Source organism: Erpetoichthys calabaricus, chromosome 7 (assembly GCF_900747795.2).
Source record: "Erpetoichthys calabaricus chromosome 7, fErpCal1.3, whole genome shotgun sequence".
In the NCBI taxonomy this organism is placed as follows: domain Eukaryota; kingdom Metazoa; phylum Chordata; class Cladistia; order Polypteriformes; family Polypteridae; genus Erpetoichthys; species Erpetoichthys calabaricus.
Genome location: NC_041400.2, coordinates 47,580,565 through 47,724,743, shown reverse-complemented (window position 1 = coordinate 47,724,743; position 144,179 = coordinate 47,580,565). Strand labels below are relative to the sequence as shown.

The window sequence follows — 144,179 nt, the reverse complement described above, 5'->3', positions numbered from 1 at the left end:
TTTTGGACTATACAAAAATAAACTGTATTGTATTGTATTGTATTATCTAACCTTTTTTTCGAGTTCAAAGTGAGATTGAATATCCTGGCATCAAACGGGGCAAGAGAGAAACAATCTTTGTACTGAGTGCTAGGCCAGAGCAGAATAAATATGATTTATATTGTGTTCATAGGAATTACTTATGAATGCTTTGTAATCATTTCAGTTTTTTTAATCCGGTGCCTCCTGACTCAGTGGTACAAGAAAACAACCAACATGATCCACCGTTTGACTCATTTTTAAGTCTAAAGAATGTCTAATTTAATGTCTAAAGGTTAAAAATGACAAATTTAAAATATAAGGAAGTGGGTTATCATTTCAGACTATTTCAAAGTCAGTCATTATGAATATCATGTTATTTTTTGATTTTTTACTAGGGACCCAGCCCTCTATGAACTTTTATCAGAGAGTGAAAAATTACAATTCAGAATACATAGACTTTAAACATTTAAATTGAAGCATACATTTTAAAATTTCAAATATTTGGCACAACTATTCTTCTTTATTATGTACTTCTACCTCATGAAGAGAAATCATTAAACTTCTTATGAACACCCTGAATTAGGGCGACTTTTACTAATTCAGACCTTAATCATCCTCCTTATGTCTCCTAGTTTCCTATAAAACACGAGGCCATGACAATCTGCTTCCATCTTGTTCTGTCATTGGCAGCATGTGGTGCTTCGACCCATGAGAGGTGTAATTCTTTCATTTCATAAAGTATTTTGGGCCTATCTTACCTCCTTTTACCAGATGGTGTGCAACTCTTAGCTACTTTTGGGATGCGGTTCTGGTCCATTCGCAAGGCCATTTCACTCTACGGCACCCCATCACCACACTATGCGAGTTGGTCTTCTTATATAACTCAACATTTGAGATCTTCTTTGGCCAGAAGATATGACAAATTCTACCGAGGAAGTTATTGTGGAATACCTTGATATTGTTCATGTCGCTCTTGATGACACGCCAACATTCTGACCCATACACCAGAACAAATTTAATGTTGTTGTTGTATAGTCTCATCCTCATTCTGAGGCTGTTTTTTTGTGAATTTCCAGATGGGCTGGAGTCTAGCAAATGCACTGCAGGCTTTACCTAGTCGTGCCTTAATGTCCTTAGCTGCAGCATTGTCCTTGCTCAATAGACCACCAAGGTAGGTGAACTGCTCAACATCTTCAAGTGGGTTCATCAGATTCTGTGTTGCATTGCATCATCACTTGGGTTTTGGTGGTGCTCATGTTGAGGGCTGCTTTCTTGGCAAAGTTGTCCAGTCTATTGGCCTTCTGTTGTAGATGGACATGATGGGACTTTTGTGTAATGATACTTTATTTACTTTTTTGCAATTTTAATTTTATTTGGTGGATGTAATTATTTAAAAAGGGTTTGCTTATTGAAGTAATCCAGACAATTTTATTGTCAACATTTATAAAAAGCAAGGGAAGATAATAAAAAGATGAGTCGTTTCAAGTGGATGGATGGCCTGACAAGTTTGTGCTTCTGCTCATGAACATGATGTCTTCTAAGTTATGTTTTTAGCCACTTCAGCTATCTTGCACCCAGTGGTATGCTCCACCATCTTAATCCTAAAATGAACTAGGCAGATTTAATCATCGATAGATGAAGGGCCTGCGGTGGGTTGGCACCCTGCCCAGGATTGTTTCCTGCCTTGTGCCCTGTGTTGGCTGGGATTGGCTCCAGCAGACCCCCGTGACCCTGTGTTCGGATTCAGCGGGTTGGACAATGGATGGATGGATGGATAGATGAAGGGCTGATGTCATCTCAGCCAGGGTTCCTCCCTTGGCTGGGGTGAAAATTCTTGGTATACAGTTAGGTCCATAAATGAACATTTTATTTCCAGTTATTTAATTTGTCCAATTACTTTTGAGAAATGAAGGGATTGTGTTAAAAATGCTTTAGTTGCCTCACCATTTTTATGCAATCATTTTGTTCACCCCACTGAATTAAAGCTGAAAGTCTGCACTTCAACTGCATCTGAGTTGTTTCATTGTGGTAATGTACAGAACCAAAATTAGAAAAAAGTTGTCTCTTTCCAAATATTTATGGACCTAACTGTATGATTCTTTTGTTAATTTTTATTACTTTTATTTATGTTAATGTGCATCTTCATTATTTTCAGTTTTGTCTATGTATATAAACTGCCTTTGTGTTTTGTAGGTGGTCCCCCAAGTGGCAGTGCCACTTTCCAGTCATCACCATGACTTGCCCTACACCCTATAATTCTGGATGGTCTTCAGCAGTTCCTTCCAGTTCATTGTGAGGGCATTCTGGAGTGGTGAGTTCTTGTTTTATAAATTCTTTATGCCTTTTGATTTTTCTGGATTTTTTTGACCTCTTCTCTGTGTTTTGACGCTGCTTTCGAAATCTGTATTGGGACTCTATTCACCTTGGATTGCCTTCTTGTTACAAGCAATTCCATTTTGCCTTAGTGCTCCATGGAGCTTCATTGTGATTGGAATACGTTTTTGTGAAGAATAAAACTTTTATTACTGTATATAAGGATTTAGTGCTTGCCCTTATTTCTTGCTGGGGTTTGATGGTGATATAAGTCTGACAACAGTGTGAGACCACTCAGTCCATCAGGCTCCTTTAGTTAGCTAATAGCTAAAATGTCCCAAAGTCTTATCTAGTAATAACACATTTTATTTATATAGCACCTTCCCCATGTTCAAAGTGCTAAATAGTTCTTAAAAGTTGAGAAGCTTTATCTTCAACTCTGTATTTTTTCACATAGTCCAATAACTCTTTGTATGAAGAAAGGTTTCGTGTGTTGTGAGATTGCCTCAAAGGCCAAAAAGAATAAACAATAAAAATATAATTAACTTAATTAATTAAATTACCTAATCAAGAAAAGAGATCAAAAACATAAAATTCTCAAAATAAAAAGAATTTTCAAAAAATGATAAATCAATCCAAAAAGTGTCCACAAAACAAATCCATTTACAAATTCCCAAATCAATAATGCAAGCCAAGGCAAAGGTCAGAATCTAGTAGGTCATCATTAAAGAGGACGTTACAAGCAGGGCAGAATGACTAAGCAATGAAGCCAAAGCCTCTACAAACATGACCATATACAGTGCAGGGCTAATCACAGCCCCTCCGAATTATAGATTAATTAAGGGCCTCATCCCACCACCATCAAAAACAATTAAAGACTTAATTACATTAACAGAAATGAAGGCTTATTAACAAATGTGATAAACACAGGGTCCTGCGGTGGGTTGGCACCCTGCCCAGGATTGTTTCCTGCCTTGTGCCCTGTGTTGGCTGGGATTGGCTCCAGCAGACCCCCGTGGCCCTGTGTTCGGATTCAGCGGGTTGGAAAATGGATGGATGGATGGATGGATGGATGGATAAACACAGGATAATTGTTTTTTATTAACGCAGAAACCAGCAAAGGGAGAAGAGTAAGTGGGAGAACGAGCACAGGATAAAATTCAGAGGTGCAACCCATACAAAACCATGACACCTTGCCTTTCTGCATTGCTCATTAATATCCTCCACTGTATGAATGTGAGATTTCTGCTTTTGTTTTTTTAATAAATATTCAGATTGTCACGAAAACATGTTTTACACTTTGTCATCACGTGTTATTATGTGCAGATTGATGGGCAAAAATGGCAGATTTATTCATTTAACATTAAAATCCCACAGCGCAATAAACTGTACAGAATGTTAAGGGCTCTGAATACTTTATGAATCCATTGTAGCTTATCTGCTTGGATCACCATCCAAGCTCATTCCAGGTATGTGATACCACCCCAGGCCAAGAGGGGGCGCTGCCACTAACTGTCTTGAAATTTTTTTTTTACTCTACGGTACTAAGAAACTGCCCATTGAGGGGAACTGACTCCAGCCCTTCAGGTTCCTGGGCTTCAAAAGGACAACCGCCTGGTAGAAGGCATCACTTGATAGGGAGATGACCTTTGTGAAGGACCTCCATATTGACGGACCCAGCTGTAGAGTCAGATCAGGGATAGCCACTCACTTCATGTGGCAACTGTTTTGTCTTGCTCCTTACACCATTGAGTGTCTGTTTTTGTTGAAAAGGACTGAGAGAAAATGGAACCCCAGAATTCTTCATTTGTCAGACTAGACCCCATGCATCAAATGTATGGTTGTATCTAATTGATGGTTGTCATCATAGTAGGAAGGCCTAATCTTTTTTTTGCACTAGGGACCATCAAATTTCAGGTATACTGCTGGTGCACACTGTTGTTCCAAAGTACTCTGGTAGAAATGGAAAGACAGGCAGCACTGGTAGCAGTTAGGAACACTGGTGTTTTTTAAATATTCTTTTTTAGTCATTATGTAACGACTGTAAAGTGTTAATCATTTAACCAGAAAAGTAAAATTAGATCCTGTTTTCCAGTTCTTATCAGCCCTCATCAGCTATAATAACTTTCTTAATAGCTCTAGGAATAGACACAAGCTAAAAGGCTTTTTACTCATTCTACATCTTGATTATACAATGTACTCAGGGCAATATTATCTGACTAAACTCTGTTGAGATAAGGGCTCTGGAACAACAAGAAGGTCACAGACCAGAAGCTTACATGCCAGAATAATTATTGGTATTTTGGGGAGGAATATTTTTTAATCCTAAGTAAAATTTGTTATTTGTGTCAATGTGAAGATTCAAAATGATTTATTCCAATTCCTTAAGCTTTAATACACACACGCACACACACACATGCATTGCGTACATTGCTCTAAAAAAAAGCTTAGACAGTTTTAGACTGACCATTCTGCATACATGTTCTATTAGTTCAGTTCTAGTTTTTAAACCCTGCACTGTATGACATTCACAAATATTGTTGTTGGCCCAAAGAATTCAAATATAAGAAGACAACATTTTTTTTTACCTTGAAAGCAATTACACACTACATACTGTACATAAAAAGACACAACATACACTTTTTTGCTTTAACACTAATTATTGCAACTATATCTCTTTACACAAATGTTTATGTGATGTCCAGAAATTTCATTAAGCACAGAAGCACTCCCCATAGAAATTCAAAAAACATTCTTCTACAATGCCTGTAGTTAATATTCACTATTTAAAACATTATTGTATATGTGGTGTAAGTATTGTGCTAAACGTCTTCCTGTAGTTGTAAAGGTGAGGAATTCAGAGGTTATTTGCTGAAGTAAGTTGACAGGTCAGTACTGCAGGCCTTTGAGTGCAAGGACAGGACAGTTCAAGGCCAAAGAAACGAAACCCGACTACTACCGTATCCAGTGCATTCAAAAAGTATTCAGACCCCTTCACTTTTTCACATTTTGTTAAGTTTCAGCCTTGTGCTAAAATCATTTGGTAACACTTTAGTTTAGGTACTGCAAAAAAACATCTTTTACTCATTGACTCTTATTGGACAAGACCCTAACAAAGCCTTCTTTTGGTCTTTGTAACACTTCTAAAACATCAGTAGATGAGTTATTTATCTCTGTGCAGTGTGACATACTGACATGATGGTAAAATAACTCGTTAATATGAAGGATTCACAGATCTTGTACTAAATATGTATAATGAAGAGAAGCGTGTCTCAGTTAAGCCACCTCTCACTCCACTGTTACATTTTGTTAGTAGGTCACATTGCAGAGATGAATAAACACTTTACTGATGCTTTGTAAAAGTTATAAAGATCCAAAGCAGCTTCTGTTAAGGTCTTGATACATAAAAGTAAACAAGTCTTTGTCTTCTTCTTTCGGCTGCTCCTTTTAGGGGTTACCACAGTGGATCATCTTTTCCATATCTTTCTGTCCTCTGCATCTTGCTCTGTCACATCCACTACCGACATGTCCATAAACCTTCTCTTAGGCCTTCCTCTTAATCTCTTGCCTGGCAGCTCTATTGTTAACATCCTTTTCCCAATATACCCCTTATCTCTCCTCTGTACATGTCCAAACCAATGCAATCTCGCCTCTCTGACTTTGTCTCCAAACCATCCAACCTGAGCTGACCCTCTAATGTACTCGTTCCTAATCCTATCCGTCCTCATCACATCCAATGCAAATCTTAACATCTTTAACTCTGCCATCTCCAGCTCTGTCTCCTGTTTAATAGATGCATTTTTGAGGTACCTTAACTACAGTGTTACCTTTGATTTCAATACCCCAGAATGAAAAAGCAAAAACAGAATTCTATCATTTTTTGCAGACTTTTTCAAATTAAAAAACTGAATTTTCACATTCACACCATTATTCAGACCCTTTTCTAGAACACTTGAAATTTGGCTCAGAAGTATTCCATTCCGTTTATTATTATTAGGATGTTTCTACACCTTGTTTGGAGTCCTCCTTGTTTCAGTTGATTGGAAATTATTAGGCACATCTTTCTTTAAAAGGTCCCAAAGAACAAAACCCAAGCCATAAGGTTGAAGGAATTATCTGCAGAGCTTAGAGATTTAGCATTTAGGGTTTCCAAGAGCACAACTGCCATTATAATTCTAAAATAGAAGATGTTTGGAACAACCACAACTCTTCCTAGGGTTGGTACCCAGCCAAAATGAACAATTGTGTGAGAAGGTTCATGGTAAGAGAGGAGATCCAGAACACAGTGATCATTCTGGTGGGATTCCAGAAAACCTTTGTGGAAATGGGAAAAATTTCCAGAAGGAAAACCATCACGGCAACACTTCACTAATCTGAGTTTTATGACAGAGTAGTCAGAAGGGAGCCTCTACTCAGTGTAAGACACATGGAAGCCTACTTGGAGTTTCCAATAAATTGCCCAAAGGACTCTCAGACTGTGAGAAACAAAATTCTCTGGTCTGATGAAGCTAAGACTATCATCATGTCTTGAGGAAACCAGGCCCCGTTCATTACCTGCACAATACCATTCCAATGGGGGTGGCAGCATCATGCTGTGGGAGTCTTCTTCAGCAAAAGAGACTGGCAGACTAGACAGAGGTGAGATAAAGCTGAAAAGAGCATAGTACAAAGATATTCCTAAAAAAAAAACCTGCTCTAGATCTCTCTCTCGACCTTTCTCGAAGGTTCACCTTCCAACAGGACAATAGCACTAAGCAAAAAGCAAAGACAACAAAGAAGTGGCTTAAGGTCAACTCTGTGAAAGTCAGTTCCTGAAAATAGCTCTCCACTGTTGGCCTCCATCTAACCTTATAGAGTGCGAGAGGGTATGCAGAGAAGAATGGCAGAAAACCCCCAAATCCAAGTGTGCATAGCTTGTCATGTTACACCTAAGAAGACTCCAGGCTGTATTCACTGCTAAAGGTGCTTCAACAAAGTACTGAGCAAAGGGTTTGAATACTTGTGTCAATGGAAAGGTTTCTTTTTTTTTAATCTTTAATACATTTGCAAAAATTCTTAAAATTCCGTTTTCACTTTGCAATTCAAAGAGTTGTTTGATGAGTGGAAAAAAATGAATTTAAAGGATTTTAACACAAGACTGCAACATAGCCAAATCTGAAAAAAGTGCAGGAGTCCAAATACTTTCTGAGTCCATAGTATATGGAGATCTATATGTCTGCAGGCTGTATATCTGCATTTAGGCCAATAGTATTTCTTGGTCTATTATGACACCAGGATCCAGTGGTTGGAGTTTTAAGGCGTTTTCACACTCCTAGTCCATTGGCTTTGAGCCAGTTCAGGAGATGACTAACTACTTTGTGTCAATCTCCAGTTAACTCGGTGGTGTTGCCAATACCAAATTTTCAAGTGAACCAGAAGTAACAATAAAACCCCTGCAGGCATGTCATAGACTTTTTTCTTTAAGCAGAAATGATTTTTTATTTCCTGATAACAATTATAAAGAAGGGTTGACAAGAGCTATGTTTGTGCAACACCACATTTGCAGTAACTATGAGATTTGTTTTCCGAACTCAGCTTAGTGAAAAGAATGCTGATTTTATGATAACTGGAAGAGTACGTGCGAATGATGCACTTCTCCACATGCAACAGAAAGGACACAGGTTTCAATTAGGTGTCATTGTACAGAAGATGGCAAACTCTGGTGAGGGCATGCAGTGATGTGTTTCATTTTCATGTAGACAGTGAACATTATGAGGTAAAGTTAATTTCACTGGATCATGCTGGATGTTTATCCTTCAGTAGATTACTATATGAATGTCACCTCTGTTTATTTTATCTTAAATCATGTTTACTTTGTTTAAGAATGTAAACATGTATTAATAATGTTCACTTTGTAATGTTACATAGAAGCAAAGTTTTTTTTGTTTTTTTTGTAATCGATTTTTTTATTGATGTCAAAAACAAATAGGAAGACAACAAAAAAGGAAAGATATTTTTAAGTACAAATTAAAGAAACACCACAAACCACTCCACCACACCCAGCAGCTATTTAAGAAGTGTATATTATTAGGACTGACAGAACATGCAGGTCACTGACGGGGCCCAGAGGCCCACATGCCTGGCTGAGGAAAGAAATCTAATAGAAAAGTGTCAAACTAAAATGAGGAGTTTGCTGTCAGCCATGACTTGATCAGGGAGATAACTGTTTTCCCATCTACTAATAGTGTGCACAGGTAACAGAGCCGTTACTAAGCAAAATTAGAAATGATAAAAACATAAGGGGAGCTGAAGTCCCAGAAAGTGGTTGACAACAAATGAAGGTGTTTGCTTACAGTATATGGATGACGTAAGTATAATAATGCAAGATGTTATGAGTATAAATCAAGTAATTGAATCGACACTGAACGTAAAAAAATGAGATTGTGTTCTGTGGGGAAAATGGAAGGAAAAACTGAAAGGAAAGATAAGGCTTTCAAATACTGTTAAAATATTGGGGATAACATTTAGAGACAGCAATATGGAAAGGAGGGAATGGAAAGAAATGCTAAAAAAGATAAATAAAAAAACAGGCTTTTGGAGTCTACAAAACTTGACAATGGAAGGGAAAATATTGCTTGAGAAAGCAATAATAAGACCAGAATTGTTGTACTTAGCTACCATCTTCTATACACCAAAGAAAATATTGAAAAAAAATCATAAGAATTTGTTATGTTTTGAGGATCGAAATGTGAGAAAGTGGCCAGGGAAATAGTAATGAGAGATAAGGAAAAGGGAGGAAAAGGCTTTCTGAACATACAGTTGAACAGGAGTTGTTACTGAAACACACTGCAAAAGTAGTAAACAGTGCTTTAAACAAAAGAGGAAAAGTGGTGGACATGATAGGATATTTATTGGGTACAGAATTGAGGAAAGCAAAACTGTTAAAAATTGCAAATAACAGACTAATTGCATTTAATACACCTAAACACTATATGGCAATAATTAAATGTTTAAGAAGATATACATGGGAGGAAGGAGATGCCATAATAAGGGGCAGGAAAATAGACTTAAGAAAAGATATTGGAAAAGAGTAAACACTAGTAAAAAATCAATTACTGTCAGAAGAGCAAGCAAAAAAGTGTGTCAACAAAATGCAGATAAGGAACTAAGGCAAAGACAAAAGGACCTAGGGTGGATAACAGTGCATGAAATTTTATCAACACAAGCAGCTATGTATAAGAGACAAGTAGCAAAAAAGTCCAACATGTCCAAGAGAGAACTGTTTAGGGTTGGAAACAGCAGTGCATGTGTTCTGTGTAGCACGCTGGAAGGATCGGGGAGCAAGTGTGGCCAGAGCGTTACCTCGCCCGGGACGCTAGATGGCAACTCCCCTGGGTTGCAGTGGTGCCTCGGACTCCTGCAGGGCTTCATGGGAGTTGGAGTTTGGTGCAGCCCTGTTGGGATCCATAGGCAAAGCCAGGGGGTGCTGCAGCAGGAGCTGCTGAGACCCTTATGGGCAGTTCTTCTGCCACACCCAGAAGTGCTGCCAGAAACGAGTAATCAAGCACCTGGAGCCCTTATAAAAGGAGCCAGCAGCCACTTCTTGGAGAGCCAGAGTCGGGAGGAGGAAAACGAAGCTTGACCTGAGTAGTGGAGGAGAAGGAAAAGAGTGGAGAAGGTGTATAGTTTGTGTATTGTGCTTGTACTGTGTTGTGCCTGTGAGAAACGGGGAAAGTGTTTCCCACAAGAAAAAAAGAAAATAAAAACCAGTGTGTCTTGAACCTGTGTCCCACGCTTGTCTGTGTCAGGTTAAGCTGGAAGTGCCAGCCTGGTGGGCCACATCTGGTATTGTAGAAACGCACAAGACATGTGGAACAATGTGTTACAGCAATGGAAAGGGTTCTTAGGAAAAGAGGAAATCACGAAGGAAGGCATATTGTATGGGTTAGTGGAAGAAGAGTTTAAAGAAAAAATGTCAATGGAGTCAATGGAAAAAAATTAACATAATTAAAAAAAAATATGTGGTGAGAGAGGAATGAACTTGTAGTGCATAACAAAAATATAGCAATTTAAAGATTACTACAAAAATGCGAGAAAAATGTAATAGAAGAATGGAAAATAAAAGAACAACAACTGAACAATGGTCAATAGAAAAAGGGTAAGGACCTTTAAGATTAAGTTTTATTTGGAAAAAAAAAATTGTCACATGTGGTGAAATGGTGGTGGGTTACAGTGAATTAGTATATAGGCCAGACTTTGTGTGTGTGGTCAAAGCTGAAATGCTGAAAAGAAAAAGTAAATGTAAGTGAAAGTGGACAAGCAGAATAGTGTTTGTTTAAAGTACTCGAGCAGTGTTCTTTATGCACCAGTATTAAAATGGATATTTATATGCACGATGTGAGGTTGTAATATAAAATATAGCAATAATTTTAAATTGTACATGTTTTTAATGCCATTTAATACCATATTACTGAATAGTATGTCACCATCTAGGACTATCTGAAAATAAACCTGATCCACTTCTCCAGTGCTCATTCATCACCCATCACACTTTCATCCACTGCAGGATTTGCACTTGTATCACATTTCCCTTTAGTTTCTGAATGTTCTTTGCAGACAAAGTCATTGTTGTCGTACATAAGTAGGTACCTGCATGGTGTACCAAATGCACCATATGGAACTTGCAACTGCATCCACTCATAAAACCGGCTGGGGGCACACTGGAGGAAAACCTCTGTACTTGTAGTGAATCAAGCTGAGGATAGATGGCAGATGTACAGTGCATCCGGAAAGTATTCACAGCGCATCAGTTTTCCCACATTTTGTTATGTTACAGCCTTATTCCAAAATGGATTAAATTAATTTTTTTCATAAAAACATAACTCTACACACAACACCTCATTATGACAACATGAAAAAAGTTTACTTGAGATTTTTGCAAATTTATTAAAAATAAAAAAATTGAGAAAGCACATGTACATAAGTATTCACAGCCTTTGCCGTGAAGCTCGAAATTGAGCTCAGGTGCATCCTGTTTCCCCTGATCATCCTTGAGATGTTTCTGCAGCTTAATTGGAGGCCACCTGTGGTAAATTCAGTTGACTGGACATGATTTGGAAAGGCACACACCTGTCTATATAAGGTCCCACAGTTGACAGTTCATGTCAGAGCACAAACCAAGCATGAAGTGAAAGGAATTGTCTGTAGACCTCCGAGACAGGATTGTCTCGAGGCAAAAATCTGGGGAAGGTTACAGAAAAATTTGTGCTGCTTTGAAGGTCCCAATGAGCACAGTGGCCTCCATCATCCTTAAGTGGAAGAAGTTTGAAACCATCAGGATTCTTCCTAGAGCTGGCCGGCCATCTAAACTGAGCGATCGGGGGATAAGGCCTTAGTCAGGGAGGTGACCAAGAACCCGATGGTCACTCTGTCAGAGGTCCAGAGGTCCTCTGTGGAGAGAGGAGAACCTTCCAGAAGGACAACCATCTCTGCAGCAATCCACCAATCAGGCCTGTATGGTAGAGTGGCCAGACAGAAGCCACTCCTTAGTAAAAGGCACATGGCAGCCCACCTGGAGTTTGCCAAAAGGCACCTGAAGGACTCTCGGACTATGAGAAAGAAAATTCTCTGGTCTGATGAGACAAAGATTGAACTTGATTTGGAGGAAACCAGGCACTGCTCATCACCAGGCCAATACCATCCCTACAGTGAAGCATGGTGGTGGAAGCATCATGCTGTGGGGATGTTTTTCAGCGGCAGGAACTGGGAGACTAGTCAGGATAAAGGGAAAGATGACTGCAGCAATGTACAGAGACATCCTGGATGAAAACCTGCTCCAGAGTGCTCTTGACCTCAGACTGGGGTGACGGTTCATCTTTCAGCAGGACAACGACCCTAAGCATACAGCCAAGATATCAAAGGAGTGGCTTCAGGACAACTCTGTGAATGTCCTTCAGTGGCCCAGCCAGAGCCCAGACTTGAATCCAATTGCACTGACGCTTCCCATCCAACCTGATGGAGCTTGAGAGGTGCTGCAAAGAGAAATGGGTGTAACTGGCCAGACAATTGACAAAAGGGACAGACTCATAGTTGTCTGCTGATGATTTGTTGACGGGTAAGTGGATGAACCACCCAATTAAACAGAAATGGACGTTGTATCATTTAGTGTAACAGGACTGAAGTAAAGAGAAACTGTTATAAAACTATTGTGAAAAGCCAAAACAATGACCTTGGTACTAGTCTCATTTTTGAAACAATTGAATTTATAATAAATTGATTGTGTTCATTTTGCTATCTTATTTCTAATTACAGTAATCCCTCGCTATATCGCGCTTCGTCTTTCGCGGCTTCACTCTATCGCGGATTTTATATGTAGGCATATTTAAATATATATCACGGATTTTTTGCTGGTTCGCGGATTTCTGAGGACAATGGGTCTTTTAATTTCTGGTACATGCTTCCTCAGTTGGTTTGCCCAGTTGATTTCATACAAGGGACGCTATTGGCAGATGGCTGAGAAGCTACCCAACTTACTTTCTCTCTCTCTCTCTTGCGCTGACGTAAGGGGGTGTGAGCAGGGGGGCTGTTCGCACACCTAGACGATAGGGACGCTCGTCTAAAAATGCTGAAAGATTATCTTCATGTTGCTACCTTCTGTGTGCAGCTGCTTCCTGAAGCGACATGCTGCACGGTGCTTCGCATACTTAAAAGCTCAAAGGGCACGTATTGATTTTTGACTTTGTTTTTCTCTCTCTCTCTCTCTCCCTGCTCCTGACGGAGGGGGTGTGAGCTGCCGCCTTCAACAGCTTTGTACCGGCGGTGCTTCGCATACTTAAAAGCCAAACAGCCCTATTGATTTGTTTGCTTTTCTCTCTCTGACGCGCACTCCGTTGAAGAGGAAGATATGTTTGCATTCTTTTAATTGTGAGACAGAACTGTCATCTCTGTCTTGTCATGGAGCACAGTTTAAACTTTTGAAAAAGAGACAAATGTTTGTTTGCAGTGTTTGAATAACGTTCCTGTCTCTCTACAGCCTCCTGTGTTTCTGCGCAAATCTGTGACCCAAGCATGACAATATAAAAATAACCATATAAACATATGGTTTCTACTTCGCGGATTTTCTTATTTCGCGGGTGGCTCTGGAATGCAACCCCCGTGATGGAGGAGGGATTACTGTATTATAAATTTATAAAGATTTTTTTGAAATATTGTTTTTGTTATTTTTTCTGTTACTGACATTTTGGGAGTTTATTTCATGGTGGTCATGTTTACTGTTGTATATGATGTCCATTTGCCAGTATTTAAGATGATAATGCAGTATTCAATTCATCCATAATAAATGGATTAAATTCCTAATTCTGTAAATCTTTAATTAGTGGTTAGTTAAATACAGATAGCCAGAATTTTCCTTTTGATTTTCAGCATTGATTTTTGTTTCACATTTTGGTTTTTGATAGTTAACTCTGTTTCTGACTTCCAGTTTTTTTTTTTTTTTACCTTTTGCCAGTTCTCTCACTTTGCAAATAGCTTACTTATTAAAAGTAGTTTATCTGCTTGTCTTTTCTGGACCTTTGACTCTCTATTTAATCTGAGAGCATTGTACACCTGTATAAAGTGTGTTTTAATTTGTCTCAAATGAATATGTGCTGTTAAGATGTGTTGTGTTATTTTTTTAATGTTTATCGCATTTTATAAGGATACTCCTGCTTTTAAATCTATGGTGAGTAGGGTTTTGGTGGTTTATTTTCTGGTTTAGTTTAATTTTTAAGAGGTTTAAAAATATTTGAGCCTTTTTCCATTGCTATCTTGGTTTTCATGGGCACCGCCATTTTGTGGTGTGGGTACTAACTTGTTTCTAAGGGTTTAATATGTTAACATGTGATGTGTGACTACATAAAAAGTCAGACTCCACTGTTTTCAACTTACCCAAGATTGGATAACATCAGTGAAGTAGCAACTGAATTTTGTTTTTGGTCTCCTGGTATAACAAACTTTCTGTTTTGAATTTCGTCTACGTTTTAGGGTTTTGTTTTTGGTTCGATCAAAGGATCTAATTGAATTTACGATTACAAACATGGCTTGTTTTCTGACTCATGTATGATCCCTTTCCCTGCAGAACAAGTGGCTGGCTTTTATACACTGTGTTTTGATGATGCCTTTCAAAAATATCAAAAAGGCTGTAGGTTTCTAAAACCTCAAGCCAGACTGGGCTTCCACACATGCCCAAACCAAAAAGGCTGCTCTTAATACTCTTATGCAGCCTAGCTCCAAACTCAAGAGCCAGGCTTATAGCCTGCACATACCCAAAAATTGGGCAAAGACTTCAGAGTCTGTAAATCCAAATAAAGAAAGGGGAAAAAACTCTGTCCAATGAAAATGATAAGAGTTGCTTGAATATTTGAATATTTATTTAAAAAATTCAACAAGAAATCACAAAAAAATCAAGGCATGTACCAAAGATGTGGAAAACCAAACCTGAAGCAAACAAATCCAGAAAATGGAAACCAGAGGCAGAAGCTTAATTAAAATCAGTGAGTAAAAAATAGGTTATCTGAAAAATCAAAACGAAAACTCGAATTCAATCAGTTATTACCTGTTGCTTCTCCATAAATACTGCTTGGAGCAGTTCCCCACCTGCATCATTTGGTGGACCACCCTTCCAAAGCATCAAATAAAGGAGACTGGGCCTGTCTCGATTTAGTATTTTGTAATAATCAAGATAGAACTGAAGGTGTAGAGGTGATTGAACCACTAGGATCAAGTGACCATAACGTAATACAGATCTCAGTGTTTTCTAAGAGTGTGGATGCTAAGATTAAAACTGTTAAGTTTAACTTTGGTAGAGCAAATTTTGAACAGATGCAGCAAAGTCTAGGAATGATAGACTGAGATAAGCTTTTAAGAGCGGAGACAGTGGAACAGGTTTAAAAACGTTATATGTATGATGCAGGACAGGTACAGTACATACCTACATTTGGAATTAGTAGGAAAAAACTATGCAGTGGGTTAATAAAAAGTTAGAAGCAGCAAAGGAAAAAAACAGATAAATAAGGATTATAAGAGTAACTACTACAATGTGAATCCTAGGGCATATCAGAACATGAAGGCAACCATTTAAGATGGATATTAGGGAGGCTAAAACACAGTTGGAGATGAATATAGCTCATAAGGTGAAAGACAACCCAAAGAGATTCTTTCAGTATTTTAGTAGGAAAGATCAGTCATGGAGGAGGTGAAGTGCATCAGTAATATTAAAGGGGGACTAAAAAATACAGACAGTGAAATAGCGAATGCTCTAATCTTGCATTTTTCTGAGGTCTTCACAAGCGAGGAAGTGGATAACCTCCCAGCAGTTAAAGGGACTACTAAGGAGATTTTGAGTGATTTGGAAATTATACAGGGAGAAGTACTGGTTGGATTAAATAAGCTAAAATCAAACAAATCATCAGGACCAGATAATGTTTACCCTCAAGTTCTTAAGAGTAAATACAAATGCATATATAAACTTTTGACACATATTTTTAGGAAGTCATTGCACACTGGAGCAATTCCGAAGGAATTATATGAAAAGAGTGACTGGACAGACCCATGCAGCTAAAGGCCAGTAAGCATAATTTGCATCACAGCAAAATTAATGGAAGGAATTATTAAGGATAATATTGAGCAACACATGGCAAGAGCAGGAGTTTTACTGAACATTCAGCATGGGTTCAGAAGAGGGATGTTCATGTTTTACTAACATGCTAGAGGAAGCAACAAAAGGATGCGATCAAAATGAAGCATTTGATATTATTTATCTTGGCTTTCAGGAACCATCTGATAAGGTGCCAAAAGAAAGGTTGGACATCAAACTAAAAGAAGTGGGAGTTCAGGGTGTTATTTGTAGATGGATGCAAAATTGGCTCAGACACAGGAAGCAGAAGGTTATTGTGTGAGTAACCTTATCAGAATTGGCTGATGTTAAGGGTGGTGTCCCACAGGGGTCAATTCTAGGGCCACTGCTATTTTTAATATATATAAATGATTTGGATAGAAATATACAATCATATGAAAAAGTTTGGGAACCCCTCTTAATTCTTTGGATTTTTGTTTATCATTGGCTGAGCTTTCAAAGTAGCAACTTCCTTTTAATACATGACATGCCTTATGGAAACAGTAGTATTTCAGCAGTGACATTACGTTTATTGAATTTAACAGAAAATATGCAATATGTATCATAACAAAATTAGACAGGTGCATACATTTGGGCACCCCAATAGAGATATTACATCAATACTTAGTTGAGCCTCCTTTTGCAAATATAACAGCCTCTAGACGCCTCCTATAGTCTTTGATGAGTGTCTGGATTCTGGATGGAGGTATTTTTGACCATTCTTCCATACAAAATCTCTTCAGTTCAGTTAAATTTGATGGCTGACAAGCATGGACAACCTGCTTCAAATCATCCCATAGATTTTCGATGATATTCAAGTCAGGTGACTATGACGGCCATTCCAGAACATTGTACTTCTCCCTCTGCATGAATGCCTTTGTAGATTTCAAACTGTGTTTTGGGTCATTGTCTTGTTGGAATATCCAACCCCTGAGTTAACTTCAACTTTGTGACTGATGCTTCAACATTATCCTGAAGAATTTGTTTATATTGGGTTGAATTTATCCAACCCTTGACTTTAACAAGGGCCCCAGTCCCTGAACTAGCCACACAGCCCCACAGCGTGATGGAACCTCCACCAAATTTGACAGTAGGTAGCAGGTGTTTTTCTTGGAATGCGGTGTTCTTCTTCTACCATGCAAAGAGCTTTTTGTTATGACCAAATAACTCAATTTTTGTCTCATCAGTCCAAAGCACTTTGTTCCAAAATGAATCTGGCTTGTCTAACTGAGCATTTACATACAACAAACGACTCTGTTTGTGGTGTGAGTGCAGAAAGGGCTTCCTTCTCATCACCCTGCCATACAGATGTTCTTTGTGCAAATTGCGCTGAATTGTAGAACGATGTACAGATACACCATCTGCAGCAAGATTTTCTTGCAGGTCTTTGGAGGTGATCTGTGGGTTGTCTGTAACCATTCTCACAATCCTGCGCATATGCCGCTCCTGTATTTTTCTTGGCCTGCCAGACCTGGTGGGTTTAACAGCAACTGTGCCTGTGGCCTTCCATTTCCTGATTACATTCTTTACAGTTGAAACTGACAGTTTAAACCTCTGAGATAGCTTTTTGTAGCCTTCCCCTAAACCATGAGACTGAACAATCTTTGTTTTCAGATCTTTTGAGAGTTGCTTTGAGGATCCCATGCTGTCACTCTTCAGAGGAGAGTCAAAGGGAAGCACAACTTGCAATTGACCACCTTAAATACCTTTTCCCATGATTGGACACACCTGTCTATGAAGTTCAAGGCTTAACGTGCTAATCCAACCAATTTGGTGTTGCAAGTAATTAGTATTGAGCAGTTACATGCATTCAAATCAGCAAAATTACAAGGGGACCCAAATTTTTGCAAAGCCAGTTTTTCACATATGATTTAATTTCATACAACTAAATACTGCTTCACTAAAAATCTTTGTTTGAAAAACACCCCAGTACGTAGATGTTCCTAGGAAATGAAAGACATTCCACTGTTATTTTTTTTGTTGAAAGTAGAGTAAATTATTATGCAGGCTGAGAGGGGATCCCCAAACTTTTTCATATGACAGTGAATTACAAGCTGGTTAAGTTCACAGATGATACCAAGTTACGTGGATTGGCAGATAATCTGGAATTGATTGAATCGTTACAGAGAGATTTGGACAGCAAAAAGGCTTGGGCAGATTTGTAGCAGATGAAGTTTAATGTCAGTAAATAGAAAGTATTACATGTAGGAAGTAAAAATGTTAGGTTTGAATACACAATAGGAGGTCTGAAAATCAAAATTACACATTGTGAGAAGGATTTAGGAGTCGTAGTGAACTCTATGCTATCGACTTCCAGACAGTGTTCAGAAGACATTAAGAAGGCAAACAGAATGTTAGGTTATATAGCACAGCGTGTGGAGTACAAGTCCAAGGAGGTTCTGCTCAAGCTTTATAACCTACTGGTAAGGTCTCATCTGGAGTACTGTGTGCAGTTTTGTTCTCCAGGCTACAAAAAGACATAGCAGTGATAGAAAAAGTCAAGAGAAGAGCGACTAAGCTGATTCCAGGACTACAGGGGATGAACAGAGCCGGCCTTAGGGCGAAGTGAACAAAGCGACCGCTTTGGGCCCACAGCTGGAGGGGGCCCACTGAGCCCAAGGTTTTTTTTTTCCTGTGATGCAACACTGCTGCGGAGGGCCCAATGGAGCAACAGACTCCTTCACTCCAACCTCTATTACTAATTTTTTTATATATATAATTCACGGGCAACATATTCCATCACCTAATTACTCCACATGGACATCTCCACTTGGCACTCCAATCTTCATTACTCTTCACTCAGGCCCACGCGCCTGTTGCCGCCTCCACGGCTCATCTGTGCCTCTGTCCTCCGTAGGCGGCCACTTACACTTCAGTCAGGGCCGCTCTGCCGCACTGTATTCTCGACAGAGCATAAAAGGGGCCCTTCTAGCTGCAGGGGTCGGGCTCCGGTATCAGTTTGCTTCGGTCCCGAAATTGTCTAGGGACAGCTCTGGGATGAATTATGAAATTCATAAATCACATAATTTCAATGTTTAAAGATTAAAATAGCTAAGCCTTTTCAGTTTAATTAAAAGAAGATTAAGAGGAGACACAATTGAAGTGTTTAAAATTATGAAGGAAATTAGTACAGTGGACAGAGACTGTTATTTTAACATGAGTTCAGCAAGAACATGGGGACACAGTTGCAAACTAGATAAGGGTAAATTTCACACAAAGATAAGGAAGTTTTTCTTTGCATAGAGTACACAGTAAGCACATGAAATAAACTCCAAAGTAATTTGGTAGACTTTAGGGATTATCAAAACTAGACTTGATATTATTTTAGAAGAATTAAGTGGTTAGGACTGGTGAACTTTGTTGGGCTGAATGGCCTGTTCTCATCTAGATTGTTCTGATGTTCTAAATCACTTTAACATAATGCAAACAAACAGTGGATCCACAACTTTCTTGGGGGTAACATTCCTAGGAAATGAGACAAAAGTGGACGTTTTGCATGTTAATACACTGATCCTATTGGAAATAGGGGGCGAGGTTGATCAAAATGCTCCTTTCAGAATGCAGTAACCACAAAATAACCCATAAATTGCAGTACACCAAATACAATTTGTATTTGCAAAAAACATTTTCTTGCTAGTCATTCACTAGATTTATATTACCTTTTGTGCTAACATTGCACAAAAAAAAAACACATTAGTTGCTGCTGTCGGAACAGAGGTCTCAACATCACCTCTGTCACTTGTGGATGACTCTGGAAATCGCAAAGGACGCACCTCTGCTTCATGAGCTGCTTGAGATTTGTAATGGTCTTGGCATATGGGAACACAGCAGAGACAAGCTGATGTTTAATCTTGAGGTTGCAATCAATGTTGAGATCAGCAGTCACAAAGTCTCTAGCCAGCTGGACAACCAAACACCAAACTCAGGGTAATAAATGTTGTCTGATATACAAATTTATGTAACATGTTAATTTTCTCACTAGAGCTTGATCTGTATTTCCGTGTCAAGCCTAAACCACATCACTAATTTGGCATGCTTGGGCTTAGAGCCCAAAAGACTTGTGCTGCACATTGGGGGCATAATTACAACACAAAACTTGATTTCTTTCAAGGAAAACAATGAAAATATGCACAGGAAGCTGTTTACTATTCAATAGTAGGGTAAACAAGAACTGTGAAGTGTTTTGTAGGATACTAGCTGCTCCCCAAACTTGTGCATTGCTCCTCCCATTTTGGTTTCTCTACTGTGCATAGCTACGAAGACAACAAATGTGCAAGGTTGCCAACGTGAAAGTTCAAATGGGGTTACAATTAAAATCAGGCGAATGCTTGTGCCCTGTGTTGGCTGGGATTGGCTCCAGCAGTCCCCCGTGACCCTGTGTTCGGATTCAGCGGGTTGGAAGATGGATGGATGTTTTTACTGAAGTTTTACAGTAAAATTGTAAGTTTAAAAAGTATTTACATGTTAATTTCAAAGTCAAACAGAACAAAGTCGTGTTATACAACATGAAACATAATTTACTTTCAAATTATTACGTTTTACTATTTTTTAATATGGTTAATTACTGTAATGTAAAATAGTTAGTTCTATTATGCATCCATCCATTTTTCAACCCGCTGAATCCAAACACAGGGTCACGGGGGTCTGCTGGAGCCAATCCCAGGCAACACAGGGAGCAAGGCAGGGAACCAATCCCAGGCAGGGCGCCAGCCCACTGCAGGACACACACACACACCAAGCACACACCAGGGCCAATTTAGAATTACCATTCAACCTAACCTGCATGTCTTTGGACTGTGGGAGGAAACCAGAGTACCCGGAGAAAACCCACACAGACACGGGAAGAACATGCAAACTCCACACAGGGAACACCCGGGAAGCAAACCCGGGTCTCCTAACTGTGAGGCAGCAGCACTACCACTGCGCCACCAAGTTCTATTATGCATATGTAACAATTCCCATGAAAATAATAATCTGTTTAAATTGTACATTCACACCCCCATACACGAGCGGCAGAACCGCAAAGAGGCTAGCGTGTAGTACAGGCCCGGGGGTTGGCAAGCGAAGCTAGCAGGGGGAAAAGCCCCCTAGTCTTTTTGAAATAAATTCAATTACACTAGACCTGATGGGAATACTTTAGTTTTATTGTCTCTGTTTTACATTTGATACTTTGCATTTTGCCTTTGATTAGCTCCTGTAGCCTACTTCGTGTTTTAGTTAACAGGCCATTTGACTCTTTGCTCTGGGTTAGGGTGGTCCTGCCTTTTGCTGTATATTTAGCAACATGCAAATTGTGTAGAATTTGCTGTATTGACATGGTGTAGACACTAAGTACAAATGACTAGAAGGTGTACACTGAAACATGAGTAGGCACACACTGTTACTTCAGGAAGAAAAGTAAAGTGTGGCCTTTGCAGTAACAGATGTCTTTATTAATAGGCAAAGCAGATTTCTCTCAGCAGTAAAGTAATATTCCTGTTCCTTGAAAGTTTATATGGTTAATGACTGCTGAGTGATTTATGTTTACTAAATGCCTTGTTTTATTGGGAAAGCTTTAGTTTAGGTCAGTGTTTCCCAGCCTTTTTTTTGTAGTGGCACACTTTTGTAACATAAAATATTCCGATGCACACCACTCTTCTACTAATTACAAACACAATATATCTCATACACATGCTCAACAGTCTGAAGGGCTGGGTTAGCACTTGGTGGCATCTCCCACCTGCTTCATCCCTATGCCCACCCCTCAGTGCCTCAGAGGCAACTCATATGCCCACTATCCACCAATCCTGTGAGACTCACTGGTGACCACAAACCCAGGTAGATGGACTTGAGCAGCCAGGAGATCTGTGTCTGTAACATAGTGATCATGGAGCAACGTCTCCAGGCAGTCCTGTCCGCCTCAAACAGGTCTGGAACACCTGTGGAGCTTATCCCTCTCAGGTTCAGACCCAAGTGTGCTATATTATTATTGCTCTGGCACACCTGGGTAGCTCCCACAGATCAACACTGTGCCACAGTGCACTGCTTGAAAAACACTGGATTAGGTTGATCTTATTACAGTGTACGTTCATTGTCATTACTCTGCAATTACCTGAATCACTTTAGAGGAAAGGGGCACCTATTCTGTTTTCCTTAATGTGCAGCCGCAGTACTGTTGTTGACAAGCATACATTATGTATTAACGGCACTATAACTATACAAGTTTCACGCTTTTAAAACAGGGTTTGGGTTCCTGCCCTTAGCTTGATCTTTCACACACAGTTTTGCTCTGCTCACACCCATCCTTATCTGTTGCTCGGCTATGATAATTGGGCTTCAGTTACATGATGGGAGAGGCAAGTGAAATAAAAGAGGAAGCCTTGGTAGGGCATTTCACTTTAGCTGCATGAATGGGTTTAGTCAAGTTTAGTCCGTTTTTTTTACTTTTCCTTCCAAGTCAGCGTTTTCTGACCCCTAGTCTGTGCCATGTCTGCTTTTTTGTGTATTGACCCAAAACTTTTAGACCACAACTTCTGTTTTGGCTCTCATGATTGCTTGTCCAGGTCTCCATTGCCACTTTAGCTTGTGTATCCATCTGAGCCTGATGGACTATCACGCCACTCTTAAATCCTATGACCAAGCTCTTACTCCACAGATTCTGTCAGGGCATCCGGATTTTCTAAATTTTTGATTATATCTCACTTTGTTTTAAGGATTTTGATGTCTGGATATTGTATTGGAAGTTGTTTTCTGTGAATTGCCTTTTAGGCAATGGCTTTGTTTCTCTTTTTGATCCTTTCTTTGTATCTTATTGTTTTCTATTAATAAATCTTTTAGTTATAAGGATTGTTCATTTTGCCCTCTTAGTGCAAGTTGGGGATTTACAGTTATCCTTCCCCTTGTGTTATATTTATAGTGGTTTTGCCAGCACCCCATTTTTGGGCTTGCTCCAGATGAAATTATCAGGTAGTTTTTGAAGCCTAGCTAGGTTGAAGTGAGGCTCTGCTGAAAAGACCAGTGAAGAAATAACAAAAGTTAGAAAACAAAAATATTAAATATATAAGAAGTAAACATAAGCCAAGGCAATAATCCTGGCTGAACCATAACAGTTGTGAGTGAGTTTTGACATTTTCTTTGGGTTCATTCACAATTTGCCAAATTTATATTGCTTCATGCTGCATATTATTCTGTTTTTGCCTTAGTATGTTTTATTTCTTCAATAGGGTTAGGGTTAGGCGTTAGGGTTAGGGTTACATTCTGTCAGGGCTTGTAATAAATTATACTTTGTACAGGTGTCTGGTATTGCAGTAGAGCAGTCAGTATGCTCTGAAATCATCTGAGTTGAGTATACATCGGTGCCAGCGCTCAAGCACATGTATACTAAAGTCACATTAATATGACATGGATACTAAAATCATATAGACAATACTGGTACAAATACTGAAACACATATAGACACAGTGGCTTAATGACAGATGTGTTCTCAAGTCACATGATGAATTTTTCCAAAATTTTCGCCAATTACATTCTTTATTATTATTTTACATTGCTTACAGAGTGAGAATCATGCCAATTAACAGCTTGGTGTGTGTATTAGTGAAGGGTGAATGTTAAAATGTCATTGAATTTTGCACACAAAAAATAAATCTAAACTGATTTGTGAAATAAGGCGCTATATAGGTGCCCGACCCGGCACAGATTCACACTGAGGCACTTGTAAAATCACAAAGACGTTTTATTTTTCTTCACCTGTGGAGCACTTCTTCCCCGTGAACCCCACAGGCAATTACACAGTCCCAAAGCACTTCAAATAAAGCACAACTAATCACCACAAATATGCCCTTCTGGCACCACCACTCCCCCCAGGCAACCTCATCTTGTTCCTCCCGATTCTGGCCCTGAGTGGTGATTGCTGGCCCTTTTTATAGCCCACCCAGAAGTGCTCCAGGTGCTTGATCACCTGTTGCTAATTGCACTTCCGGGCGAGGTTGTAGAGGTGTCCAGGTTGGCTCCGGGATCCATGCAGCACCCCCTGGTGGCCATTCCAGATCCCCACAGGGTTGTGGAGAACCCCATCTCCCATGGAGCCATGTGGGAAACTGAGGTACCATCGTCACCCAGGGAGGCTGCCACCAAGCGTCCCGGGGGAGGTACTGAGGAGCCCATGGCTGCTCCCCCGGAGCATATACAGCAGGGGCTTCCCGGCTGGGCATGGGACCCGGCCGCCCGTCACAGATTATAATGCATTACAGTTTTTTATAACAGCTTTAAAATTTTTAAAGAACCAAGGCCAACTGTACCTTGATACTACATTAACAGGGCCAATCAACACTCAGCCTTACGCACTTTATGTGGCATGTCGAATGCAAGCACAATAAAAAATTACTGAAAATTTGAAAAAGGCAGATTATATGATAAAGCCAAACCACAATAAAACAAACTGAAGTGCCACAAGCTGAATATAGATTATTATAACACAAGCTGAGTGACTGCTGCGGATATGATAATAAAAAACTGAAAACAACATTGTAGTTAAGTAAGTAAACATAATTAGTAAGTTTCACTTTTTCTTCCTGGTACATATTTAGTCAAACCCCATATACGATGAATCAGAGTTTGCAACAAATTTAAGTCAACTTCTAACTATTTTTGTTATAAGTAGTTAAATAGTGAGTGATCAATAAGCCTGATTTGTCGGTGATTTTTGTCTAGCTGTCTATTACAAGGAGACAGAAAGTGACATCTAGGCATCAACATTCAGTAACATCAATAACAATATATGGAGACTGAATCTCACAAAAATGTTTTGCTGTTTGCGTTTTTTCCTTCCTAAAATGTCATGGATATGCTGTTTTTCTAAGATGTGTGCACTCTGAAGATGCAGATCAATACTTAATAACACTCTTGGGTTTGAAAAATGGACACATTCAAATGTTTTAAGGCTTTTGGTTTGGACGCCCTATCACCTCCATTTTCAAAAGTAAGAACAAGCTAGATATTTTTTTTTTAATTTGTAGGAATACTTCACTTCAGACTTAAATTTCAGGTGGTAAATTTACTTTAATAAAAGGTTAAGCGCCTGTGTATCTGTGTCTGTCTCTGTCATCCCAATAGATGGTGTATCACAAACATTTGTAGTACTAAAATGCATTGCATTTGTCATTCCAACAGATGGCACATCACAAACATTTGTACTAAAACGTTTTAGAACTACAAATGTTTGTGATACACCATCTATTGGGATGACAAATGCATTGCATTTTATTACTACATTCATAATAAAATACTGTACATTCCAATAGATGGTGCGTTACAAATGTTTAATGTTGAGGTCTACATTCATTACTTAGATTTTAGCCTGTCTTAGTCGGGTAGCATGGCTAGTTAATGTACACCATGATTGTGAAAAACAGAGAACTTATCCTTTAAATTTGCATGAGTTTTGTTAGGAGATGGTGCTGAGACATGGTGAAGGCAGCCAGCAATCACAGACAATGACACCTCACAAATGCTAGCGATGTGGTGTATGGTTTCAGAACATTGTCTTGCTGCAGTTTTGTCTGTGTGGTCTTCATGTGTGGATCATACTCTAAGGCAGAAGTAAAACAGACTCTGTGCTGAAGATGATACAACACTCCATTGCAATTTTGGCTGTACAACTTTAACATAAGATTAGGTGCACTTCACAAAGGCGAGCAGCCTGTTAGTCCTAATTCACACCTCTGCATTTGCAGAGACAGAGTTGTAATTTCCATCTGTTTTTTTGTGAGTTAACAATATGTACTTTTATGCACTTATTCCACACATGTCTGCTTGTTATTTTATATTCAAACTAGCTGTGTAAGCCCATGCTGTAGAAGCCTGGGGTCGTAGAAACTATTGAAATCGTCAGAAAATAAACTGAAATGTAGAGATGTCAGGTAATTGAAAGGAACTACTCTGGGCATCTCTCTCCTAGGAGGATTCGATTTGCCGACCTGCTCGTATCGCTTGTACATTAGCGGCGGGAGGAAAAGTAAAAGGGATACCATTTTGCCGATGTTAGCAGCTAAGCAACTTTGTCTTTCGTCTAAGGTTTCGTTCTGCTGATGTGCTGGCCACACTTGTGTTATTAGTGGCTAAGCGAGTTGTCTGTTTCGTTGGAGGCAGAGCCCTTACCCCGACTCCACCTCTCACTTCCAGGCCGGACAGACACACACACTTCCATGTGTAGACATTTATATATAAGATAAAGTTCTTCAGGGGTGGTGCAGTGGGTAGCACTGCTGCCTCGCAGTTGGGAGACCTGGGGACCTGGGTTCGCTTCCTGGGTCCTCCCTGCGTGGAGTTTGCATGTTCTCCCCGTGTCTGTGTGGGTTTCCTCCGGGCTCTCCGGTTTCCTCCCACAGTCCAACGACATGCTGGTTAGGTGGATTAATGATTCTAAATTGGCCCTAGTGTGTGCTTGGTGTGTGGGTGTGTTTGTGTGTGTCCTGCGATGGGTTGGCACCCTGCCCGGGATTGGTTTCTGCCTTGTGCCCTGTGTTGGCTGGGATTGGCTCCAACAGACCCCTGTGTTCGGATTCAGCGGGTTGGAAAATGGATGGATGGATGGATGGATAAAGTTCTTCAGTGAAAAAAAGCCACTGCAATAATTTCCAGCCACATGCAGAGACCATGCACATACATTTAAGCACATATAGTCCTATTCATTAATTCTCCATTGATAATTTATGACAAAACCCTACCTTGCTCTCTGGTTCAAGGGGAGGGAGCTCACAGCAAACAGCACTCCACTTTCCTGCAGATGAGGCTGACCACATACACACTCCAGTCGCCATGGAGGAAAGAAGAAAGGGCAGCTGTGAGTGGATGGCTAGGTGCAGGCTTCCTGTTTGTGCATTTTCCAGCAAAGAACATTCACTATTGTTGAGGTTAGTGATTTCTTGTGTCTCTTTATGAGTGGAAATTATGTAGCATGTCACGTTTTTTGTAACCACGGGGCTGGAATTACCTCCATTATGTGGCTGTAGAAATAATACAGAAATAGAAGAGTGAATGAGGCCTTACAGATAGATTACCATTGATGCTGTGAATAATTTCTCCTTTCTATGAGTAACTAGAATATGGTTCAGCTTTTTGAACAAGCAATTCATGAAAAAGGGCACCTTCCTGTAGATGGTGGAAAATGTATTCTTTATGATGACCTGCCATACAATCTGCTAGTCCTCTCATGTTATTCCTCCCAGATCTTTGTGAACAAACATTGAAACATTTATTCACTGAATCATTGACATGTAAAAACTGACAAGCATCGCTTTATCGTAATGCCTTCTAGTCACTGTTATAAGCAAAGTAATATGCAAACCCAATCATTTGAATTCCTGGCCATGCTGCTCTCTTATACTGGTTTTCATGAAAATTAGATCATGGCTTATGGATGCAGTAAAACATTTATCAATTTTTCAACTTCTTGTATTTCTTAATACATGAGGGTGAGTCAAAAAAGCACAAAAAATCTTTTTTTTTCGAAATTTATTACAGCAAAGGTGTATTATTTTTCTATTAATCCCTTAGTTCAATACAAATCCTCCAGCACTTACAAAGTGCAGGAATTCCTCTAGTAAGCACTTTGAGCATGGGAAAGGTGCTGTATAAATCAAATGTATGATTATTATTATAAATAAGTTGCTTGCACAGCCATTCACATACAAAATGCCACACCTCTTCATCTAATTTGAACGTTTTCTTGTCCATTGTGTCTTTGAGTGGTCCGAAGATGTGGTAATCACTGTTTTAGCTCTTGTCAGCTACTGTGGCACCCACAGATACTTTTTGGAAGTGGAGCACATCATGGATGATGTGGTGTGCTGAACGACAACTGATATTCAGTGTGGATAATTCATGCTTTGTCACTTAATGATTTTCCATCACGATGCGTTCAACTTCTGCGTTGACTCTGGTGTGTCTGATCTGGTCAAGTAGAGTCTGTCACAGAACTCATGCTGTTTCAGAACTTTCAGCTCTACTTGTGCACTTGCTGGAGTGACAGATTGTACTCAACCTTCATTTGTTGATGATTTTTGATAGGCTTCATCCCTTCACTGCTCAAAACATGGATGACAGAAAGCTGCTCCTTTTTGGTACTTGTTTCCAGTGGGGCTGCTGTCTTTATACTATGATGTCACCTGCTGATCACACCTAATGCCATTGCTAGTGATGTTGCCAACTTACATGATAATGGTACAGTGTTTAATTTTAGGCTTTTCATTTGACTCATCTCCATAATTGTTAGGTTGTTGTAATTATTATATTTTTAGCTGACACCTTTATCCAAATCAACTTACAATCTCAGGATATGTTACATACATTCAAAAATATTTCTTAACCTGGAGCCCAGACATAGGTGAGAACTGAACCAGTAGCCTTGTGGTTTAAAGTCTAAGGTCAGGTGTCCCAATAATGTGTGCAGTTCTGTAGGTTCACTAACAGTAATAGTAGAAATAATTAGCATTTTCACTGATTTAATAGAAAAATTAAATTTTCGCCTTTGGATTATGCCTAACAAAAAACAGTACTTTCTAATTTAGATTTAAACTAGGGGGCTTCGCTCACCCACCCCCGGGTTTGGTTTACCGGATATACAATTTAAAGAGATTGTTAGTTTCATGGGAATTGTTACATATGCATTATTTTCACTTTTACTTTAAAACTTTTGTAAAAACAATACCTGTGCTTTATTTCCTTTATTTGGTTAAATCTCTTTCTCGCAGGACGTATAACGCTGCTTGCGTTGTGAAGGGGGTGCGGCTGAACGCACGCTAAGGAGAAGCGGTCGGATCATCTGCTGGCTTTCTGCTGCTGGCGAGCTGTGTGTTTTGCTTGTTGCTTGTCGTTGTTTTAAGAGCTGGGAGCACATGAACTGTGTCTGCCAACATCAATCCAACAACTGCTAGGTTAGATGTCCGTGGACTTGTTTTAAATATTGTCTCACTGCCTTGTCTTACGTAACATTGTAAAAGCAATAGTTGTCCTTCATTTCCGGCCCCGGGTGTGGTTAAATCTCTTTCTCGCAGGACGTATAATGCTGCTCGCGTTGTCAAGGGGGGAAGTGGGGTGGCAGCTGAACGCATGCTAAGGAGATGCCGTCGGATCATCTGCTGTCTTTCTGCTGCTGTTGCTGCTGTCGAGCTGCCCGTCGGTCATTTTAAAGCCTGTACAGCAGCTGTCCCTTTGCCTCTTCACGTCTCTGCTGCTCGCATTGTGAAGGGGGGGCAGGGGGGGTTAGGGTGGCTGAACACATGCAAGGAGAAGCAGTCAGATCATCTGCTGGGTTTCTGCTGCTGGCGAGCTGCGTGTTTTGCTTGTCACTTGTCATTGTTTTAAGAGCTGGGAGCAAGTTAAAGTGTCTCTTGCGGGACTTCAAATTGTCTTCCGAGAAGATCACGTCTTGTCTCCCTAGTCTCCCTCCCAAAGATTTTTTTTTATAATAGAGAGATAGTTCTTTAATGTCCAGCCAGCTTCTGAAAGATGTAACAAAAAGATTCTTCTTATCTTGAGGAGTTAACATGCTACCATTTGAAACACTCCTTTGTGAACTCTTGAATTCTCCCACGTGTCTCCCATGTGACAGAACTGAGGTAGCAAAACCCAACCAAAGAGCTGAAAACAAGGAAAATCATTAAAATGAAGTAAAATTATTTGGATCAGTATTTTGCAGTGTACTAAAGAAGGACAATAAGGAGCATGATTAAGCAAAGAAGTTTAATGAAGCACATTAACCAGTTTCTCCCTAAAGATTTGGATGAAATGTAAAATTTGAGCATGGTGGAGGTGTCCGAGACCTTAGTTTAACACTGCTGTGTTTTCTGAACAAAGCAAATAAACCCCATTGTAAAATCATCCGGTTTGCAAATGACTGAAAATGCAAATAAATAAACTATATAAATGTGGCAGATACAGCTAAAAGTTTATTCAGGTGAATGCTGCATTATCTCTGAAGGGACAAGATCCTCTTCACTTGTATCTCCTTGGAGTCTTTATTTGACTTCAGCCAGTTGTACTCTGGGGACAAGATTCTTGTAGGCTTTCTCTGGATCAGATATTTGTTGAGGTAGCTCTCTTCAAAGAGAAGTGCGTGATAGTTAATCTCCATATCCTGAAGGATGTATTGAGAACACACCAAAGTTAGCTGGTAGACCTCATGACATTTACCTCCATATAGTTCTGATGTATAATAATAATAGTCGCCTTCTGATATTGAGACGTATGCTTTAGAATCCATATTTAGTTCATAGGGGTACAAGTCAATTGGTTTATTGTAGTATTCAGGATGGAGGGTGGCTACAAGGTTCCCAAGGATTTCAGAGCCAACTGGGTTGATAAACACTTGGTCGACATCCATGCAAAACAGATAATCCACTTCATCTTTTAGAAGCTCCTTAATAATGCTGCTCAGTAAAGACATCCTCATTTTGGACAAATGAACCCAGTCTGGCCTTTCAGCAATATAGAATGGCTTGATTTCACGGCCTCCTCCCAAAGTTATTGATGGAATCCCTCTCAAATTATCAGTCAGAATATAATATGTTACCAAATGTTCTGCAAGAAAATACTCTTCAGCCGACGCCAGAAACCGCTGAAGATACTGGGAGTAGGTGCCAATTGCAAATACTGCTAAGCCGACGGTGGGTGACCTGTTTATGAACTTCTGCCTTACATTTTTGGATTCTGGGCTATCCCCCCATACAACAGGAGCCCCCCAAGAAGTCTTATTCAGAGGAAAGTCCTTCTTCTTTTCTTTCATGGCATGCTTCACCAAGGAGCCTTCAGGAATTGAGCTTAACTGAATAGGTTTGAGAAAATCTGAAAACAGCATATCAGAAATGTTAGAGCAGAGAAAATCATTCATTTTACATTTGAAAGTATCATTCCAAAGTGCTAGTATCTGTTAAAGCTGTTAGGCTCTTAGGGAGCCATGGCAATAGCAAGGAAGTCCATGATCTTTTTAAGCTTCAATTGCTTTATGTAATTATTGGATGCATTTACACCAGAATGTCCTGTTACAATGGAGGAATATGGACATGGAAATTTCATTATTCAGGAACGTAATGATTTAATACCTTAAAGAGCAGTAATTGTCATAATTCAATATTTCAATTCTTCTATTTTTTATTTATGAGATTGATTTTCCATTACAAGATTGAGAGGGGCTGAAGACTATCCTGCCAGCATCTGGTATAAAGAAGGAACAAACCATGGCCTGTGTAGTAGTTCATTGTACGGTACACTCATGCACACACCCACTAGCACTTACATCATGCCCATTCAGTCACATCAATTTATTTAACACTCATGTCTATAGTATGTGTGGGGGGGTGGCTCTGAGGCTAAGGATCTGCAGTGGTATCTGGAAGGTTGCCGGTTCAAATCCCCATTACTGCCAAAAGAGATCCTACTCTGCTGGGCCCTTGAGGAAGGCCCTTAACCTGCAGTTGCTCCAGGGGTGCTCTACAATGGCTGACACTGCGCTATGACCCCAAGGGGTATGTGGAAACTAACAAATTCCTAATACAAGAAATTCTATAAGGCAAAATAAAGAACAAAACAAAAAGGAGAACTAAGAGAAAGTAAAGCAGACATGGATAGAAGACACTCTGACTCCATACAGACAGTGAACTCAAGAGTCAGGTTCTATTGATCCATTTGGCGGACAGCACATTGGTCTGTTTATCGGCACTATTTTTATTTATTAAGTTCATGTTTCATTTAGTGCTATTGGTGTCACAATTTTTACTGCTCCAAGCATCCACCACATAATAAAGTCATGCGATGGGTTAAAATGGTTGACATGAGATTTCACAGGGTGTACATATATAAAATTCAGTAATTATACCGCACTTTGAGAATAGACTGGGTTGTCAGGAGCATGTTATTAGTTCAGTTTCAGCGTTTCATCCTTTTTTTTGATGCCTGTATAATTTTTATCAACTTTTGTTTTATTTTTTTTAGAGATATTTTGGTGATGTAATTGTGTCAATGTTTGTTTTCATATGAGCAACACCTTTTTCTCTGATTGGTTGATTTGAAGCTGCATGGACCAGTAAATGCCTGGCTTTCTTTGGTCAAACAAATAGAGTAGCCTGACATATGGTCAAAACATGAAGGAAACCACAAATAAACTAAGCACTAAAATTCAATCAAAATACAAAGTCTATAAAAGAAAACTAAAAAGTTCTAATTTGTCATTCTTTCCCTTATTACACTAAAAAATTATTTGTTTTAAGGAGGTGATTCCAAAGCTTAGACACGTGTCTGTGTGTGGATACCATCTTTTATAATATTGGCATGATATGACCCTGACACGCCACATTGGATGTTGTTCCTAACAACACCATGGCTGCACAATGAGAACAGCATGGAAAATGGTGGTGCTTATGATGAAATTGACAATACAAAGGAGACAGGATGATGTCACAAGCAACACTGATTAAACAGTAATACTGAAAACGTTCATGACAATAATTCAGGAATTTCCCAACGTGCACTTACAGTATGTCCACACATGCCATGTAACCTGTGACATCATGGCAGACATGATATGTAATATGGCCATTTGCATTAAGCAAATGTCCAAACTTTAAATTGTTTAAAGGATATATTTTTATTATCGGATGCCCTGATTTTGCATAGTTCTCACGAAGATAGATAGATAGATAGATAGATAGATAGATAGATAGATAGATAGATAGATAGATAGATAGATAGATAGATAGATAGATAGATAGATAGATAGATAGATAGATAGATAGATAGATAGATAGATAGATAGATAGAACTTCATTTGTCTCCAGGTGGAAATTTGGCATTTTATAGAAGCTCTTTAAATAAATACATACATAAATAGATAGAGAAGTAAGTAAATAAATATATATACACACACACCTTGGTCTTAAGATACAATGGAATGACTAATAAGTAAGAAAATTCAAAAGAAAGGAAAGCCGTGACTTGACTGTCCCAGTGAGGCATTATGTAGATGTATTGTTGTTGGTATAAAAGAACCCCAGAGCATTTCTTGACACACTTCTGCTGAATAATTTGTTTGGCTGAAAGCACTCAGTTGTTAGTGTGTCCAATTGAGGATGTGCTGTATTGTTCATAATGGCATTCAGTTTTGTTTTAATTCTCTACTTTGCTACTACCTCCATGGGGTTCAGAGTGCGTCCTATATCTAAGCTTGCTCTTTTAGATGAGAATGTGAGTGTGCCCTGAAATGATCTGGTATCCCATCCAAGGCTGGCTCTTTTTCTACTTTTGTTCTGTGCTGCCAGGACAGGAATTAACTCTAAGAGATCCTGAATTTAATAAGCAGATTGGAAAATACATGTGTTTGATTTAGCATACAGGGCTCGTTGTAGCCTCTGAGGAGAGAGGAGACAGTTATAATAATATCTATCTATCTATCTATCTATCTATCTATCTATCTATCTATCTATCTATCTATCTATCTATCTATCTATCTATCTATCTATCTATCTATCTGTCTGTCTGTCTGTCTGTCTGTCTGTCTGTCTGTCTGTCTGTCTGTCTGTCTGTCTGTCTGTCTGTCTGTCTGTCTGTCTAAACTGATGAGCCAAAACAATGTGACTACTCCCATATGAAGCAAATGGCATTGACTTTCTTATAACAACTGTGAATGTTATGATCAGGAAGATAGACAGTAGGTGCTCATGGTCGACATGTTACATACAGAAGATATGGTCAGGTGTCAATACCTCAGTGATTTTTGATAAGGGCCAAATCATTGTAGCTAGATTCAAGATTCTTTATTTGTCACATGCATAGTTATACAGGACAACACACAGTGAAATGCATCCTGATCCGCTTATCAAAAACTGTGCAAAGTTAGAAGAATATCAGCTTGATTAACAAAAAGTCCTAGATTGAAAGATAACAATATAATAGGACATAAGTAAATATAGTAAATTTAAGCAAAATATAGTAGAATTAAGTGTTAAAGTGCAATAGTGCAGTGATTATTGTGCAAAACCAATGTTAGATAGATGCATAGGTGCATAGTGTTAAAGGACAGACCAATTCTCAAAACAAGGTATGGGTAGGCGGCATGGTACAATTACAGTCCTGTCTAAGTATGTGGAGGGTCATGGATGAGATGGCATGTTCTGATTTAACAGTCTTATGGCTGAGTCTCTCTGTCCTGGCCCGGATGCTACAAAACCTTTTGCCTGATTTTAACAGATGAAACAAGCTATTGCTGGGATGTGATGAGTCTTTGATAATCCTGAGAGCTCTGGTCCTGCATCTTCTGGTGTAAATGTCCTGCAGAGATGGTAGAGCTGACCTGCAGCGGCGTTCTGCTGCACGGATCAGTCTCTGTAGGGCTTTACGGTCCTGAACACAGCAGTTTCTAAACCAGGATGTAATGTTCTTGTCAGGATACTTTCCACAGCGCCAGAGTAGAAACTCTTTAGAATCCCTGAAGATACCCCAAACTTCCTAAGCTGTTTGAGATGGTAGAGTCTCCGCTTTGCCTTTTGGTCTGAACTTGGATGTGTTCAGACCATGTCAGGTCCTCAGAGATGTGATCCCCCAGGTATGTTCACCCTCTCCACTGGAGTCCCGTTAATGATGAGGCTCTGTTTCCTGCTGAAGTCCACCACCAGCTCCTTGGTTTTGCTGACGGTGAGCTGGAGGCAGTTTTCCTGACACCATAATGTCAGTTTCACAACTTCATCCATGTAGGCTGTCTCATCATTGTTCGCGATGAAGTCCAGTACCACCGTGTCATCTGCAAACTTCACAATAGTGTTGGAGAAATACGTGGCCATGCAGTCATGGGTGTAGAGGGAGTACAGCAGGGGGCTAAGAACACACCCTTGTGGAGCTCCTGTGTTGATGGTGATGCTGTTGGAAGCACAGTTACCAACTCTCACTGCCTGTGTTCTGCCTGTGAGGAAGTCCAGCACCCACACACACAAGCGGTTGTTGAGTCCTAAGTCCCTCAGTTTTGTAAACAGTCTACAGGGTATTATTGTATTGAATGCTGAACTATAGTCAATGAACAGCAATCTCACATAGTTCCCCTGTTTCTTGTCCACATGGCCAAGGGTGGTGTGCAGTACGTGGGAAATGGCATTCTCTGTCGATGTGATAGGATGGTAGGCGAACTGGAGTGGGTCAATGGTGCTTGGGATGGAGGATGAGATGATGTCTTTCAGTAGCCTCTCAAACACCTTCATGACTACTGATGTCAGTGCAACAGTTCGGTAGTCATTCAGGCACGAGGGTTTATTGTTGTTTTGAACAGGAACGATTGTAGATCTTTTGAAGCACATAGGAACCGCGGACTGCACTAGAAACTCGTTAAAGATGGTGGTGAGTACTCCAGCTAGTTGGTCAACGCAGCAACGCAGCAGGCATCCAGAGATGCTGCCTGGACCCGTCGCCTTCCTAATGTTTACTCGCTTCAATGCTACACGCACATCGTGCTCTGCAATACTGATGACTCATTTGTCGCTGATGATGTCACCGTTCTCCATAGTCAGGCAGCAGTTAGCACTAGTTGTGTAACCAGCCTCAAAACGGGCGTAAAACGCGTTGAGTTTGTTAGCAAATGCAGAGTCTGCACTTACCGTTGCATAAGATTTTCCTTTGTAGTTCGTGATGATATGCAGTCCATGCCAGTCATTTGTCACCCTGTTGGAAGTGCAGCTCTACTCGTTCCTGATGCCGGTGTTTGGCGTCTTTCACTGCACGTCAAACGTGTATGAAGCCGCTTTATAGGCGCTCATATCGCCAGTAGTGAGTCCAGCATTATAAGCAGTGGTCCGAGCATTTACTGCCATGCGGATCGATCTGTCAACCCACGGTTTCTGGTTGCGAAAAGATTTAACTCTCACCATGGGGACAACTTCATCAGCAAGCATACTAACAAAGCTAACTACTGATTCTGCAAACTCATTGATGTCATCTGTACATGCTCGGAACATGTCCCAGTCTACATCATCGAGCGCATCTTGCAGCGTGGCTTCTGATTGAGCAGACCAGTGCTTCACCTCCCTCGTGACCGGAGCTTCATGAATGAAACTTTGTTTATATTCCGGCATGAGGAAAATGGCGTTATGGTCAGACTTCCCAAATGCTGGATGTGAAACAGCTTTGTAGCCCTGCTTGTACGGGGTGTAGCAGTGATCCAGAATTCTAGCTCCCCTAGTTGGGCACGTGACATGTTGGTGAAAGTTGAGCATTACTTGTCTGAGGTTTGCCTTATTAAAGTCCCCTGCCACGATGAATGCTGTGTCTGGGTGTTTGTTTTGAGTCAAACACAGAACATCATGAAGTTCAGAAAAAGACGTGCCTGTGTCCGCGTGGGGTGGGATGTAGGCCACCATGGCAATGACTGAGGTAAACTCGTGAGGCAGATAGTGAGGACGACATTTGACTTTTAAATACTCCAGATGAGGCAAGCAGTAGCCAGAGAGAATGGAAGCGCTCCTGGTATCGCACCACTTGTTATTAGTCATGAAGCAGACTCCCCCACCTTTAGCTTTGCTATACTCTGCCATTCTGTCCATGCGAAACACAGAGAACAAGTCCGACGGTGTTACGGCTTGGTCTGGCACTGTGGGGGTGGGGGGCAGCTATATCTCCAAAAAGCAGAAAATGTTACAATCCCTCATGTCTTGTTGGAAAGTAACTCTTGCTCTCAGGTCATCCGGCTTGTTCTCCAGTGACTGAACATTAGCCCAGCAGGATGCTAGGCAGTGGTGGGTGATGTGCTTGTTGTCTCAGTCTGCCGTATTTCCCACGCTGTTTCTTTGTTTGTTGCCGTGGGTCAGCGTCACGTCTATTGTTGTCATCTGGGTTGCAGAGTATCTCAACCGGCCACGATGGATCGGGCTTAAAAGTGTCCACAATAAAAGTAGAGAACCGGTTTCCAATTTCTAAAAGTGTTCTACTGTTATAAATTACTAAACCCGATGTTGTCTGTGATTGAAGAAATAATAAATTAAGGAAATAAACTAAAATTTTCAGAAACAGCATCTTTCAGCAGAATATTATACCCTGCCATACTGCACAAATTACTTTGGAATGGTTTGAGAACCATGATGAAGAGTTCAAGGTAGATCAATTGAGCATCTGTAGAATGTGTTAGAACAAGTCCAAGTTGTACTTGCTCCACTTCACAATTTACAAGAGTTTCAGGACCTTCTGCTAAATGTCCTAGTACCAGATGCCACAGGATATCTACAGAGGTCTTGAAGACTTCATGCTTTGGCAAGTGGGAGCTGTTTTGTCAGCAGACAAAAGAGCAAAAGCATATTAGGCAGGTGGTCATAAAGTTTTAGCTTATCTATCTATCTATCTATCTATCTATCTATCTATCTATCTATCTATCTATCTATCTATCTATCTATCTATCTATCTATCTATCTATCTATCTATCTATCTATCTATCTATCTATCTATCTATCTATTGTAGCAGATATGGCGTGGAGCCACCTCTCGAACCCTCAGGTACCACTCTTGAGACCAGGTGAATGTATAATAAATCTTCGTTTTATTATAACACAGTGCACCAAGCACTCTCCCTACCACACTATTCATAAACAATACACTCTTACAATAACCAATCCTCCACTCCCAGACACTTCGCCCTCCTACCTCCCAGCTCAGCTCAAATGTCTGGGCTTACCCATAGTCCTTTTATAGCTCCTGGCCCGGAAGTGGTTCTAAGCACAACCCACAAGTCCATTTCCTTCCGGGTCAGGGCAAACAGTCCTCTTCTTCATCCCGGGAGCACGTCGCTTCCTCCAGTCACGTGACTGACACGCACTCCCGGGTTATAGGGCATGCAAGAGCCCACTAGCCCCCCTACAGCGACTCCTGGCGGCCCCCAAGGTATCCAGCAGGGCTGTGTCACAACACTACAAAGTCCATGAGGCCCTGCTGGAACTCAGGGCACGAATATGCTGTCCGGAGGGCTCCTCCTAGCGGCCTGGGGGTGGCGACCGGAGTCCATAGCCGGTCGTCCATCACACTATCTATCTATCTATCTATCTATCTATCTATCTATCTATCTATCTATCTATCTATCTATCTATCTATCTATCTATCTATCTATCTATCTATCTATCTATCTATCTATCTATCTATCTTGTAATGTCTTTCACAGCAATCTATCTACAGTATCTATCTATCTATGTGCACGTGTGTCTACAGTTTAGTCTTGCTTTTTGAGATAAAAGAGTACAAAATCTCAACAAGTAGTACCGAGATTAAGACAACAAATCCATTCTTTTGTAAAAAGCATTCAAATGTTTGTTAATTATAATGATTTTGAAGGTTTGTGGGTCTTGGTGGACAGTTGTACATTAGTATTGAAATGCTTTAAGAAGAAAGGATATGAATTTCCTCTCTAAATAATGTAATGGTTGGAATCAAAACCTGTAGCCACAGAAATGACCCACAAATGAGGCCTGGAGTTACTCCTGATAATTTTAACAAGAAATTGCATCAGTACCTGAAAGCATGCCTATAATTGCAAAATATTATTGTTCTCTTAACATACAAACATAATTATATTCTTTTAAAAAGTCTGGTTGGCAAGCTTATAGTAGGTATTCAGTATGGCTATATTACCTAATTATACTACTGCATTTTTTTATACATGATTACAATGAATTTGAAACGTTTAGAAATACAGCACTGTTAGACTTAAGTTAAAACTTACATATTAATCCAGCGATGACAAGGACCATGACCAAGAGAAACTGTCTTCGGGATACTGAGGGTAAAGAGAAAACAGAATGAGTAAATTTGTTTTGTTGTGTTATCAGATACACCTAATACAAAAGGTACCAATTATAATAATAATAATAATTAATAATTCATTACATTTATATAGCTTTTCTCAGTAACCTCTTTGCTTCTTTTCTTAATGGGGAATAGGAAGAAATGTCAAAACCAGCTAAGTAACTGTTAATCTGTAACCTCTTACCTGCCTCATTGTCCGTGCTGTACCCCACATATTGAACTCTAGAGACCTCTAATGGAAAGCCGTTTGCTGACTGGGGCTGTTTTTTATTTCCAAACCTTTACTTCAACTCAGAGGACTTCACAAGAGCGTCCACTTTCTTGTGTCTTTAAGAGACCACAGCTAGACAAGGAATGGTCAATAGCGTCTTGGCTATAATAATAGCAATCACACAAAGAGACACTGGCATTTAAGCTTTCACTTAAAAAATATATATTTAGATGAAAAGAAACAGCAGTGAATATAAGCAATATAAAGAATTATACAACCTAGGTGGCTTCATGCAGTCTTCATTCAGTCCCAGATGACATTTACCAGATGGCCTGGTTCTTTAGTTACAGATTATATATCCTTAATTGAAAAATGCAAAAAAAGATTTCTTGCCAGAGAGTTCCTTGGAAAGTGTCCAACAGTTAAGCAGCAGCAGATACAAGCATAGCTGTATTTAAGTGTCCAAATTCAGCTGAGAGGCTCCTTGTAAATGTTCATTTATTACAACTAAGCTGAGCTTTTTAAAAAATTGAGAAAAGGAATTGAAAACTCTATTTTTGCAACAAGCTGCAACTGTTTAAAATAAGATGTACTTTAATAAGCTTCTCAGAACCCACATAAATCCAGTCAACATAATGTCCATCTGACATACTGTAACTTATCAACTGAAATTGCCCCAATAGCCCTTGAAAAGAAAAGTGTCTATAATATTTTTTGTTCTTATTGCTTATTTAATTAATTCAAAATTTGTTATTATTATCTGATATTGCAATTTTGAAACATAAGACATATGGAAATAAAAAAGTATAACTCTCAGTAAAGTATCTGTAGGATGCTTAACAGTGACGAATCTGTCAGATATCACACTAATGACTTGCTTCTTACTTGCCATCTTGAAGACCAATAATTGTTTTAAAAATTGTTTTTATGGTAAAAAATTACATGGGCTGGCATCCCATGCAGACTTTACTCTTACCTTGCCCCTCATCTTGCCAAGAAAGATACTGGACCACTGCACCCTATTAATGACTTGAGTGGGTTCAGTAAATGGATAAGTTTATAAGGGCTAGCACTGTAAAGCAATGGAATAGTCCTTCTTGAAAATAGCTGGATTGATAATTCAACAGTTTATTCATTAAATGTTTAGAACAGTTTAAACGATCTCACAAATTTTAATTTTAGTAGAAAAAGATGATTAACTTGAGTGATACATCCTTGGATGTGATGGGATGCATCTTCAGTGATGTATCCTGGGGTCATCAGGTGTTTTGGGTCTTTCTCAACATCAGACACCCTGGCCCAGGTGACCAGGGCAAGGGGTAATCAATCCCCAGTTTGCATTCCAGCAACTGCCGACCACGGAGCCTCCCTCTTCAGCCTCTTCACTCTCTGCAGCATCTGTAATGGCCTTGATGGCTCTCCTCTTTTCCACTCCCACCCCCATTCGAAGATTGGCCATGACTTGGCAGAGAGAGCAGCCTGCAAAGCCTTGACATCCCACTCCTATTGGCTCACAACTAGTCTTCCAACCCTGCCTCTGGCATTGTTCTCCTAGCTCATGGTACTTCACACATTTTCTCTCCTGTGCTTTGTCCATGTTTCCCTTACTGGTAATAGTGAGTTCTATCATAAAATGACCATATCTGGGTGGAGTGATGTTGCAGCAATATGCTCTGGAAACCTTAGTTGCTTGTCTAGGTCTATCCTTATCTGCCAATCGGCAGCTGAGTTGAGGAGGCCCACTGCAGAAGGTGATGGACTGCTTAGGTTGGTAATGTTTGCTGGTGATTATGGCAGCAGCAACTGTCTCTGTAACTGCTCTCAACACTTGGTCATGGCACCAACGATAATGTTCTTCTGCAAGTGCTTTTGGGCAGCTGCTGAGCTGCTGAGAATATGCTTGAGAGATCCTCTTCTCGAGCAAACAGCACAAGATGGTGACTTGCTTTTGCTCCAGATGTGGAGGTTTGCAGGTTCGGTAGGCCATCATACACAGCCTGAATTAGAAAGCAGATACGGCAGTAGTATACTTGCAGTATGATGTTCCACATTTCCTTTCTCTGCTCTACTGATTCCCTCCTTGTCCTTGCTCCCTGATGTTTCAGACCATCTATCCTGCTTCCTCTATCTTCATGTGAACTTGAGTCTTGTGGAAGTAGCCAAGACCAGCTTGGCCTATGGCCACATTCCCCACCAGGTCAATTTGCCTCAGCTGATTTTCTGCCACCTGTAATGCCTCAGCTGCCATCCACTTCCTCACTGTTCTCACTTCAATACCTGCTGTGGTGACTTTGGGGTCCTTCGAGTATCTTTATAGGAGTGCCTGTCTTGTGCACAACACCATAAACTCCTCTTTCAGATCACTAAAAGGCAGCTTCAAGGTATTACTGCTGCCATAAAGTGCCGCTCTTTTAAGACTGCATGGTAGACCAAGCCACCTCTGCAGGTAGCTGCAAATCCTGTTCTCCATGAACTGGACTGTTGTTAAAGAAACCTCATATACCAGCAGTGGCAAAGGATCCTGGGTAGGATAGAATGTTGGTAGACCCAGATCCTAAATCTTCCTGGTAGACATGATTTGTTGCTCTTCATAAGCCACTCTTCCAAATTCTTAGTAGTCTTTTTGATGGAAATAGAGTCTTTGAGGCTGGTATCAAATACTTTCCCCAGACTCTTTACCGGCTTTGTAGAGATGGATGGTATGATGTCACTAGATATATTATAAAAATGGTTAATGGAGAGACTGGCTAAATTCCAATCTATGAGGAGGAGTCAAGCTAAAGTTAGAAAATGAGATTTATTAGAAAATAGAACAAACCTTAACAAAACTGATAATGTCATTTCTCAATGTAGTCTCCACCCTTCTCATTGCACTTGCACCACCTGCCTGGAAGTGCCTGGATTCCAGCAGAATTAAAGGTTTTGTCTTGTCCTTGTGGCCACTCGTGCACCGCTTTCTTCACATTGTCATCTGTCTTGAATTGAGGATTACCAAGATGTTTTTTAACAGTCCAAAAAGGTGGAAATTGCATGGTGCAAATCTGTCGAATTAGGAGGATGTGACAGTACGTCAAACTTCAGTTTCTCCAGGCAAGCCTTGGTGTTCTTAGCAGTGTTTGGGCAGGCAGTGTCTTGCAGCAAAAGGACTCCCTGAGACAGCAGTCCCCGCAGCTTGGATTGCATAGCAGGTTTCACATTGGCCTCCAGCAAGTTACAGTAACTTGCACTAGTGTCTATAGTACCCCTCTGCATGTAGTGTTCAACAATAACTCGGGTGCACGAGTGGTTGCGAGGGCAAAACCTTTCATTCTGCTGGAATCCAGGCACTTCCAGGCAGGTGGCGAAAGTGCATTGAGAAGGTTGGAGACTACATTGAGAAATGACATTATCAGTTTTGTTAAGGTTTGTTCTATTTTCTAATAAATCCCATTTTCAACTTTAGCTTGACTCCCCCTCGGATAACTGTACAGTCTGGGTTTGGAAATGGATGAAAACATTTCTAATGTAAAAATAATAAATTAATGAGGCTTGTAGTGTATTTAATCTCACTTTAAAATAAATATATAAATGGAAAAAATACAGATTTTTAAAAATGTAAATATTGCACATAAAAGTAGTTTGTAGACAGGCTTCGATTCCATGCAGACGTATTAATTGGGTTCAGAAAATGGCTAGATTAATTGCATTCACACAGACACTTAAACATGTTATAATACATTCATTCTTTTTTTTATTGTGATTTAATTTTTATTGGGTTGAAAAAAATAAACAATTTCATGTAACTTTAAATAAACAGTGGATAAAATAGAAAAAGTTGCCATTAATATCTAGATCTGTAAGGGAGATGTTAAGAGAAACAATGAATAAAGACATTGCATGGACATCCACAGGAGGTGACTGCAGCGTGACCATTGGGACAGAATAAACATTTAAGAGAGCCAACAGAGAAATTTAGATTTTCGCAGTAATTCAGCCATTCATTTTCTAACCCACTTATAAAGTTCAGGATTTCAAGGAGTTGCTGCCTATCTGGGTGGTAATTAATTATAATATTAAACTGACATATTAATTCAGTGATGGAATGTGCCGCTGAATGGCAAAAATAAATGTTTTATCATAAAGATTTTAATAGGAAAATTTCAAAGCTATAATACTGATCTCAGGTGAATTACACTTGAAGGCTATCCATCCATCCATTTTCCAACCCGCTGAATCCGAACACAGGGTCACGGGGGTCTGCCGGAGCCAATCCCAGCCAACACAGGGCACAAGGCAGGAACCAATCCCGGGCAGGGTGCCAACCCACCGCAGGACCACTTGAAGGCTAGGGGCAATCAAACAGAATAGATATCCTGGTTCATTATCGCAAAAGTCTATAGCTCAGGTAATGAGAGCAATGAGTCAGTTAAGATGAACAAACAATACACTAGAAAAAGCAGAAGATGGTCCTTTTAAAAATGTTGAAAGAATGAAGTGTTGAAAGAATAAGTGTGCCACTTAGACATCCAAAGATGTTGCTGCACCATGACCATATACTGTAGCTAGCCACTCATGACAATGTCCACATCCACATCACCAATATTATTCAAATTTAAAATACATTTATAATATTTGTTTTTTAACAACTCATTTCCTTATAGATATTTTACTAGTATTATTTATAATGAACACCTTTTTAAGTACAGTATAATCAGACTTGAAGAGGTGCTTCACATGTACTGCTGCTAGACTTGCTCAGTGCAAACTTTGTAAATGTTATCTAAGAAACTCTGGAAGGAGCTATTTGAAAATTATTAAATGGAGAAAATTGTGAGATGAGGACACCTAGAAAGTAAAAGGATTTTGAAGGGAACTTTCTTTCTTTCTTTCTTTCTTTCTTTCTGAATGCTACTTTTGAGCATTAATATAACGAATAAAAATTTCCTTAAAGCTGCCAAAAAGGCAAAAATTAGACAGGCTCATAAACTTGTAACCACAGGTAGCACATAGAGTGCAAACACTTTCTATTTTTCTTGTGGTCCATCACATTACTTCAGTGTAAGGGCACAGTGTGAAGACAAAATGCTAAACTTTACTTCAGCAAACATGCATACGGCGGCCCCCTTAATTGGAAAAACCCAATTAAGTACCACACTGACCTTAAAAGGGGCTTCTTAGCAACGTTCCCCTAGTGGCCTAAAATGGTGGCAGTACATTTTCAGTAAGTCCCTTATTGGCCCAGTGATGGTTTGTACCTCATTAGTTTCCCACTTTGTAATGTCACAGAGTAAGTATTGTGGTGAATTTGCATTTTTGATGGGTTTTATATTTTGATTATAGAAATACAAATAACAATTTGAATGACTTCAAAAAGTACTGTATTTATATTGGCTAAAATTGTATATATTATTGGTAATATGGGTGCAGAATTGGCTCAGACACAGGAAGCAGAGGGTGATGGTGCGAGGAACCTCATCAGAACTGGCCGATGTTAAGAGTGGTGTTCCACAGGGGTCAGTGCTAGGGCCGCTGCTATTTTTAATATATATAAATGATTTAGATAGGAACATAAGTAACACGCTGGTTAAGTTTGCAGATGATACCAAGATAAGTGGATTAGCAGATAATTTGGAATCCGTTATATCATTACAGAAGGACTTGGATAGCATACAGGCTTGGGCAGATTTGTGGCAGATGAAATTTAATGTCAGTAAATGTAAAGTATTACACATAGGAAGTAAAAATGTGGGGTGGCACGGTGATGCAGTGGTAGTGCTGCTGCCTTGCAGTTAGGAGACCCGGGTTCGCTTCCCGGGTCCTCCCTGTGTGGAGTTTGCATGTTCTCCCCGTGTCTGCGTGGGTTCCTCCGGGCACTCACATGCTGGTTAGGTGGATTGGCGATTCTAACTTGGCCCTAGTGTGTGCTTGGTGTGTGGGTGTGTTTGTGTGTGTCCTGCGGTGGGTTGACACCCTGCCCGGGATTGGTTCCTGCCTTGTGCCCTATGTTGGCTGGGATTGGCTCCAGCAGACCCCCGTGACCCTGTGTTCAGATTCCACGGGTTGGAAAATGGATGGATGGAAGCAAAAATGTTAGGTTTGAATACACAATGGGCAGTCGGAAAACCGAGAGTACACCTTATGGGAAGGATTTAGGAGTCATAGTGGACTCTAAGCTATCAACTTCCAGACAGTGTTCAGAAGCCATTAAGAAGGCTAACAGAATATTAGGTTATATAGCACGGTGTGTGGAGTCCAAGTCCATGGAGGTTATGCTCATCCTTTATAATGCACTGGTGAGGCCTCATCTTGAGTACTGTGTGCAGTTTTGGTCTCCAGGCTACAAAAAGGACATAGCAGCACTAGAAATGGTCCAGAGAAGAGCAATTAGACGGTTTCCAGGGCTACAGGGATTGAATTATGAAGAAAGATTAAAAGAGCTGAGCCTATACAGGTTAAGCAAAAGAAGATTAAGAGGTGACATGATTGAAGTGTTTAAAATTATGAAGGGAATTAGTCCAGTGGATCGAGACGGTGACATTAAAATGAGTTCATCAAGAACACAGAGACACAGTTGGAAACTTGTTAAGGGTAAATTTTACACAAACATTATGAAGTTTTTCTTTACACAAAGAACGATAGACACTTGGAATAAGCTACCAAGTAGTGTGGTAGACAGTAAGACGTTGGGGACTTTCAAAACGTGACTTGATGTTTTTTTGGAAGAAATAAGTTAATAGGACTGGCGAGCTTTGTTGGGCTGAATGTCCTGTTCTCGTCTAGAGTGTTCTAATGTTCTAATTTTTTCATGATCAGGGTTGTAACATCACAAAAAAAGCAGAACCTGTACCAATAAATGCAAATACACTTTGTGTTTAGTAAGAATAAATAGTAAATTATATTTTGTATTCCTTTTCTGGTAACATTATATTAGGTACTGCAAAAATACATCTATTACTCATTTACTCTTTTGTAACAAGACCTTCACAAACACTTCTTTGGGTCTTCGTAACACTTAACAAGTTTTTATTTATCTCTGTGGTGTGACTGACTAACAAAATGTCACTTTGGAGTGGTCTAAGGCGCTTAACTGAGACACATTTCTCTTCATGTTACATATTTAGTATAAGACCTATGAATCCTTACGTCATTAACACATCATTTTACCAAGGATCAAGACCAGCATCAGTAAGGGATGGTGCAGTGGTAGTGCCGTTCTCTCTCAGTAAGGAGACCAGGGTTCATGTTCTAGGTCTTCCATGTATGGAGCTTACACATGTTTTCTCCGTGTCCATGTTGGTTTCCTCGGGGTGGCCTGGTTTCCTCCCACAGTCCAAAATCATACAATTTAGGTGGGCTGGTGGTGCTATGTTGAGTCTATACTGTGTGGAAGTGTGTTTATCCTGTGATGGGCTGGTGTCCTGTCCAGGGCTAGTTCCTGCCCATACACATTTTTTGCTGGGATAGGCTCCCAGTGCCCCTGCCCTGGATAAACGAGTGTGGAAATGGATGAATGGACTAGTAAGGTATGGATTTTATGAGGTTCATGACCAAATGTGGACTCACAATCTGTTTCCTCACACTGGGCTTTTTGGGCTTTTTGTGTTTTTTGGGGCCAAATTGCCTTGATGTGCAAATCCCAAATGCACATTTTTGGCTGCCCACAAATGGCCTACACTGGCCCAGTGTCAGTTTGTTTGCTAGGACTTGAGTGTACTTTGCTGGGCTGATCCCTAGCCTGGCAAGAGCTGATGTACTTCTGGCAGTCAAAGTCCATTTGTACAGTACATCTTGCACAGTGCAAGGAAGGGTCAGCCAGTTCCATTTTACAATTAACCATCTGCAGTACTGAAGCAACAGCACTACGGCAATGAGGCATGAAATATAAAGAGAGGTGCTTTTAGGCACAGTTCATTCAGCCTAGGGTTGCTTGATAGTTCCTGTTCATTTAGTGTTTACAGCACTTTCAAAAACTGAGAAATAACACCTCCAACACCCTGTGACACCCTGTAAGATGACAGTAACATATTAAAATAGGTTGTTGGTTTGATTTTTATCCAACCTCCTTCTATGTGAAGTTGTCTTCTTCTCCTAATTGTCACACAGGTTCTCTGTCACAGTTTAAAGACATTCTGCCAAGCTACTTGCCAACTCTAAGTGTACCCTGAAATATATTGGCATCACATTCAGGGTTGGCACCTGCCTTGAATGTGTACAGAATACTGCCATTTCAAAAAAAAAAAAAACTGAGGGTGGCAGGAAAAAAACATTTTATCCTGCCCTGCCTTTATGTTATATTGTAGATAATTTAGAGTAGGATGTTTCTTTATCTTTCATGCAATAAATACAAAATATATTTAAATAGAATTGTCTAATTAGCAGCATTTTAACAATGTTGATCTAACACCATACCTCCATTGCCTCTATAAATAGTTATATTTGGGAATGTTAATGCGTTGCCTTGAAAAATGGTGGTCCAATTTTCAAGTGTGAGAATCTCAGTCACTAAAGAATGAGAGGCTGAAGAAGGAGGGACAGACAAAAATTAGCTGACATGAAATAACTGGATGAATATGAGTGCAAAGGGGCACCAGATATGGTGAACATCTGGCAACAGTTTCTTCAGTTAGGGATAGCTGCCAAAGATGTCATCCTCTGACGAATATTGTTTCATTTGAAGACACAAGCCTGACACATTTGATGAGTCAGGGAGCCACAGGAAGATAACACTGAGGCATGCAATGTACTTGAGTCTAAAGCCCTTACGTTTACACCACAAGGTAGCGGGTTCAGCCCATATCTCAGACTCACTACTGTAGTACGTGTCTTTGAGCATGTCACTTTACCGTGTCAGAACATTAGAACAGCTTTAAAAAAAACAGACCATTCAGCTCATTCATTTGCCTCATTTCTCCAAAATAACATTAAGCAGAATTTAGATCCTACTGTCTACTTGGTCATTTACTCAGTGACTCTTTGGATCAGTATAAAGAAAAAGTGTTTAACATTTGTGTGTAATTTACCCTTAACATGTTTCTGTAACAGGTGACTGTGTCCTTGTATTCTTGTTGAAGTGATATTTTAAAACAATAGCTGGGACCCACAAAACAATTCCTGCTCATAATTTTAAAGATTTCAATAATGTCACCCCTTAATTTCCATTTGTAAAGGGTTCAGCATCTTCCATCTTTATTCAAAGCTCAAACACTGCAATCCCAGAATCAGCTTTGATGCTTTTCTCTCTTGATTTCCTCTAGCCGTGCTATGTTTTTTTTTTGTTTTTTTTGTAATATGGAGACCAAACTGATCACAGTACTTCAGAATAATGCTTAAGCTTGATCTCCTATGAGTTAGGAAAATCTTTTAAATCTTGAAGTACTAAGAACTTTTCCAAGATTTGGTTTCCTGGACTCTATCTTTTCTTCTCCTCTGTTACTGGCTGGCTATATACATACAGTAAAATAAAACACTAATGACTCTGTCACATTATCATTTCTAGTTGTCTCAGCTGCTGTTTTTACTTTCTCGTATAAGAAGTATAGGGAAAGTATTGTAATTGTCCAAAAATCTGATACTGAGATTTTGATGAACCTCGACGTTTTAGACCTCCCTGACTTTCTCGTATGCGAGGTATAGGGAAAGTATTGGAATCCTCCAAAAATTCAATGTCAAGATTTTGATGAATCTTGATGTTTTAGACCTCCCTGAGTCCGAAAATACCATTTTTGGAATTATGTCTGTGTATCTGTGAGTGTGTGTGTGTATGTAAACACGATAACCTCAGAACGCTTTCACTTAGTTCAACCAAATTTTGCATACAAGTATTAGGTAGTGTGGTGGATTGCTGGCTTCTTACTCTGGCCCTCACCCCCAGGCCGCCAGGAGGAGCTCTCCGGACAGCAGACGTGCCCCGAGTTCCAGCAGGGCCTCATGGACTATGTAGTTTTTATACGCAGCCCTGCTGGATACCTTGGGGGCCACCAGGCGTCGCTGTAGGGGGGCTCATGGGCTCTTATGTGCCCTATAACCCGGGAGTACGTCATGGTCACGTGACAGGAAGAAATGACGTGCTCCCGGGTTGAAGAAAAGGACTGTTTACCCTGACCCGGAAGGAATAAGGAACTGTGGACTGTTGGACAGGAACACCTCCGGGTCAGGGTGTATAAAAGGACTGTGGGAAAGCCCAGACACTGAGCTGAGCTGGGAGGTAGGGTGACGAAGTGTCTGGGTGAGGAGGAAGGTGTTTTGTGAGTAGTTTATTGTGATTTATGAGTAGTGTGGAAAGGAGGGTGCTTGGTGCACTATTTTACAAGAAAATAAAGAAGTCTTGTACTTTCACCTGGTGTCTGGAGTGGTACCTGAGGGTTCAAGAGGTGGAGCAATACCTCCACTGTTACAGTAGAAAACATAGATTTCTGTCAACTTTTGGGCTATTTCCACTAACCGTAAGTGGTACTTTACCTTTTATTCATGCAGCTGCAGAGTCCGATTTATTAACTTTACTTTTATAATAATTGTTCAATATATTATTAATATGATTTGATTTGTTGTTGATGGTTCTTTAATATACATAACATAAAAATATAATCATTGTTTTGCGGTTTACACCTCAAATATCCATCTCCATATCTGAATATGTGAGAAAGTCTAGGGGAGACCACTCCCGATTTTTTTTCCTGCTAATTTCTTCTTTACACTATTTGGATGTGAACAATGAAGAGTCCACTTCTTCTTCTCATAATGTGTACTTTCAAGTTTCAAACCTCTGAAAGTGCATTCACATCAAACGCTTTTACTATGAGTAATACTTTACATTTACATACATATCTGTAGTACTAGGGTGTTAGTTAATATGAATGTAGTGAGAAGTCAAGCAAAATGACACCTTTTATTGGCTAACTAAAAAGATTACAATATGCAAGCTTTCGAGGCAACTCAGGCCCCTTCTTCAAGCAAGATTACATATCGTAATCTTTTTAGTTAGCCAAAAAAAGGTGTCATTTTGCTTGACTTCTCACTACTTATGTAAATAGAAAGCAATTCCACTCTATTAATGTGCTGCTTTATAGTCCACAGAAAGTGTGTCGCACTGTGCAAGCATGTAGTGTGGTGCATAACGTGGCACACAATCGTGGCTTGCCTGTACCTGAAGGGATGTGGTATGATGAACCCGACCCACTAAATGAACAGTCAAATCGGATAGCGTTACATCTTTGTTTGAATGTAATTAGCAGAATGTAAAAACAAGTAATCAGATGCAGCATTTATTTTTTAACCAATTCATTTAATTTGTGGTCAATATCACATAGTATAACCTTATATTCCTTAGTTGATTGGCCACATCTCTTACAGCATCCACTATTGCATTTTGTGACTCCACAACAGCATCCCTTAGCCAGATGGCCACCCAGAGGTTTCCAAGGCAGAGGAGTGTGTGCAGCCAACGCCCAAAGAAGTGCTGGACACAGCAGCACCATCACCACCTGAAGTTGAGTCATCGGCATGGGGGTCAGCTTTTGTAATATTCTGAAACAGAATAAACAGACTCGCTTTTCACAACGACTTTGATATCTGACCGCTTGTTTTTTATTTTGGGCACTGTGCAACTTTCTGAATTTGAACTTTTGATTCTCCTCGCCACACTGTATCACTCCATAACTTCCTTTTGTTACTCATACCACTGCTTAAGCCAACAAATAGTATGTTTTTTCTTGCCTCCACATCATATTCAATGAAATTCTTCTTTTTTCCACGTGCTTTTGCTATTGTCTTTTAACAAAATACTAAACGGAAGGGCCTGTTTATATTGATTGCATATTCACATATGATAAATTCTGAATGGTGTCGGGGTGGGGCTGCAGGCACATGCACGTGCATTAAATTTAATGTTCATTGGGATTTAATAAAGGGGAATTGCATGGAACTTGGAGTATGCACAGTTTTATGCATCTGGGTTTTTTTGTGCAATTCCAATTCCACTTTTGCCCATAGGCCACGTTTTACTGTGAATTCTATGCATGGCATTATACATGAGGCCCCTTGAGATGGTGTCCATTACAGAGAGGTGCTGCATGACATGGTATTTGTAATTAATTTTACTTTTTGCAATGTTTGCTTCTTGGTAGATAAACAAGTAACACTGGAAACATAAGAGGTCTGACAAACGAGATGGAATCACTCAGTCCATTAAGCTTGTTTGGTTAGCTGATAATTAAATTGTCCCATGATTTCATTCATATGCTTATTAGAAGTTGCCAACGTCATCATTTTGACCATGCAATCTTGGTAGTTTGTTCCATTACCACTTAAAATAGTGCTTCCCTGGTTTATGTCTTCAATGATGTACTGTTATTATGAAAAATTGCAGTGACAAGGGTAAGGGATCAGGAGATAAGTTGATAGACAGAGGTCAAGACCAGAAAGTAGTTAAGAAAGACACTGAATCCCAATATGCTAAACAGAAATCAAAGTTAAATAAACAAGCCCATAAAGTTCAAAAACAGAAGAATAAAGATACACAAAGTATGTAGTATGTCTGCAGCCTTGGAAAGAAACTAAACATTATAGTGGCGGCCTTTTATCCTGTTCCAAAAGTGAAATTACGCACTTTGAATATTCAGTTGGTTGACTATAGATCAACAAAACGTCATGAAATCACGGTGCCCTGTGAAAAACCAAACTGGCATCAGAAATATTGCAAAAAAGTTTTAACAATGTTAAATACAAACTGAAAATAGAAGCCAATGTTCACGCCAAATTGTCCATTAATCCAAACCCAAAATGGTCCAACAAAATGTAAAATAAACATGTAGGGGAAAAAGTACAAAAATTAAATCATGTAGGGTCAAACAACAAATTCACCTCTAAATAACTTCCACTGACTTTGAGCAAGTGATTCAATATTTCATTGAAAGAATTCTGCTAAATCGATTTAATCAATGCCTTTGAAAAGATTCGTCTGCATCCTTCTCTGCTCTGGACTAATGATGAGCAAACCCTACTGAATAAGCCCCTTATCAAAATGGTGTAATATTTTCATATAACCTACATACATCCTTTTGTATACTTTTAATCATCTCTAGATTACTTATAATACATAATACAATGTAAATATTATGTAAATAATTGTTCATGGGATAATGACAAGAAAAAAAATGTTTATGTTCAGTACAGAAGCAAACAACGTAGGCCTAACTAAATAGTACACACATCAGCAACAACATAACATTTTCTCTCTTTCAACACTTATAGATTGCTCATGCTTGCTCTCTGTTTCTCACACAAGCTCTATTAACTTTCACGAAAAGGTGACACATTATGTGGTACTGTAGGTAAGCTGTGAGATATCAGGCTAACTTGAATCTTCTGACAAGTTATCTGAAGGATCATCTACGTCAGGAGAATCAGATTCAGATTGTAGACATTGATGTGTTGGAGGAGGCTCAAGAAGCAATGGTGAACACAACACAAGTAGTGAACGAACAAGAAACAAGGCAGACAATTCTCAAACAACGAATGGTAGAGAGAGACTGAGGGTTTGTTTATACAGTGCATCCGGAAAGTATTCACAGCACATCACTTTTTCCACATTTTGTTATGTTACAGCCTTATTCCAAAATGGATTAAATTCATTTTTTTCCTCAGAATTCTACACACAACACCCCATAATGACAACATGAAAAAAGTTTACTTGAGATTTTTGCAAATTTATTAAAAATAAAAAAAATTGAGAAAGCACATGAACATAAGTATTCACAGCCTTTGCCATGAAGCTCAAAATTGAGCTCAGGTGCATCCTGTTTCCCCTGATCATCCTTGAGATGTTTCTGCAGCTTAATTGGAGTCCACCTGTGGTAAATTCAGTTAATTGGACATGATTTGGAAAGGCACACACCTGTCTATATAAGGTCCTACAGTTGACAGTTCATGTCAGAGCACAAACAAAGCATGAAGTCAAAGGAACTGTCTGTAGACCTCCGAGACAGGATTGTCTCGAGGCAAAAATCTGGGGAAGGTTACAGAAAAAATTCTGCTGCTTTGAAGGTCCCAATGAGCACAGTGGCCTCCATCATCCGTAAGTGGAAGAAGTTTGAAACCACCAGGACTCTTCCTAGAGCTGGCTGGCCATCTAAACTGAGCGATCGGGGGAGAAGGGCCTTAGTCAGGGAGGTGACCAAGAACCCGATGGTCACTCTGTCAGAGCTCCAGAGGTCCTCTGTGGAGAGAAGAGAGCCTTCCAGAAGGACCAACCGTCTCTGCAGCAATCCACCAATCAGGCCTGTATGGTAGAGTGGCCAGACTGAAGCCACTCCTTAGTAAAAGGCACATGGCAGCCCGCCTGGAGTTTGCCAAAAGGCACCTGAAGGACGCTCAGAACATGAGAAAGAAAATTCTCTGGTCTGATAAGACAAAGATTGAACTCTTTGGTGTGAATGTCAGGCATCACGTTTGGAGGAATCCAGGCACCGCTCATCACCAGGCCAATACCATCCCTACAGTGAAGCATGGTGGTGGCAGCATCATGCTGTGGGGATGTTTCATAGCAGCAGGGACTGGGAGACTAGTCAGGATAAAGGGAAAGATGACTGCAGCAATGTACAGAGACATCCTGGATGAAAACCTGCTTTGAGCGCTCTTGACCTCAGACTGGGGCGACGGTTCATCTTTCAGCAGGACAACGACCTTAAGCACACAGCCAAGATATCGAAGGAGTGGCTTCAGGACAACTCTGTGAATGTCCTTGAGTGGCCCAGCCAGAGCCCAGACTTGAATCCGATTGAACATCTCTGGAGAGATCTTAAAATGGCTGTGCAACGACGCTTCCCATCCAACCTGATGGAGCTTGAGAGGTGCTGCAAAGAGGAATGGGTGAAACTGGCCAAGGATAGGTGTGCCAAGCTTGTGGCATCATATTCAAAAAGACTTGAGGCTGTAATTGCTGCTAAAGGCGCATCGACAAAGTATTGAGCAAAAGCTGTGAATACTTATGTACATGTGCTTTCTCAGTTTTTTTATTTATAATAAATTTGCAAAAACCTCAAGTAAACTTTTTTCACATTGTCATTATGGGGTGTTGTGTGTAGATTTCTGAGGAAAAAAATGAATTTAATCCATTTTGGAATAAGGCTGTAACATAACAAAATGTGGAAAAAGTGATGCTCTGTGAATACTTTCCGGATGCACTGTATAAACTGCACGAAGTGACTGAAATACATTCATTCATTGTGCAGCCTGTTCGACTAGTGTGTTGATAGTCTACTACTCTCACATGACAGACAGATGCACTTCATATATTTTTGCATGTCTATCTTGCACTTTGATGACCTATTTTGTCACATTCAGCCCTTTGTTCATCATTCTGGTATCCACATAGCCACCCTATCTTCTAAATTCACCATTTTGGATAAACAATGCCACTTTCGCATCTCTGCCTTAGGTGATCGGCGCATGTTGAAAACCCAGCACATTCCAACTAAACATGGTGTGGTGCCTCTTTGTCTGATTTCATTTTTGCCGTGTCACCCTCGTGCCCAGCAGAAGTATAAACCAACCTTTAACCAGTCTTGAGAATCTGTGAAATGGCAGGAGACTACAGCCAGATATGTCTACATATCACTTCACTTGCATGGATTAAGCGTAGTGTTCCGCACACCTACGAAACTGGCAAATTTGAGAAGTTGAATGTAAATACTTACTGTCCCATTCAGTCTAGCAGTTTGCTCCCCCTGTCTTTCTGGTGGGTTGGCTATCCCACTTGCATACTGTCTAAAACACTGTCCCCGAAATCATGGGTTCAATCATGTCATTTGCCTCCTGAGTCTAAGCCTAATGAGACATTTTCTGGAAAAATCCCTTAAACCATACTTTGGACAACCCCACCACAAAAAAATGCAAGGCCATCCTAAATGTCCAGGCACCCCCTAACATTCGGTGTAAATGACAGCAGAGTTTTAGCCATCCCACTCTTTTCTGTCATCTTTCAGCCTGCTGGACCTTTGCAAATACCCTGTGACTGCTCTTTCATTTTCTTATTCTTAAAATAAGTCTTGTACTTCTAAGGCTCATTTTTATTTTAATGATGCCTGCTGCTTCCTTTGTGGATCTGTCTGCAAAATTGGCACTCAGAGCGTCTGACCAGTAACTGAGGTGGACCTGTTCATAGATCCTTATCACAGTTATGTACCTTATGCCATGAGAAACACTTACTAACTTGGTAACCGACTAAAATGCAGTATTTATGAATGGTATAAAACATGATCTCTGATAAATTAATAGATTAATGGATGGAATAATGTATGGGTGGATACCTGTAGAATATTCTGAACCAAGGGAGATTAGGATCCTTACTCTGTTTCAATGGCTGGTGGCTTCTCAAATACAGTGATTTGTCCTCAAATGCTCCAACGCACACATTTAAAATGAGTTACAGTAACAAAATAAACCTCTTAGAAATGTTACACACGCACCATAAAAGTGTTTTTTGTTTGGCTTTGACTTACAGTAAATCATATCCATTGCAAATGTGTCACCACACTGCCCTTTCATTTTTAGCTTCACTGAAGTGAATTTAGATTAAAAAAAATCTTAAAAGGCTTTTATCCTGCTAGTCTGAGCAAAGACTAGATATGTATGTGGAATGAACCAATACTTTTAATTTGTTATTGAAATTATTCATTTATTACGTGGCAGATGCAAGCAATAACAGCTGGCCTTCCTCCAAATAATGAGAGATGCTAGTTTGTCTTCACCATCCCCACTAGCTAATTTTCTGGCAAGTCTCAACATTATCAGTCCATTTTCTAAAATTCGCTTAATAGAAGTTTGGGGTGATGGGGAGACCAGAATGCATTCTGGTAGAACTTGGCACAAAGCAAGACGCAAACCCAGGAGGGGTACCCATAGTCTTAACATCAAAAATAAACATCAGTGTCCTCAACATTAGTAAATCATTGCATCATCAAAGATGGCTGTAGTTCAAAGTGATCATTTTAGCATTGCAGGAGCTCTCAAGTGTAGTCCCGGATGGCTGCAGGTTTTTTCTTCCAACTTATTTAGAAGCCAAGCCTTTAATTTTATACCCTGTTGGTGTTTTTTCTGAAACATGTTATTCTTATATATTAGATTTATTATTTTTCAAGAATGATTTGTAATTCTCTGTCCTTAATTTACTTCTCTCCCATTTTTTTCTAAAAATTTTATTAAAACAGAATTCATTTGTGGGCGTCATGAAAATATTGTCAGGATGTCACAAGGGTCCCGTTTCTGTTTTTTTATTTTTATTCTTTCATTATTTTGCTTCCTTTCTTTTTTGCTGATGTGTTCTTTTTAAGCTGTATCTTCAATAATTGTTTAATGTTTTTAATTACTTTCCTTTACTTACTTGTGTTTGTTCTGTTAATTCATTTCTGTCCTGTGTTAACTATGGAGAAGTGTGGTCTTCTACATATGGGCTATTTAGCAAGCAGTGGACACTTCTTCTTTGCAGTGGCGTTAATTTCTCAAGTGTATTATTCTGTTTCCTTTGTGTAGGATACCATTACCCAGCTGGAAACTTATGCCAACAGATTCTTGATTGGGTTTGATCTCTGTGGGAGCAATGGTCCCTCAGGTGGTTAGTCAGGCTCAGAATTTTTATGCTGCAAGACTTAAGGTTGCTTCAGAGGCTCTTGAGGCTCTTAGGATCTGTAGGACTTGCAGGAGCCTCAGTGAACACAGAGGTGACCTGTAAGTGTTTCATGGTTGGCTGTAGTGGTGTTGGAAGTAATCTCGCTTCTATGATATCCAACTTTTATACCTTTTTTGTATGTAGTTCTTAACAATCTAATGGATTAATATGTTTTGAAACTCAAGAAGTTCAAATTTGGGGTTTAAATTTGTGTAGAACTAACTCTGAAACAGTTCGTTATGTAATCTTGTTTTATCGTGACACCATTTTGTTTCCAATCTGAATGCTGCCATGTTATGCAACTGCCATCTCAATGGAGATCCTTCCCAGAATTCTCTGGGCTGCACTCATTTGTGACATCGTTTTTGTAATGTTATAAATGTTACCCCACACTTTTCTGGGGTGTTTCAGCTTAATGTATAGTATACATTTTGTTTCGCTGCACTAAAAGGTCTTTATTTTGTCCTTCCTGTTATTGTTTTTTGACTTTTGAATTTTCAACTGATTTTTGGCTTTGATAAAAGATCTCCTTGACAGGTTTTGATCTTTGACCCACCTTTTGACTTTCGATTCTCCTGGTCATTTTTTACTGTCTCTTGCAAGTCAGTATACTCACAACCAACCTTATAAGGTTATAAGGGGCTCCACATTTTCACTTGGAGGAGCTTGGTGTCAGGACAGGAGCAGAGATAAGGGCTCATCAGGTGGGGAGGAAGAGGAGGCCATTGTGTTGAGGAAGAGGGAGGCTGAGAGGCTTTACACACAGATAGCCTGCACTAAATGAGTATTGGAAAGTGCAAAAGTTGTAATATTTTCTTTCGTTATAGTTTTTAAATTTTTTTTGAATAAAACCTCTTCCTGACCATCATCTAGACTATACTGGTGCCTTTACGGGTATGGGGTCTGTTCCTTATCACCCCCAACGTGTCAGACTCTTTTGTAAAAAATCGGGAGTGGTCTTCCCTAGACTTTCTCATATATTCAGATATGGGGAAGGATATTTGAGGAGTAAACTGCAATATTTTTATATTATGTACATTAAAAAACCACCAATAACAAATCAAATTAAATTAATAATATATTGAACAATTATTATAAAAGTAAAGTTGAATAAATCTAACTAAAAGATAAAGTTCCACTTCTGGTTAATGGAAATACAGTAATCCCTCGCTACTTCGCAGTTCACTTTTCGCGGATTCACGACTTCGCAGGTTTTTAAATACAAGTGATTGCCCGCCTATCGCGGAAGTTATGTTCCAGACCCATCAGCAACAGGAGAAAATCCGCGATATAGAAAGACCATATAAATAAACATTTTTATAGTTTAAGCCTTAAAATACCCATCCCACATGCTTTAAACACATGTAAACTTAAAAAACACACTTTGTTAACACATATGATATGTGGATGTCGGGCTAAGGATATGAGTAACATCTCACTATTATAAAACATTTTAACTTCATGCAAGACAAGACAGTGAGACAGGAAAATAGGTGCTCTACAGGCTTTTAAATCATTGACACGCAGAGCGACAAGCAGCAGAAAGCCAGCACAAAGTCCACTTCTCCTTAGCGTTCATTCAGCTCCCCACCCCCTTGACAATGCGAAGTGGCAGGAGCGTACTGCGCCTCCGGGGAGGGGGGTTTGAGCAAACGTGCGTTCAGCCCTCACACACCCACACACACACACACACACTCCTCCTCCTCCTTCCGAACGCGCAGAGCGACAAGCAGGCATTTTGGCAGAAGCAGCACAAAGTCCATTTCTGCTCTGCTCAGAGTTCAGCTGCCCCCCTTCACAAAGCGACTGCAGACACATTGACGTCTGATCGCTGCGTGCAGTGTGCAGTGTTGGTCTGAGGTGTTTAAGAATGTAGAAAGTGTTTAAGAGCATAGGAAGTGTTTATAAGAGCGTGGGAAAGGTTAACAAGAGAGTGAGAAAGGTTTATAAGAGTGTGGGAAGGGTTTATAAAGCCTTAAAATATGTATAAATAATAAAATAAATATAGGTCGCTACTTCGCGGATTTTCACCTATCGCGGGGGGCTCTGGAACGTAACCCCCGCGATAGGTGAGGGATGACTGTAGCTGAAAAGTTGATAGAAATCTACCTTTTGTACCTAATACTTGTATACAAAATTTGGTTGACCTAAATGAAACCGTACTTGAGTTACCGTGTTTACATACACACACACACAGACAGACACACAGACATAATTGCAAAAATAGTATTTTTGGACTCAGGGAGGTCTAAAACATCGAGATTTATCATAATCTCGAAATGGAATTTTTGGAGGATTCCAATACTTTTCCTATATTTCATATACGAGAAAGTCAGGGAGGTCTAAACGTCGAGATTCATCAAAATCTTGAGACTGAATTTTCAGATGATTACAATACTTCCCTATACTTGATATACGAGAAAGTAATTAATAACTATACAGTTTAGGCTTTTGGAAATTTTTGGTGTTGTTATTTCAGATTTTGTAATTTGGAATATGCACTCTTGGCTGTTGTTATCATTTGAATATCCTTGCTTCTTATTCTTTTCTTGCATTTAGAATTTCTGAATTTTGTACAGTATTTTGTGATTTGAGTTTAGCAAATTTGCGGTTGTGTGTAATCAATTGTTTTTGGGAATATATTATTTTTCAACAAAATTACATATGTTAATCAAATTCTTTGTGGTTAGAGATTTCTCAACAAGGTTTATTATAGTTATGGGTTCTACTACTTCTTTTTGGAACAATTTTGTGTAATTTGCCTTGTCAAACACTAAAGAACCTGGTATTTCATGATTAGCACATGCAAGTGTTAGACGGTAAACTGTTGGTGTCTGTCATTTGCGTCTCTGTGCTGACTGCGCTGGATGGATCAATACATGTGACAAAAATCATAGTAAAGTGAGAGGGCAAAAATTCAAAACAAATAAACAGAAATGTAACCTGAGCTAAAATATTAATCTTAAATCATAGTCAACAAACATAGTCAACAATTGTTTTAAGGTGTGAGTTGCACAATGCTACCTTTATGCTCATACCCAGACATGATACACGAAACACACTTCTGGTTAGCCTTGACTAGCAAGTTCATTGAAACCATGAACAAAAAAACCCTTAAAATGATGGCACCCATAGGAAAAACAAAACAGCATGGCAGGAGATCCTTGCTTATTTACAACATCAAGATTCCTTGACTTGTAAAACAACGTCTAAATAATTTGCTAAGGTTAAAGAGAATTTATAAAAAAAACTGAGAATAAAAAGCCTGATCATGACTCTCTTATTGAAGTATAAAACAGTAAATGCATATGCATGAGACTGAAAGAAACAAGTAAGGTTTTGAAATCTTTAAAACCCATCAAACTAAATGACTTAATCAATGATTTTCATTGGTAGCTTTCATTTACGTAATCTTAGCAACTCCTGAGGCCTCATGTATAAACGGTGCGTATGCACACAAATGTTGCGTACTCCCGTTTCCACGTTCAAATCGCAATGTACAAAACCTAAACTTGGCGTAAAGCCACTCGGTTTTGCAAACTGACGGCACGCAGCGTCAAAGCAATGCTTTTGTTCTAGTGTGGTTTCCCTTTCTTTTTTAGATCCACATCTTTGACAAAGCTTTATCATATACACTGAAATTAACCGCATATTGTTTATTAGTTTAAGGCATCTGATTGCAATTAACCTGTAACAATATAATGGTCCACGGAATAGCCAAACTATTCCAAATACCATAGCTGCTTTAGTGTTGTTACTCTCATTGCACCTTCTTCTCCTTCTTTCAGCTGCTCCCATTAGGGGTTGCCATAGTGGATCATCTTTTTCCATATTACTCTCACTGCACCACTCGGAGTATTTATATCACTGTATCTGAGTGTGAAATCACAGCTTTACAGCAGCTGATCGGAAAGAGAATTATCGGTATACAGAATCTAGCACACACTGCCTCAGCCATACTGCCTATTTGAACTGCTCTCATGCGACAAACGCTTCAGAGCCTTTCCTGTACTGACCTCGTGGTTCAGAAAAAGTTTCATCCCATGAACTATAAACACAAGCAATCAGTCCATCAATTGATCCTTGTAGAACTGTTTGTACTTATAAGTACAATTACCTCACTGTAAACATGCGATACAGTTATAATATTGCACAACCTGAGCCACTTTATAAAGAGCGTATTTACATATGATGACAATATCATTTTTAAGATGAAATGCAGCAAAATATGTTTATCATATTATACAGTGTGGAAAGCGCTATATAGGTGCCCGACCTGACACAGACTGGACACGGAGGCACACGTAAAATAAATAAAATATTTTATTTTTCTTCGCCTTTGGGCACACGTCTTCCCTGTGTCCCACAGACAGTACACAGTCCCAAGCATAGCACACCAAATAAACACCAAACAAAGCACGCTTTTTCTTCCTCCACCACTCCTCCCAGGCAACCTCGTCCTCCTCCTCCCGATTCTGGCTCCTGAGTGGTGGTCGCTGACTCCTTTTATTAGGCACCCGGAAGTGCTCCAGGTGCATGATTGGCAACATCTGGCTGAGCTTCTGGGTGCGGCGAAATAACTGCCCCGAAGGGCCCAGCAGATCCCACTGCAGCACCCCCTGGAGGCGCCTGCAGAATCCAACAAGGCTGCACCAAACTCCAACCCCCATGAAACCCTGCTGGAGACTAAGGCACCGCTGCAACCCAGTGAGGCTGCCATCTAGCGTCCAGTGGGAGGTATTGGGTCTCCCGCCCTTGCTCCCCCGGAATATATGCTGCAGGGGCGTCCCGGATGGGCATGGGTCCCAGCCCTCCGCCACAACAGATAAAACTTTAACTTCATTTAAATAAGTTATATTGTTAATAATTAAACAGTTGAGGATACAGTGTCGTAGCGCTAGCAAGGAGCTGGCGACCCGTTCATGGATTGTTCCTGTCTTGCGCTGTATTCTTGCTGGAGCTGGCGCAACACTGGATGGATAGATGGATAGAATAATTAAACATGTACTACGAAAATCTTTCAATGTTCCTTAAAAGTTTTGAAGAATCTGTGTTCTCAGCTTACAGATAGCTTAACATCTATTACAGAGCTGATTGTGTGGCGATTGGGTATTTGGAGAAAGAAAAGGAAGGACAAGAATTGAAGGTTAGTACGTTTGAAAGAGACAGTACTGCTACAATAAAGTATTTCATCGAAGGTCGCGCGCAAGCATCATGCCTGAGGCATGAACAATCACTGCTCCACCGTGTTCCCGTGTTTAATTCATGCTTTAATTCCTATCATCATGAAAGTATACATCTCAGTATTTAAATTATTCAGAAAGCTGTAATATCACAAATGTAATGGATTCTGTGTCCTGTCGGAGGATGAGAAAGCCCGTTTAAGAAGCACATAGTGATTCACACACATAGAGCACATAGAAGAACACATTAAATACAAAGCATTTAATGTGCTACTTTAGTTACGGTGGGATTTGAGAAACTAGTAAATTAAACGATTTTAAGATGAACTTTACGATGTTCTACTTTAATGACAAAATAAACTGTGATTAAAGTGGAAATTTCTAGATTAAAATTGACATTTTCGAGGTTTTTTCTCACTGTGTCCCTATTTTTTTTCTTTTCTCTGTACCCTAATAAGCTTTCATATGACACTCAGATGGTGGGCTACAACTTGCCTTTTCATGGCGACTTGATATTTGACAACTTCTTTTTTATTTCGGGCACTTTGCGACTTTGTGAACTTGAGCTTTCGAGTTTCTCTGACACTCTATGTCACTCAATCAACTTCCTTTTGTTGTTTATACCACTGTTTAAACAAACAAATAGTACGATTTTCCTTGCCTCCACTTGGTATTCGGTGAAATTCTTCTATTTTCCCCCGTGCTTTTGCCATTGCCTTTTCATAGAACGCTGAGCTTAAGGACTATTTATATTGATTTGCATATTCAAAAAGGCGTAATTCTGGGAGGTGTTTGGGGAGTGGCAGCAGGCGCATGCACATGTGTTACTTTTCACGCTGACTGAGATTTATGTAGCAGAAGAACGTGGAAGTTGGCGAATGCACAGATTTATGCATCTGGATTTTTTTGTGCGTATGAACATTTCCGCTTTTGTCCGTATGCCATGTTTTAGCGTGAATTCTATGCACAGCGTTATGCATGAGGCTCCTGGTCTGTTGTGGCAAACATTTACAAATACTGAAAGATGATGCTTTGGAAACATGAAAAGGCGATGAAAAGTCAATGTAACAAATCCAGCGTCTATTGGTATATTTTGTGTTTTGTAGTGTCCCTCTGGACTAACAATCAATAAAACTTTAAAATCTTTCCCTCTCTTTCTCTCCCTCATCTTGATTTTCTGGATTAACATCTATTTCCTTGGTTAACTAGGTTGAATGGTTGCACCCCAGATTTTGGGGGCATTATAGGACAAGAGTTTATGGCTGGATGCCCTTCCTGACCTCAACCATGTTTAGTCTCCTTTCAGAACATGCAAGTAGTTTAATGCAAGTGAAAGAATAAAATTGTGTTGGAACAAAAACCTGCATCAACTGCAACCTCTAGAACACTGTTGCATTATATATTTTGCTGACATTTCAACCCAAGGAAACTTAATGTACTTGATCAGTATACATTAAATAGCATAAAATTGTTTTTTTTTTTTTACCACTGATGTACTTACAGGGTCATTCACTGAGGCAGAGACAAGTCCTGAATGCCACTAGTTGGCCATTACATTACACTGCCTAAATGGAAAAGTATCAGTGAAGTAGTAGTGCTAAGATTTCATTAAAGTGTGGGCCTAATGTGGTTTTTTATTAATTCATTTTAAAGGATGTATTAGAAGTCTACTCATACCAATATAAAAGGGGTCATCAAGTCTAGATGAATGATTTTTGTTAACACTAATTCAGATTCACTTAGAGGTTGGGAGCATGCACTGATACAGTGCATTGCTACACCTACTACACCACAAGCCACCTCAGGATCCCAAATTAGAACTCGATTGTAACAGGTGACACCTCAGCACCACACTAGTTTGAATGGAGTGGAACAATGTGAGGTTTTTTACAGTGGCAATCGTACCACCAACCCACATGTTTTCCCTGCAGGTTGGAGGACCTGCTTGCAGGGTTGGATGCAGGATAACATCATACCCAGGATGGAGAAATTGCAGGTTAAGGGCCTTGCTCAATGGCCCAACGGAATGAAATCACTTCTGGGATTTATGGGATTTAAACCAACAACCTTCCAATTGCCAGGGCAGATCCTTAGTGTCATAGCCACCACTCCACCCTAGATTCACTTACAATTGGTGAATGTAAACTGCTTCCCTACCTTTTAATGATATGTTTGAGATACTATCCCATAACAAGGCACAAATGGCCAAATAACATCCATTATAATTTTGATCAGTAACTTTAACAAATTAACGTAATTTCTGCATTAACATAACAATGCCCCATAAGTTTCAGGTAAAACCTTGATTATCCATCAGGGGTCAGGACCAAGGTTGTAATGGATAAGAGAAAAGACAGAAAATGGAACAGCTACTGTAAAAATGATATACAGTAGATTAGTTTAGAGAATAGTTGTGGTTATTTACAAGACAAAAACATAATATAGTATTAACAAAATTAATTAATTCATACAATATTGTGATGACCAGCATAATAAACAAACACAACTCAGAGTAACTGGAGTTTTCTACATTTTACTTTGAGTCTTTATTCCTTAACAAATGGTGCCCTGTTTTAAACTCTGTTATCTGGGTTAAGGAACCAAAACAATAAAAGAAAGATTTCCCTACCAATCAGTTTATCTTTCTCCATACCTCAAAAGTTCCTTCTTATTGTCTCCTGAGTCCCTACCCAAAACTTCCTTCCACCATACCTTCCTTTTCTCCTGTCACTCATCTCCTAAGAGGCATGTCTGCCCCTTACAGAACAGAAGCCCTTCACACTGTTGAATCACTTACAGCATTCATTCCACCGTTTCTGCTCCGTCACAACGCATCACAAGCTGCCTGCACATCACAATATATTAACAAGACATAAAAGAATTTAAAAAGAAAATTACAGCACAAAAGAACATTAATACAGAATAACATTACCATCAGCTGTTTTCCATTTTTGACTCATTTTTCAATTTTGTCAGCATCACACTTTATATCGTTCACTGTTGTTCTTCCTACTCTGTATATTGAAGCAATACTTCAAGCACTTCTGCCGTTTCGTAAATGTTTAATAATTTCAATTTGTTGTGACAATTCCAAAACCGCATGCATATGTTTTTTGGCTATAGCAATGTACAGTAGATTAATTACAACAAAAGAGAAAAGCTATGAAATGTTATTAAAACTGAAGGTATGTAACTGACAGTGTGATTTCAAAATGTGGCATGACACATGGTGTTGGGGAAGAACATTATGTGCTAGCACAAGGGAGAGATGTTCCAATGCGCAATGCTCCACCTCGCAGTAGTAGTATACATTAACAGGCACTGGCGTGTGCAATTTTTTTTTTTTGGATGGTTAACAGAGACTAACGGTTCAACGAGTGATGGATAATCAAAGTTTTACTGTAATTAATGTTTTGAACATGCCTGATTTGTGTGTTTCCAGTGTCTGAATCTACAAATGCATCTGTTATCAATGAGGTTACCAGCAAAATCTTGTATTCCAGCCACATACTGCACCTGATGTACAAATACGCTACAAGGCTGTGTGCTTTAATCGCTATACTGTGAGTATCAAACAAATCTGTAACACTTGCCAATCCTTCAACATTTGGTGGTGGAGTGGTTGTAGATTTTCCAGCATGCTCAGTAGTGGTTCTGGCAGCAAACCCATTGCTAAAGTTAACACAGCGAGCAATACAATACAATACAACTTATTTTTGTATAGTACTCTTCACTGATCACTGTGAACAATTCTCAGTTAAAATACATGTACAGATTATACTAATTACTAAATACAGAACTGGTACACATATAAGTACAGATTAAAACACACAAAGAACAAGGCAGAAATGATTAAACATAAATTTTCAACCAACTATATCTGTCCATTAGTTAACTGATGAACTATGGCCAGCTGACAACGATGGAGATTAAAATCATACAAGAGAAAGTCTAATACCAAATCACAGTCCTGCAAACCATGGCCAACTGGCCACCCACCCGTTCCTGGTTTTTCCATTGTGGAGTCTGTGCTGGCTGTCCAAGCTGATGAGAGAATCGTTCCATCTGATGATTCCAACGCTCCTTAATCCATGATGACTTTTCCATATGCCAAGTGCCACATTCAGATACTGAGAAGAGTTTTAGCAGTGGAAGTTTCGTTTGGCATTAGGGCATCATTGTCAACATCAGACTCTGAAACATTTTATAATTCTGTTTGTTTCCTTTCTGTAACGAAACTTGTTTGTCGAGGCATTATTAATCCTTATCATACCTTGTTCACGATTTCCTCCAACAGCATACTAGTAAATTCAGCACGTTATGTCCTGTTAACATCACATGTTTTGAGCTTCTGTGATTGGCGAAATATAAAGTCAATCTTATTTCCTAAACCTTGCTAGGTAGATATACGCTGTAAAATCAACAGCAACAACAATATTTATTTCTACAAATTGCTATCCATATATAAATACTTTATGAGAGTTCAATTAATGTTTATAGTGATAAAGGAATAGTGGTGATTTGCAGCGTAGGTTCATAACTAATTGATATTTTCATCAACGGAGGTGTATATTAAAATGTTTGCAAGCAGTACAGGCTTATTTCTATTTATAAAAAATAATAATCAAAAAATCTAAGTCAATGAGCCAATTCAGTGTGCATAGGCCTACCTGGTCCCTATACTGGTGCTAAAATAAACGAAGGGAAAAGTAACACTTGAAAAACTTGTCTGTGTTGCTTCGGTTACATTATAATTTATATTTGCAATGTTCAGCTTATAAACTGTCATCCCTTGTACTACGATAAACTTTTTTTTTTTTAGAAAAGAAAGAAAATTGGGTAAAACAAGTGATTTCAGTGACCTGCTTTGAAAACAACAGCAGTTTAAAGCTTCCCTTAACTTGCTAGAAACACAGTGGTGCCGTGGTGAGTGCTCCAGGAGCTCCAGGAGACTGCCTACGATTCCCAGCTTCCTCACAGTTGGAGCTCAGTTTGCATGTTCTGCCAATGTGAGAGTTGGTGTCTCTCCAAGCCTATTAGGCAGATTAGTGATCCTGAACTTTCCTGGTGTGAATGATTGTTCTGTGGTGCTCTGTGCAGATTAGCTGCAACTCCATGACACCAAAAAATTATGTTAAGTAAATTTAGAAAATAGATAATTAGTTTGCTTTTCTTTGGTAACATGTGTTGAGTTTCCAAATTCAAATGATGGGTACATGTGGTCCAAACCAGAATGGAACAAATGCCCAGTATAAGTATTAATTCTTGGCCAGTCAGTTAACCTATAAAATATATGTCTGTGGGAGCAAATCAAAATCTGTGGAGTAAGCCCATGTGAAGACAGGGAGACCATGCCATCTGAACACAGACAACAACCAAGTCAGAAATCAAGCCTGGACTCCCAGGAGCGGTGAGCCAGTCTCAGCACCACCATGCTGCAGATCTTTGAGGTAATGCTATAATTACCTTCAATTATTTAAATTTAATTACAATAATTTAAAGCCAAACCTCAACTTTGAAACTTAAACTGCAGATTTCAACAATCCTGAAAAGCTTTATGCTGAAACATTCTTTACCTTCAGTTTTTTCATCACTCGTCATTTAAAATGGTAATTAGGAAAAAATGTTTAAAATGCTCTGCTGAACTGGAAATAAAGAATGCGCAGTGATCTGTCTCTAGGTTTTAAATTGTTGGGTCTAAAATGCTTAGTCACTCCGTGTGGAGAATAGAAGCTCATTTAATTGAGTGTCAGCATTCCTGCTGTTACGTGCCATGTTAAAAACAGTAGCGTGAAAGCAACAGCTGTGCCACCATTTGTAATCTTTAGAACTCATGCCCCTCTTCATTGTGGCTTCAAGTAGCCTTTGAGCAAAGGAGGTGAGGTTGAGGAACATGCAGAAAAGATATATGTCTCCTTAGAATATTTTTTTCCTCTTCAATATTGTGTTTGTCCATCCATGTACTTTACTTGCACCTGTCCACTCAATGGACTATAATAATAATAATAATAATAATTCATTACATTTATATAATGCTTTTCAATGTACTCAGAGTGCTCTACACAGTAAATGGGGAGCCACTTCAACCATCACTAAGGTGCAGCATCCACCTGTATGATGAGACGGCAGCCATTTTGCACCAGTACACTCACCACGCATTAGTTGTTATGTGGTGAAGGGGTGAGAGATAGTTAGCCAATCAGAGACAGGGGATGATTAGAGGCCAGAATGACCAGGCAGTGGTGCACAGCTTAGCCAGCACATCAGGACACACCCTGCTCTTTACAAAGGATACCCAGGGATTTTTAATGACCACAGAGAGTCAGGACCTTGGTGTTAGGATGGAGCTATTTTTACACCACAGTGTCCCTGTCACTGCACTGGGACATTGGGATCCACTTTCAGACCACAAGGTAGGCACCTCCTGCTGGCCTCACAAACCCCTCTTCCAGCAGCAACCCCAAGTTTTTCCTTGTTCATTTCCCATCCAAGTACTGACCGGGCCCGAACATGCTTAGCTTCAGGTGGGTGCATGTGGTATGGCTACTAGCCATAAACCCCACTCCCCACAGAGTCACTACCAAATTACGATTTCGGCAATGCTGCCAAACCTATACATTTTGAATAACCACTGTTCCCCGAAATTTGTTGAAAACACTTGTAGAGTATAGACTTACTTGTGTTGTTATAATTCCACAGACTGAGATGGTGGTATGCTGAAGTCTTAGAAAGACACTGTGGGGTTCATCCCTAGAAATTCTGTGGTAAGGGAATCATGCAAAAACCCCTAGGGTCTCATTTATCAGACTTTGCTTGGATTCAAGCCTGAAAGTATGCATACTCCAAAAAATAAGAAACTCAGCTTTATAAAACCTTGTGTATGAACATTAGTAAGCAATTTATCTTTGCTGTTATAAATCACAATCATCCAAGCTACATGCTAGCCTACGTGCTAGCCTCTTTGCAGTTCTGCCCCTTGCGTATGGGAATGTGGATGTACAATTTAAACAGATTTTTATTTTCATGGGAATTGTTACATATGCATAATAGAACTAACTATTTTACATTACAGTAATTAACCATATTAAATAGTAAAACGCAATAATTTGAAAGTAAATTATGTTTCATGTTGTGTTAGAGGATTTTGTTGCATAATATTGCATTTGAAATTAACATGCAAATACTTTTTAAACTTACACTTTTACTGTAAAACTTCAGTAAAAACAGTTTTTTGAATTAAATTTTATCAATATCGCATTGAATTTTGATTCTGTGTTTGGACTTTCATAGTGACAATGCAACGTATAACTGTCCATAAGTGAATTTAGTTTCTTTCTCTCTATTAAATAAAACGACTTTTTCGAATGTTTGGCTTTGAGATTTGTTAATTGTCTGTGCAAAAGCTATTCTAACAGGAAACTGTTAGCGTTTTAATAAGAATGGCATATCAAGATCTCTTTTGTTGTCTAATGTTATCTGCGGAAGATGTACTACATTACTTTTCTTGGATACATCCTTCTTTCAACAGTAATTCATGCAGTGGAAGACCAGACGGTGTTAAGATATTTTCATCTTCCGCATGATCATAACTGTTTTAGTATAGTCTGTTGATAGCATTTAACCAATTTGCCATGTAACCGATTGACATTTTTGGCGTTAATTAATTTGACTTCATCGTTTCTCGGTGCTAGGATTGCCTGTGTACTCATTTGTTCTGTTGATAACCCACCATGATGAAATTCTTCAATACGATTGGGACATAATATTCTTCTTTAATTGGGAACTTAAAGTGAGGAAAACATTCAAATTTATCTGTCAAAAGCATTGGTTGAATATGGTTAAGAGGAGGGCGTGACTTGAAAAAATCTCATGGCCAAAGTCTCGTCACGCAGGACTTGAAAAAATTTCTTGAAATAAGTCTTGTCTTGTTCCAGGGTTTTTTATATAATAGAGAGATGTGTATACATGAATGTGCCTCAAACTCCACCTGGTTGCCACAACCTTGAAACAACCTTATATGGAATTTGCTAATCAACCTCATACATATTTAATCACAATGTTGCAGATCTTTATTGGCTGGTAGAACAATCTCCCACCTGATGCATCCAAACACCTTCACATGCATTTGTGGAATCCTATGGTACAATCTACATGATACTGTAGCACTTCTCTTCTGAGTTCTGAGTTTGGGGAAAGGCAAAAGGCACCAGCATCTAGTTGCCACTATCACTTGGTCACAATTGCTGCCACAATGAATAGTATAGGCCATTTGAAACACCGAGGGTCCAGCCAGTTACTTTACCAACAAACCAGCCATCATGTACAGCACCTTCAGCAAGTCATCTGCCAACACTACTTTGCCTCAAAATAATTGAATCATGGGTGACCCAGGCCACCATGTTTTCTTAGCATTAATGGAATGTAATGGCTTATAATTAATAAAAGCAGCTTCTTGCTAGGTGCCCTTATTGTAACATGAGTGCTGTCAATTGTCCTGATTACATTAGGAAAACCAGACACTGCAGCAAATTACCATTTTATGTTGTCCTGTACACCCATAGCATATACAAACTTAATGTAGCATCTCGTCTTTAAGTTGATGGCTTCTAGTACAGCTAGCACAATGGAGTTCTAGCTTGGTTGAGATCCTGACCTGTTGGCCTGTTCCCTCTGGTAGGTTCCTGTTGCCAAAACATCAACCATTGTTAAAACTTGGATATGAACAGATGTAGGTTGATATCGGTAGTCTGTCCTTCTAATGCCAGGCCCAACTCAGTTCGAATAGAATGGTTCCTGGAGGTCTAAATAGGCTCCTAAGCTAGTCATCATCATGCTGGGCAAAAAAATCCCTAAGAGTGCCTTCCCTTTGTATAAGACCATTTGCATAGTCTTCAAGCAGCGCCAAACAGGCTTTAGGGAATGATTTTTATAGTTTTCTGTACACAGGGAGTGAATCACATAAGGGTTTTTACTTATTGCAATTATTAACAACAACTTATTACATTGGTTTCTAAACCTGAGAAATTACAACAGGTAGCTGACATAAACTGATTAAAAAACAACCCTCTTAAAAGGACACTAAAGTAGAGTCTATACATCATGTTCATCAGTTGTAAGACTTACATCTACACAAATTATAATCATGGCTTGGTGATATGAGTTATTATGCATGTGAGCCATCATTTAGCTGGTTTGACTACATTTTCCTTCTTGATCAAAGGTATCAACATTTCCCACTTTCTCTGAAAAGCTGCATACGGATGGGTCAGAGTTGCCGTATACATACGCATGTTTTCTCATCAAATTTTTTTTAGGGTTAGAGGATATTTTTTAATGGAAAGCTACACACAGACATTTCAAGCCTATTTTTCTGTATACACAAGTTTTATAAATCTGACTACTGATGCCGATAGATAGAGTAGTTCCCATATTATGGTATCAGGAAATTGGCTTATCACCAGATAACCAGAAAGTGCTTGCCCTTTGTCACATGGAAGTGATTAAGACCCTGGATGTGCTGCTTGGATGAAAAATGGCAGATAATTAATAATAATTAATAACAATTAAAGGTGCTGAACCACAAGCTGAAAGGAACAACAAAAGTCAAAATTAATGGGGGTCAAAAAGCCATAATGTCAAACCCAATATGCAAACTAAACAACCAGGCAAAAAAGCCCCAAATCGCTGCACATACCGTATGTAGTGGACAGCCGTCTACATAGTTTTGCAACTTTTTTTTGATCAAATATTTATTGAAGTTTAAACAACATTAATGAGAAATAGAAATAATGACACCAACAGGTTTATCAAAAAATGAACAGTAAAAGTAAAACAATTGCAAATGTAGTAATAACACTAAACATACAACCCTGCCCTTACTCACTCACAAAATTTGCCCTGTTAAAAAGGTAAAAAGAAACTGGCCTGAGCAAAACCTAAGTGGGAAACACAACCCAAACATCAGACCCCACCAAGGCAAGATTTAAGAAGCAGAAAGAGGAGAGCGACAGCAACCACTGGCCATCCGGCTCCACAGAATTTCTAGTAGGGCAGTTGACCTCTTGATCACCACCGCTAAGAGTTCTAGGAGAGAGTTTTGCTACATTGATGTCACAACACAACTTCCAGCTGTCATAAATGCTAATGTAAGTAATGGTGGAATCCATAACCATTAAAAATACGATCACAAAATCAAAATGACTGCCTTGCAGTAAGGAGACCTGCATGTTCTCCCCACATCTGCATGGGTTTCCTCCGGGTGCTCTGCTTTTCTCCCATTGTCCAAAGACATGCATGTTAGGAGGATTGGCCCTAGTGTGTGTTTGATGTGAGAGTGTGTGTTCACCCTGTAATGGACTGGCACTCTCTCCAGTGTTCATTCCTGCCTTGATCCCTATACCAGTTAGGATAGGCTCCAGCCCCATCTGCGATCCTGACCTGGATTAAGTGAGTTAGAAAATGACATTACATAGCTAAAAAGAACCCTTCAAAACTAAGGAATCATAACGCTGAGCTTATAGGCCCCTTCTAGCTATATGGCCTTTGTGCTTGAAATTGGGAGGTAGTCATTAGACAAGGTCTCAAATGGCTGAATGAAGGAGGGCCAGAGATGAGAAGAAGAGTGGAACTGGAAAAAGGTGAGCAGACAAAAGAGTGCAATAGTGGACAAGGGGATTAGTCACCCCAGGGAGTGGTCAGGGACCTCACCAAGTGGAGGGGTTAAGGTAGGAGGCATGTGAATGGGAGGAGAGGAGGCTCAGGCAAAGTCCTTCATCATCAGGAATCAGAGAAGAACAAATAAGCCGCTGGGGTGAATGCAAGGGGTCTTTTTCAGAGATGATTTGAGATTTGATGGTTTCCTGATGGTGTTAATGATATAAAGACTATAGCCCTCTTCAGACGAGATTAGTTTTACACCAGCAGGAAGTGGGGTAAAGTAATTATTACTTGAGGAACTCTGTAATTTTAGTCCAGTCCAAAACTCCCATGTCAGTAACATTTTGCAGACTGTGTATTCACATCTCAGTAAAGATTATGATGTGTTTTAACTTCTATAAAGAGTCCGTAACAAATAACCCCAAGTTTACCTAGTCCCGTGCAAATCAACACGTCAGTAAAATTCAGTCATTTAAGCAAATTGGACGGGACTAAAATTACAGAGGTCTTCCGATAATAACCACTTTACCCAGTGCATAAAGTGAAAGAAAAAAAAGAACTGCAAGTGCTCCTTGTTATGCGTACTGAAAATTTGCCCATTGAAGTACTTCCTTGTAGTTCCAAAGGCGTGCTCTTATGCACAATTTATATCGAAATATGGGTGGATGGGTGGGTTGGTTCCCCTTGAAGGTGCAAACAGGCATATTGTGGTTGTAAAGAAGGGTTGCTAATGTGGTCCAAACTGACAGTACACACCAGTACGCATACATACAATGACAATCAGTATAATGCAAGGAGAAACACCAGTATGGAGTACCAGCACGTACCAGACCACCTGAAGTGCTGACTTTACCCCACCTTCTGGTGTAAAACTAATCCCTTCCAAATGTGGCTTAACTCTCTGAAAAGTGAAGAGATAGTGAAAATTGTTTTTCTTTTTTTTTTTTTGCTTAACCTGGTTAAAGCCGTTTTAGGAATTTTCCTGGGAGGTTTTGCTTTGGAAAGAATTATGATCTGTTTTTTAAGACTGCACTTATTTATTTTTGTTATTTTTTTTTAATCTGATAATTGCATACACACACTTATGAATTCTGTCTCTTATTAATTTCCCAATGGTCACTTCATCCAAATGCTTGACATTCATGCCTTAGCACTAATACCCTTCAGAGACATCTGTCATCCCCTGATTTTGTTATTCCTTCATTTTGTTAAATAAATACCTCATGTCTGGTTGTCACTTTGCTGTCAGTGATCGTCTTGGGCTAGGAGTCAGCTCCCAAGCACCTTTAAACTCCATATACTTTACAATAGGGCCGCCTATGTGCATCTATTCATCAGTAATACTAATCAGCGAATTATGCTAAAGTGTTCTTCACAGTGAATACGCTGTTTTTCCCAGTGACTTTGTTTGCTGAATATTTTGCTGTAAAATTATTGTGCGGTTGGCATAGACAAATAGAGAGAATATTATGAATACTGCCAGTAAATACAGTTTGTATAACACTGACGCTGCTGTGAGAAGTGGAGTACATATGCAATTGGCCACACGGTTAATGATGAGTCAAAACAAACGTTAAAGCATCCCTCTCACTTCCACTTCCCGAGTCAGAAAACACACAAAACATTGTGAAATGATAATAATAATGAAAGGTTGATTACAATTTACAAGGTGTTTGTTCTTGATGAAAGAAAAAAGTGTGAAGCATTTGAACAGATAGATCAGAAACAAAAAAAGATATCCTTGCCGGCCGAAGTACAACTTGAATAAATGCTGCATGGCACAGCCACTAAGAATGGAACTCAACGAGTGCAATAATTGTCTATTTTTTATGTATTGCTGCTTGTGGCCATTTGCTGTATTTTTTTGTGGGTTTCATTACTTCTGCGTCTTTTGTTGTTTGAGGCAGCCCTGGCTCAGTGGTTAGCACTGCTGCCTTACAGCTCTGCTCACGTTTCTGGTCCCAATAATCATTCCAGCAGAGTTGGCAGATGGTTCCCTAGCCCTCATGGGCACTTAAGAGTTTATTACACCATTATAACCCACTCAGAACTAATTCAGTTACTCCTTCCCCTATAAATTCTATGCATTTCGGCATGTTTGGTGTAGTTCCTGAACATCTACGTGATTTCGGCAAACTCACTGTGAAGCAAACTATGCAGGGTTCATTCATCTTTATTCCTTGGCTATTTCTATGCAAGAAAACCTTGGCAAATATATTTTGGGGGTTAATGAGACCTAAGAAGCACCAATGATGCTTAACTATAGAGTCTACGTATTCTGTATTTATTATTAACTTAGTGTTAAGTAACAACACTTTAACAAAGGCTTTGTTGGTGTTACATGGTGTCGCCTGTAGGGAGCGCACCAGAACCCCCAAACCACAGACATAACTACACACATATATACACTGTCCCAGTGCTTTTATTCAATAACAAAGTGTACCTTTGACAGGCTTCCTTTCCAGGAAATAGTAAACAGCTTCAACTCAAGACAACACAGCACAGCAGTTCCTTCACTCCTTTTTCTATTCCCTCCATTCTCCTCTAGGCCTCCCAGTTGAGTCTTCTTTCCTGGCCCATGCGGAGGGCTCTCTTTAAACATCTGACTTGGGAGGACTTTCAGTGCTCAATCCATTGCCTCAGGCAAGCACTTCCAGGTCAGGTAAGACCACCCAGTTCCTTGTGCAGTCAATATCCAGCAGCTCCCCCTGGTGGTCCCCACAGAAGCCCATAGGGCAGCCCCATGGAGTCACAACTATCATGCTGCTCTATGGGTGTCTATACTGAGGTTTGGCAGACAGAATGCTGCCACCCAGTGTACGGGGGGACTCCTTGCCTGTAGCAGGCTGTCATCCACTGTCCTATCTTTCCAATCTCCCATGGTGTCCCTCTATTACTACTGGGACGCCGTCCCCAGTATAGTGTCTGCTGCAGGGTCCTTCCACGTCCATGTTTTGGCATAGGAGAGGAATAGCACAGCTCCCTCACTGACATTCCTTTATAAAGGCCTCCTGGTCAGGCAAGGGAGCAGGGTCCATCCCAGCCAGAATGCCAGTTCGTCCATCATAATATCAATATGACTAATGTATGCACCACAACAAGCCCCTCAAGCCCTTGTCCTAAAGTGTTGCCATATTTCTTCCTTATGTTCTTATATCATTGTGATCTTTTTAAAAAGCATTGTAATAAATGAATGAATGCTGTTATGTGCACCCCAGACTTAAAGATGACAAATACATATTGTATGGGGTTTTTTGAACTTATTAGAACTTGAGAATCATCTGGGCTTACCAGAATTCAATTTACCAACTATTTTAAACTTGCTAACTGCTTAGGACTCCTTTGATGCTAGTGGTTTTATTAATGTAAATTGTAAGTTTATATATGGCAGTGGCCCTGGGCTGAGATTTCCCCACATGATTGCCACAGTGACTCTTCTCAAGTCCACTCTTTGTCTCTTAAGAGACTACAGATTGGTTGCACTTTATAGGTTTTGTGTCTTGTGATCTCCCCTCACATCTGACATTCCTCAAGCCTCTATTCTGGGCTGCCATCTGTCTGATAACTGGGTGACACCTGTCCAGGTCAGTTTGCAGTGACATCTTGGAGTTACCAGCTTCTTTTCTTTCACTCCCAGACATGATACTATCATTCCTTCATCTTCTGCTTGAAAGTGTGGCATTGCTTTTGATTTTCTCTGTCTTTTTCAACCCACATAAATCCAATTGAGAATGTTTCTTGCTTCTGTTTCAGCAGCTTATACCATGTTCACTCATTCTCACACTATTTTTAAATATTAAGAAGCTTATCTGGGCTTTCATCACATCCCACATTGACTATTGTGGCTTTCTGTTGGTAGGTGCCCCTTTCAATCTGTTATCTCATCTTCAACTCTTCTGCAATAGTCCTCTCTCAGACCCACAAATCCTTCTGCATGAAACACAAGTTCTGTGCGAACTTCGCCGGCCTCCTATGTCTTATACGACTAACTAAATAATTTAATTACCAATCTATAAAATTATAAATAGCCTTACACCTGACTACATCAGTGACCTCCTGCAGCTCTTTCAGCCCTGTTGGCCCACTTCAGTTTACTGATGCTGGCAATCTTGTTGAGCCCCAAACTAACCTGGATGACATAGACTTCACTTTTTTTTTGCTCCCAGACATTGGAATGACCCCTGTAAAAGAATGTGATCTATTCTTTTAATGGAAAACTTAAAACACATTCATTTAGCAATGCATGTAACGTACACTGGCACTCTGACCCTTTGTCTCAGTTTACTGTCGCTCTGTCCCTGTGCTTATGATGATAACCAGTAGCGCAAATTATGGTTTTCTAGAATTTTGTATTTTTATTTCTATTTATTGTTTCTTTTCTAATTCATATTATTTCTTATTCTAGTTTCACTTATCTTTTATTTGGGGCTTAATGCTTGATATTAGCTTTATTTACAGTATCTGATCTTTTCCTGTGCTTTTATTTTTATTGTACCTTTTTGAATATATATTTGTGAAACAAATTGGAGCATGACAGAGGTGCTATGTAAATAAAATGTATTATTGTCATTATCATTACTACATTCATATTTGTAAATTTGCCAATCGATGAACCAATTAGCAATACAGGAAAATTTGCAGACATTTTAACACCTTGGCACAGTATGAACTTCACAGTGTGGTTCTGGGTGAGGGCAACTTTCAACAGAAATATTCCTTATGTGCTGTAGTGGGCATTGAATTTGAAGGGGTAACCCTCTAGAAGTTAAATACTTATACCTGCTGAGCCAGGATGTCATATCTTAGGTGTGGGGGACTTATTGCATTTTCTTAAATTGTTAATTTTCTTTGCAAAAGTGCGGGGTACAGACTTATTGGTCTGTAATTACCAGGTCTCCCTTCTTGAAGACTGGAGTCACATTTACAACTTTACAGTCCTCAGGTAGCTCTCTTTTCCCAAGTGACATGGTCATGGTTTGCTTTTTGTCCTGACCTTCAGTGTGAATTGTGGGATCTCACATACATGGGTGTGTGCCTTTCTAAACAACGTCCATTCAATCCAATTTGCCACTGATGGACCCTAATCATGTTCTAGACGCATACTGAAGATATTTAAAGCAAATAGGATGCACTTGACCACAATTTGCAATGCCACAGCAAAGGGTCTGAATACTTACATAAACGAGAGATTAAAATTTTAGATTTTTCGTAAATTTGAAAACCTTACTGAAAATATGTTTTCACTTCGTTATTATGGGTCATTGAATGTAAACTGATGAACAAAAATGGCAAATTTATCTGTTTAAAATTAAAGCTACAACAGAATAAAGTGGGTAGAGCAAGGGGTCTGAATACCATACTTTCTGAATCTACTGTGCCTGCTTTTTAAATTAGATTAGACTAAATTAGCTGAGTTGCCTCAAAAGTTTGCATATTGTAATCTTTTTAGTTAGCCAATAAAAGGTGTCATTTTGCTTGACTTCTCACTTAGTCCCAAGGAGAAATTTAGATTCAGCAAAAACATAAAAACAAAGATTTAGACTCTTAAGACAAATACTACAATCAATTAATAATTAAATCAATAAGCAAATAAATAAATGTATGTTGCAAAGAAATTGCAAAATCAGCATTTAGTCTAGGACATAAGGAGGAAGCATTGAATTGTATGATAGCTGCAAGCAGAAAAGGCCCCCAGAAGTGCTTCTTAACACACACTGGTGGAATGAACCTGCGGCTAAAAGTGCTCCAAGAGAGCACCTCCTGGAAAGGATGGAGGGGCCTTTCCATGATGGCCAATTTTGCCACCATCTTCTGTTCCACAACTGCTGCTAGTCTGTCCAGGGTTAGGTCTGAATGGAGGAGGTGTTTCTGATAAGTTTGTCCTGGCATTGTGTGTCTTTTGACCTCAAGTTGCTTCCCAGGACCACAGTGTAGAACAACACACTGGCTACTCTGGACTGTTAGAACGTAGCAGCTTGCTGCATACATCTGAAGGCCTGAGTCTCCTCAGGATTTATAGTCAGCTCTGGCACTTCATGTACAGAGCCACTGTGTTGTCAGACCAGTCCAGTTATATAATATACCCTATATCCAAATATACTATTATTATTTATATTATTACTTTTTTGCTTTTGGTTTGTCAACAAACCATAAACTTCTTAAAATAAGCAGGTGAAAACTGTAGCCTTTAAATGAATGTGACACCTAAAAACACAGCCTTCTGTAAAAATGGGATTCTTTGCATGCAACGTGTGACATCATAAAAGAAAAAGTTAATTTATTACATAAAAAGTCAGACAGCATCACTTGTGACTGCTCTAACAAGTCAAATATCAATGCACGGTAAGCAGGTCTCAACCCAACTTGATACTTCACATGATGGGTCGGTATTTTGGTGCTGTGGTCAGAAGCTGGTGGTCAATGAATAATATAAGGACCTAAACTAAACTTCATTTTTCTTTTCTCCTGTTCACAATTATAGCTAAAATGAAGTGCAGTAGGAGAGTTTAATATTTATTTTTCATTATCCCTTAGTTTTATGCATTGTGTATCAAGCCAGTAGCCACCTAAGGCACAGGTTATGTATTAATTGTGTTGGCTAAATGGGCATTGCTTACATAAAAAATGCTTTTTAAAAGTATGACTTTAAAGTTATTATAGTAACAAAAGTAAAATCAGGAATATGGAACTGTATACAACCTTAAAAACATGGAAGTTTAAAAGTGCATGATGAAGAAATATGAATGAACTTGTCTTGCCTAACAACAAAGAAATTTGTGAAGATTTCCAGTCATACGTGAGTCACTAACTTTAGCAAATCTTTCAGTAAACAACTTGCTTTTAGTTGTAAACATGTTTTTTTTTTGTTCTCCACCCTCCTAAAATCTATCTATGTAAGTAGGCTACACTTCAACCTTGAGGGACGACCATAAAAAAGTTTGGTATGGATAGGAAATGTGGCCAGGCATGCATTATAATGCTTCCATGGTGTTAACATCGGACTCCTTTACTTACCTGCAGATCATTCATTTCATATATAAAATATCATTAATCTTATTTCAGCTACTGGACCCTATGCAGTATTTACAGACCATAAAGTATAAAGAAACAAATCATCACTTTCTTCCAGAATCTCCAGTAGCCCTGTCACCTCAGACTGTTGGTTTTATAATTTACTGTTTTGTGAATTTACAGATTAGCTAGATGCTGAGCTTTCAGACATCCATCACCAATATCAGATTTCATCTCAGGTGTTCTTGATCCTTCTTCTAGCAATATGGATGTTCCCTTTGATAATTCCCTGTATTTGTGCTCCCATTCTGTTTTTCTAACATTTAGTTTTTATTTCATTGTAGATGACTTTGCTGCATTTCAAGTTCAAATGTTGTCATTCCATACCTCTCCCTATTCTATTCTTTGTTCTTCTGTGGTCCTTATGCCTTACCATAAATATATTTTCCTTATTTTATATTTGTCATTTATATGTGATGACACTTTAGTTTCCAAATACACAGCTTTCTGCTCATTTTTCTTAATTTCTCTGGTCATCAGATCACATTTTTTGTTGCGGGAATAACTCCAAATCTTTTACGTTGTCTATGTTCTTTCCCCATATTTATAAATATTCATATATTAGTATAAAATTTAGTATTTATAATTTTTATCAGTGTTTTTACTTCCTTCCTTTCCTTCCTTACTCCTTGGACACACCAAGTTGAGTTCTGCCCTGGCCATGTCTGGAGAAGGGGCCTTCTGCCATGACTCTCATGTGTTAAAGTCTTGGGCACTAGGGTGTTGTAGCGTGTTAGCAATTATGTATGTAGTGAGAAGTCAAGCAAAATGACACCTTTTACTGGCTAACTAAAAAAGCCTGAGGTGCCTCGAAAGAGTGCATATTGTAATCTTTTTAGTTAGTCAATTAAAGATGTCATTTTGCTTGACTTCTCACTACGTCTAGGGCACAGTAACAGATGTTTGCTCTAAGAGAAATTAAATAACCAATAATGAATGACAGCAATGGAATTGAGATGTGGTTGAAACAGCCAAAGCTAATTCAAAAAGTTGTGCATGCGAGCTTCCCATGAATTTTACAGGGATGGATTTGGAGGGGGTGAAGGGGTTTGCAGACCAACTCACATGTTTATTGATCTCCTCTCTGACCAGGAAGTCAATGACAAAGATTACGGAACAGAGACCCCACTTGGTCTCCACATACTGCTTGTCTGTTCATGTTCCCAGAGTGTAAAGCCAACCAGATCAACAAGATAGTGTCGGCCATTGAGCCAAAGAGTCAAAGAAAGCATCAATGTTGTCCAGAAGCTTTACTTGGTACAATATATGCTAAAACATTGCCGTCTAGTAATAAATGTGGTATTTCATTTGAATCCGTAACCCTTTCATTTTCTCCTTTTGTCTTCATTTACAATAAATCGAGTCAGCCAATGACACAAATGCATAGAAAACACCAATATGGGAAACATTCTTACCATGAAAACTCCTGAACCATCTTGTTACATCTTCTGCCCACAACACTTATCCACTCTCCTTTTGTTTAGCACCTTCACCACTTGAACCCACCACCCAACTATATCTTGTATTTCCAGTGTTGCTGTCTATATTATCTCTCTCATATCATAAGTCCCTATTGCGCTATACACCTTTTCCAATGATTTTCAGTCATAGCCTTCATTTGCAAAACATAATCTTAGTGAGTCGGAGGAAGTTGCAGCACTCTCCTGTGACTTCCCTAGTACAGTCATGGCCAAAAGTTTTGAGAATGATGCAAATATTCATTTTCACAAAGTTTCCTGCCTCAGTTTTTATGATGGCAATTTGCATATACTCCAGAATGCTATGAAGAGTGATCAGATTAATTAATTGCAAAGTCCCTGTTTGCCTATGAAAATGAACTTAATCCCAAAAAATCCATTTCCACTGCATTTCAGCCCTGCCACAAAAGGAACTGCTGACTTCATTTCAGTGATCCTCTTGTTAACACAGGTGAGAGTGTTGACGAGGACAAGGCTGGAGATCACTCTGTCATGCTGACTGAGTTAGAATAGAGGGGTTCAATTGTTGTGAAGAAGTCTTCAGGGTGCCCAAGAAGGCACAGCAAGTGCCAGGACCATCTCTCCTAAAGTTGATTTAGTTGCAGGATCAGGGCACCACTAGGGCAGAGCTTGCTCAGGAATGGCAGCAGGCAGGTGTGAGTGCATCTGCACACGCAGTTAGGCAAAGACTTTTGGTGTCAAGAAGGGACGCAAAGAAGCCACTTCTCTCCAAGAAAAATATCAGGGACACCACTGATATTCTGCAAAAGGTACAGGGATTGGACTGCTGAGGACTGCTGGGTTAAAGTTATTTTCTCTGATGAATCCCCTTTCGGATTGTTTGGGGCATCTGGAAAAAAGATTGTCCTGAGACCATTCATGTATGGGGTTGCTTCTCAGCCAAGGGAATGGGCTCAGTCAACATTTTGCCTAAGAACACAGCCATGAATAAAGAATGTAGCAAAACATCCTCCAAGAGTAACTTCTCTCAACCATCCAAGGACAGGGTGGTGACAAACGATACCTTTTCCAGCAAGATGGAGCACCGTGCCATAAGGGAAAAGTGATAATTAAATGGCTTGGGGAACAAAAAATCAAAATTTTGGGTCCACGGCCAGGAAACTCCCCAGAACTTAATCCCATTGAGAACTTGTGGTCAATCCTCAAGAGATGGGTGGACAAACAAAACCCTACAAATTCTAACAAACTCCAAGCATTGATTATGCAAGAATGGGCTGCCATCAGTCAGAATTTGGCCCAGAATGTGATTGACAGCATGCCAGGGAGAATTGCAGTGGTCTTGAAAAAGAAGGGCCAACACTGCAAATATTGACTCTTTGCATAAACTTAATGTAATTGTTAATAAAAACCTTTGAAACTTATGAAATGTGTGTAATTATACTTCAGCAAACCATAGAAACATTTGACAAAAAGATCTAAAAACACTGAAGTAGCAAACCTTGTGAAAACCAATATTTGTGTCATTCTCAAAACTTTTGGCCACGATTGTAGTTTGACATTCTCAATGTCTCAGTCAGACTGGTCTGTGACTCACCCTGACAAATTTTGTAATACAATAAATTTAGTGAGTGTGCAAGTGCAGACTGCCAATTATTGCTCACATAGAGAAAAGTGAATGTTTTGGACTGTACAAATTGAATACAAGCTATCCTGTGTGACATCTTGTGTTTGTCATGACAGAATATAAAAAAGACAAAAAAGGGAAGAAATTGTGGTTGAACTCACATACCTAGAAAACATTCCTGCAGCTACCTGCATTGTCAGGTAGCATGTCAATTGGCTGTCAGACTGCAGCAAGCTTGCAATATTTTGGAAATTTGAAACTGTGCTGAGATGTCGTGAGATAATCATATAATTTGTCATCCCTTGCATTTCTTACTTGTGTAATTTGATATCCTCAAGGGAATTCAACAACTGCAATCATGAAGGTTAGAACTCACGTAATGTGCCTCCAGCTTTACTTGCAACCTGTTCTTGATATTCAGAAAGTATTTCATAAGGTCCCACAAGAGAGGTTGTTCCATCAAACTAAAAGAAACGGGAGTTCAGGGTGTAGTGTGTAGGTGGGTGCACAATTGGCAAACTTTCAGGAAGCAGAGGTTTATGCTGTGAGGAACCTTATCAGAATTGGGTGATGTTACAAGTCCTGTTCCTCAAGGGTTAGTGCTAAGGCTGCTGCTATTTTTATTTTATATACTGTAAATGATCTGGAATATAAACAACAAGGAGTTTAACGTTTTCAATTGAAGCAAATAAAGTGTTCAAAATTGTGAAAGGAATTAGTACAGTGGATTGAGTCTGTTACTTTAAAATGAGTTCAATTAGAACATGGGGGAACAGTTGGAAAAAATTTTCAGGGTAAATGTTGCACAAACTTTCAGAAGTTTTTCTTCACATAGAGAATTATAGGCAATAAGTTATAGGTTACCATGCAGCTTGGTTGGCAAATGGGCTCTGAGAATATTCAAAACTCGACTTAATGTTTTTGGAAGGAATTAAGTGATAAGGATTGGCAAGCTTTTTTAGGTTGAATGGCGTGTTCTCCTCAAACTTTTTCTAATGTTTTAATGTTCAGGTCTCTTATCACTCAAGTAGCCTCTGCTCATTATGTCAGTTCAAGGACCAAGTGATGACTGAGTTCCTAAATTTGTAAGCAGGTGAGGGACACCCACATGGTGCATTACTTATGCTTTGCAAAACTCAGTTTGCAGATATGGGGAGAAGGTTTTTCACAGCTGGATTCCTGATGCCAGCATCCTCATAATATGAAATTCAGAAGAGCAAGTGAGCCAATTCTAAGCCCTGTTCATTTAATGGCAATGTCCTATATAGGAAGGTTACATCTGCAGTTTATCTCATTGAAATTGTGGCCAGAAGGGGGTGTAACAGCACCCCAAACTTCAGACACAATTGCACAAGTAAAGGCTTGTTATTAACACAATTACCTTTACAAAGTTTCTTTCTTCACTACGTGTTATAATAAACTTTCTCTTCAAACATTTCCCCTCTATTCTTCCTGGCAAGCTTTGCCCTTCCTTTGCACCTGACATCAGCTGTCCTAGGTGAAGCAGAGTAGTCTTCTTTATACCGGACCCCGGAGTACCACCACGCCACATCCAGGAAGCACATCTGGGTTAGGCGGAATCTCCCTAAACTGGGAACAGCTTGTCCCACCAGCTTCTCTCTGGCAGCTCCCATGCAACCCAGGAGGGCTACATGGGAGTTCCAATGTGTATACATGGCAGACCCACCAGCAAGTTGTTGCCACCTATTTTTTGGGGAAAGCACATGCCTCTTGGAGGCAAACTCTTTCCACTCTTCCATTATCAAGGCTTCTCGTATGGGTAAGGAGCCATTCATCTCAAGCCGGTATGCCAGCAAACCCATTTCTTTAAGGGCTAATACAAAAAGCAAGTTTTAAAGACCGGGTTAAACTAAATTGAATCTTGAAGATTTAAAAACTGCTCAACAATGAAATGGATGAAAGTTTATAAGAAATGTTCAGCTACTGCCAAGCATTCAATATTTTCCCCGCAAATTCTACCATTTGTGTGCAGTCATTAGCAATTAATTTCCACTGAGTGATACTTTTACATTTTCATCTGATAATTCGTGGGCTTGTCAATGAGCCCATAATGGGTTTGGAAGATTAAATTCTTGCAGAGCTGGATGCTTTCTGCAGTCTTCTAACATTTGTATTTTTTTAAGATTTATGGCAAATGATGTGACACTGAGTTCTCAGAATTGCTGCGTGAGTCATATTTTTTAGAACAGACTTTTTTTTTTCAGTAACTGCCTTCCTTCTCTTCCATGCAGGAAACATTTAACAACTGCACCACAAAATATTAGTTTTTAACTTGTTACTTGGTAGGCTTGAACAGCCTTTTTATTTATTTAATATGACACTGCTCCCTGTTGGAAATTACAACATTTTTTAAAAGAAATAACAAGTGGAAGGGAGTACGTGGTATCAGCTGTGTGTTAATCTTCACATCTTCCTGATGTAAACACTTTGTGATCGAGTTGCTAGTAGAGGTCATCCTGCCCAGGAACTAGAAGAGCCAAATCACATAAGAGAGTACTGGCTCAGCTGGTGGTGTTCATTTATAATTTAATAGGGTTGTGTACAGAATACATTTACATTTTTGCTTGCATCTGCTAATCAACATGCACCACATTCTAGTTTGAGCCACATGCCAGACTATTGTTTTACAATTAAAGAAAATACGTGAAACATTGGAAACTTTACCACAACTCTAGGTTCTTTACCACTAGCATGCCCCTTTACCTCTCTGAATTCACATAATTTTCAAAGAACTCTGCTCCCGTCATGAAATACAGGCAAAGCAAAATGTCCCTATTGCTTCCACCATGTCCCCCCATTTACAGAATCTGCAGAATTTTTCAGATAACTCGACCATCATTGGCTGCATTAATACTGGAGATGAGTCAGAGTACAGGAAAGTCGTGGAGGACTTGTGGTGTGCGGACAACAACCTGCAATCAACATCATCAAGACAAAAGAGCTGGGGGTGAACTTCCGATGTGCCAAGAAGCCTCTGAGACGAGAATACCATTCAGGGAAGGACATGGAAGTGGTGCAGAGCAACAAGTACCTGGGGGTTCACATTAACAACAAACTGGACTGGTTTGACAATACAGATGGTGCTGTAAAAGAAGAACCAGAGCAGAATGTACTTGCTAAGGAGACACAGGTCTTTTAATGTGTGCAGCAAGCTGCTGGAAAAGTTCTGTCAGTGCATAGTAGCCATTGTGGTGTTCTACACTACAGACTCTTGAACCTAAAACTCAAAAGAAGCACAATGCCAAAAGAGAAGCCTGCTCTATCACAGGGTGAACCCTGGGCATACTGGAATCTGTTATGGAAAGGAGGAGGATGGGAAAATTGGAAGCCATCATGAAAAATTCCTTCCATTCCCTCCAGGAGGAGGTCACTTGAAACACTTTTAGCCACTGAATGACTATATATATATATGACCGTGTGCTAACAAGCACCTCTAGGGGTTTTTTCTGCTCACTGCTACCAGGCAATCCCATGGTTCCACCTGATGTACTCATTACATTTATTTATTTGTTTGTTTATTGATTTAATTACTGATTGATGGATTGGATGTATTGTGTGTTCTGTAAGCTTGTGTTCTTGTTTTTTATGTTACTGCTGCTATATGCATTTGAGGTTCCCCATGGGATCAATAAAGATTATCCAATCTAATCTAATTTTAGGGCTCTATAATGTTTGGGACAGTTGGCACCACAGGTGTTTGTGATTAGGTGTGTTTCGTTGCTTCATTAGTGCAGATATAAGATGTCTGGGCTTGCTTATACCTACAGAAAGCCTTTGGAGTCTGCAGTTGGCATTGTTCAACATGAGGACTAGAGATGTGCCAAAGTTCGAGAAACCTATTATGAGCCTAAATAGCAAGAATAACACCATTAGAGACTTCAGTTAAACCATAGGATTACCTACAGTGCCTCTCTGTAATATCATTAAGAAGAAAGAATGCACCGGTGACCCCTGTTAACGCAAAGGGACTAGTAGGCCAAAGAACACCTCTACTGATCATGACAGGAGAATTTCTCACTATGGTAAAGAAAAATCTCCAAACTCTTGTCCAATGGATCAGAAACGGTCTTCTGGAAGCAGATGTGGATGTGTCAGAGACTACTATCTGCAGAGGACTACTATCTGCAGAAGACTTCTGCAAAATGCAGATCACTAGTTAGCCCCCAAAATTGGATGGCCAGATTACAGTTTGTGAAAAAGTACTTAAAAGTGACTGCAGAATTCTGGACAGACTAGATGAAAATGAACTTTTATCAGAGTGATAGCAAGAGCAATGTGTGGAAATGAAAGGAACTGCCCAAGATCCAAAGCATACCACCTCTCCTGTTAAACATTGTGGCACACTAAGGCATGTATGGCTGCCACAAATACTGCCACATGTATCTTCATTGATGATGTAACTGTTGATGGCAATTGCATAAGGAATTCTGAGATGTATAGAAACATCTTATCTGCTCAGGTTCCACTAAATTCCTCCAAACTCAATGGGTGGCGCATCATCTTACAACAAGATAATAATCCCAAGCATAATGCTAAGGCAACGTGACAATTTTTCTAAGCTAAAAAATGTCAAATTCTTGAATAGCCAAACCAGTCACTCGATTTAAATCAAATTGATCATACCTTCCATATGTTAAAGAGAAAAGTTAAGAGGACAAGCACCTGAAACAAGCAGGAGCTGAAGATGGCTACATTAGAGGCTTGGCAGAGCATCACCAGAAAAGATACTCAGCACCTGGTGATGTCTATGAATTGTAGATGTCAATCAGTCATTGCATGCAAGGGATATGTGATGAAGTACGAAATATGACTGCTTTACTATACCTGCTATTGCTATGCCCCAACCATTATGGTGCCCTGAAGTGAAGGACCATGTATAAAAAGTATTGTCAATTCCACAGGGTGTGACCGAAATGTATGCAATGTGCACTTTAATTAAATCTGAATTGTTTGATTAGCAACATTAATCTGTAGAGAAGACAAGTTAATCAAGGAAAAATGTGTCTTTGTCCCAAACATTATGGAGGGCACTGTAACTTCATGCAAGACAGGTACTATATAAAGACTGGGCAGAGCAGCATGCAAAATTGAGAAAAAATAAAACAGCAAACAGTGCTGCTGCTCTATTAGACCTAATGTCTCAGGTTCACCCCTAAAAAGAGGCAGATTATCCTGTCTACTAAACCACATTAAAAGTACTCCTTATTCTTTAGCAGGACTGCTTCCCTACTGTTATGTGTGCAAACAGACAAGGTTTGAGACAGAGCCAGAAGAGGAACAAAGCCCAAAAAAGGGTCAAAGCCAGGGGAACAATAATGACAAGTGTCTAAGGCAAAATGTCAGACAGACATTTGTGCTAGAGATTCAGAAACATGAACAAAGGTCAAAAATACAAAGAATCATAGATAGAAAAGAATAAGATATTTGGATTTTGATTCGGCAGCTTGCACAAGGAAGTGTTTTCATGAGTGGCCTTTTATCCTGTTGGTCATGATCAATGGTCATGAACTCTGAGGACATGCCTGTAACAAATGGAGAGTTAGCCCTAGCAATGCCCTAATTAGCGACAGACACAAATTTACCAAACAGCAGAGGAAACATTCCCAAAAATATTTCATAATTAAAATGAAAAGAAATTGAGAAATATAGGCACAAGAAATAAAATAATGATGCCAAAAAACCCAAAAACTAAAGTAAACATAGTCAAATTGAAACAGAAACTCCTATAAACTTATAAAAAAGGAACTATCTCCTAACATCTATCAGAACACTTTCATCCTAGATCATTGCCTAACTTTAGACTGGTAGAATCTGATTATTTATATATCAATCTGGAATGAACTTCTAAGGCATCTCAAAGTCATGTGTTATTAGGTGTGGTTGGTACTTCAGAATATTCATACTGTATCTTGGTATAATTAAAAATTTGACAGATATCAGTGTATGTATATACTTCCAGACTGAAACATATATTTTTGTTTAACAATATTAATTAATACTTGTGCACACAGGTGCACCTTTAATTCATTGAAATGTTATTTGTATAATTATAATTATATAATTTATTATAACACTCTGCTACTCAAGAAGATTTCATTGAAGGTATTCAACTTCCCAAATGAAACTAATAAATGCACAGCTTATTTCCCACTCACACTGCCACAATGCAAATGCAGAACAATAATCAGCTTTTTACAATCTTTTTTTCCACTGTTTCAAACAGCAACCTTTAAACATAAATGCTTTGTCAAACTCAGGGCCATGATTTATGATTTTTGTTATATTATTATTCCTGTTATTAGTCTTTAGAATTGTTATTCAAATCTTTTCCAGGGCATTTTGCCTGTAAAATTCATTGTTGAGGTTGTTTTATTTTTATATCTCTTGGATACAAAGTTGACTTTTTATTTTCATTACTTAGCAATACCTTCAATTCTCCCATGAGCTTCTGGGAGAGAACAACATCTGACGTCATAATGTCTGACAGTATTTTAATCGCCATGTACAAGCTCACTTTATCCAAGATTGGATAATCTAAACCCTCTTTTGCACTACTACTACTTTTGTTGCTGTACATTCTGGCTTTTTAAACCTTCACTTCATGATTTTTAACTTTGATTTTTAGTTAGTGATTGGCTAGACTTTTTAGTACTTTGAATCCAGCTTGTTATTTTGACCTTTTCATAAAACCCCATCTTATCTTACTGAAGTAGAACATAGACTTACAGGTGGTTGGTTTACTGGCTGCACTAGGAAGCAGAAACACGAAGAGAGAAATGCAATTAGGAGATGGATATGGTAAAATAAACTAGCTAGGGTCAAAACCGTGATAGCAAGAATTAAACAATAGGGCCAAGAACATGAGACAAAATCATAGAGAATATTTGATAAAGAAAGAGTAGAAAACAAAAATTCAAACATAAACTTGAAAAAACTTTGTATCCGGAATTCTAACTAAGAATTCAAGAAAATACTGCTAGGCCTTTTAGGCTTTATCCACACATTAGTATGTTTTCCTTAATTTTTCATTTAATCTGGCACTTAAGTCTTCAATCTGCCTCAAGAATGATTTAAGATATGAAGAGGTAGGGGAAGTGACGGTGAAGGTGGTAGGGATGAGAACGGCGCCTGTACGCATGCACCGCACGGCCGCCCTACTGACCTCTGACGACAGTTGATTCTACAATAAAATAAAATAAAAATAAAAAGTGGAATAACCTTGGAGGTCAATAATCACCCTGAAAGCGGACAGTAGACATCACGTAGTATATGTGAACCAAATTTCAGGTCAATAGGTCAAACGGTTTGCGAGTTACAGGTGATTTAAAATCCCGGACAGACAAACAGACAGACACGGTAGCGTATTATATAAGAAGATGATTCCATTACATGTCTTGGGCAAGTACCATGACTAGTACCGTACTACATAATATAAACAACAATAATACGCATTGAGATTACATGAAGAGCTGGGAATCAGGGAAAAATACAACTGCCCATACATCAGTTGCATGTAATAATAAAACACAAATACAGTAAATAGTGCAGTAGTGATATGCAAACCGTGATAAATTATCTTCACTTCAAGTCTGGTGAAATACTAACAGAAATGTTCGGAAACTTTGCCGAACTCAGCAAATGAATGGAAGTCAATAGAGAAGGAAACAAAACTAGTTTTGAGTGAATTTTAATGGTGCAGTGACCTTTTAAGTGTCCATTAGGGTTAGGAAAGTGTCTGCCAATTATACTAGACTGATTATTGTGGGCAAAAATGTGACCTAAGCTGTGAGGGAGCAGTGCTAACCACTGTGTTACTGTGCCTTCCAGAATTTCTTGCACACAGAGGCATAAAGGAAGCATTAATACACATTAGGCTTTGATAGCAGGTACTTATCTCTCGCATTGGCCAGTTTAGTGTTTGGTGTGAGTTTTAACTGATCCATAGAAGAATTTTTGCATTTTTGTCAGGGTGGATAATTCTGATAACCTATTCCTGACCTTCTAGCTAACCTCACCATCTCTGTTACACAACAGCAGCAGCTCCTCACCAGCTGCTCAGATTCAACCCCTCTCATGTCATGTAACCTCAGAAACCTTTGTCAGTCTCCTGGGAATTCCTCAATAAAGTGTCTCAGACAACCCCCATTTTGTTGTACTTTGGAGAAACTGTTCAACATGGTATTGTAATTGCAACGGCTTACCAAATAATTTGTTTCTTTATTTTTGGGCTGCTGAGATAGTGAGATTTTTTTGTTATTGTAACGGGTGCCAGAACGACCAAGCTTAAATGCAAAATTAATTATATTGATAGGATAAAATACATAAGAGTTCAGTGTGGTGATGTGTGTTAGGGGTCTGTGGCAGTGTGTGTGTTTTTAGCCTAAACAGTACTGTCAGGCTGTGGGTGGAGGTAGGTGCATGAGATAGTGTGAATGAGTTACCCAAGGGTGTCAATGAGGGAATCGGTGGAGCCTGCAGACATGCATGGTTTAGACAGATTCCTCATTACCACTCTGGAGTTCATAATTAAGGTACTTGCACCCACTAAAATATAAAAGAGCCTGAGCAGGATAGACAAACAGCCAAGAAATAAATAGTCCAAGAGATAGCGGCATGGCTCGTGGGGTCTCCACCAACACTGTAGGATGGTGATATGGAAACAAGCTGGATAAACAAGGATGACTGCACCTGTCAGAGGACGTCTTCTTTAGCTGAGGAGACCAAAAATGTTAAGCAGAAGAGAAGTTGTTTTTTAGAAGGAAGCACAAATGCTCGGGAATGATTTTAAAGGACAGATCCTGTGTTTTACCCTTTGATTTTAACCTGTTTATGGATTATTTATTCATTGTGACTTTTAACACCCACTGTACACTGATTATATTGGATTATTATGACCTTATTTATTTATTTGATAACTGCACTGCACTTATAATTTTTGAAAGCTTTATTTTTGAGAAAGAAAGGACAAGCACATCTTTTGTTCTGTGTGTGTTTGTGTGTATGTGTCCTCACTGCCCAGTCCATTTTGGTACATGACTTTCAGTGTCCTGGTTTCAAGGACATGGATGCCAGGGTTTGGGCACCTGGGGCATCATATTCCATAATAAACATCCATCCATCCATCTATTATCCAACCCACTATATCCTAACTACAGGGTCATGGGGGTCTGCTGGAGCCAATCCCAGCCAACACAGGGCGCAAGGCAGGAAACAAACCCCAGGCAGGGCACCAGCCCACCGCAGATAATAAACATTCAGAATTCAAAACTACAGAAGTCCATACTCTTTCCTTTCTTATTGAAAAGATCTGGCAAGGGATACATTTAGCTCCTACTTATATAAAAAAGTGAAAAATGACAACACAAACTGACACCGTAGACTGTAGGCAACAGCAACTCTATCTATTAACCAAAATAAAACTAATTATTACAGAATAATGCTATTGAAAAACATAGGAATTACACCAAAAAAGGATCAAAGAATGTTTAGAAACTTGAAGAGACCATGTGGCACGCTGCAAAGAAGTCATCCTCAAGTGATAAATGCAATACAACATGTAAATAAAGCATATTAGTAATATAACGAATCATGGTGTATAGCATGTTTCAATGACTGTACATCCTTATGTCCCTGACATTTTGGTAATGCATTTTGCACATAAAAATATAATCCAGTGGTCTCAAATTCTGGTCCTAGAGGATCGCAGTGGCTGCAGGTTTTCATTCTAACACTTTTCTTAATTAGTGACCTGTTTGTGATGCTAATTAACTTCTTTTAAATTCATTTTAATTGACTTGCTCTTGAAGACTCAGACCCCTTAATTGTTTCTTTTTCCTTAATTAGCAGCCAAATAATAGTGAGATACAAAATAAGCCAAAACATGACCAGCAAAACATGACCAACATTGTTGATCATACAATACCTGAAAATAAAGAAAGGTGAAGGTCTCAGGAATGCTGATCCGCTCAGGTCCACAAAACACTTTAACAGTGCTCTTAGAAAAGAGAAAATCAACAATTTTGGAAATGGATGCCATTGCACAATGAGAGCAGCATGAGAGAGCCATGCAATTAAAGAACGGGTTTAATTAACAACAAGAATCGGTGCCTGATTAAGCAACTGGTTGGAGGGAAATTGGTTGGAGTTTGAGGCCCTGACTTAGTTGGTCTTCTGTTGGCTCACTCACTTCATGTTTCATTTCTGTTTAAGGAAAGAAATGAAGCAATTCAGAGGAACGATGAAGAAATTCAGGGGAACAAATATTAAAAAACAAGTCAATTAAAATGAAAGGAAAAGGAGTTAATTAGCAGCAAAACCTGGTCACCAATTAAGAAAAGGGTTAGAATGAAAACCTGCAGCCACTGTGGCCCTCCAGGACCGGAGTTTGAGACCACTGATGTTATCCATATTTCCACTGTTTGCTCAATGTGAATTATACTGTATAATACTTCAAGTACTGCAAAAATGTACCTCTGGGCCTTTGCACTGTAACCTGTATCAGGCCAGCTGTACCCCCTTTTCTAACCTACTATCCTGGATTCTCATAGAAATAATTAAGGTAGCTCCTAGATCGCTCTATTGTCTTCTTTTTGTACTTTTAAGCTTAAAGCTCAGTCACTGATCTGTGACTCTTTCAATCATATGTTTCCAAAATCTGATACAATGTGGATAGACATCTTGGTTTATGCCCTGCATGGCACAATCACAATCCCTTATTTCATAATTTAGCTCTGTGCATTGCTGGCAAGCTGTCTTCTTTCCTCCTTGGTCAAGTCAAGTAAATTGCAACACAAAGGGACAATGACAAGAGCTTAGAATGGTCCAGCTTATAAGATCTAATTTCATATATTCTTCCTTCTCCATCTATTTCAGCTTCTCGTGACGATCCGATTCTTTTCCCTCAGATCCTTTACTTATATTTTCTTGTGCATTTCCTTCCACTCTGAATCCCAGTGAAGGTGTCTCTGTATGGCAGAATCAGGCCCTGTCACATTAAATGGCTTTTCCAGCAATTTTCAGTTGTGACTTTAATTGTGGCTTCAATTACCTTAAGTTGTGTAGTGTGACATATCCAGTGACCCAGTCCAACTAGTTTGAAACTTACTCTGTGTAGGAAACAGACAGGTATCCCAGCTGGGAAAAGAGCTGGTTTAATACCAGGGCAGAACAAATGTAGAATTGGCCAGCGAGATGAAAAGAAGCATCTGTGATCAGCCAGTAAAAAATAATGGAGGGACCATTGGAAACTGGAGTTGGTTTTGTGTCTTTACCTGCACAAGATGGCCATAATGTGGAAGGACAATAGAGCAGTAATTCCTGCCTATTGTCTCCCCTGTATGCTAGGTGGCAGTAACCATGAATATCAGTACCTGTTTGGACCCCCACAAATTATAATCTGTTAGTGTAGCCCTGCTGGGGTCCGGTGGTGCTGCTAGGGGGTGCTGCAGAGAGTTACACTAAAAACTATTTGGGGTGCACCCTAGCCTTCACACCTGACAAAATCAAATAGATTTATGTTTGTCCTAAGTTATATTGGTGGGCTCTGTGTGCGTGTGAGAGCTTATAACCGAGGAGCACCCACTTGGAAGTACAATGAATGTAATACATCTACGAGAAATAAGGAACATAGATGTTTTGACAACTCAAACAGAAGATGTTTGTCTCATGTCTTGAGTTTTACATATCACGATAGGAAGGAATAAAAAAAAAATGGACAGAGATTGCTGTTGAACTTGCTCTACCTACTAACCCTAAGCATGGCCACTGGCTCTGTGCGACTGCTCATTATTCAATGTCGGACAAAGTGGAAAGCTTGCGATACTCTGGTAATGTGAAACTCTAATAGAAAGCCATCAAACAGTTACGTAATTTAACATCTCCAGCAATTTCTAGTCATGCAATCTGACATACTCAAGTGACGAGATCAGCAACTGTGGTCATGAATTTTGACATCCCCTTTGGCTAGAAGTTGTGTAATGCGACCTCAGCTTAACGAGTGCTCTGCTTGATAGGGAAATGGACAGGTAATATACTGTAAGATTGAGCAAGAGACAAACATTCAATATTGTTGGTTGTTAATAGCAAGGTTTCTTACCAAAAGTCAAGATAAGCCATACTACAAATCCATATACAAAAAAAACAAATATTAAAAAGTTGAGGAGACAATTTCCAAATCTTTAGTCGATTCTTTCACCACTGCAAAAGATTTTTGTTCATGTATTCATAATTTTGGACAATCATGAAGTATGTGATGCTGACCTTTATGTCTTTGCCACGGTGATGTCACTTGCTGGTTGTACATGGTAACGGTGGGAATGGAACCAATACCAAATGTCATCCAAAATGGCAGTGTCCATTAGAAAATAAAATACTGTATTGGTGTGCCAAGTGAAATATGTATGTTTAGGTGCATGAAAACAATTTCAAATCGAAAAACTAATTCAAGAAATGGATTCAAAAGTAAACAGACGAAAACAGCAAGAAAATATGTGGAATTGGCATAGAGAAAAACTTAAAACTGCTTCAATTCATAACAACAAGCCCTTGTAAATAATCTCAGGCTGTCTGATTTACACTCAGTTCTCCTCTCATTAGGAATTCTGTTTTAAAAAATATTTATCTGACCTCCAAAAACCCAAATTATAAACAACTTTACTTTATATATGTCCATTACTTATATCTTGCTACCCATGAATATCATGCTGTGGACCAAGCTGAGGCCCCTTACTTTCATTTCTGTCCACTTAATTATTATATATTATTGTATTATTCCTTATCCATCCATCCATTTTCCAACCCGCTGAATCCAAACACAGGGTCACGGGGGTCTGCTGGAGCCAATCCCAGCCAACACAGGGCACAAGGCAGGAACCAATCCTGGGCAGGGTGCCAACCCACCGCAGGACAATTATTCCTTATCTGACATCATAATTCAAGTTACCAAGATAAGCGACCATTCATATTGTTCTTTCAAAAATCTTCACACCCTTGTGCTGTAAGAGTCATGAAGAAGAATTGATTTCTTTCTTCTGAAATTTACAGTAAGAGTTTACATTGACAGTGCAATACCTCAGTAATCTATTCCTTGTTTTTAATGATAATTACAATTTTACAATCAATTTGTTTGCTTCCACTTGTCTTTGTCAGTAATACTCATGTGAGAAATATGCTGGAATTGAAACAGAAGCATTTCTTGTTTTTTTTATCATATGGCCATTCTTATTTGCTTATGCATAACTCTACAGTCATTATGGTAAAAAAGAGAGATGTGTTTCTTGGGGCCCAATATGGTGCTTATTTTCTTATTTGGGTCGTTAGATCTAAATCTTTATAAACCCCTAATCAATGGAAATCCTAATTTCTTTATTTTAACCCTTCTTGAGCTTTCTGCGGTGCATATTAATAGGTCATTTGACTCCAGCATTAAAAAATGGATGCCTATGGTTTGTAGTTGAGTGGGTCGGTGATCAGCCTCATAACCCCACTCCTTAGCTTCAAGTGATTACTTTTCATCCACAGTTCCTACTGCGTGTGCTCTCACTACTCATCCATGTGGGCACTGACTAAAAAAGGGGGCAGTCAGTCCAAAAACAGAAAGAGAGTGAGGATCAGGAGTAAAAATGGGGTCGTAAGCTAAAGCAAAGGCCAAAAGAACCAATCATGAGAGTCAAAATGCAAACTGAAAATCAAAATCAAAAAGCAGAACATGTTTCAAAAACCAGTAAGCAAAATTGTGAAAAGGAAATTTGCTAGATTTGGTCCAATCTCAAATACTGAATGACTGCTTAGGTGTCCTTTATACTAGTGTCCCAGATGACATCATAAGCGGCACCAACCCGGTGCATTATGGGATAGATCTCAATGGATACAGATGATGCAAACTACACATAATTGTCATACAACATTATAGTCAAAACAAAATGGTGTAGGAAAAGACGATAAAAAATAACGAACTTCAAAATGAAACTGCTAATTAAAATTCTGAGTTCTGGGCTGTAAGAACCCCCAAAAACAACACCAGTTATGTTTCTAGCTGTAGAGAAGCCTGACAAAAATTAAACTCATAACAATTTCGGGTCAGGCATCCCTTCATTCTCATCCTTGTCTGGGATTTGGGAGTCGAGGTGTGCGTCTTGGGTTCAGTGCTCATGTATACCGAGTAGGATGGTCTTTGACCCATTTACTGCTATTATTTTTCAAAATAGTTTGACACATTATTATTCCTTTTCATTATCAGAATGTTTTCATTTTTGATCACCAAAAAATGAATAAAATGACATTCGTTTGTACCTGGTGGTAAAATTAAAAAGCTTCATTTTGTTGAATGAACAAAAATGTTCACAACACAAAGGAAAAGAGCAGCTGGTAATTAAAATTAACATTACATTAATACAACATATATGAGGTATATCACCTCAAAGGATGACAACGGGCTTAGCGAATCATCGAGTTCTTACTTCTAAAGTGATGATTATAACGTGAATGGCACGCTAGAAGCAAACGAGTCAAATGTGGTTAATTAACCTCATAAACAAAGAGTTTATTGAGCAGGTAAACAAGTCCAAGGTGATAATGAGTCCTCTGCTGCAGCTTTTCCCCACGTTACAAAACACACTCCAGGGCGGCATTTAAAGTGTTTACAGAGCATTTAGCCTCCTGCAGAGGTAAGGCACACAGACTGTAGTTATCTGCCTTATGTATAATTTACAAGGGCAATATTTAGCAATGCTTAAAAGAAGATGCTGTGGAGTTAGTCCAGCAATATAACTCATGGTTGCTTTGCTCTTCAAAATATTATTACTGCTATTACTGTGGTGCTTTGATAGCCATCACTATAAAAATAATGCTTTGGGGAAAAAAACATGACAGCTTTATTAATGGTATGAACTGTGGCAGAGCACAGGCAAGCTGCATGTTCAACTCACTGAGCTGTGAATTTTATTGTGCCCGGTCATCTTTTTATCACTCAGCTGCACACGCCATGTTCTGTTGGCTTACTGTCCTCTTTTTTTTTTGTGCCCTCTGAACAGCGTTATCTTCATTTTGGTTCGCTGGGACACACCCTTCGGCTGATCAGCTGTTTAGGATAACCATAGCCCAGTATGAGTCCTGCTCAGCCGTCCTCCAGCTTTGTTTGGGTATTTAGGAAACAAGAGCAGCTGAGGTGGAGACCTCTGACCCCCATATTGAAGGGATCTGCTTGCTTTTTTGTTTTTTTTTCACATTTTGCCTACAAAGCTGTCATTTAGATGAGTCAGCCATGGTTGAATAGGAGGCTATGTGCAGTCATAAAGAAAACTCAGGGTTAAAACAAAGACAGTGGCTTTGAATTTAGATCATTTACCTCTACATTATAAAGGAATATGATACACACATATACATTATAAAGGGTGGCATGGTGGACACAGCAATTAGCAGTTTGCACACAGCTCTAGAATCTCAGAGATATACAGGTGGACAGGCCTATGGTGTCCTGGATAATGTACTATCTGTGTGCGAGACCACAGTTTGTGAAGCTCAAAGGACTGTGTTTCAGATGTGGATGTGAGCGACACTGGAGCAGCACAAGGAACAGTCCTGTCACAAGTTCTGTTCACTCTGTACATCCTGGCTTATAAATATAAATATAATATAAATTCCTGGTCATGTCACATTCAGAAATTCTCAGATGATTCTGCATTAATGGGGTGTATTGATAAGGGGGTTGAGACAGTACAAGAGTCATATGGAGAACTTTGCTATTTGGTGCAGAAAGAATTGTTTGCAACTTACCAAATAGCCTCTCCACACAGTCACAATTCATGGTGTGGCTGTGGAGGTGGTGCTAGGAATACTGTGCTTGAGGGGTCCACATCAATGGTAGGCTGGGCTGGTCCTGTAACACTGAGGAACTATACAAGTAAAGGCAGAGCAGACTGCGCTCCTTTAATGTCAGTAGTGACATTCCTCACATCTTACAACTCTGTCATCACCAGTTCAATTTTCTATGCTGTGGTGTGCTGGGCCGGTAATATCACTTCAAGTGTGGTCCACTGAATTAACAAGCTGATTGAGAAGGTGGGCTCAGTTATGGGATGCAGCCTGGATCCCCTACAAGTAGTAGAGGAGGAGAGAATAAAAACAGAACTGAGTGCCATAATGAACAATGCTGCACATCCTCTCTGTGACACACTGACACTGAGGAATTTCAGACAACAAATTATTCAGCAGAAGTGTGACAAGAAGCACTACTGGGACCCCTGTATACCAACAGCAACACACCTGGATAATGCCTCACTGGAACTGGGACTGCCAACTCAGAGGTTTTCTTTCTTTTTAACGTACAGTACATGTATTTTATTATTTATTTATTTAGCCTCTGTAAAAAGCCAGATTTCCTCCAGGTACAAATAAATTTCTATCTATCTATCTATCTATCTATCTATCTATCTATCTATCTATCTATCTATCTATCTATCTATCTATCTATCTATCTATCTATCTATCTATCTATCTATCTATCTATCTATCTATCTATCTATCTAGGGGACTGAGCTGGAATTCTATCACTATCTCTGCAGAGTCTGCACATTCTCCCAGAGCTTTGCATTTTTTTTAATTTGAGTTCCCATAACCCAAAGACATGGAGGTTAGTTTCACTGGTTACATTAGCTACTGGTTACAAGTTGGCTCTGCTTGAATGAATGTGGGTGTGTGCATGAGAGTGCCCATGGACTTGCACCATGCTGAAAGTGGGCTCCTGCCTTGTACTAAATCCAGGACAGACCAAAGCGTCATACAATTTGATTAAGTGCGTTAAAAAGTGAATGGAAAATCAGTCAATAAGCTTAAGAACCTTTAGTTCCCTTTGGATCAGTTTATCAATTTTTTTCTGTTTTCTAAAATTATGAAAACCTATTAGAGAAAAACTAGTATGCAAATGGAGAAGCAGAACTGATATGTGTATATGATTATACAGGGTGTCCATAAAGTCAGTGTACAATTTAAAATAGTTGTAACTTTGTAAGTATATGTGATAGAAAGAATTCATAAAAAAGATTAGAAAGCTTGATGTATATAGTTTTTTTTTTGTTTTTAGAAGTTTTATTTTTGCCATGTTTGGGAAACTGAAAATCCACATGAGTTTGTTGAACGTGAGATTCTCCCAAAGTTAATGTGTGGTGTGCTTTGGGAAAAAAAACGAGTCATAAGGCCATTCTTTTTTGAAGGGTGTGTGTTAATGGTAATAGCTATTTACAAATGCTGCAAAATTACTTTATTCCTCAACTTGAACAATTAGGACTGATGGAGAATACAGCGTTTCAACAAGATGGTGCTCCTTGTCACTTTGCTTTGCATGTTAGACAGTTTCTACATGAGAAATTCCATAACAGATTGATTGGAAGAGGTGGATCATTTTCTTAGCCTCCACGTTCACCAGATTTGACTCCATTGGATTTCTTTTTATGGGGACATGTGAAACTAATGTTTATTTAACCAAACCTCAATCTTTAGAAGACTTGTAAGCTAGGATAACTGATGTGATTGCTGGTATTACTGAAAATCAGCTTGAAAATGTTTTATGAGAACTACAGAATCGTATTACCCTTTGTATTAGTAATGATGGTGGATATATTGAAAATGTTAAAAATGTAAGTGCTTCTTCTTTCTAATCCTTTTTACATATTCCTTCTATCACATATACTTACAAAGTTACAACTATTTTAAATTGCACACTGACTTTATGGACACCCTGTATAAGATGGCAATATCACCTTGGTCCATGGGATGACTTGTATGCCATAGTGATTTTGAAAGCTTTGTGTGCTTGCATTCACTACACAAATTAATTGGTCTAAATACAAAGAAAAGACAAAGAAATTCTCAGACTTTTATTCTCTTTTTGGTTCTCACTAAAAATAACTGAACCCTGACTGAAGCAACAGTGGCCAATCCAGGAAGCAGACCTGAAGAGAAGTTTGACACTGAGAAGCCCAAGGCGGGAGGGTCCATGTAACATGTTTTAGGTTTAATTTGAAGACGCCAACAAGAAACTCAACCCACAAAGAAAAGAGAAGCTCAGGATCATGAGAGACAGTATCTATCCTGGCAGCATCTACAGCACCTTAGAAACCACCTCCAGACAGAACACCATCCCGTCAAAGTCAATTACTTCTTATAAAGTCAAACATTTAAAATGGTTGTACTCTGTAACTTGTACCATACTTTCGTACAATCAAACAAATCCATTTTCTCAACTGTCTTTTCCTAATAGGTATTTGCTGAGAATGGACATGAGGAGGACATGCAGACTCCATACAGCAACCACATCAGTAATGATCCCTAAGTAACAACACTCGTGTCATGAAGAGGCCCATTTTTTTCCTATACACTATTATTCATTTGATTTTTTTCTAACTCTGTATTTTATAAAGTTCAAAATATTCCACAAAGAGAGATATATTTTTGTGTTTCTCACTGAATAGTGTAATATGTTTTGAAAATATAATAAAGTGCATCATTGTAGTTGTAAGCTGGTTTGATTTTCCAGTTTTGTTACAGTTTATAAAAAATACATAAATATGAAGAAATATGTTAATTACATTTCGCAATGCACTTTAAACCCATCATATATATATATATACACAGTATATATATATATATTTATATATATATCTATATATATATATATATATATATATGCACAAGCCCCCCCTCACACACACACACATGCGCACATGCACACACACACACACACACACACTATATATACAGTATTTACAGAGAGAGAGAATTTTAAAGGAAGGCTCCATATGCTCAGCAGCTGAAAGTCAGGAATCCTGGAGGCTCGATTCACAGGCCTTTCCCAATAAAAGAAGCAAAACAAGATCACCTTGAACCGAAACAGATTAGATAAACACATGCAGGCTCTGCCAGGATAACATGGGTTGTCCGTGTGCGCACGAACAGTGCAAACCTCCGAGAAATTTGTAATTTGAGGGACCATTAGCCTTCAGCTCTGCATCCAGACTTTATATCCCTGCTTTTGCTCTTTCAGGCTTACTAACTCTGAGAGCTGTCATAAATATTAAAATGAGAAGGAGCAGCTGCATTAATACTAACCTGTTAATCGCTTGCTGTAGGACAGTCGACCCATGGTGTTAACAATGTGCTGCAGTTTCAGGCGGTGTGCCCGTGTGTGTGTTTTCTTTGTCCCTAGAGAAGTAAGTTAAGATGTTGTGCACTACAAAGACTCCTGGCTGTTGCAGGCCTGAGGAATGTGAAATAGTGTGCTGGATTGTACCCAATGAGAGCCAGATGTGTAGAATTTAGAGTTATGCAGCACAGTAATTCATAAAACATTTTCCCCTTAAAGCTGTACAAACTTCAGCAGGTATGGACTGTATTAGTATTATCTGACATGCTTCATTTATATTACCATGTATGTTCTGTCATTTTTTAATTTATCATATGTTCACATAATATTCAAAATCACTCCAGAATTGTATTTGTGATTAATAAATGATAGTGAAAATCTACCAGTATCCATCAGTCATATTTCTGAGTCCTCTCATTTATGGGCACAACCCGTTATTGGATTCACAAATGAATGTGTGTAGTAGTTAGTTATTAAATCTGTTAAGGAAGACAGAAGTTGTGCATGTATTTTTGATCAATAACGGGTGAGTGAAACAGCAGAGATCTGTTTTGCATAATTGCCCTTATCATTCATTTTGCATAGGAATTGCAAAATTTGAAAATACCTGAAATAAGGTTTTGGGGGATTTTCTAGATATTTCTTCAGGGTGGAAAGTAAGGAATATTGCTCACTAAGAGTTAATTCTCAGTCAAAGCCACTGTCTCCCTCCTCGGCCACCCTCCAACTCCACGCGATCTTTCACGTCTCCAAGTGCATTCATCTGCCTTTGCACTTCCTGTCTCCTCATTCACACTGCTGGTTCAATCTGGCACCACTCATTTGCAGTCAAAGCCTGAGGTTGTACCATCTGTAATGACTTTCCACAATTCTGCAAACCAATCCAAGCCAGAATCTTTCTGAAGGTTCGCTGACTACCATATACCCCTTTTAGCAGCAGAGAAGAGCCTCCATAGTGCTTACACATAAGTGTTCTCTACTCGCTTCCTCGTTCCAACAGAATAAAATTTCACCTTGCTTTTACACACGAAGGAAACAGTTGCAGATCAGAAGGAAATTTATGTGTTAATGACATTAATGCTGCTTAGGGCAAAACAGTTTTTTGCAAAGCGAAACTAATTTTCATTCAACACAATTGATTAAGATTTTTAGGTTTTGTTCTGCTAATCAGTTTTTCTTTTACTTTCTAGTTGTTTACCTTGATTTGTTTTTGACTTTGATTCATCTCATGGTCCACATTAAGACCTCTTTCCTGCCATTTTTCAATCTGGCAGAGCACCTTTGTTGCGATGTTTGGGAATTGTTTATTTAATCGCATCCTGCTCCACCTTCACTGACTTCTTGAGCCTTACATAAAAATTCTATTACTAGCCTATAAAGCTTTAAATGGCCTTACAATACATCAGTAACCTCCTCCATCACTATGCTCCTGTCCACCCACTAAGGTCCACTGATTCTGGCAATCTTGTTGTTCCCCACTCTAACCTGCACCTTGTAGATGACAGGACCTTCAGTTGTTTAGAACCCAGACTTTGGAATTAATGAGATCAGGTCAGGTAGGGGAGAATGCACTGGTACAGCACTTTGTTGCACTCAACACACAATGAATCAGCTCAGGATCCTGGTTGGCAACCCTCAAGGCAGACTCCACGGCCCAGTCCCACCCTCTGGAAATGACCATCTATCTGCCATAGCCATGTGTTACGTGGGCATCCTCTTGGCCTGGTCCAGCCACTGGTATCCTCAACAATATGAAGCCTGTGAGCTGGATCACCTCTGGGGAATCGTGCTACATGCCTATAGTGCCATGACTGACGCTCTCTCACAGTGCAGGTAATGTACCTCATTTGGGACTCCATGAGCAACCGCTCATTTGACACAAAGTCAAAACAAACGGTACCCAAGGATTCTCCGAAGAGACACAGTACCAAAGGAGTCCAGTCTTCGTCTCAGGTCATTGGATTGCATCCATGTTTTGCAACCACATACCAAAACACGGAGCACCAGGACTCATTTACAAAGTTATTGGCAGCGCTACAGACTCTTCTCCTGTGACTTCATGACATCCTGTGATCTCCCAATCTGTCTACTGACTTCATAGGAAGAGTCACCAGAGACATGAATGTCACTGCAGAGGTAAGTAAACCTCTCGATGCGGTCGACACTCTCTCCGCAGACAGACACACTGCTGATGGCTGTGCCAAGGAGGTTATTAAAGGAGATCAGCTGACTCAATTCATTCTACCAAAAGACAACTTCAGACTCTTTTGTTCAGGAAGGCATTTAAATTACTCTGACATTTGGACCCTTCTTTCAGTTTAATCCCTCTGTCCAAATGTCCAGGTTAATTTCCGTTTGCACAGCAAATTATGTTATTTGTTCAGGTCTTATAGTAATCGCATTTTAATATGTTATTTAGGTTTATTTTGTCTTATTCTTTTGTCATACACATTTGCATGGGAGACGGTTTACGGGGTCAAATGTAGGTGTTTCTCAGCCAGGCCAGGGGTTGTCACTGTCCTCTGATAGTTTTTCTTTTTTTCCTTCTGCAGAGCATCAGAAGAGCCTGCCTCCTAATGACATCACTTTCGGTTCTCAAGATCTTGCACCCAGTTCAGGTCCCACAAGATCCCTCCTCTTCCTGTTTCCCCAGCATAAATCTGCCATCTTATGATTGTTTCCCAGTTCCGTTTTGAACTTAAGTCTGTAAAGACCTAATGATTTTGCTTTATTTTCAAGTATACAGGGTGGAATTCCTCAAACTTTTATGCTCTGTACTGAGTATTATTAAACTTTTTTCAAAGCTTTGTATATCCTTTGTTTACCTTTATTTGAGGTTTTATGTTATTTGTTTCCAATGTTGTATATGCCCTGTTGCTCTTTCTGAATTTTCCTGAGGTGCCTTGAGCATGGGAAAGGTTCTATATAAATAAAATTTTTATTATTATTAATTGTTTTTTTGTGTTTTATTATTTTGTGTAACTAATAATGAAATTACTTTATTATTAGTTTTGTTGTCACTTTTAAAATGCCACTTTTAACCATTTGCTAACTTGTGCTATTGGGCATGATTATATTATTCACAGTTCCCATAAATGGCTGCTAAAGTCACAACACAGAATTCCATATTAATAATTAACTATTCTCAATCTTCTTTTGTTGCTTATTCTTTTTTGACGCCAGGCAAACTCATTTTCGAGTTTAAGTTGTAGACGTCAAAATCTTTTACTTCCATATAATGGACTTTGGTGATGGGGTCAAAAATTTGCTATTGTGTTAAGTTCAGATTCTGATTATATGATGTTCAAATTGCTGAGAAAAGTTGATTTTAGCTTATTGTCTATCTGTGAAAGCCTATATAAAATGATAACTTCCAAAAAAACTGACCTTTTTTTTAAACAAGTTACACTATGTGTTTATTTTATTATGTTTTATTATGTGTTTATTATGTTTCTAGACTTCTCTAGCACCTTCAACACAATACAACCTCTGCTCCTTAGGGACAAGCTGACAGAGATGGGAGTAGATTCATACCTGGTGGCATGGATCGTGGACTATCTTAAAGACAGACCTCGGAATGTGCAAAAGTTTGCTGACGACACTGCTATCGTGGGCTGCATCAGGAGTGGGCAGGAGGAGGAGTATAGGGACCTAATCAATGACTTTGTTAAATGGTGCAACTCAAACCACCTACACCTGAACACCAGCAAAACCAAGGAGCTGGTGGTGGATTTTAGGAGGCCCAGACCCCTCATGGACCCTGTGATCATCAGAGGTGACTGTGTGCAGATGGTGCAGACCTATAAATACCTGGGAGTGCAGCTGGATGATAAATTAGACTGGACTGCCAATACTGATGCTCTGTGTAAGAAAGGACAGAGCCGGTTATACTTCCTTAGAAGGATGGCATCCTTCAACATCTGCAATAAGATGCTGCAGGTGTTCTATCAGACGGTTGTACGCGGTGGTGTGCTGGGGAGACAGCATTAAGAAGAAAGACGCCTCACACCTGGACAAACTGGTGAGGAAGGCAGGCTCTATTGTCGGGCGCTAAGCAGGCTCCTATCAATTATAGAGAATCCACTGCATCCACTAAACAGTGTCATCTCCAGACAGAAGAGCAGCTTCAGCGACAGACTGCTGTCACTGTCCTGTTCCAATGACAGACTGAGAAGATCATTCCTCCCCCAAACTATGCGACTCTTCAATTATACCCGGGGGGGTAAACATTAACATTATACATAGTTATTGTCTGTTTTTACCTGCATTATTATCAATCTCTAATTTAATATTGTTTTTTGTATCAGTAAGGTGCTGCTGGAGTATGTGAATTTCCCCTTGGGATTAATAAAGTATCTATCTATCTATCTATCTATCTATCTATCTATCTATCTATCTATCTATCTATCTATCTATCTATCTATCTATCTATCTATCTATCTATCTATCTATCTATCTATCTATCTATCTATCTATCTATCTATCTATCTATCTATGGTTGTCTTGTTATAGGCTCCAGGCCTATTTTTAGGTCTGGTTTGGTCCAAAACTTATCTCCATACCCTTCAAAAACAATTTAACCAATGTCCAATGATAACTGCCATAGAATCTGTTAAATGTAACTGGGATTTTTGCCGTCTGTTCCATTTAGAAATAGTGCCAGACCTACTGAGTTGCAAAATGTTTGTATAAGTAGTCTTTGAGATATATAATTTGTTTAAATATACATGTACGCATATACAGGGGCACACAATCAAAGAAATTTAAAAGTGAAGAAAGCTGACAGCTTGTTTGCCATTATAAAGCACATGGTGGATGATGAAGAGAAAGATATGAAGTCACACAAGCACAGACAACATGCACACACACACACATACACCTTTAGATCTGTTAAGGTCAATGAGCAAAGAGGTATTAAACCACCCTCCATCGATCCATCTACTTGTAACCCAATGTTTCAAAATAAATATTGTTTAAGTTGTTTATTTAATTCAATTTCCTGTTTATTTCACTTTATATTTATTTGTGCACATAATACATTTAAAATAATGTACCTGTACTTGATTATATATTATTGTACAGTGCAATTAATTGTATTACATGTGATGGACGACCGGCTATGGACTCCGGTCGCCACCCCCAGGCCGCTAGGAGGAGCCCTCCGGACAGCATGATGGTGCCCCGAGTTCCAGCAGGGCCTCATGGACTTTGTAGTTTCTATACACAGCCCTGCTGGATACCTTGGGGACCACCGGGAGTCGCTGTAGGGGGGCTAGTGGGCTCTTGTGTGCCCTATAACCCGGGAGTGCGTCACAGTCACGTGACTGGAGGAAGCGACGTGCTCCTGGGGTGAAGAAGAGGACTGTTTGCCCTGACCCGGAAGGAAAACGGACTTGTGGGTTTGGCCAGGAACCACTTCCAGGTCATGGGCTATAAAAGGATTGTGGGAAGCCCAGAACACTGAGCAGAGCTGGGAGGTAGGGTAGCGAGTGTCTGGGCGAGGAGGAGAGTTTTGGTATTTAGAGAATTGTGATTTATATGCGAGTGGTGTGGAGAGTGCTTTGTGCACGATTTATTTGTAAAATAAATAATATTTATACATTCACCTGGTCATCAGAGTGGTACCTGAGGGTTCGAGAGGTGGACAAGCGCTACATCTGCTACATACAGTATACTGTTAAATCTTACATTGAATGCTTTCATCCATGCCATTAACGGGAAATTTACATGTAAATACTGTATGGATCTTTCCATAATGATATGTTTCTTCCTAAAGTTCAATATCCTGTGCAACAGTATAATTCTCTCCTGCAATTCTCCACACTCAAAGTAACGACAGAATAACCAGAGACATAAATTCATTGTTTTATAAATAACACAACACATCTGTGTATGCAAATAAGACAAAGTTAACCAAAATGGCACTGTCCCTCTCAGCCCGCCTTCACAGCTTTTCATTCTCTCTAACAGGTTGGGTGACATGTCCACTTATGCACTTTGTAAATGCCATTAAAAACACCCCCTCCTCTTTTCCCATCTCAATCCCTTACTCTGTCACATGACCCTTTCCTCCCACCAATGAGGCTTCACTCTAGATTCTCTCTTTGACCCCAGAAGTTACTTCCGAGTCCAAGGTCATCCCAGTCTTCTACTTAAGGCTTCAGCTCTCTCTGATGGGTCTCATGTAAATTGTGTTTCCTGATCTGGTCTTTTCTGGTCTTTCAGTCCCTCACCAGTCTATTAGCTTTCTGTCTCAGTTGTGGAAGTCCAGTCCTCCCAATCATACTTTTCAAGATTTAATATTTAAAATCTTACTTATTGTTTTTTATGCATAATTCTTCTTTTTTAGACTTTAGTCGATGTAAAAGTAAATCAATCACTTCCTTAAAAACTATCTCAGTGAGTAATGCAACCACACAAGTTAACTGCTTTTTAACTATCAGGTACATTGGAGAGAAAAACAAAAAACTCCCTTAGAGGAAAATATTCCATATCTCAGAGGTCTAATGTTGACCTTCCCTTTAGCCGTACAATCTGCTAATTATGTGGTAAGGCCCGTGGAAACATTCAGAGGATATAAAGATGAATGGATCAGACTGGGTGAGGTCTTTGAATAACAATTTGTCATTTTCTGTAAAATGGCATAAATGGTCCTTTAGGTGAGGTGTACAGATCAGCTCTTCAGAAAGGTATACTCTGGTTAAAGTGACGGTAATGTGTATTTATTTGTTATAATTGGTATTTCTGATGAAGGTACAAGTCCTTCAAAAACACTTGGATCTGAAACATGTTTAGAGTGAAAATGAAGGGTATTATTCAAAATTAATTTATGGTTGAGCAGAATCTAGCAAGCTCAAATTTTCTGTTTATTTTAATACATGAAAATATACATTTTGAAGTGGTATCGTCTTAAGCCCTATTCGGAAAGACTTAGTTTTACACCAGAAGGTGGGGTAAAGTAATTATTACTGGAAGTCTCGTCCCAGTTTTACTGACATGTTCACTCACATGGGACTGGTTTAATCTGGGGTTATTTTTTATAAACTTTATAGAAGGTAAAAGGCTCCATATTCTTCACTGAGAACATTCTGTAAAAAGTTACCGATATTAGAACATTAGAACATTTTAGACGAGAAAAGGCCATTCAGCCCAACAAAGCTCGCCAGTCCTATCCACTTAATTCTTCTAAAAAAACATTGTCTAGTTTTGAAAGTTCTTAAAGTCTTAATGTCTACCAGAGAGACACTTATTCCAAGTGCCTATGGTTCTCTGTGTATCATTACAGTGGGGACATCTGGTAATTACTTTACCCATCTTTTGATGTAAAACTAATTCCCTCCAAATTTGGCTTTAGTTAAAAATTGCATTTTCAAGTCCATCCATCCATCCATTATCCAACCCGCTGAATCTGAACACAGGGTCACGGGGGTCTGCTGGAGCCAATCCCAGCCAACACAGGGCACAAGGCAGGAACCAGTCCTGGGCAGGGTGCCAACCCACCACAGGACACACACAAACACACACTAGGGCCAATTTAGAATCGCCAATCCACCTAACCTGCATGTCTTTGGACTGTGGGAGGAAACCGGAGCACCTGGAGGAAACCCACGCAGACACGGGGAGAACATGCAAACTCCACGCAGGGAGGACCCGGGAGGCGAACCCAGGTCCCCAGGTCTCCCAACTGCGAGGCAGCAGCGCTACCCACTGCGCCACCATGCCGCCCCATTTTCAAGTCATTTCACCTTATTTTTATTTCATATCATTTCTACATAGGTCATCCAAGGTTAGCATTGCTGTCTGTGGGTTTGACACTATCATTTTATGGTGAGAGGTTTACATGTTGAGCACCATTACATTTTCTCATACTTTTTATACATTCACTGTCCTTGTTGAAGGGCATCACAACTTCTGTCACCATTATAAACAAGTTTGGGTTTGCCTGTCATGCCTCCTTTGCAATTTGGGATCCAACCAGGGTGGACAAATTGTAAACGTACTCCTGGTAGGTCAGGTCCATTTTCCCATAGCCCAGTTTTATATACAGTGTGGAGGGATTCCAGCAATTCTTTACAGTAATGTTTTTTTTTTGTAAAGTTTGCTGTGCATGAATGCATAGCATTCTTTTACCACAATATAAACACAACCACAATCTAGTAAGAGAATATTAAAAAAAGGTGATTTTTTAAAGGATTACATCATATTGATGTATGGTCTTTTTTCAATGTACACAAAAATATATTATCAAAAAGGAAATGAACTACTGCATTAATACTGTATTCTCAAATTTTGTTTTCAGGATTGATTTAGACCGCACTAAAAACATCATCAGTTTGAGCTTCAGGGTTTCTCTGAAGTTCATTATGTCCTTTAGAGTGTCATACACCATTAGTTGACCACTAGTCTCGGTGAGACATATGTGTAATACATACGTCTGGAGACAACCAGGAATGAATTTTGCTTTTGCTGGGTGGAAACAATTAGACGGCACCCTGAGTGTCACATTTCTAAACCAATCCAACGCCTCAGGAAGGCGGCGCTCAGAGTAGGGCTGGTGCTTTTGAACTGCAAAGATCAGAGGGGCTGTCATTAACCTGGCCTGACAGAGAGCAAGCTTCTGTTTATGATGAACAATCTACATTCGAAAAGTCTCCTAAAAAACCCTATTAGACATGTAAAAGTGTGTCATTGCACATTTAAAAAATAAACATAACTTGTTTTAAAAATAAGCATGATCTGATGCAAGGGAAAACCCTTTCCGTAGCATCAGATTATACACATAAATGGTAAATGTGAACAATGCATTATCACAGGCACTGTGTGTGCTGTGGTTTTCAGCGTTACGACTATAGTGTAGGAGTCAATGTGAGTTTCAAAGAATTGCAAAATATGCATTAGAACTGAACAATGTACCACACTCTGTCGAAAGGACTGCTGTTAAGAGAGCTGAAGACCCACAGGAGATGCAGATTTCAGTACTCAAAACACCCAAATCAACAAATCTGCATAACAACACCGGTAGATGCCCAGATGAGGCAGCCCAACATCCAACTTCTGACAGCACATCTAAACAAATAACTGAAGAAATGTAACATTACTGTCTAGTTAGAAATGCACACATGCCATGACAAAGTAGACGCAGAGTTTTAACGTGTCATATATCCATAGACCACAAAGCTTATATAAACACTGTTTGCTGATGCCATATAGTGATGCATTAGATAAAATTACAGAAAGATAGCATAGCAGACAGTACATAACAACCCAGTATGGGAGATATTTTCCGCAAAAAAGGAAATGAAAATTAAAATTATAAAATGAAAATGCAATCTCACTTTTGCAAATTCATTTTCAAAGTCTATATGCAAGAGTGCCGCAAAAATTACAAATAAAATTACATAGCACTATTTGCAATTTTATTTTCAGCCTGAACAGCAATGAAGCTGCAAAAATGAAAAGTAAAATGCAAATAAGCACTGGTGCCACCTGTTGTTAACTGAATTTTCATTTTCCAGTTTGCATTTCCATTTTCAAGTTCTCAACATGCAAATAGTGTGGGTCAATGGGCTTCTATTCTCTGTATTAGAGATTCAGATCTCTAAGGTGTGTATTGACTCAGCTATTCTGACTGATCGTAAAGCTATTTTTTATCAATTACTTTTAATGAGTGTCATGAAAGGAAATATCATAGATGTTATAGTAAATTTAATACAGGACTTCTCAAGGATATAACATTTATAGAAGATACAAAAATGATTATCCAGAGTTGTAAGGAACAAGCCATATTAAATGAAACTTTTGGGAAATATTGGGAACTTATGAAATTCAAAATTAGACAAATGGCCATTAAAAGAGGTGAAGAAATATCTATACATCAAAAGATGAAAGAATAACAAATTGAAATAGACATATACAAAGTATAGTATATAATCAATTACAGTATAACCAAATCAGCTAAACTTTAAAGTAGATTAAATAACCCTCAAATGAAATTAGGTTTTGGCACATAACAATTATTTAGTTATTATAAAGTTATTATCATACCAACTCAAAAGATGTTTCGGAAGCAAATTGTTACATTTGGACTTCTTTACCCTTAATACTGTATATGCTTTAACTCCCACAAAATAAGCTTTCTTCCTTTCCTTTCGTGCTGACTCTATCAATGGCCACAGCTGGTTCCTGATAGCTCTGTCGGATTGTGTCAAATCTTCTCCAACTCTGAATTTATTGCTCCTCAAAAATTCACCCCCCCTTCGCATATTTCCACAATAAATCCCTTATAGATCTTGCTGTAATCTGGACGACGATGGCTCTCTGTCTACTATCTCCAGTCAGTTTTCTTTTCCCCAGCCAGTGCACAATGTCAATTGATGATTGAGTAATAATCCTTGACATTGGCAAGACAGTGTGTGTGATTTCAGTTACTTTTAATTTAATGTCTTCATTCTCCTGCTCTGGGACTCATAAAGCCTCAAATTCCACCTTATTTTATATCTTTCTGTTTCATTTATGTTAATTTTAAGCTCTTTTATTTGCTTTTCTTGTTCTTTATTTATTTGCTTAACTTCCTTCATTTCTTTTTTCAAATGGTCAATTTCTTTAAATGAGAAATCTATTGATTTTTTCAAGGCTACTATATCAACGGGATTACTTTTTACCATCCCAGCTAGACTAGCTGCACTCTCATTGATTCTAACTGTCAGAATCAAAATCATATTTTCTTGAATTTCCAGTAGCATTGGTTCCATTTTTTCCTTTCTTTGGAGTGGAGCTTTTCGCAGGAGTGTTTGGAACCTAACCTGAATCTTCCATGACCCCGAGCGGCGGACTGTGTGCTTGCAAATAGGAGTGAATTGATGCAATTTTGTCACTATGTACGACGATCAGTTCTTAACCTTGTACATTCATCATATCTTCTTAACTTTTAGTTATATTATTGTTCATGCTATACATGAAAGACTGACGAACTGTACCTTCAATGATTTTTTTGGTTCACTTGTTCTTCCTTTTCATAGATCTCATTCTATGGCCAACTTCTTTTCTTAACAAATTAATTATTTTACTTCCATAATCTAGTAATATACTATATTAATTTATTGAGGTTTAATATGTAGATTGGTGCAATAACTAAATAACATTTCAGCCAAAAACCTGTTTTTCTTTTCAGCACTCAGAACTAATGTCTGATTGAGCCGCCATCTTGTACTGCCTCCCACCAGCAAGATCTCCCAAGTACACCATAATCTCCAGTGTACCAGACAGAAAAATGTTATTTTCTGTTGGGAGCCATATTAGTTAATGGTGACCATCTTATTTTTATGACATTTCTCTCATGCCCTTTCTGTGACTTCATCGCAAGGCAAAATCTGTTAGTAATGGAGTATATATATATATATATATATATATATATATATATATATATATTGTGAAGCCCGGGGCGTATACAGCCATCCTAACCTGACACAGACAGGTAGAGACACAAGTGCAGCACACAACACACTTTTATTCAAGACTGGGGAAGCATTTTTCTTCACTCTCCAGAGCACAGCATAGTACAGAGCACAATTCACAGTCCTCCTTCCTTTTCAATCCAAAGTCCTTCCACCTCCACTCCTCCCTCGCAAACTTTGTCCTTCTTCCTCCCGACTCTGGCTCCTAGAATAGAGTGAGGCGGCTCCTTTTATTCAGCTCCTGGGACTGCTCCAGGTGGCTCATCAGTATAACCTGGAATCACTCCCAGGTGTGGTGGAAGTCCACTGTAAGGATCTACAGCTCCCCCTGGCAGCTCCCATGGAGCCCAACAGGGCTATACCAAACTCCAAGTCCCAGCGTGCCCTGCTGGAATCCGTGGTGCCACAGCCACCAATCAGGGCTGGCCCTCTACCATCACATGGGAGGTAGTGCCTTGAAGATGCTCTGTCCCCCAGTCCTTCCAACCAGCTGTTGCAGAGGCCGCCAGTCACTATGTGTATATATATATATATGTAGTGGTGGACGGCTGGGACACCCCTTTGACGTATGTTCCGGGGGAGCAACCATGGGCTGCTCAATACCTCCCCCGGGACTCCTGGTGGCAGCCTCCCTGGCTGATGGTGGTGCCTCAGCGTCCCGCAGGGCTACATGGGAGATGGAGTTCTCCACTGTCCTGTTGGGATCTGGGGTGGCCGCCAGGGGGCGCTGCATGGGGCCCTGAGCCTGGCTGGACGAATCTTCAGCCCCACCCAGTAGTGCAACCGGAAACAGGTGGTCAAGCACCTGGAGCACTTCCGGGTGGAGTATAAAAGGGGCCAGCAACCATCACTCAGGGGCCAGAGTCGGGAGGAGGAGGACGAAGCTTGACGGGAGGAGTGGTGGTGCCAGAGAGGAGTGTGGTTTTTGTGCTTGTGTTGGTGTTTTGGGACTGTGTTGTGGCTGGGGGACACAAGGAAGATGTGACCTCCAGCTGACAAAAATTTTATACGTGCCTCCATGTCCATCTGTGTCGGGTCGGGCGCATATATAATGCCTTTTGTTACTATATGTATATATATATATATATATATATATATATATATATATATATATATATATATCCATCCATCCATTTTCCAACCCGCTGAATCCGAACACAGGGTCACGGGGGTCTGCTGGAGCCAATCCCAGCCAACACAGGGCACAAGGCAGGGAACCAATCCAGGGCAGGGTGCCAACCCACCGCAGGACACACACAAACACACCCACACACCAAGCACACACTAGGGCCAATTTAGAATCGCCAATCCACCTAACCTGCATGTCTTTGGACTGTGGGAGGAAACCGGAGCGCCCGGAGGAAACCCACGCAGACACGGGGAGAACATGCAAACTCCACGCAGGGAGGACCCGGGAAGTGAACCCGGGTCCCCAGGTCTCCCAACTGCGAGGCAGCAGCGCTACCCACTACGCCACCGTGCCGCCCCCATATATATATATATACTGTATATATAAAAAAAAGTATATATATATATATATATATATATATATGCTTGATTATATAATTTAAATGATGGTAAGTCATATAACATTATCCTTTCTTAGTACACAAGCATGACAACACAGTTAAAAAGCATAATTCATCTGTGCAGTGTGGCATTTGATATGCTGACAAAAGTACCAATGAATATGAAGGATTCACAGGTCATATATTGAAGTATGCAATGTCAAGAGAAATATATCTCACTTAAGACACTTCTGACCACTCCAAAGTGAATTTATTTAGTAGGCCACATTACACAGATGAGAAATCACTTTCATGAAGCTTTGTAAGTGTTATGAAGACCCAAGGAATCATTTGTGAAGGTTTTGTTACATAAGACTAAGTGTGTAGCAGATAGATTTTGCAGCACCTAAACCAAAGTGTTACCAAATTAACTTATCTAAACAAATTCAACAGTAAAGATAACATTTGAATTGGACTTTGCATAACAGAAATCGCCTAGATAACATAAGAAAATGCATAAAGGAAAACATATTTAAAAATTCCTATTCATAACAATAGTACTCTTTACTTTTTGTCTCTTTAAAAATGAAAAAGAGTTTCTATTGCATGATATGCCCTGCTGAAAAAAGAAATGCAACATTTCTCCTTTCCATTCCTGTACCTGATAACCTTGGGCAAGGTTCTTATAAACTTTAAAGCATAACTGGATAAGATATTTGAGCAACTTAACCATTACCTAACCCATTGAACCTGAAAGACTAAACGGTCAATTTTCTGCATTGCCAAAGTGGAACAAGCTAGGCCATTGGGATGGAGATAAACATTATCAAATACCAAAGCGAAAGTCAAAAACTGAGAAATCAAGAAAGTGATAGTCAAAACCAAAATGCAAGGAAAATGTCAAAGTCAAAAAGAAGAGCAAAACAAGTCTAAATCAAAAAATTCTTAAGGAGTAAACATAATCTTGGACGATAGGATATGTGTAGTGCTGACTGTTAGATGATATCACCAGATTGTATCCTCTGGGTCCCCAGGATGGTGAAATGGAAAATATAAAACATAACAGTAATAAAAATGAACATTGTTCCAAAGACAATATATAAAGAACATGATCATAAATTGGAATTCTCTGACATCCCTAACCCCTGAAGAACTATATTTAACTGTAAAAAAATACAAAATAAATTTACATAGACTGCAGAATCATGACATTCTTTTTGTGAAACTTCTTTTCTTCTTATGTTCTTGTGAATCCCATCCTGCAGTAATGAACATAAGGAACTGCCAGAGGACACCAGAAATACTAATATTTGTGTAAATTAGAGGAGCCAGACATATGGACAAAAAAATCTTATAAATCCAAAATCAAGGGATAACATGTTAAGGGTTTAAAATTATGAAGTACATTAGTAGAGTAGATGCCAGCTGATGATTTAAATTTAATTTCCTTCTTTTTTTTAGAGTACAGGTGCAGATGGAAGTTTGTGAAGAACATTCTCCACACAGAAAACTACAGATACATGGAATAAGTTACTCAGAAGAGTGTTAGACGGTATTTTGGGTACCTTCAAATCTCAGTTTTCATTGGAGTTGTTTGATGAATAGGGAGTGAACAGTTAAGTTGGGTCAAATGGTCTATTTTTATCAAAATTGTCTTATGCTCTTAATTACTTCATACTGTCAATGCTTTTGAGATATTTGGGTGTCTTCTTGATGTTCTTGTAATGTTTTCTCTCCTGAAGATTGATGTACAATTAGAAGGGAGTAAATGTATTCTTTAGTTCATGGATACCAAGCTACACCATTTGCACAATGTGATTTTGTCTTCAGTGGAATCAGAAACACAACAAAAAATATCTCCAAAGGAGCAATAACATCAGTTGTCAAATACAGCATTGATACATTTAAAAGAATTGCCAGCTCCTTTACCCTGGCTCTTCTTTTTTTTTAATTTAGTAGAACAAGTAACGTGAGATTTTTTTCATGGATGTTTTTGATAAATTTGCTGTTGTCCAGCGTTGGTCACCATTGGGTCCCATTCCGTCAAAAACTTTGTTATGTCTGTTTTGCATGAGAATGTGACATTAATAGTTTTTCTCAGCCATCACTAGAAACTGCATGGGGTGAGTAGCGCATAAAAAATACCTTTTTGGATGGAGTATTCCTTTAATATAACAGGAATGAGTTTTGTATTTGTAGAATACATAATGGTTGCCTTGCTTTTCCTGCAGAAAACAATTCTTTTAGAACATTAGAAGAATTTTGATGAGAACTGGCCCATTAGCAAACTTTAGGTTATTAAACATTCTAATGTTGCTATTAAATAAAAATGTATTATTATTATGTGTTATTTCATCTTGGGGGAAAGTTTTATAGAATGTGATAAGTCAAAATGAAGTAATGCTAACATTCTGCTATGCTATGGCATTACGATTAAAATGTAAAAATGAATGTTCGTAAATTTGTTTTACTATATTCTCAATTTGTTAAAACATTATAACAATGAACAACAGTTTTCATGAAATGTTGTATCTGATTCCGAATACAGCAACATTATATAGTATGGTGAACCATCTTATTACGTAGCTTCTATCCATTCCATTGCACTTTATGGTATAATGTTTTTTTACCATCAACATTTGAACCCACCATAACAGCTTTAGATTCACCATCTGTGGCACACCATCTCTCCAAACCTGACACAAACAGACACAAGGCCCAAGTCCAGCACAAACAAAGGCTTTTATTTGGCCGTGGGAAACTCTTCCCATTTAGTTTCCTGCTAATGCAGCATAGTACACAAGCACAGGCAGAGTTAATGTGCCATTGCAACACTTTTCTTCTCTTTCTCCTTCCACCTCCACTCCTCCTCCAGCAAGCATTGTCTTCCACCTCTGGCTCCTAGAGCAGTGGCAGTGGGCTCCTTTTATCCTGCACCCAGGAGGCACTTCCAAGTGAGGCGGAAGCCTGACAAAGTAAGGTTCCACAGGTTCCTGAAGCACCCACTTGTGGTACCCACAGAACGCAGGAGGGCTGTGCCATATTCCAACTCCGAGGCACTGCTGCAACCCAGGGGGACTGTCATCTAGGGCTCTAGGGGGAGGTAATGCCCCATGCAAGTTCTCTCCCCCAGCATATGGGCGTCCTGGCTGGGCAAGGGTTCCGGTCGTCCGTCACACATTGTAGACCCCGACCTCCACATAACTGAAACTGTGTGGAATCACTTGAATAAGAAAAGAAGAAATAAACAGCCAGAGTCTGAAGAAAAGTCGTGGAATATCCTGCAAGAATCCTGAAAGAATTTAACACATTAACACTGACCAATCTCTAAAGCAGTGCATCAAAGCAAACTGCTTCATTTTTGCATTGTAATGAAGGCCACACAAAATACTTGCTTTAAAAAATCATGACAATCTTTTTTATTGTATCAATGTTTAATTATATTTATTATAAAATGTGTGTTTTTGTGAGCTAATCAATAGATAACCTGCTTTAAAAATTATTTTCTGGGTTGTGTTTTGCACAGCACTATAAGTCAATAACATGTAGAAGGAAATCAGTGGAGCCAACGGACATCCATGAGGTCACAGCAGAATGTCCATACAACACACAGAAAATGTTTTGAAAGTTCCTGTTGTGTCGGACGGCTGGGGGACATGCCCAGCTGGGACACCTGGAAGGACCCGGAGAGGGACTATACCTTCCCTTGGCCACAAGAGGGCAGCGTCCCTGGTTTGTATGGGGGCCACAGGAACGGAGCACAGAAACTCAACCCTATTGGGGCTTGTGGTCACCATAGGGGGGCCCCCACAGGATTGTGGAGCCCTGGACGTCAGCACTTCTGCCACACTTGGAGGTGCTGACGGAAGGAATTCCAGGGAAACCCGGAGTGCTTCCGAGTGCTCATGTGGCACTTCTGCCACACCAGGAAGTGCCACCGGAAGATCGTCAAGGAGCACCTGGAACACATCTGGGTGCTTATAAAAGATACCGCCTTTCTGCACTTGGGAGCCGGAGTCGGGCGGAGGAAGACAAAACTTGGAAGGAGAGGAGTAAAGGCGGAAGGAATACAGAGAGTGAAGGAAAGAAGGGACTGAGTAAGGGCGGATTGGAGCACTGTGTTGGGTGCAGGACATTTGTATAAATAAAGAGTGTGTGTTTCTGGACATTTAGTGTCAGTCTGTCTGTGCCTGGGGGCTGTTTTATCACACTGCATAATGCAGCAGTGCTGACCACTGCTTTCCGTATCCCCCTTTGATCTGACGCACCCAAAGGTGCGACACTGAAGACCATCACCTAGGACCTTACCATCAAAACATCTCCATATCTGAGTTTCCACATATCCTCTTGTTTTCTTTGCTGGATCACAAATACCACCAATAGCCAGAGTTGGATCTTCATATTCTTGGTAAGTTTACAGCTGCTGATGTGTGAAATGTTGTGAACTGACTTCAAACCACATATTCCTTTTTCTTTTTTATTTGCACATCTTTATTTTACAGGGAAAAAAAATCCTGTCCTGCAATGAACTTTTTCCAACTTCTTCCAACTCAGACTGCACTCAGTCCAGAACTACACAGACTGTAGGTTGAAATTTTGGCCGGAATGTCACTGCAAAGGCAGATTTAGTCATTTCATTTGCTAGATGAAACTATGCTGCATGATGTGAAGAAGCACCTTACTTGTCACAAAAAGGAGTTTGTGAAACAGCAGTGAAAATCAGGCTCAGGAGGAAGCAAACAATTGACGTGCTGGCAGAAACAACTGCCATTGTAAATTGGGCCATCAGCATGTGTTGTGGCAGTGTTTGCCATCCGGAAATATGTTACAATATTAATAAGCACATTAAAGCAGCTGTCTTAAACGTTCAGATAAAAAATGACATGGTGTTATAGTTCATGTGGATCCTTTCATGTGCATCTGTAAATGGTGCTGCTATGCATTACTATTTTTTTAAACAAATCATTTTTACAAGCTGTAGTCATCATCTGCAATGAAGAACGCCTACTTCAACTCACGGTAGCCTCTGCCAGGATTTGAAAAAAAAATACACATATAAGAATCTACAGTATTTATGTATATAAAATGCTAAGGGTCGTCCATCTGTCACACAAAAACTCACAGACCAATGGGCCTTGTACTTTGCTCTTGGTCTTAATTGAGAGCTGGTAACTTGACACACACAGATGTAGCAAAAAATGCAAGGTGCTGGCTACCTCTTCGATGTATTCGAGCCTGGCATGCTTTAGAACACATAATGGTGGACAGAAAAAGAAGTACAGTTTGGGCGCACACCATAGCTAACAGGTAAAACACTGCAGTGACATGGTTATGACCTAACATGCATGGGATTGGCATCTGCTGGTGATGACATAACGAGCATCTCTATATTAGTAAAGGCATGGCGATGTGGCCATGCACAACACCCTAATCCACATTATACAGCTCATGCTAATTGTCTACAGACTAAGATTCTGATTACTAAAGAAAGTCATACACAAAACCTAATGCCATGAAAAAGAACAAGAGCCGTGACCTCCGCTCATCATCAAGCTAAACTGATGTTTCACTGCAACTGATCACGAAGCAATCACACAACAGAACACTGAGGCACATATTAAAGGGAGAGGTCAGCCTGACGAACAACTCCATGATAAGATATGATCGTGACATGACAGACAGAAAAAGGGGCCTGCATGTTTCCTCTTACAATAATCAATATTTATTGCAGTTCTAATTCAAGGTCAATGAGAACCAGAAACCATCCTGTTAGAAATGGGTGTAAGGCAGAAAGCTAGTCCATTACAGGGCACCTGAACCACCACCACACTCAGACTCAATCACATTGGGCAAGTTTGAAATCCACAATTAACAAAATATGGAAGTGTCTGGAATGTAGGAAGAAGATTGGATAAGCGAGCTGCAGACATGGGAGAAATTTACAAACATCACACAGCCAGAGTGTGAGCTGGGATTCAAATGCAAGTCCCAGGAGGTGTGAAGCAGTCAGTGTGTCTTTAAACTGCAACATTGCTTGTTCAGTCTCTTCATCCAGCTTATTGCTTAAACCGCCCTTTTGTTCCAGCTGTTTCAAAAATATACACAAAATGACAGATTGCCAGATCTGGCAAGGAGGTGCTAGGGTCTAAGGGGGCATTTGGCACAAGTCAGACAGAATACAAGCCTGGAAAACCCATTTCAGAGGAATTTAACTCACACTGGTAACATGAGAAGAACCTCTCCTTGGGCCAATGTGGGTAAGTAAGCAGCTGCTAAGAAACAGTTTGCTGCAAGGGTTTAAGGAGTGCCCTAGAAGTAAACACACTGGAGGCAATGAGGTTATGGAGTGCAGGCCCGGGAGAGTTCCTCCAAACCAACAGGTGGCAGCACAGGGTGTTTGTGAGAGTGTGTGTCATTTTTGGACTAGGTTTGGCCAGTGATACAAGAAGAACCTCTCCCTTTGTTATGATCAGCTTTTTAATTTTTTTTTCCAGTGTCCCCTTGGAGTTGTAGATAAAAGTTATGTGTCATTTTTAGCATTTCGCTATCCTAGGGATTCAAATTCAACATTCATTTTTAGTTTCAAGTTAGTTTTAAGGTTGTTAAATTACTTTTGCTTCTTTTTACAACACCACCAATTTCTGGCTTCATTGCCATGATGTGGTGCACCTTTGTTAGAGGACGAGGTCTCGGAGGTTGTTACCACAGACTCACTAGTGTGATGGTGTAAAGGTTGCACTATCTTGCCATTTGAGATTCCAGATAAAACTTAAGAGTTAGCGATTGTGTTTCTTTGGTTGGCTTTTTGTGTATTGATCTCGGGCTTCAGCTGTTGATAATTGCTATGTGTGTCTGCACTCAATGATTATTTTAGTAACGATTAATCCTGTGTTATTCCTTATGGAATATTTCTAGCACTAGTTATTTGATATTCAGATCTCTGCTTATCATTATATGTTTTGCTGTCTCATGGCACTGCTTTGTTAATTCCATGGGTGCTGCCATTACATGAATTTTGATGCTAGGATGCTGTTCCTAGTTGCTAGGAAGTAGGGTTCATAGAATGTGACATTTGACATCAATTACACATCGATATTTATACCAATGTGATGCATAACTCAGTGTCTGCGATTTGAACTCACCACAAATAAAAGTCTTTCTATCTGGTTTCAAATTCTTGGTGTTCCTCTTGACAATTGTATTTGGTTCTCTGGTATAACAATCTTTTTGACCTAAAAATTCGACTCCTTTTGAGTATTCTGACCACATCTTTTTTCATTTCCTAGGTGTTCCAGTTTTTCTCTCTGCTCAGGTCATTGACAGAATAACAATACATTTTGCTCTGTGATTAAGCTTATGTGAACAGCAAGGATGGGTCACTGATTTAGAATCTCCTCTTGGATTTTCGTCTTGTTGTCCCTTAACATTCCCATGTACCTCTGCATTCTTTGTAGACAGGACACACTTTTAATATTCATGTGAATGTAGAGAGGCCTCAGGCCACCAAAGAAGCTCAAGGGTGAATGCTGTAAGAACGTCTGGGGACATTCCTGCCTCTGAAAAAGGATGGCGCTGCAAGTATCCCCAGGATGGGGTTTAAACCTGCTTATTGAGCTTAGAGGTGAAAAGTAAGCTGGGCAAAGGGTCAACTGACAAGAAATTGACCAGGCCAACATTTGGATAAAGAGGATAGGAGAGAGTTTGAAGATATAGATTTGACTAGCTAGACTCAGTGAGGCCACCAGGATTTCCTTTCTTGTTTGTGTGTTAATACTTTGTTGGCTCTCCCACTATTTAATCTTTCCAAACATCTTTTTTGTATTAAAAATACATTATTTTGATAAGGTGTTTTCCGGTACTTTCTTCCCTAGTTATAGAGGCACACAGGGCTGCATCCCATCCCAATATATTTTTAAAGAATTGTAGTACTAGGGTGTTGTACCGTGTTAGCCATTATGAATGTAGAGAAAAGCCAAGCAAAATGACACCTTTTATTGGCTAACTAAAAAGATTACAATATGCAAGCTTTCGAGGCAACTCAGGCCCCTTCTTCAGGCAAGATGTAATCTTGTACATCTTGCCTGAAGAAGGGGCCTGAGTTGCCTCGAAAGCTTGCATATTGTAATCTTTTTAGTTAGCCAATAAAAGGTGTCATTTTGCTTGGCTTTTCTCCACATAAAGAATTGTAGGATATTTTGATCTTTAAGCCATTTTCTAAATATACAATAACAATAACAGATGGTGGATGCAGTACTCAACAAGAAAAAATGTAAACATATTAGTCCAGGTTGACACAAAGGCTGATTTAATTCCCCCGGAATGCCAAAGCAGCGCCAAAGCGTGCCTTGATGACCTGTAATGTGACTAACAAAGACACTCAGGACCGCTAACTACTGCCTGCTAAATTCCTGACAAGATAGACAATGGAGGCTAAGTGCAGAGAAAATTACTCACAGCCTAAAAGCCCGGCACACCTGATATTATCTGCACAGCAGACTGAGATGCATTGTCTAAGCATTAGCTATTGATTTTCTTCTTATTTTTTTGAAGTTGAAGAGCTATGAATGCATGTGTTTACATAATATTCAAAAGCACTTTTTCCATTACACTGTGAAACAAGTTGAACGGGATTTAGAAAGTTGGAATTTTTTAACATGTCAAAAATGAAAATTGACGGTGTATGAGATGATCAGATTGCAAACATAGAGAGTGATTTTAATAGTGGGCAAGTGAGAGAGTAAAGGCTGGTTAAATTAAAGCCAGACCATTTGTTTCCTCACCTTTGAACCCTGCAGATCAGTGCTGACCTTGTGTCCATCCAGGAAAAACATTCTTCTTGACAGAGTAGTACACTAATAGTAAAAGTATGTTTGTGTTATTGATCATCATCAAAGGCAATCTATTTAAGAACAAACTGACCAACTGGTTTACAGATTTCTAGGAAAACAAAAATGAAGCCTTATCCACTATTACACTGTTGAAAGGACTCAGCATATGCCATATGATAACGGAAGAATGGACTCTCACGCTTACAAAGAAGCGGCACCTGTTCACAATATGTGCTGCTGTTATCTGTGCCAGGCTAGCAGAGAGATAAATGAGCTGCTGTTAACTGTCTGAGATCCCGGCTTAGTAATAGTAATGTCGATACAGTGGATGGTGATGTGGAGCCTTTACTCCAGTCACAAAGGCACCATATTCAGCAGATGTTCAGCTCTGGATTCTGTGGCATGCAGGTGGCACTCAGCTCCCCAAACCCAACACAGTTCAGCCACACACTTTTTTTACTTTTCTTGTGGTAAACGCTTCTCCACCATTTCCCACCTGCCCAGCACAGTGCACAGTCCAACTTTGACTTTGCCTTCTCTTCTCTCTCTCTCTCTCTCTCTCTCTTTGTCTATCTGCCTTTCTTCTGCCTCCACTCCTCCCGGCAATAATCTTCTTCGTCCTCCCAACTCAGACTCCTGAAGCAGGGGCGGAGGCTCCTTTTATCATGCACCTTGGAGTACTTCCAGTGGCCCATTAGTGTGGTAGCACCCTTGGCAGCACCCATGGAACCTAACAGGGCTGACTTACAGAACTCCAATCTCCATGATGCCCTGTGGGAAACCGTGGTGGTGCTGCAACCCAGGGGAGGTGCTGTCTAGCACTCCGGGGGAGATAATGCCCTGTATATATTCTCTCCCCTGTTCCTTCAATTAAAGAGGCGTCCTAGCCGGCTAGAAGCCCTGGTCATCTGCCACAATTCATTATGAAGCCCGGTGGCATTAAAATCAAACACAATAAAGGCAAAATAGAAGTAGCTAGCTCGCTTGGTTGTTGAGAATGTAGTCCATCCATCCACCTATCACAGAGAGCATGAGTTAAAGACTGAATAGTTATTTTTTCATTTTGGGTTTTATTAGTAATTAAATTAAAGAAACATTGCAAACATTTTACCTACACTTTATACATTGTCACATAAGTATGCTTGGAGGACAACTTCTCGTCTGACAGTAATTCCACTCCGAGTCACAGGTTGATGCTGTTTCTAACTGCCTCTGCTCTTCCTCCCTCTGCAAAGTGGAAGATTGACGGATGAAGAATGCTGATGTCACTTCCTGTTTCCAGCCTCCTGAACATGTTTCTTCTGCCTATCCTGCCCCATAACTGGCTTCACCGCCATCTGCCGTCAGTCAGATGAAAGACTTAAGTCCATGAAGATTCTCCACAAATCTCCATTTTTATTATTACTTATTATTATATTTTTTTACCATCAATTATATGAGATTACCCGCGGTGCCCCAACTCCTCATATTATCTCCTTTCCTTTATTCCACATCATTGTCAAAGGCACATATTAAGTCTGTCTTTTATGGAGAAGAACTTGAAGGATTTGAAGGTGACACAGCAACATAACCAATTTCCTTTTTGTTTGCAGCCATAATGAAAGGAAACCCCAAAGAACAGTAACCCAATTTCAGCCCCCTCTGGTCCATCCACTATAAAACCCATTAAGAGCAGCTAGTGCTTTTCATTTTAAGAACCATCCACACAGAAAGGTTTTTTTTTGCATTTTTGTTGTTTTACAAATATTATTTTGCTTTTGAGGATATTATTATTTTTGATATGTATCAGTCTACATTTGTGCATGTTATTGTTGTTTATAAGTTATTATGTATACTTTTTTTTATCAAATTAAGTCAAGTCAGGTCAAGTGGATTTATTGTCATACCATCCATACAATGTATTGTAGCATACAGTGGCACTAAATAACGAATCCCCAGGAGTGCAGTGCAATATACACATAATCACAGGAAAGGTGCAAGACAAGTGAAGAACTACACTATAAGAAAATGAATAAATAAATAAGTAGATGACACTAGAGTTAAATAACAACAACAACAACAACATTTATTTATATAGCACATTTTCATACAAAAAGTAGCTCAAAGTGCTTTACATAATGAAGAGAAGAAAAATAAAAGACAAAATAAGAAATTAAAATAAGACAACATTAATTAACATAGAAAGGAGTAAGGTCCGATGGCCAGGGTGGACAGAAAAAACAAAAAAAAACTCCAGAAGGCTGGAGAAAAAAATAAAATCTGTAGGGGTTCCAGGCCACGAGACCGCCCAGTCCCCTTTGGGCATTCTACCTAACATAAATGAAATAGTCCTCTTTGTAGTTCGGGTTTTTCACGGAGTCACTAGATGCTGATGGTCATACAGACTTCTGGCTTTTAATCCATCCATCATTGTTGGAACATCATGGTGCTTTGGGTAGATGGTGGTGGCGCATGCCACCACCAACAGGACACCGGAAAAGGAAACAGAAGAGAGAGTAGGGGTTAGTACAGATTTTGAATGAATAGTTATTATAATGAATTAGATATACAGAGTATCAGGATTAAATTACAGTGAAGTTATGAGAAGGCCATGTTAAAATAATGTGTTTTCAGTAGTTTTTTAAAGTGCTCCACTGTATTAGCCTGGCGAATTCCTACTGGCAGGCTATTCCAGATTTTAGGTGCATAACAGCAGAAGGCCGCCTCACCACTTCTTTTAAGTTTTGCTCTTGGAATTCTAAGGAGACACTCAGTTGAGGATCTGAGGTTACGATTTGGAATATAAGGTGTCAGACATTCCGATATATAAGCCGGGGCGAGATTATTTAAAGCTTTATAAACCATAAGCAGAATTTTAAAGTCAATTCTGAATGATATAGGTAACCAGTGTAGTGACATCAAAACTGGAGAAATGTGTTCGGATTTTCTTTTCCTGGTAAGGATTCTAGCAGCTGCATTCTGCACTAGTTGCAAACGATTGATGTCTTTTTTGGGTAGTCCTGAGAGGAGTGCGTTACAGTAATCTAGCCGACTGAAAACAAACGCATGAACTAATTTCTCTGCATCTTTCGATGATATAAGACGTCTAACTTTTGCTATGTTTCTTAGGTGAAAAAATGCTGTCCTAGTGATCTGATTAATATGCGATTTAAAATTCAGATTACAATCAACGGTTACCCCTAAGCTTTTTACCTCTGATTTGACTTTTAATCCTAATGCATCCAGTTTATTTCTAATAGCCTCATTGTATCCATTATTGCCAATCACTAAGATTTCGGTTTTTTCTTTATTTAATTTGAGAAAGTTACTATTCATCCATTCTGAGATACAAGTTAGACATTGTGTTAGCGAATCAAGAGATTTGGGGTCATCAGGTGCTATTGATAAATACAGCTGTGTGTCATCAGCATAGCTGTGGCAGCTCACGTTGTGCCCTGAGATAATCTGACCTAATGGAAGCATGTAGATTGAGAAGAGCAGTGGACCCAGGATAGAGCCTTGTGGAACACCATATAGAATATCATGTGTCTTTGAGTTATAATTACCACAACTAACAAAGAATTTTCTCCCTGCCAGGTAGGATTCAAACCAATTTAAGACACTGCCAGAGAGGCCCACCCATTGACTAAGGCGATTCTTAAGAATATTATGATCAATGGTGTCAAATGCGGCACTCAGATCTAAGAGGATGAGAACAGATAAATGGCCTCTGTCTGCATTTACCCGCAAGTCATTTACTACTTTAACGAGTGCAGTTTCTGTGCTGTGATTTGTTCTAAAACCTGACTGAAATTTATCAAGAATAGCATGTTTATTGAGGTGCTCATTTAACTGTATAATGACTGCCTTCTCTAGAATTTTACTTAAGAAAGGCAGGTTAGAGATGGGTCTATAATTTTCAAGAGCAGAGGGATCGAGATTATTTTTCTTAAGTAGGGGTTTAACTACCGCAGTCTTAAGACAGTCTGGGAAGACCCCCGTATCTAATGACGAATATACTATGTCACTAGTAATAACAAATAACTAGTAATAAATGAATAAATTACTGTATAACAACAACTAATAATAAAAACAATGGCAGTAACAAATGTGCAGCATATAAATAAACTACTAGGAGCATATATGAGGGCAGGGGCAGCACAGAGTTCAGAGTCCGGACAGCCAAGGGGTAAAAAATGATGCAGAACCTGTCAGAACTGGTTTGGATGCTACAAAACGTTCTACCAGATGAAAGTGGGATGAAGAGACTGTGGGAAGGGTGGTACACCACAATACTGTAGGCTTTGCAGATGTAACACTTTGTAAAGATATCTTTAATTAAGGCCAGAGAGGTCCCAATGATCTTTTCTGCCATGTGTACTATCCATTGTAGGATCTTACGGGTCAGAGACACTGCAGTTCCCAAACCAGATAGTGACCCAGCTGACCAGAAAACTCTTGATGGTGCCCCTGTAGAATATGGTGAGAATGGATAAGGCAGTCTTGTCTTTTTCAGCCACTGAAGGAAGTGGACATGCTGCTGTACCTTCTTGGCTATGGAAGTGGTGTTAAATTGACATAGTAAAGTCAGCTGCCAGGAGCACAACAAGAAATCTGGTGCTCTTGACCAGCTTCACTACAGAGCCCTCAATGTGCAATTGGCTAGGTCAGCATGGCTCTTCCTGAAGTCAACATTCATTTCTTTTATTTTGTCCACATTAAGAGAGAGAATGTTGCACTTGCACCTGTCCACCAATCATCATATCTCCGTTCTGTAAGCTGAATAGTCTCCATTGTTGATGAGACCTACTACCATTGTGTTGTCAGTAAACTTAATGATGGTGCTAGAGCTGCATGAGTCAGCAGAAGTGGGCTGAATAGACAGCCTTTGGGGACACCAGTGTTTAGTGCGATGGTGCTGGAGATAGTGTTTCCAACATTGACTGGTTTGGGTCTCTTCCTCAGGAAGTCCAGGATCAACTTGCACAAGGAAGTGTTTTTATGTATTTTTCATCATGTCTATGTGTGGAGATCATTTTTTTAGATATTAAATAAGACTCAAAATTTTTAACTTATTTATTTTATTTTATTTTAACTTATTTATTTTATTTTCTGTTATTTTAGGATTATTTAGATAAAATGTAGCTTAAGTGAATGAACTGTGAGACCAAGACTATAACTACGGTATATTATAGAGCTTATAAAGGAAAACTAGCATTACATTTAATTCTGTGTATTTAAACAGGAGTTTATCAGAAGGTTGGAAAAAGCAAATATACAGGCACAGGACAGGAAAAGAAGTCATGACAAGTAGGTGAATAGCTCAGTGACATCATAATGTCAGAGACGGGAGGGTTTGCATCTGCACAGGGTGACTCCCCTGTCATGAGACAGAAACATGGGTTTATAAAGGTTTACAAGTAAAAATTTAAGAAGACCTTGTAGGCCAGGTTTGAGACCACTTTAGATAAAGGGTCTGTTGGAACTGTTGTTCTTTTAGAACCGTCAGCTAAATAAATTCACAGGAGTAACCATGTATTTGAACAGAGCATTGAATTCTGGGATGCAAATAGAAACCCATATACTAGGATTTTTGGGAAACTATGTAAGTACAAAACCAAAAGTTAAGAAGAAGTCAGCCCTGCTCAGGATAAAGCAGGATTAAAAAATTGATGGATGTTATTATCTATTAGGGTGTTTCATCTAAGGTCAGATAAACTAACCAGTATATATATGCTTGTAAGAAGATGTGAAACATACTTTTGGGAACTTCGTTGTTTAATGTATATCTCATAATTAGCTTAAAATAGCTTCATTTTGCCAGGTAAGGAGACCAATGGTAAATTCTCAGCCATCCAGCTTTGACTGATAATTTCTTACAAAAAACAGCCATTAAGCAACAATAAAAATGAAAATACCCCTATTGGCTTCATATAGATATTCTAGAGCAGCAATGTCAAACTTCGGTCTTGGTGGGCCACAGTGACTGCAGGTTTTCATTCTAACCATCTTCTTAATTGGTGAGCCATTTTTGCTGCTGATTAACTTGTTTTGCTTTAATTTCAATTGATGTGACTCAGACGCCCTTGTTTCATTTTCCTTAATAAGCAGCCAAACAATAATGAGACACAAAACAAGATGCCACATAACCATCTAACCTGAAAATAAAGAAAGGTGTTGGTCTGCTCAGGTCACCAAAACATCTTGATGGTGGTCTTAGAAAAAACAGAAAATCAACAGTCTGCTGTGGCAGAATGAGAGCAATAACAAGTCATGATGTTCAATAGCAGCTTTAATTAACAGCAATAATTGGCTTCTCATTAAGAAACTGGTTGGAGTGAAATTGGCTGAAGTTTGACGTTCCAATTTGGCTGGTCATCTGTTGGCTCGTTTCACATCTCATTTCTGTTTGGCTGCCATTTAATGAAGAAAGAATCAATTCAAAGGACTGAATCCTTAAAAACAGGGCTATTAAAATGAAGGGAAAAGGAGTTAATTAGTAGAGAAAACTGCTCGCTGATTAGGAAAGGGGTTAGAATGAAAACCTGCAGCCACTGTGGCCCACTGGGACCGGCGTTGGAAACCCCTGCTCTAGAGTTTATGGGAGTAGAAGACGCTATACAGATTTTGAGAAAGGCAGACAACATATGGCTTTTAAAATAGAGGGACAACATGTGGCTTTTAAAAGAAGAAAATGAGAGTGAAGCATTGGTATGGCAGAAAGAGAGTGTAGGCTGCTCTGAAGTTGCATTGAACCTTTACAAAACGAAAATGCACCTCAATGAAGGAAAGGCAACATCATGGTGGCACATAGTTTTAAAGAACCCCTTACTTGGATTAAAAGGAACAGGCTCTTTAAATAACACAACATTTCTCTCTCCTGGTTGTACTGAAGCTTGTTTTTATAGACATTGATTTGAGTTTTAGTTTTGACTTCCAGTATTTAACACCTGGTTTCTCTGCAAAAAAAGTATAAGTAATGATTTAATATTACTTCACTGAACCTTGCATTGTCTATTGATATTATCTATTGATATTATCTGCCCCAGTGATGGATGTAATAATGAGCTGTGCTAGTTTGAATGATTTAATTGTGAAATCCTTTCAGGGTAATGATGAGTTGTTTTTTTATGTATTGGTTTGTGCAGACCTTTCAAAGGTAGCTTATCTAGGAAGTTCCGACAAGAGTGCAGCTCTTGAACTTTTCTTTCTTTTCAGGGGTTGATTCTGACAGGATTATGGCTCAGTAGCAGAGGGACTTCTGGCTCTTGCTTAGGTATTGACGTTGCGGTAGCCACTCTCGATTGTCATTGAGATACTGACGGTGAGGTTGGACCTTGAGGTCTGTGATAAAAATGAGTGATGAGTAAATGTCAAATAGATAAGTATTGCAGGGTGTACATGTAAATCAAAGCTAATAATTTAGCCATTTCTAGTATTAATTTATGACTCAGGCGCCGCCGAGAGTGGCAGCCTTTTCAGCAGCTCCGTGTACGACTTTATTTTTCTACTTTTATTTTTCTCTTTTTTAATGATCACTCCTTGTGAATTTCCCCTTGGGATTAATAAAGTATCTATCTATCTATCTATCTATCTATCTATCTATCTATCTATCTATCTATCTATCTATCTATCTATCTATCTATCTATCTATTAACTTGTCCATCAATATAAAAAGTACCTCAGAGGTCAAAGCACTTTTCGTGAACACTGTTGCGTGACAGAACATTCTGTTATTATGTGCTGTGTTCCTTGTTCTTTGTGGATTGTTCACCAGGAGGCGGAGCCACCATGATGTCACAGCTGCTGGGTAGTCCATCCATCCATCCATCCATTTTCCAACCCGCTGAATCCGAACACAGGGTCACGGGGGTCTGCTGGAGCCAATCCCAGCCAACACAGGGCACAAGGCAGGGAACCAATCCTGGGCAGGGTGCCAACCCACCGCAGGACACACACAAACACACCCACACACCAAGCACACACTAGGGCCAATTTAGAATCGCCAATCCACCTAACCTGCATGTCTTTGGACTGTGGGAGGAAACCGGAGCGCCCGGAGGAAACCCACGCAGACACGGGGAGAACATGCAAACTCCACGCAGGGAGGACCCGGGAAGTGAACACAGGTCCCCAGATCTCCCAACTGCGAGGCAGCAGCGCTACCCACTGCGCCACCGTGCCGCCTGCTGGGTAGTCCTTCTTTTATATTCTAGCCATCTGCTTTTGTATTCCAGTCAAAAGCAGGATTCAGTAGCTGATTTTTGGTGGAGTATTAATGTGTATTGTGTTTTCTTTGTGGGAGACATGATTATTTTTGGTCTGTTTAAAGGAATTTGATTTTTGATTAACATATCGGGGCTGGTTTACTTTAGAATTGCAATTTTAGGCAACTGCTTTTTGCCTCTTTTCAGATTTTCTTTGCATTTTTCATTTTTTTTATAAATAAATAATTTATTTATTAAGATACTTTGTTTGCCCTGTTAATACAAAATTAGGGTTTTCTGTCATCCTTTCTCTTGTGGGGCTTTTGATATATTGTTTGTGACATTTATAGTTGTTTAGCCAGCTCCCCATTTTCAGTCCCGCTCCTGTTGAAGCCAACGGGTAACCTGGTGATATTAGGTGTCCTGCTCACCCTTTTGGTCATTTTGTACTGCAGGTTTGTCAGTCTTGCCTTCACCACCTGTAACTCTGAGTCTTCCTCAAATATAAGAGGTGGTTGGATTTAGGCGGTGATTTATTTGTATTTCCCATTCATTGACCACCAAGGAACAGAGTTAAACAGTCAGTAAACAGAAATCTCTGGGGTGTGTGTGGTCCTAAAGCGTTGACAGATGTACTGTTCATCTGTGGCAGACAGTTTACACTTTGCACAAAACTGTTATGAGCTGGAGGAAAAGCAATCAAAAATAAGCAAAAGAAGCAAATGGACAGGGATAAATTTAGGAACAAACTGAAAGAATATTCAGGAGGAGAGCATTGGGTAAAACCAGGAAGTACAGGAAATCCAAACATCAATGCCAATTCATGCGAAAAAACAAGTTGGTGGTAAAAAAGAAACTAAGTAAAAATCTTGGCTAGCTAAAAGTCTGATACAAAGTTTTGTGGAGTTTGTTTTTTATTCTAAAACTGGAGTGCTGACGATATTACAACATCATCTTAAACGGGGCATGATCTTAAACATAACAACATAGCGACTGCATATAACTGCCAATGACACCACTGATAAAAATACAACTTGGCCATAAATGACATCTCAAAATGGCAAACACAACATTTAGAAGTACTGACAATGTCACAAAAATACATGATAAAATAAAAATGGGAAATATGAATCAAAACCGGTCAAAATTATGAAAAAAACAGGCACACAAAAACTTCAGTTTGTGATATTTACTAACAGGCTGCCATGTGTGCCCACACCTCCATTTGAACAGGATACCCATATCATTTTGATTACACTGCAAAAAATGAAATCTAAGCAAGTGAAAAGTATTTATATCATGACATTATATCTTGTATTCCTTATTGTAAGAATTATTCCATCCAATCATCCATTATCCAACCCGCTATATCCAAACTGTAGGGTCACGGGGGTCTGCTGGAGCCAATCTCAGCCAACACAGGGCACAAGGCAGGAAACAAACCCTGGGCAGGGCACCAGCCCACTACAAGTAAGAATTATTGACTTATCAAAAAATTTGTATTTATGATTTTTTAGCTTACTTTAAGAAATCTTGTCAAGTAAATGTTGTTCATCCCACTGGCAGATATTTGTGTTATATAAAAGCAAAGCAACTCTTTAAAGTTTTTTTTGTCTAGTTTTTGTATATGCATTTTTTTGCAGTGTACAGTTTCATAACAGGAAAAAGTAAACTTTTTGACTAATTATGTGTTTTTCAAAAGATTTCAGAGGACAACTGCTCACCACATTTTGTTTCTACATCACTGGGTAGTAGCCAGTCCAAGTATCCATCCATGGAGCTATTTGTCCACGTCAGTGACATATTATTCTCCAAAAATCTTTCACAGTGAAGCAAATGGCATTTCCATTGAGCTAAGTGTTATCTATGGTACATGAAGCCCACCTGGGCAAGTGGAAATATCATAAATTTGTCTACTGACCTGGAATGTTGTGGCTCTTGTTTGAGATGTTAACTACTAAGCAGAACAACTGGTTCAACCACTTTGCAAACTTTAGTTTGGAACTCCCAACCCTAAGAACATTCCTAAATAAATATCTACAGGGGGACTAAACAATGTCTCACCTTGTCAGTGTTTTTACTTGCTTTTTTACCAACAAAAAGGTTAAAAGGCAAAGAGGTTTATTTGGGGAAACTCTTTATTTATAAGGGTTTCCCACCACCTCAGTCACAAGTACAGCAAACACAGAATAGTACACTTTTTATCTTTTCCTTTCTCTGTCTCTGCCTCCTCTGCTCCTCTCACAACCTTCGTTCTCCACCTCCTGACTCAGGCCCCATGATGTGAGGCAGGCATCTCCTTTTATTTTAGTCACCCTGGAAGTGCTCCTGATTTTCCGCACACATGGTCTGCCAGCACTTCAGGGTTAGGCAGAAACCCCATGATGTAGGGACTCTACAAACCTGCAGCTCCCCCTGGCAGCCCCCATGGGACCAACGGGGGGGTTGTCCCCTGGGAATACAACACCCAGCATGCCCTGCAGATACCCATGTGGGAATCTGAGCCTGGGCTTGCTGCCATCTAGCGTACTGGACGAGATAAAACCCTGTATAAGCTGTCTCCCTCTGAACTTCCATCCTGAGGGTGTCCCAGCTGGGTAAGGATGCTGGCCGTCCTTCACAACACCCTTTAAAACCAATTGTCTCATTACTAATTTATACATGTTATCTGTAGACATAACAGCCTACAAAGTCATGCAATTTTCTAACCTGCTTAATCCTAAACAGGGCCATGAGGGGTGCTGGAGCCCAACCTAGCTAGCATAGGGCATAAGGCAGGAACAAACCCTTGACAGGGTGCCAGTCCTTTACAGAGCAAACACACACACATACACACCACAACTACACACACCTCAATCGCACGCTAGGGCCAATTTAGTATCACTGTCTACGTAACCTGCATGTTTTTCGGCTATGGGAGGAAACCGGAGCACCTGGAGTAAACCCGCATAGACACAGGGAGGACATGCAAACTCCACACAGGGAGGACACTGAACATTAACTCTGGTCTCCTTACTTTGAAGCAGCAGCACTACCACTGCACAACACAGCCTACAAAGTTGGTCTGCTAAATTTATTTTTCTTAATAGAGTTGTTTAAGACATTTTATGTTTCTGTCAGCTGGATACAAATTGGGTTGTAGAATGAGCCAATAAAACACTGCTAAATAGCACCCAAGCTGACTTGGCACTGGGTTTTTCTTTTCTAACTGAACTTCCTGAGGCATTTTGTTTATATCAGGCAACCAAACATGCCACAACATTTAACTCTACAGTCCTTTTGATAAATGAAAGTGTGCTACAGGCACTGATTGGCAAACTCATATCACTCAGCATAGATACAAATGTTGTATCACAGACTGCATTGCCAGGCAAAATGAAAAATTGAATGAATGGAGCAAATGGTCCAATGGAAAACAGAGGAACCAGTACCAGTAGGGCTCAAATGGATGAGTTGTCACTTCTGACTTGCAGGCCCTGGGTTTGTGTGGTTCCTTGCCTGTGACAGAGGTGCACACAAGGGGGCTTTGTTAAAACAACAGGTTAGATGCCTGACTTTCCCAACTGGAATATCCACTTTTTAAAAAGAGGATGGTTTATAATGTATCACATTCTCTAGACTATCTGTCCTGACTCTGAGGGTCTCTACTAAAGCATTTGCTCAATTTGATCTTCTCTGGATTAACACACAGTGACGGCAGGCCAGGCAGGTCAGCCCAGGCTTACTTGTCTCCAGATACAGATTCCAACTCTTCCTGGGAAATTCCCAAGCAATCCCACACCATTCGTGTCCAGGATCTGCCACAGGGTCTCCACTTGGTGGGATGTGGCTGGAGGATTTCCAGTGGGAGTTGTCGGGAGGTATGAAATAAGTTCTTATTTTTCATTTCAGCTACTGTTTTGTAGCAAATCACAGTTGCAAAGTTCTTGGATCAAATCTTGGCACAGGAGATGAATTACTTCATGTATTGCATATCTTCAACCCTATTGTACACTATGCATATTATAGCTTGATTACGCAGAATTAATCCTGCTGGTTCATAAGTCAAAACTGTCACACCGCTTTCTTTAAATCTGGTGGTCATTCTAGTGACTAAACAGCTCAACTGGAGACACGAGGCTGAGTAGCAGTCAAGAAATGATAATGACAGATATTGCAAACTTGCAAATATTTGTACTGTATGTGTAAAATAAATTGGGAATGGTGTTGAACAACAATATTTATTTATTTTTTATATATAACACACTTTCATACAAATCGTGTAGCTCAAAGTGCTTTACAAGATGAAGAAAGAAAAGTTTATAAAAAACAAAAAAAAGATTAGACAATACTAAATAACAAAGAATAAAGTAAGGTCTGGCGGCTGGGAGGACAGAAAAAACAAAGAAAGAAAGAAAGAAAGAAAATCTGCAGGGATTCCAAGGCCACGAGACCACCCAGCCCCCACTGGGCCTTCTACCTAACATGAATGATCTCAATCAGTCCTCATGGTATTCAGGGTTCACGTGAAAGAATTTGACAATGATGTTCATGTGGACATCTGGCCTTCAATCCATCAATGTAGGGACTGCATGGTGCCTTGATCAGGTGGTGGTGGTGCAGATCGCCACCACAGAAAAACTGGAAAAATAACAATAGAGAAAAGTTAGGATAAGTATGGATTTCTGAGCCATGAAGAAAATGATAATTCAATCCATATATGGTTTATCAGGGGTACACTAAAATGTAGTTATGAGAAAGCCATGTTAACTTAATGGGTTTTTAGCAGTTTTTTAAAATGCTCCATCGTATTAGCTTGGCAAATGTCTATCAGTAAGTTATTCCAAATATTAGGTGCATAACAGCAGAAGGCTGCCTCACCACTTCTTTCAACATTAGATCTTGGAATTATAAACAGACCCTCATTTGAAGATCTGAGGGTACGATTTGAAGTGTAAGATGAAAGGAATTCTTAAATATAAGATGTAGTGAGATTATTTAAGGCTTTGTAAACCATACACGGTATTTTAAAGTCAATTCTAAATGACACAGGTAACCAATGTAGTGACATCAAAACTGGAGAGATGGGCTTGGATTTTCCTTTCCTAGTTAAGATTCAGGCAGCTGCATTCTGCACTCGTTGGAATCGATTGATGTCTTTCTTGGGTAGTCCTGAGAGGAGTGCGTTACAGTAATCTAGTCGACTAAAAACAACTAATTTTTCAGCATCTTGCAAAGTTATAAGGGATCTAACTTTTGCTATATTTCTTAAGTGAGAAAATGCTGTGCTCGTAGCCTGATTAATATGTGATTTAAAATTTAGGTCAGAGTCAACAATTACCCTTAAATTCTTTAAATCCATCTTGACTTTTAAGATTAATGGATCAAGCTTATTCCTAATACCCTCACATATCCGTTTTTGCCAACAACTAAAATTTCTGTTTTCTCTTTATTTAGTTTGAGAAAATTACTACTCATCCATTCAGAAACACAAGTAAGACATTGTGTCAGTGAACCAAGATAGTCGGGGTCATCAGGCGCTATTGATAAATACAATTGTGTGTTGTCAGCATAGCTGTGGTAGCACACGTTATGCCCCAAGATAATCTGACCTAATGGAAGCATGAAGATCGAAAAGAGCAGTGGACCCAGGATAGATCCTTGTGGAACACCAAATAGAATATCATGTGTCTCCGAAGTATAATTACAACAACTAACAAAGAATTTTCAACCTGCCAAGTAGGATTCAAACCAATTTAAGACACTGCCAGAGAGGCTCACCCACTGACTAAGGCAATTTCTAAGAATATTGTGATCAATGGTATCAAATGCAGAACTAAGATCTAGGAGGATGAGAACAGATAAACGGCCTCTGTCTGCATTTATGCACAAGTCATTTACTACTTTAACGAGTGCAGTTTCTGTACTGTGATTTGTTCTAAAACCTGACTGAAATTTGTCAAGAACAGAATTTTATTCAGGTGATCATTCAGCTGCATAATGACTGCCTTTTCTAGAATTTTACTTAAGAAAGGCAGGTTAGAAATGATCTAAAATTGTCAAAAACAGAGGAGTCGAGATTATTTTTCTTGAGCAGGAGTTTAACAATAGCTGTCTTAGGACAATTTGGGAAGACCCCTTTATCTAATGATGAGTTTACTATGTCAATAACACTATCAATTAGCATGCCGGATACTTCTTTGAAAAAACTTGTAGGAATTGGGTCAAGGACACAGGTGGAAGTTCTCAGTTGAGAAATTATTCTATATAGATCAGGTAAATCTATCCTGGCAAAAGAATGTAATTTGCTTAAAATGGAATAGTGCAATTTAATAAGATCAGTATTGGGGGGATGTACTGTGTACTTTCTAATATCATTAGTTTTGTATTTAAAATATAGCAAAAGCCTCACAAGTTTCACTGGAAGTTTTTTGGTGGCATTCCATTGAGTGACCTGGGTTTAGCAAACGATCAATTGTAGTGAATAAAACTCTTGGATTTCCAGAATTATTATTTATAATTTTAGAGAAGTGGCACCGTCTTATGAACACATAAGATAACAAAATGCAACATAAAATATAACATTCTCTGATCTGCTAATCTAATTCAGGGTTACCAGGGATCAGAGCGTGGTAGCAATGGATGCCCCAAACAGGGTGCCAATCCATAGTTGGGCCCAGTCATACTATACACCCACAAAGAGTTAATTTGGAATCGTCATTCAATGTAATGTACAGATCATTAAGATTGTGGGAGGCAAACCTGAGTACACTGAGGAAAAGCTGGCGGACATGAGAACTGGGAAACTGCACACAGGTAAAGACCAGATGTATGATTTAAGCCCAAGACAAAATTATTCATGTAGCAGCAGCACTAACCACTACACCACGATGCCAGTATGAAATGTACCACACCATACCATTTTCTAAGTCATCTTAATCCTGAGCGGTGTTGGTGCTGGAGCCAAACCCAGAAAACACAGGGTGCAAGGCAAAAACAATCTCCTGGACAGGGTGCCAGTCCATTTCAGGGTGAACACATTCACACACAAGCACTACACACACACTTTAATATCACCAGTCCATCTAACTTGTATATCTTTGGGCTGTGGGAGGAAAACCATGTAAACACAGGGAGAGCATGCAAACTGGTCTCCTTACTGCGAGACGGCACTGCCACCACTGCACCACCCAGCATGAAAGGTGTTGTATAAAATAAAGTTCATTCTGACTATGGTCATTAACAACAATATTTCCATTCTAGACTGTATATAGATAATCCATGCTTTGTTCTGTCCATAATGTAAAGTGCAAATCGAAAAAAGTAGGATTAAGAAAAGATACTACACTTATTTTTCATCCATTTATTTGAACAATTCATTTGTAATTTCCATTCTTTTAGCTTCAAGTGTGGTTAATTCAACAGAAGGTCAAAATTCCAAAAGTAATATCCGTAAATGGATGGTGGGGCAGGAAGTCAGTCAAGTGTAGCAGACTGCAACAGGGGAAAATGAAAAGCAAAAAAATATCTCTCTTTTCATTTGTTTTTATTCGGAGGATTACAAATCAATTTTGAACAATTTTAGACATGCAGTAGCATTCAAATAACAAATGAAAAGATTTATATGAAGGATGAGGTAGAATAAAAGAAAGTCATAATTGAAGACGTTTACAAGAAAAATTGCACATTAGGCCTAAACACTTCTTTCATATAGTGCCTTTGTAGAGAAATCTCAGAGTAGTTTTTGTTAAGAAAGCATTATTCGTTTACACTTAACCTTCAAGTCCTGTGGTGGACTGTAACCTCCTTCAAGGCAGTGGTTTGACTGCATGATCAGGAATTGGACAAAGCAAGTATGGATAATGAATGAATGAATGAACGAATAAATGAAACCATCAATAAAAAACTTAACTTGTGAAAAAAGTAGGCAAAGTGACCTTATTCTTATGTTATTAACTGCAAAGCTGAAGACAAGTGTTAGGAAATAAATGGGTGAAATACCATCCATCCATTTTCAAACCCGTTTTTTCCTGGGAAGAGTTGTGGTTAAGCTTGGGCCGATCCCACCAAGCATCGAGTGCAAGGCAGGCACAAGCCCTGGACAGGATGTCAGTCCATTGTAGGGCAAAAACACACACACACAGACACACACACACACACACACATTTCTGTTTATGTTCAATCGCACAAAAGAAGGAAAGGAAATTATTTAATGGTTTACTGAAATAAAACCGTTTACAAGGTTCACAAGAAGAGCACTTTTAGAGAAAGCAAAAATGTATTCTTTTCACACAGAGTGCTATAAATACAGACGGTGTAATAATATGCCATTTCCATAGTTTGGACAAACCTAAAAAGAGAGTTGGAAATTAAAGGGGAATGCTTAGTCCCTGGCTTGGCAGAATAACCTCTTGGCCTGGCCCTGGGACAAGGCTATCAGGCTCAAAGTGAGACCGAAAAGCAGCAGGGGTGCAGGAGCCAGGAGAAGGTACAGAAAATGTCCGACTTCTTTCAGAACGATCGTACTTACACCAGAAATACCTTTTAAGACTGCAGCCTGAAAAGAAAAGAAGCAGGAAAAGTGCTCTTGTTTTTTTCTTTAATTTAGAAGTATGCTTTATATAATGTAACCAAACTTGGTTTGATGAGCTTAGGACTGGGTACAATGAGCCTGAAACTGCTTGGAGACAGGCCCTCTCATTAATGCTGTCAACGGAAATGCAATGTTATTGAGTTACACCCAGCCACAGAGTGGCTCCCAGGAGCCACATTAAGGGAGACAGAGAGAACCACAATGGGCGTTGGACAGTCAGCCACAGTGGGGATGAATACCACAGGAGGACATTATACTCGGAGGGCATAACTCACTTGCTTTTCTTTTCACCTCTTGTCTTCCTTTGTCTCCGTGAGCATTGCTCTTTCTAAATTCCCCATGGAGAAAGCACAGCAATTGCAGATCCCATATTGCCGTCTATCACTATTCTTGATATAGACACTGTCCCATTGTAAACCTTCTATTTAACTTGTATTTATATTCATATAAATAAATAACCTGTGTTTATATATTTTTATGTAGACCACAGTCTCAAAGTATAACTCATACTGAACAGGAAGTTAATACTTGCTGGAAAGGCATTCTTTGAAAATTATAATGTCACAGAAGCTGAAATATCCCTGCTCCCTCCTCTTTACCTTCTTGGTAGAGTTATCAAAACAAAGAAATGAAAGTGTTACAGAAACTTGAATTTTTAGTGTCGGCTTATTCTCCCCAACTAAAATAGCAGTTGAGACGTTTTAGATTATTCAATAAAATCAAGAAACTTTGAAAAGAAAAGAATTAAACGTAGCAGAATACATTCACCAAAATGAACCACAAAACCTAAGAAGAAATGGATTGAGAAACCGACAAGTCTTTGCTGTATTTTTCCAATAAAGAACGGAAAAATTATAAATACTAAAAATAAATGAAGAAGCGTTCTGCTGGGAATGAAAAAAGGCAGGAAAAAAATGAACAATGGACAGGGAAATTTAAGAGACAAGAATCGAGATTGAAAAATACAAGCAGCAAAAACAAAAAATATACCTGAAGATGAAAACACAACCAAATTGCCCAAACCAGAGTGTAAGTGAAACTCTGTAAGTCAGAAAGAGAACACACAAATACAGTGTCCTCCATGATGTTTGGGTGAAAGGTACATTTTTTCCTTGATTGACTCCTGTGCTCTATGGTTTCAAATTACAAATCAAACAATTCAGATGTGATTAAAGTGCACATTTAAGGGGATTTGCATGAAGTTCAGTCACACCATATAGAAATGACAAAACTGTTTGCACATGGTCCCTCCATTTCAGGGGACCATAATGTTTGGGACAACTGGCGTCATGGGTGTTTATGATTCCTCAGATATGTTTCATTGTCTTATTAGTGCAGACATAACATACCTTGGTTTGCTTCTATCCTTTGGAGTCTGCAGTTGCAATTATTCAACATGAAAACAAGAGCTGTGCTAATTAAAGTCAAAGAAGCCATTACAAGGCTGAAAAACAGAAATAAAATCATTAGAGACATTGGTGAAACCTTAGGAGTACCTAAATCAACTGTCTGGAATATCATTAAGAAGAAAGAACACACTGGTGACCTCAGTAATCATAAAGGGACTGGTAGGCCAAGGAAGACCTCCACTGCTGTTGACAGAAGAATCCTCACTATGGTAAAGAAAAAGTCCCAAACACCAGTCTGATAAACCAGAAGCAGTCTTCAGGAGGTGTGCGTGTGTCAGAGGCTACTATTCATGAACAGAAATAGAGAGGCCACACTGCAAATTGTAGACCACTAGCTAGCCACAAAAACAGGATGGCCAGATTACAGTTTGCAAGAAAGTACTTAAAAGAGCCTACAGAATTCTGGGAAAAGGTCTTGTGGACAGACAAGACAAAGATGAAACTTCATTAAAGTGATGGCAAGAGCAAAGTGTGGAGACAAAAAGGAACTGCCCAAGATCTAAAGCAAACCACCTCATCTGTTAAACTTGATGATGGGGATGTTATGGCTTGGGCATGATGATGTAACTACTGATGGCAATTGCACAAGGAATTCTGAGGTGTATAGAAAAATCTTCTCTGCTCATGTTCCAGTAAATGCCTCCAAATTCACTGGATGGCACTTCATCCTATAACAAGGTAATTAGAATCAGAATCACTTTATTGATACCATGTGAAACATACCAGAATTGACTTTGGTTAGGTGCAAAACATGGGATACAAAACAACACAATTTCAACCCGCCATTAACATGACACTCTGCCAACCACTATACAAATACAATTTCTTCAACAAAAACAATTACAAACTTCAATAGTTAACTCAAATAAATAAACGAACTACACAAAATAATCTAGATACCAAATAGTACAATTTGAGCTACGAATAGACAAAGAGTACAGTTACCAGTTATATGTTGTTAAAACAGCTACGAGTAACTCTATGTAAGTTTATTAAGATCTGAATAATTTGAGGCAGGGTGGGCAATGTCAGTCCTGGAGGGCTTCAGTGGCTGAAGGTTTTCGTTCCCACCAAATTGCTTAATTAGAAAGACCTTAGTTAATTTTATGGCTTGTTAGTCTGCAATGTTAGGTTCTTATTTCGTAGATTTTTTTTTCCATTCCAGGGATATCATCCAAATAATGTGAAGCCTAAAATAGATCATTTTCTGTCTGTCACATTTTTCTGATAAGTGCTTTATTAAACCAAATAGTGCATGATGAATCCACACTGGTGTAAAAGGAAACAACTTAGATGGAGAACTGCTGGCTCCTTTGTCATGTGCATCTTATTGCTAATAAGTAGCCAGTAAAAACAGCGAACGCAACTGATTAAGACTCAAATAAGCAATTAAGGCGAACCTTAACAAGTGAGACCACTAAAATGAAGCATCAAAATGTCACTTGAGCAATAAGTGCTTCATCAGCAATAATTGACTTCTTATTAAGAAACTGGGTTGGAACAAAAACCTTGCCCACCCATGATTGGAGGAAAGAAGCTGCAAAAATGGCACATAGCAAAGATACTGCTAAGGCAACACAGGAGTTTTTCAAAGCTAAAAAAATGTTAAATTCTTAAATGGCCAAGCCAGTCACCTGATTTAAACCCAATTGAGCTTGCCTTCCATATGCTGAAGAGAAAATGTAAGGCGATAAGCCCCCGAAACAAGCAGGAGCTGAAGGTGGCTGCATTAGAGGCCTGGCAGAGCATCACCAGAGAAGATCCTCAGCACCTGGTGATGTCTATGAATCGCAGACTTCAAGCAGTCATGACATGCAAGGGATACGCAACAAAGTACTAAATATGACTGCTTTAATAGACCTGCTATTGCTCTGTCTCAAACATTATGGTACCCAAAAATAAATGGGGGGAACATGTAGAAAAAGTGTTGCAATGTCTACATGATGTGGTGTATGCAAATAATCTTAAATTAAAGTCTTCAATGTGTACTTTAATCACATCTGATGTTTGATTTGTAATTTTAAACAGTGGGGGAAAAATGTTTCTTTGTCCCAAACATTACAGAAATGACTTTTCTTTAAGAAAATATCTTTCCTAATGCCATGAACGTTTGTTTGTAAATCGAATCCAAAATCTTGGTGTCCAAGAGGAGAGCCTCACTTCTTCAAATGCCTTATGTGGCTGTGAGGTCACTACACATAAATTCAGGACATCACGTGATAGCAAAGAGAGAGGCACTGCAAACGGCAAGATGGCCACCAACACCAAAACAACTCCTCAAAATTGTGCAAAAAGGGATAACAGTGGCAACCAAAATTATAATCAATTTGTAAATTAGAGGTATACAGTATATAGTGTCACACACGTGCGAGTAGGAGGCAGCTAAAGAGCCTGAGTAATTGTAATACCACCACCGACCAGGGGGTGGCGGAGTGTGATGACTGTCTTTCTCAGTTACTTGCAGACCGTTCCCGGGAAATC

General features: G+C 39.3%; 1 protein-coding gene across 1 annotated transcript; it reads right to left on the bottom strand.

The window, feature by feature from the left end:
• Positions 1-29,672: 29,672 nt before the first annotated feature.
• On the bottom strand, positions 29,673-101,865 carry LOC114654311 (globoside alpha-1,3-N-acetylgalactosaminyltransferase 1-like). Its single transcript, XM_028804775.2, has 3 exons — positions 101,709-101,865; positions 38,679-38,732; positions 29,673-30,787 (listed from the first exon to the last, which is right to left on the bottom strand). The coding sequence occupies exons 1-3, from the start codon at positions 101,740-101,742 to the stop codon at positions 29,913-29,915; spliced, it is 963 nt and encodes a 320-aa protein (XP_028660608.1). The 5' UTR covers positions 101,743-101,865; the 3' UTR covers positions 29,673-29,912.
• Between the last annotated feature and the right edge of the window lie 42,314 nt (positions 101,866-144,179).

What these genes read in the sequence shown, in the direction of transcription:
- LOC114654311 (XM_028804775.2), bottom strand. Translation starts at nt 101,742, where the DNA reads ATGGGTCGACTGTCCTACAGCAAGCGATTAACAG. An exon ending in CTACAGCAAGCGATTAACAG is followed by an intron (nt 38,733 to 101,708) that starts GTTAGTATTAAT and finishes CTTTACCCTCAG; the next exon opens with TATCCCGAAGACAGTTTCTC. An exon ending in TGTCATCGCTGGATTAATAT is followed by an intron (nt 30,788 to 38,678) that starts GTAAGTTTTAAC and finishes TGCTGTTTTCAG; the next exon opens with ATTTTCTCAAACCTATTCAG.